Source organism: Notamacropus eugenii, chromosome 7 (assembly GCF_028372415.1).
Source record: "Notamacropus eugenii isolate mMacEug1 chromosome 7, mMacEug1.pri_v2, whole genome shotgun sequence".
Taxonomy (NCBI): domain Eukaryota; kingdom Metazoa; phylum Chordata; class Mammalia; order Diprotodontia; family Macropodidae; genus Notamacropus; species Notamacropus eugenii.
The window spans coordinates 89,344,193-89,488,371 of record NC_092878.1 but is presented as its reverse complement, the minus strand read 5'-3'; the positions used below and the strand labels follow the sequence as shown (position 1 = coordinate 89,488,371).

Sequence of the window (144,179 nt, the reverse complement as noted above, 5' to 3'; positions counted from 1 at the left end):
CTCACATACCCATGATATCATTCTTCATTATTTCACATCACTCTCTGATGAAGGGGTGACCCTATTCCTTGACAGAGACAACTCCCCTGCATATACCTTTGATCTCATCCCCTTTCTTCACTTTCATCTGTCACCTTCTTCTTCCTTCCTCTGTTTTTCTGTCCATCTTTGCTCCTCCTTGCTTCTTATAAACATGTGCAAGTCTCCTCAATTCTTTAAAAAACCTTTACTAAATCCCACAAGCCCCATAACAACCATGCTATATTTCTTCTCCCTTTCCCAGCTAATCTCGAAAAAGCTTTCTGTACTCATTGTTTCTACTTCCTCTCTTCTCATCCTTTTCTAAACATTTCATAATCTCACTTCCATTGTCATCCTCCTACTAAAACCACTCTTTCCAGAGCTCACAATGATGTCTTAATTGTCAAATCTAATGACCTTTTTGCAGTCCTAACTTGTAGCACTTTTGAGCAACTTCTCCTGAATATTTACTCTTCCATGGTTTTTATGACACTGCACTGTCTTGGCTCTCCTCTTACCTAACTGCCCCTTTTTAGTCTTCCCTCCTCTATGTCACATCCACTAATGGTGTCACCCAAGGTTCTCCTCTGGGCTCTTTTGTTTTCTATATATACTCTCATTGGCTGATCTTAATACCTTCCATGGATTCAATTATCATCTCTATGCAGATGATTATTCAATCCATATATCCATTCCTATTCTTTCTCCTGAGTTCCAGGCTCATATCACCAATTGAACATTGAACATTTCAAACTAGATGCCCCATAGGCACCTCAAACTCAAAATTATTACTACCTTTCCCCCCACATATAATTCTCTTACAGACTCCTCTATCTTTTTAAACCTCCAGGTTTGGAATTTCCATGTCAACCCTGACTCCTCATGTTCCCTCAGCTCATAAAGTTGCCAAAATAGACAATCTTTCTCTAAAATATCCCTCTGTTACAATTTCTTCTCTTCACTCATACAGCCACTTTCCTAATGTAGGCTATTATCACCTCTGACTTGAACTATTGAAATAACTAGATTGGACTCCTTCCCTTAAGTCTCTCCTGTATCCAATCAACTCTTGACATAGCTGCCAAAGTGAGGTCCTCAAAGCCCAAATCTAACTTTGGTAACATGCCTTGTCCCTTCCCCATACACTCAAAAAACTCTTAGTAGCTTCTTATTACCTCCCCGATTAAATTCTTCTCTCTGACATTTCAAACTCTTTCAAAACTTAGCCCCTTCTATCTTTCCAGATTTCTATTGATTCCAGATCTCCAGACTTCTATTGTATACTCCTTGGTTTAAGCCATACTGCCCTACATGTTGTTCCTTATACATGCCTATTCATCTCCTATCTCTGGGCCTCTGTTTTACCCTATAACTGAGATGCTTTCTCTCCTGACTTTTACTGCTTAGAATCCTGGGTCTCCTTCAAGACTCAACTCAAAGACAGCTTTCCTCAGTGATTGTGAGTGCCTTCCCCTTTAAGATTGCCTTGTATCAACTTTGTATATATCACTTTTCTGCCTAATTACCTTCTATCTACACGTACATATATATATATATATGCACACATGATACACATTTATTAAGTATATATCTACATATGTAGATAAATATATGTGTGTATATATGTGTATGTGTGTGTATGTATGTGATGTTTAGTCATTTTCAACTCTACATGACTCCATGGGCATTTTCCATGGCATTTTCTTGCAAAGAGATAGAAAGATAGATAGAAAGATTGACAGATGGTTAGATAACATGTATGTATGTGTACATGGACATGCATGTGTATATATACATATACATAGATGCAGATAGATATGCACAGATATTTATTAAGTGCCTTCTATATCCTAGTATACACATATATGTGTGTGTGTGTATATACATATGTATGTATATCTCTATTAGACTATAATATGCTCCCTGAGAGTAGGAACTGTTTTTGCTTTTGCTTTTTATCTCCAGTGCTTATATATGCTTGGCATACAGTAGGGGTGCAATAAATGTTTGATTCATCAAAGGTAACTGAGCTTCGGAGAGCTGAAGTTTTCAGCACATGGTTACCAACTGGCAGATGCTAGACCCACAGCCAGGCCTTCTGAATGACAAGCCGGAGCTATTTTTCTTACATCATTCTATTAGCCAATGGAACAAGTAAAATACTTTCTGAGCAACTGTTCCAAAAGAATTGTGGGGAGAGAAGGGAAGAGATGATAAGGGAAGACTGGGCCAGACAATGATTAGTTGAATATTTACTCTTCTCAGTGGAGTGAAAAGCTAGACAAAACTCAGTTGTTCTTCAAAAGAAGTAGCTACCTTCAGGATAAAGAACAGACCCTTGTAAGCCTCCAGGACTCCAGAAAGGTAAGTCTACAGAGTATAGGTTCTCAAAATAGGCCTTTCTCTGTGTGCCCAGGGGTTCAATCATTCATGTGAAGGCAGCCAGGAAAGTAACTGTGTTTTGTGTCTGAGTTTTCTTCCTTCCCAATCCCATCTCAGGAATCTGTCATGCTCTAGTTGTCTGTGCTTGGCACTTCCCTCAGAGTATATGGTTTATTAGAAGGGCAAGTCTGTAATGACATGGTGGTTATTCAGAGAAAGGCTAGGCAAAATCTCTAATAAGGTCATTCTCTGAGATTCTCTTCCATCACCTTAGGAACATGTTTCACAGCCCCTCAGTGGAAGATATCCTGTCAAGATTCTGGGAGCAGATAGTGTGGGGTCACTGAGAGTGGTGAGTCTGTATAGCTCAACTGGATCTAATTTATCCCCTCCTACCTCCTTTTTTGTCCATTTCATAATATCTCAAAAATAGAAATAATCTCAAATGTTATCTAATATAAACCATGACTAAGCAGGAATCACCCTTAGAATAGTTTCAGTTTCTCAGTTCTGTCATTCAGATTTATACTGGAGTTTGTCATGCTCTGTCTTAATGAGACAACATTCCCTGTCTTAAGTAGAATCCAGTTAAATAGCAAACCTGATGCCTGCTTACATCTCTATACAAATAGTTGAATCATTTGCTTTACCTCACAAAATTTTTCAGCCTTATGATTGAACTTTTATGCTTCTTCAGTATCTAGTCTATTTATTAGACTTCTATCTATACTGACATTTCTGGTTTGTAACCTAGCATCTTTTGGCACAACTGAATTACTCTAACACATTTTCCTCTGATCAACTGTGGATTTATTCATTTCTGACATTGTCTCAAAGAGGTTTGTACAATATCCTTTGTACTGAAACCTTCTATGCTATGCTCTGGAAGAAGGTACAAGTGAAAAGGCAAAAAGTACACAGGAGGCAAGAGCCCTGGAGAATTGGGCCAATTTATTATTCATAGGCCATACGGAAACATCACTGAGCCATAGTTTACTGATTCTGATCAACTATCTTCAAACGATGGCCCACCAAGAAATCTTATCAGGTTGTTTGGAAAACTCTTCATTGGAATAAGGAAACTCAATCCACTGTTCTCCTTGCCAATACTCAAGAAAACTGAGGTAGGCCCAGAGAAGTTAAATAAATAAGTCACAAAAGTAGCAGCGATAAACATAGGATTGAGCTCAGCTAATTCCAAATTCATTATATTCCACTGAGCATCATCTTTCTACCTTACAGGCTAGTGATAAATTTTAACATCTTTATATTTTTCTTGAATCTTCTAGGCAAGCTGGATATGTTTGACAGTTGAAACCAACAGGAAAATATTTCAGTCATTTTTTTTAGTCATGTCCTACTCTTCATGAATACATTTGGGGTTTTCCTGGCAAAGATACTAGAGTGGTTTGCCATTTCCTTCAGCTCATTTTACAGATGAAGACACTGAAGCAAACAGGACTAAGTGACTTGGGTAGGGTCACACAGCTAGCAACCTTCTGAGGCCACATTTGAACTTGAGTCCTCCTGATTCCAGAGTCAGTACTCTATATGCTATGCCAAAAATATTCCAGTTCACAATTGATAGAATTCTCTAAGTCCATTTAAAGAGAATGGTTCTATGAATAGCTTGTAGAATTATAAAAGGAGAATCATGAAATGAGAGATAAATGCTGATTTTCCAGGAAAACTTTAAAAAAAAACTTAGTAATATCCTTCCAAATCTAAGGGACCAGTCACTTAATAGGTAAGAAATATTCTTTCCTAGTACTGATAATACATATCCACATAGCCTCCTCACAGGATCCATTTGAGCCAACACAAAGGAAAAAATCCACTGTCAGAGTAGGTTGAGTCTTGGAAGAAGAGATGTTTTCTTCCCCTCCGCATTTCCCTCCCATTTCTATTTATTGCTCCCTTTTCACTTTCAGTGTATTTATTTACCTACTCTTCTCAATTTCTCTGTCTTTCTAACATGAAATTCCCACTATCAATGTGGAAAGACAGTATGTAAAAATAAATGGAGCTCTGGACTTGAGGTCTAGAAGATGGGGGTTCAAATCCTACCTTGGACATATACTAGCCATGTGACCCTGGCAAGTCCTTGAACTTCTCTGGGCATGTTTGTCATATAATATGAGTATAACAGAAACTATAGTACTTCGCAGGATTATTGTGAGTTTCAAATGAAAGTGTTTTATACCAGGCAGTTGGTGATGCAATGGATAGAGTACCTAGCCTGGTGTCTGGAAGATTCATTTTCCTGAGATCAAATCAGGCCTCGGACACCTACAGCTTAGTGGCCCTGGAAAAGTCACAACGCTGTTTGCCTCAATTTCTCATGTATAAAATGAGCTGGAGAAGGAAATGTCAAACAACTCCAGTATTATTGCCAAGAAAATCCCAAAAGAGGTCATGAAGAATCAGACACAAATGAAATTACCAAACAACAACAACAAAATTGTTTGATAAACTTTAACACACAGTGAAAGAAAGGGGAGTTGGACTTAATGACTTCTAAAGTTCCTTCCTTTTAGCTCTAAATCTATGAATACCAATGGCAAAAAGGAAAAAAAAAAAAAACAACCTGACATTCTGAAACCCATGAAAGGACTTTACAATCTAGAAATTCATCAAGTACATCAGGAAATTGTTTATAAGAACTTATCCAAAGTCTGAAAGAAATGACACCTGGTCAAAGGTCAGAGTGCTTTTGTTTAGACTTTCCTGACACATAGAAACATATGTTTCTACACTGGGTCTTAAGTAATAGCATTCAGAGGGCTATCCTACAATGACATCAGAAGCAAAAAGCAAAACAGATTTCAGTGTCAGTCATTGGCTCAAAGAAATTCTTAAGAGAAACAGTGACACATTAGCTGCATGTGTAAATGATGAATATTTAAATATTTCAATGTCATGGACATTTCTACATAAACACATACCTAAGTAAAAACTCTGGATGGATAAGCCTGACTTGACCCAATTCCAGAAGGCCTTTGTGAGCAAAATAAATGTGAATGGCATTTGAAAACCTTTGATCTGCATTTTGTTCAGTCAGAATGGCATGTGGAAGCATATAAATTTAAGGAAACTTGGCTACACTTTCCTAGTTTACCACCTGTACTTTGAAAAGCATTGTCCAACCTTTCTGCTTTCTCCAGAACTACAACTTTCTTTGTGATAAATGTTTTTCTTGTTGGGGATGATCACAGGGAGGATTTCATAGTTTACACTGTAAACTAACTTCTGATCTAAAAACTCCCTCAGCTTGTCTATGGTTCAGCAACTTGTCTATTCTTTATGGTTTTAAGGAGTTACACAGAGCATTAAGAGGTTAACTGACTTGAGTAGGAATATACCAGTGACTTACCAAGGGTCACATAGTCAAACATAATAAAGAGACACAATATCATTCTGAAAAGATTTTTCAGGCAAAAATTCTAAAATACCAACTAATTCCCCTTAAGAAAAGTTTGGGCAATGGAATAAATGTTATATATATCTCATGCAAAGAATCCAGTTTTAAATACCAAAACTTGTAGCCAGCTATCTCCCTCATTATAAAGAATCTCATTAAAGAAAGCTCCCCCTCTTCCTTGCCCACCCCCAAAATCAAATGTATAAGCCAGAGACAACAGAAACAAGTATAATCTATAAAAAGTACGCTAAGGGGAAGGTCAGATTTCAATGTTCGCGTGAGGGTATTGGTTCCTCAATACTCAAGTGGTTGTGTAACTTTGGTAGTTTCCTCCAAGAAGTCCCCCACGCACAGATCACAAGTCATTCATGCATGTCTCATCCTGAGAGACTCATGTCAAAGTCCTTCTGCTAAAGGCTGGAGAGGGATAGGGGATGGATGAAATTCTGAAACCCCCTTAAGACCAGAATATAGGGGCAGGTTTCTTAGAATGAATTTGTGGACTCAAGCATTCTGGAGATCAAGGTAAAGATTTATTATGCTTCTCAGCAGGCAAGAGTTCTTAGGAAACCTGCCACCTTAGAGGGGTACAAGTAAAGTTTATATAGGATATTGTATAGTAAAACATGTGCCAAACATGTTAACTAGGGGATTCAGGGCAGGATTAGGGAGTGGTTAAGGAGTGGTTAGTTCTTAAAGGAACATGCACTTTTAATATCTACTTCATCATGAAATAGCCCAAGGTGGGGGAGTACATGGAGATGTGATTTTAGACCCGAAACATCACTAAGTCAACTAAAAGTCAGGACTGAATGAAGAATACCAAGCTGCTCTCATCAGACAAGATAAATGTAAGAAAGTATACCTATGTCTAAGTCTAGGATACATATGATTGGCCTTTGAGTGGTAAATGTCATTATGACCCAGTACACATCTGGTTCAAAATAATAACTTCTATAGGTGCAGCTGGCTACTGTATCAGGAAAAGAGACAGAAGTTTTGCTAAGGCAGACTGTGCCCTTGGGCTAGGGAGAAACTGCCTGGAATAGTGTTTTGAGGCTAGGGAGAAATGTGATTTTAGAATTGGGGTCCAAGCAGCCCATCACTTCCACAAGTTGGGAGGTTCTGCTGAATGCCTTCAGACATCTCTGAAGTATGGGTGGATCACACTGGCTGTCTACCCATCATCACACTTCCTCCCTATCTAACAAGAAATTCCTCGATTTCCTAATGATGCAGTTTACTCCCACTCCTTCTGTTCCTGAATATTCTAATTTTGTTGTCAATTAACTATAACATAGGTTTGTAAAACCAATGAATCACTTGGCATAGAAGGAGGAGAGTTTTACTGAAAATGGACATAGAAAAGCTTAAGTCTTCAAATCTTCACTTTAAAAAAAAAAAAAGCTTAAGTCTTTAAATCTAAGATGATCACAAGGAGGATATGCTCCAGACTTAGAAAATTTCAGTATGTACATTCCAGTTACATACGTTTTCCTGATCTGCCGTTACTCTTTGTACAACATAGCATTTATTGACCACTTTTAAAGTGCCAGGTATCATTCTAAACAATGGGAATACAAATATAAGCAGAAAGAAAGATACTTCTTACTGTCAAGGTGCTTATACTGTAATAGAGGAAAGATACAACATAGAATATAGTGGAAAAGTTTGCCTAGGTGGGAAGAGAGGGAGAAATAGAGGCAATGAGAAACTGAGCCAATTTCAGAAAGGCTTTGATGTTGTTTAGTTGTGTCCAACTTTTTATGAGGTTTTCATAACAAAGATACCAGAATGGTTTCTCATTTCCTTCTCAAGCTCATTTTACAGATGAGGAAACTGAGGTAAACAAGGTTAAATGACTTCCCCAGTGTCATAAATCTAGTAAGAGTGTAACGCCAGATTTGAACTCAGAAAAAGACTCTTCCTGACTCTAGGCCAGGCACTCTATGCACTGTACCACATAGCTGCCCTCTCAAAGGCTAGCATGGATATTTCCTCAAATGGTGGCTCTAGTGAGGAACTCACCAATTGAAAGAAGCAGCAGAGATGGAGGTATTGCCCGTGAGAAGACTGCTGAGGCAGTGATGAAAATGGAGTCCAGGGAATCAGGGGTAAACCAGGTTTTAAGTAAATGTAGCTTCCTCAAGTTGAGGTCCCAGGGAGAATTTCCGTTCAACAATTAAATGGGGGGGGCGGAGCCAAGATGGCAGAGTAGAAAGACACACATACGCTAGCTCCGAACCCACAGCCCATAAAATATCTGTAAAGAAGAACTCTCAACAAATTCTGGAGCAGCAGAAGCCATAGAACAATGGAGTGGAAGAGATTTCTGTTCCAGCGAGACCTGAAAAACTGATGTGAAAGGTCCGCTGCAGCCCTTCCTTGGCCACTTGGCTCTGGGGGAAGCAGATCCAAGCAGGCTTCAGGGACAGAATCTCCAGCGGCCATGCAGGTCCATCCACCTAAGGGCCCCAAAGGTTGGTGAGAGGGTCTTCTCGGCTTGCCGAGAGGGGAGTGGGGTTCCCCCATAACTCAGGCCCCTTCAGGAGGCAGCAGCAGAGGCGGGAGCAGACCAGGGCTCCCCAAGCATGCAGGAGCTCTGATCCATTGTTGAAGGTCTCTGCATAAACCCCTGAGGGAACTGAGCCAGTGAGGTGGCCCTGCCCCCACCTAAGCACTTGAACTTAATCTCACACTGAATAGCAGCCCTGCCCCCCACCAAAAGCCCTGAGGCTAGGAAGCAGCATTTGAATCTCAGACCCCAAGCCCTGGCTGGGCGGATATGGAGGCCAGGTGGGGGTGAAGAGAATATTCAGAAGTCAAGTCACTGCCTGGGAAAATGCCCAGAAAAGGGAAAAAAAATAAGACTATAGAAGGTTACTTTCTTGGTGAACAGGTATTTCCTCCCTTCCTTTCTGATGAGGAAAAACAATGCTTACCATCAGGGAAAGACACAGCAGTCAAGGCTTCTGTATCCCAGCCCACCCAATGGGCTCAGGCCATGGAAGAGCTCAAAAAGGATTTTGAAAATCAAGTTAGAGAGGTGGAGGAAAAACTGGGAAGAGAAATGAGAGAGATGAAAAAAAAGCATGAAAAGCAGATCCACAAAAATGCTGAAGAAAATAACACCTGGAAAAATAGGCTAACTCAATTGGCAAAGGAGGTTCAAAAAGCCAATGAGGAGAAGAATGCTTTAAAAAGCAGAATTAGCTAAATGGAAAAGGAGGTTCAAAAGCTCACTGAAGAAAATAGTTCATTCAAAATTAGAATGGAACAGATGGAGGCCAATGACTTTATGAGAAACCAAGAAATCACAAAACAAAACCAAAAGAATGAAAAAATGGAAGGTAATGTGAAATATCTCATTAGAAAGACAACTGACCTGGAAAATAGATCCAGGAAAGACAATTTAAAAATTATGGGCCTACCTGAAAGCCATGATCAAAAAAAGAGCCTAAACATCATCTTGCATGAAATTATCAAGGAAAACTGCCCTGAGATTTTAGAACCAGAGGGCAAAATAAGTATTCAAGGAATCCACAGATCACCACCTGAAAGAGATCCAAAAAGAGAAACTCCTAGGAACATTGTGGCCAAATTCCAGAGTTCCCAGGTCAAGGAGAAAATATTGCAAGCAGCTAGAAAGAAACAATTCAAGTATTGTGGAAATACAATCAGGATAAGACAAGATCTGGCAGCTTCTACATTAAGGGATTGAAGGGCGTGGAACAGGATATTCCAGAAGTCAAAGGAACTAGGACTAAAACCAAGAATCACCTACCCAGCAAAACTGAGTATAATACTTTAGGGGAAAAATTGGTCTTTCAATGAAATAGAGGACTTTTCAAGCATTCTTGATGAAAAGACCAGAGCTGAAAAGAAAATTTGACTTTCAAACACAAGAATGAAGAGAAGCATGAAAAGGTAAACAGTAAAGAGAAGTCATAAGGGACTTGCTAAAGTTGAACTGTTTACATTCCTACATGGAAAGACAATATTTGTAACCCTTGAAACTTTTCAGTATCTGGGTACTAGATGGGATTACACACACACACACGCACACGCACACGCACACGCACACACACATAGAGACAGAGTGGACAGAGTGAATTGAAGAGGATGGGATCTTATCTTAAAAAAATGAAATCAAGCAGTGAGAGAGAAATATATTGGGAGGAGAAAGGGAGAAATGGAATGGGGCAAATTATCTCTCATAAAAGAGGCAAGCAAAAGACTTTCTAGTGGAGGGAAAAAGAGAGGAGGTGAGAGAAAAACATGAAGTTTACTCTCATCACATTCCACTAAAGGAAGGAATAAAATGCACACTCATTTTGGTATGAAAACCTATCTTACAATACAGGAAAGTGGGGGAGAAGGGGATAAGCAGGGTTGGGGGAATGATGGAAGGGAGGGCAATGGGAGGAGGGAGCAATCTGAAGTCAACACTCTTGGGGAGGGACAGGATCAAAAGAGAGAATAGAAGTAATGGGGGACAAGACAGGATGGAGGGAATTATAGTTAGTCTTATACAACACAACTATTATGGAAGTTATTTGCAAAACTACACAGATATGGCCTATATTGAATTGCTTGCCTTCCAAAGGGAAGGGGTGGGGAGGGAGGGAGGAAGAGAAGTTGGAACTCAAAGTTTTAGGAACAAATGTCGAGTAATGTTCTTGCTACTAGGAAACAAGAAATACAGGTAAAGGGGTATAGAAAGTTATTTGGCCCTACAAGACAAAAGAGAAGATGGAGACAACAGCAGAGAGGGATGATAGAAGAGAAGGAAGATTGGTGACAGGGGCAATTAGAATGCTCGATGTTCTGGGGTGGGGGGAGGGGACAAAAAGGGAGAAAATTTGGAACCCAAAATTTTGTGAAAATGAATGTTAAAAGTTAAATAAAAAATTTTTAAAAATTAAAAAAAAAAAAAAACAAATAGGCCATGGGCAGAGGCATTGCTTGCCTGAGAAAGCCTTTTGCTGAGAAAGTTACTTTTGAAGTACTAATTAACCTCTGTGGCCAACAAACAGGATAGATTGTCTCACCCAGGCCTAACAAAGAACAACCATGAGATATGAAGTCCTTCCTTCTGACATCAACCCTCTCTCACCTGCTTTTCTTCACTCTCCCAACTCTTTCACATTCCTCTGAACCTCAAACTTAGACTATACCTATTTCTTCTTCAAGGTACCTTGCTAACTAGGATCTAATTTCACATTCTCCAGGTTCTTCTATTGCTTCAATAACTTCATCTGAGCAAGAAGTTTAAGATAATTAAACAAAGGATTTTTTTTGGTTTGCTAAGACTTTCATTGCTTTGTAGAGACCTATTTACTATGAGTTTACATTAAAAAATAAAGTGCATGAAATTTGAGTACTGAATAAATGAAATAATTTAACATATATTCAGTGCTAAAAGAGAACCATAAGCTTCAATAGTTAGAAATATTTGGGGAGGCAGAGTCAAGATGGCTAACAGAAGCCAGGAGAGCTTGAACTCTCCCTAGTACCCCTGGGAAACAACATTAAATCAAGCCTCTAAAACAGATTTTGAAGCTACAGAGACCACAAAATGATGCAGTAAAACAATTTCCCAGATAGTCTGTCTCACTTGGGCAAAAGGGGAGCACAGCATAGCTCAGAGAGTGTCTTGAGAAGTCAATGGGAGGCTCTTAGCCTCAGCACAGATCAGCCCCTGAGACCCCTTGGTCCTAGCTCAGCAGACTAGTGGTACAGCAAGCCAATTATGAGGCCTTCAGCCCCAGCGCAGAAAGTAAACTACCAGTCCCAGAACCCTGGCATATCAGGCACAACTAGACTGGGCCACCAGTACCTGGGGCCCCAGAACACAAAACCAGTGACCAAGCCCCTGGTCCCCAGCACAAGAAGCTTGGGACAGTGCCCCCTGTGTTCCAGCAGTACAGCTCAACTTTATAAGCCAGAAAATAGGCAAACAACATAAGTAAAAAGGAAAACAGAAGCTTTATCATAGAGAGCTTTTATGGTAACAGGGCAAATCAAAACACAAACTCAGAACAGGACAACATTGTCAATATACCATATCTGAAACCCTAAAGGGGAATATGCACTGGTCCAAAGCCCAAAAAGCCTTCTTAGAAGATCTCAAGGATTTTAAAGTCAAATAAGAGAGGCAGAAGAAAAATTGGGAAAAGAAATAAGAGGTATGTAAGAGAGAGTCAATAGCTTGGAAAAGGAAGGACACAAATTTACTGAAATAAACAACTCCTTTAAAAGTAGAATCGGCCAAATAGAAAAAAAAAGGTACAAAAACAAACTGAAGAAAATAATTCCTTCAAAATTAGAATTGGGCAAGTGGAAACTAAAGACTTCAAACGACAGCAAGAATTAGTCCAACAAAATTAAAAGAATGAAAAAATAGAAGAAAGTGTAAACTCCCTTATTGGGGAAAAAAAAAAACTAACCTGGAAAATAGGAGAGATAATTTAAGAATTATTGGACTACCTGAAAGCCATGATCAAAAAAAATAAGAATGTGGATAGCATCTTTGAAAAAATTTTCAAGGAAAATTACCCTGACATCCTAGAACCAGAGGGTAAAATAGCCATTGAAAGAATCTACTAATTGTCTCCTAAAAGAGATCCCAAAATGAAAACTTCATGGAATATTATAGCCAAATTCCAGAATTATCATATCAAGAAGAAATTATTGCAAGCAACAGGAAAAAACAATTTAAATATCAAGGAGCCATGGTCAGGATTACAGAGGACTTAGCACGTTCTACATTACAGAATATGGAATATGACATTCCAGAAGGCAAAGGACCTTGGATTACAAGCAAGAATCAACTAACCAGCAAAACTGAGCATAATCTTTCAGGGGCAAAAATGAATATTCAATGGAATAGAGGATTTTTCTTGATGAAAAGACCAAAGCTTAAAAGAAAATTTGACCTTCAAATACAAGATTCAAGAGAGGCATAAAAAAGTAAACAGAAAGAAAAAATAAATAAAAACATGTTATTCAATAATACCAAATTGTTTATATCCTGAATATTAACGTAAGGTTAATAGTGGGTGGGAGTTAAGAGTTAAAAATCTTCCCCACCCATTAATAAGCCTTGGATACCTTCTGTTAATTTCTACTGAGGTACAGGGTCACAAAGGTCATTAAAAAAAAGGATTGGATTGGGAGAAGAATAAAGAGGGAGGAAGAATTTAGTAAATTATACTACATGAAGAGAGGTTATAGTACAGGGAAAGAGGGGAGGAGGTGAGCATTGTTTGAACTTTATTCTCATCAGATTTGGGTAAAAGAGGGAATAACATATACACTCAGTTGAGTATTACAATATATCTTATGCTATGGGAAAGTAGGATGGGAAAGAGGAAAGAAAAGAAGGGGACTGATAGAAGGGAGGACAGACTAAGGAAGGTAATGGTCATAAGCAAAACACTCATGAGACTTGAAAGAGTGAAAGGAAAGAGAAAAATATAAGCATGGGGGGAAATAGGATGGAAGGAAATACATAGTTAGTGTACAACTGTAAATGGGAATGGAATGAACTCTTCCATAAAATGGAGGTAGATAGCAGAGTGGATGAAAAAGCAGAATCCAACAATATGTTTTTACAAGAAAGTAGAGAGATATACACAGACTAAAGTTAAAAGGACTATATCGTACTTCAGCTAAAGTAAAAAAAAAAAAAAAAAAAAAAAGCAGGGGTAGTGATCCTAATCTCCGTCAAAGCAAAAGCAAAAATAGATCTAATTAAAAGAGATAAGGAAGGAAACCACATCTTGCTAAAAGTTACTACAGACAATAAAATAATATCAATATTAAACATATATGAACCAAATGATATAGCATCCAAATTCTTAAAGAAGTTAAGTGAGTTAAGCATGAAGAAATAGGCAGCAAAACTACATCAGTAGAAGACATCAACCTCCCCCTCTCTGAACTAGATGAACCTAACCACAAAAGAAGAAAAAAAGAAATTAAAGAGGTGAATATGATTTTAGAAAAGATAGATATGGTAAACCTCTGGAGAAAAGTGAATAGGGATAGAAAGGAATATACTTAAATAACCCCATTTTAGAAAAAGAAATAAAGCAAGCCATCAATGAACTCCCCATGAAAAAAATCTCTGGCACGAAATGGATTTACAAGTGAATTCTATCAAATATTTAAAGATTAATTCCAATATTATTAAACAATTTGGAAAAAATAGGCAAAGCACGTATGCTTTTCTGACACAAATTCCTTTTATGATACAAATATAGTGTTGATATTGAAATCAGGAGAAGTCAAAAGAGATAAAAAATTATAGAACAATTTCCTTAATGAATGGAAAAATTTACATAAAATATTAGCAAAGAGCTTGAAGCAATTTATCACAAGAATAATACACTAAGACTAGGTAAGGTTTATACCAGAAATGCAGGGTTGATTCAATATTAGGAAGACTATTAGCATAGTGGACCACATCAATAACAAAACTAACAAAAAATATATGATTGTCTCAATAGATGTGGAAAAAGCCTTTGACAAAACAAAGCACCTATTCCTATTAAAAAACACTAGACAGCACGGTAATAAATGCTGTTTTCCTTAAAATGATAAGCTTGTGTTCATCCTTCATTTTCAAAGATCATGACATGAGAGGAATGATTACATGACTTGCACTTGACTTTGTTTTGAGTGAGGGAGGGTTGTGCAAGGTCACCAGCCTCACTTTCTCCTCCTAAGCCATCTGGATCCAGTGACCAGATATTCATCAGGATGACTGGAGATGGACCAGCATGCAATGGGAGACCTTGGCCTTTTCAGGACAAGGCCTATTCAGGTACTCACATAGGGTGAATAGGCCTCTTTAAGAAGTAGTCAGGGAATGGCCCCTTTAATGACCAAAAGGAAAAAAAAAAAAACTAAATCAAGCTGGGAGGGAAAGAGCAACAGTTGCTGTTGATAATCACACTAAGCCAGCAAAGTCCAGCCTTTAAGTGGAGCTTGGGCAGGGTGCTTCGTTATACAATCTATGGGCTTCAGAGTGCACTGGGTTCAAGATTTTGGGAAAGGGAAGGAAGAAAAGAAGGAAGGAAGGGAGGGAGGGTGGAAAGGAGGGAGGAAAGAATCTAGTCAATAAACCCCAGCAACCTCACTTTGTCCTCCTGAGACATCTGGATCCAGAGACCAGATATTCATCAGGATGACTGGAGATGACCTAGGATGCAATGGGAGACCTTGTCCTTTTTAGGCCAAGGCCTATTCAGGTATTCAACTGAGTGAGGTAAGACCCATTCAGTGAATAGGCCTCTATGCGAGTATGTAATAGGTTAAAACAAAGTCACTCAAAACAAAGTCAAGTGCAAGTCATGTCATCATTCATCTCATGTCATGGGTTTCCTCAAAAACAAGGGACAAACACAACCTGTGACTAGACCGCACTTCCTGAATGTGGGGAACCAGCTAGCTGGGGAACTCAACTCATCTTCTCCCTTCTGTCTCCCTCTCTTCTCCTTTTTCTTTTGGATGGCCAGACTATGGCCAGTTAACTTGAGGTTTACTGGCTAGATTCTTTTATTCCTTCCTTTTTTCCTTCCTTTCTTCCTCCCTTCTTTCCTTCCTTTCTTGTCTTTCCCAAAACCTTTGACCCAGTACACTCTGAAGCTAATAGATGGCACAACAATAGGTCCCTGCCCAAGCTCCACTTAATGGCAGGACCCTCTTGGCTTGGAGTGATTATCAGTAGTAACTGTTGCTCTTTCCCTTCCAGCTTGGTTTAGTTTTTTTTTTTCTTCTACTCATTGAAGAAGCCATTCCCTGACTACTTCTTAAAGAGGCCTTTTCACTGAATAGATGTCACCTCACTATATCTGAGTACGTGAATAGTTCTTGGCCTAAAACGGCCAAGGTCTCCCATTGCATCCTGGGTTGTCTCCAGTCATCCTGATGAATATCTGGTCTCTGGATCCAGATGGCTCAGGAGAAGAAAGTGAGGCTAGTGACCTTGCATAGCCCTCCCTCACTCAAAACAAAGTCAAGTGCAAGTCATATCATCATTCCCCTGAAGTCATGGTCTTATTCAAAAACAAAGGATGAACACATATGAGTAGAACAAGCTTCCTGAATGGGAAACCAACTAGCTGGGAAGCTCAGCTCATCCTCTCCCTTCTGTCTCCCCATCTCTTTCCTTCTATTTTGGATGGCCAGAGGATGACCAATTAACTTGAGGTTTACTGGAGAGATTCCTTCCTTCATTCCTCCCTCCCTCCATTCCTCCCTCCCTCCCTCCTTCCCTCCCCTCCTTCCTTCCTTCCTTGTCTTTCCCAAAACCTTAGACTCATTGTACTCTGAAGCCCTTAATGGAAGGACCATTCTGGCTTAGAATGATTATCAATAGTAACTGTTGGCTCTTTCCCTCACAGCTTGATTTAGTTATTTTTTTCTTTTGATCATTAAAGGGTCCATTCCCTGATTACTTCTTAAAATGATAAACAATATTTATCTAAAACCATCAGCAAGCATTGCATGTAACGGGGATAAGCTGAAACCATTCCCAATAAGATAAGGGGTAAAATAAGGCTTTCCATTATCGCTACCATTGTTCAATATTGTACTAGAAATGTTAGCCTTAGCAACTGAAGGAATTAGAATATGCAATGAGGAAACAAAATTATCACTCTTTGCAACTGATATGATGGTATACTTAGAGAATTCTGAAGAATCAACTAAAAAAAAAATACTTTTTACAATTAACAACTTTAGCAAAGTTGCAGGATATAAAATAAACCCACACAAATCATGTGCATTTCTATATATTACCAAAAAAATTCAGCAGCAAGAGATAGAAGAAGAAATTCCATTTAAAATAACCTAAAGTAATGCAAAATATTTGGAGTCTACCTCCCAAAATGAATAATTTTGATTACATTAAATTAAAAATGTTTTGCACAAACTAAATCAAAGCAACCAAGATTAGAAGGAAACAGAAATCTGGGAAACATTTTTTTTTTTCTACAGTTACTATCTCTGATAAAGGCCTCATTTCTAAAATATGTAGAAAACTGTGTCAAATTTATAAGAATATAAGTCATTCTCCAAACGATAAATGGTCAAAGGATGTGAACAGGCAGTTTTCAGATGAATTAAATTCATCTATAATCATATGGAAAAATGGTCTAAATCACTATTGACTGAAGAAATGCAAATTAAAACAACTCTGGGGTACCACCTCACACCTATCAGATTGGCTAATATGATAGAAAAGGAAAATAAATGTTGGAGAAGATATGGGAAAACTGGAACACTAATGCATTATTGGTAGGGTTGTGAACTGATCAAACCATTCTGGAAAGCAATTTGGAATTATGCCCAAATAGCTATAAAACTGTGCATACCCTTTGATCCAGAGATACCACTACTAGATATGTATCCCAAAGAGATCATAAAAATGGGAAAAGGATCCACATATATAAGAATATTTAGAGCAGCTCTTTTTGTGGTAGAAAAAAATAGAAATTGAGGGGATGCCCATTAATTGGGGAATGACTAAACAAGCTGTAATACATTACTGTAATGGAATACTACTGTTCTGTAAGAAATGATATCCAGGTACATTTCAGAAAAACCTGGACTTACATAAACTCATGCTAAATGAATTGAGCAGAACCAGGAGAAGACTGTACACAGTAACAGCAACATTGTACAATGATCAATTATGATGGACTTAGCTCTTCTCAGTGATACAATGATCCAAGACAATTCCAAAAGACTCATGATGGAAAATGCTATCCATATCCAGAGAAAGGGCTATAGAGTTTGAATACAGATCAAAGCATAATATTTTCACCTTTTTTCTTGCTCATGGTTTTTCTCTGTTCTGATTCTTCTTTCACAACATGACTAATGTCGAAATATGTTTAACATGATTGTACATGTATAGCCCATATCAGACTGCTTACTGTTTGGGGGAGGGGGGAGGGGAGGGAGGAAAGAAGAAAAATCTGGAACCAGAACTCTTACAAAAATAAATGTTGAAAACTATCTTTACATGTAATTGGAAAAAAATAATATACTATTAAGTGCAAAGAAACAAATTTTAAAATGTATATTAAAAAAAGAAATATTTGGGATTTCAAAACTCTTTTGTATAATGACTGATAACCTAATTTTCTCATATGAATACATTTATGTATACATATGTGTATGTGTGTGTGCGTGTATATGTCCATGTCACTCCTATAAACAAGCTGGCTTAGAGAGCCACAGGTCTGACATAGAGAGATTGTTTGTGGGGTCATGGGTAATTCATTTCCCAATGCACTCAAGCAATTCTCTCAAACAACAAATTGCAGAGGTATTTTTTTCTGGCTGGTGGAAAGAGTTTCCTTTGGACTAATCTCCTGCACCAATGAAATCACAAGTCCACAAATAAAAATAATCAATACTATTATTAATAAGTACAGATCTAAGAGCCTAAGCTCTTCACTTGCACTCCTTTACAAAGAATAGTATTTCCTTCCTCTTTGATGTCCCACAAGAAAAGCTTACACTTCCCCCAGTGAAATATGAATTAACATGCTAATATGCTAGGTAATAGGGTCATGCCTAAAGTGTCAATTCTTAGCTCTGTCAGTTGTCTTTCAGTCATGTCTGACTCTTCACGTCCCCATATGAGGTTTTCTTGACAAAGATACTGAAGTGGTTTTCCATTTCTTTCTCCAAACCATTTTCTAGATAGGGAAACTGAGATAAAAAGAGTTAAGTAGCTTGCCCAGCATTACAAAACTAGTGTTTGAAACCAGATTTTAACTCAGGAAGCTATCTTCTTGACCCAAGGCACAATATTCTATCCACTGTGTCACCTACTTAATTATTCTCTAGAACAGCTAAATTTCTTAGATAAAACACCAGACTGGTAGTATATCTGGGGAAAAACTCTTGAAATATACCACACTTGGCCTCTCCAGAACTCAGTTTCCTCATTTGCAAAACGAGAAGTTTATACCAGATAATCTTTAAGGTCTCTTCCAACTAATTATGCCCCCACAAATACTTAATTCTATGTTGACCTATATATGCTTGAGACTACCTGTGATTCCATTGGTATGGGGAACTCCAACTGCCAATGGAGACCAGCTCCTTCTCTGTAATTCATAGTCTTAAGGGAGTTGCCTAGGGCAGTGAGGGGGTTTAGTGACTTGCCCAGAGTAACACAGCCACAGTGGAAGCTTGAGGTCAGAGCTTCCTAACTCAATTCACTAAGCTATATTACCGCTTAATCCATATATAAAATTTTAAAGCATTTAAAATATGTAATATTTTTAATGTTCTACGAAAATATTTATGAAATTTAAACAGATATTTGTCAAATGGGTCTATTCAAAAATTTCAGTGTATTTGTGGTTTCAATGAGTTGAGCACTCCATTGTGAGGGAGGAAGACAACCATCCCAATCCCATTCTTCTTCATCCTCTGAAATTTTTGCCTGGGTTTTATCAAAAATCCTTTTTCGACAAAATAACTAACTCACTGATTTTTTTTTAAATTTTGTGAGGATTAACACCCATTTTGACGTCACTGCAGTGAAGTTAATAATGAGTCACTGTGAAGGAAAGACTCTAAACTCAACCTGCATTTGAATGCCAAATAAATCTTTGCAAGTAGAAACGGCAGCTCCAAAGCAGCTGGGTAGTGGATGGGTGTATTTTTACTGGATGAGTAATATCTAAGTTTATTGCTGTAGGCTACATAACATGCAAACCCCTATGTATATGTAACAAATGTCAAATACTTTAGGTTTTATTATCATAGAAATGATAAGGAATGATAGCATACTTTGGAGAGGAAGAGACTTTAATGTACCAGTACTGAATTTCTCCAGCTCTTACTAACCAAACAACTGTGTAATTGGCTGCTATTATTATTCTTTTGGAAAGGCAGCAGCAAGGTAGGGAGGAAATAGCAGTGGACTTAAAATCCATAAAAATCAAAGTGTCTTGCCTTCTGGAACACTCTCCATCTGCATGACCACAAAGGATTGTAGGACCACAGATTCAGAGCCAGAATCATTTAACCTCTGTAAATCTCAGATTTCTCATCTATAAAATGCAGATAATCATATATGGGCTTCCCTATTACACAGGACTGTGGAAAGAAGGGGTTGGGAAATCATTGTAAACGTTAAAACACTATGATGGAGGGGTTGCTGCGAGGAGGGACAGCTCTGTTGCTCACTGGTCAGAGCACAGACCTGAGTTCAAATCTTATCTCAGACAGTTATATGACCACAGGGACTATGAACTGTCAATATCATTATGAAAACACACACACACAATAAGGACTCTCTGTGTTTAGCCATATCTGAGAAACTTCAGCAACTGGAAAAATTTTTCCATAGCCCCTGCCTCTCGATGATCCTCCAGGGCTGGAGGAAGACATGCTGTCTGTCAGCTCTAGATTGAATTTATGAAAAAGCATCCTCTGACATTTTTGATCTCCTTGTCATCATTTGCCTTTATTTCTTTTTTAGTGGTCTTGTCTATCTGAAAGGGTAAACTAGATAGCTGAGAGGCTGCTTGATATGAAGGTTAGAGGACTGGAATTAGTTAGAAGGATCTCAGTTCAAATCTCACTTTTATAACACAGTGTTGCCAAAGGCACGTTGCAACCTGTCCATGCCCTGGGCAATTCTCTATTACTGCCAAGTTAAAGAGTGAAGTGCAGACCTCATTTAGTAGAGGCAGTATCCTCATCTGGAAGTTCCTATTCAACAAAATCTCAGAGAAATAACATTCCATCAGCTATACCATACTCTTTTATCAGTCCCTAATCCCCACACTTTTTGTGCAATGTGTCTGTAGCCACAACTTCCATTTTCATTTCATTCTGAGTGCCTGTGTGGAATAGTGGATAGAATACTGGCTTTGGAATCTGGAAAACCAGAGTGTGAATCCTGCCTCAGGCACTCACAAAATGTATAACCCTGGGCAACTCGTTTAATCTCTCTAAATTTGAGTTTCCTCATCTATAATATGAGTAAATTGAAATTGTTGACCTCTAACAGTCCCTTCTAGCTCTGAATCGATGATCTTATAATTTTCTCTTTATTCAAATACTTTTTGACACACTAAAAATAAAGTTTCAGTCCTTAGTATTCTATCAAGGCTGCTAACAAAAGTCACCAATAATCTAGCCAAATCAATGGTGTTTTCTCAGAACAAATGTTCCTTGAGCTCTGTGGTATCTAATATCATTCCTGAAACTGTCATCTTCTTTGGCTATCATGACATTGTACTTTACATTTTTTTTATATTGGAAAACCACAGTATAATTATCTTTCTCTGTCTCTTATGCAGGTTCCTCTTTTTTTTTCTCCTGACTTCTTATTAGATTCTCTAAGGTTCCCTTCCTCCAAACTTCTGGTCAACAAACATTTCAGTTAAGCATTGATTAAGTGTACTATGTACCAGGCCCTGTGCTAAGTACTGAGGATACAAAGAAAGAAAAAAGCACAGTCCTTGTGCTCAAAAAACTCACATTCTAATGACGGAAGGCTCTGCAAACAACTATATACAAACAAGATACATAGGGAATACAGAAAACATAATCTTAGAAGGAAGTTGCTAACGTTAAGGGGGAGAAGGAAATAAAGGCTTCTTGAAAAAATGAAATTGGAGCTAAGATTTGAAGAAAGCCAGGAGGCAGAGGTGGGGAGAGAGAATTCTAAACAACAGGCTGAGCCGGTGGAAACAGATGATGGAGATGAGGGGCAAGCAGGCCAATGCTGATGGATGGGAGAGGAAGCAGAAGGCATCCAGTTACTATGAAGACAATACTTCTCTTTCATATACTCAAGTCCAGGACTTGCACCTTCATAGCTATGGAACTCAAATTACAGGATAAAAAAGTAGAAAAAATTTTAGAAATCACATTGTTGATCCCCCTCATTTTTTATAAATGAGGGATATGAGACCCAGAGTGGTTAACTTATTTGCTTAAGGTCATTCCAGTAATAAGTAACATAGCTAGGATTAGATTCTCTGGCTCTAAAAACTTCCCTCTCTATATTTAGCCTCATCTCCATTTTAAGGCAGAATAGTATTGTGGGAAGAATACTAAATTTTCAGAGGACCTGAATTCAAATCTCATCTCTTCTAATTACTGTTGAGGTAGAGGTCATTGAATTTGTCTGGGTCTCAGTTTCCTTCTCTGTAAAAGAAGGTGATTGAAGTAAATGATCTCTGTGTTCCATTTTGATTCCAAATCCTCTTATCTCTAGCCATGACATTTCATCCTACCTCCAGTCCTATATTTCCAAACATTTTGATGTTCTGCTGCCATCTCAGATATGCCATCAACATATCCAAAATGAACACATTCCAACCTAAACCAATTTCCAGCAATTTTTCAGTGGTTTTCAGTTACCTAGGCCTGAAAACTGGAATCATTTTCCACTCTCTCAACTTCATTTCTATATTTAGTCAGTAATTAAATCTTGCCAATCTTTCCTTCAAAATATCTTTGATTCATCCCCTCCATACCACCATCATCCTAGACCAAACTCCCACCACTTTATGGGTGAACTACTGAATCAAATTCCTAATTCCAAACTAATCCAACTACATCCAGTTTTTTCTTCTAATTCATCCTGTGGAAAACAACCAGAAGAGCTTCCCTAGTAAAAGTTACCTCATCTTCCCACTGCCACTTGCTGTGACCAAATTACTGTAACTAGTAATCAAGTGCTGACTCCATCTCACCAACCTTGTCTTCCCCTAAAAAAACTAAGCTATCTTTCACTCTAGTCCATTCAGTGTTTTTACTGCCTGCTATACTCTTGCAGGTTGAATCCAGCATCCGGTTTCCTCCAACAGAAATGCCAGCATTCACAAAATCCTATTGACTTTTAAAAGAAGATGCAAGCAAGCTCTTTGAGTTCAAATACTACTTAACTGCTTTGTTTTGGGATCCACAGACCCTTGCCTTACCCCAACAGGCAAGCGCCTGGCACACAGTGCCTCAGCAGTAGGTGCTTAATAAATAATTGTTGAATGAAGTACCATTTCTTCTGATAAACCCTTGTTCTTAATCTTTTTTGTATGATGGACCTCTTTGGCAATGTAGAGAAACATATGAACTCCTCAAAATAATGATTTTAAATGCAGAAAACATACAGGGTTGTCAATGAAACCAATTATATTGAAATACAGTTATCATGGGGGATACAGGGAGAGATTTAGACAATGAAAAAAAAAGTATCAAGATAGTTATTCAATACCAGTATTGAACCTAACAGTACAAAGCTTTATTTTTAAAAATGGACAAAGGAAATAGTTATTAAAATATTAAACAAATAAAAAAATCTTCACAGATCCCTATTTAAGAATTTCTGCAATAAGTCATCTTAGTATGGCTCTATTTAATTTACACTCCTTCTGGGTGGAGAAAGTTTCATCTCTTGAATTTCTTGCATCTGCACCTAGCAAGGAGCAGATGCTTAATAAATACCTCTGGACTAATTCAGCACTCTGTACTTGCTCTAATTGTTTGACACATATCTTATGTCTCCAGGAGCAGGACAGGGACAATGTCCAGTTCTCCAGCTAGGGAGGTTCAATAAATAGGAACTGCATTCCAAAAGGCAACTTTTACAATTCTGGGTCCCTTCCAGGCACTGTCATGTTTCCTGACTATATTCTCTCAGAGAGAGCCCTCAAGCTGACTTACAACTGATAAAGCTTTGGATGGAGACTGACCACAGGTTTCCAACAGCATTTTTGGATCTAAGGGTTAGAGGGATGTGATTCCAGGTTACACAAAGGGACCACACTTCACTTCACACCATGCCTGGTTTTAAACTTGTGCAAAAGCATTGACCAGAAACAAAAACCCTCCCTTCTCAGTGGAAGAGAGCTGTGTATGTACTTCACGGGCCAAGAAGAAAACTTACAAGGTTAGGAGGAGCATTTAAAGTGGAAATCCAACCATCATGACCTCTTCTGAACAGCAGGAGCACCCTAAAGATCCTTTTCTAGTGAATACTCCAGGTGCCCGGGGCTCCCTTTTGCCCTCCTTTTATTGGTGATAGTTATCAAGACACAGCTCACACACAGACACACACACACACAGACACACTCCTCCTCCTCCTCCTCCTCCTCCTCCTCCTCCTCCTCCCCCTCCTCCCCCCCTCCTTCTCCTCCTCCTCCCCCTCCTCCCCCTGCTCCTCCTCCTCCCCCCTCCTCCCCCCCCTCCTCCTCCTCCTCCTCCCCCTCCTCCCCCCCCTCCTCCTCCTCCTCCTCCCCCTCCTCCCCCCCCCTCCTCCTCCTCCTCCCCCCTCCTCCCCCCCCTCCTCCTCCTCCTCCTCCCCCTCCTCCCCCCCCCTCCTCCTCCTCCTCCTCCCCCTCCTCCCCCCCCTCCTCCTCCTCCTCCTCCCCCTCCTCCCCCCCCCCCCTCCTCCTCCTCCTCCCCCAGACTTCTCCGCTGTCAACCCTGCAGACAGCTGTGCAGTTAGTCAGAGGAGAGACTGGCGCACAGACTGGCAAAGAACAAAGCAGGAAGACGCGAGAGCCTTCACTGGAGTTGCTTAGCCCAGTCCCAGCGCGCTCTAGGGCAGGTGACACAGATGCAGATTTCTCCGGGTCTGGGGTTTGACAGTTTCATCCCCGCCCACTAGCTATAGAGCATAATAAAAAGCCCTGTAAACCCAGAGGGGAAAGAAGATTCGGAGCTTGCCCACCGAGCTCACACTCACTGCCTCTGCAGGGAAGCTGGTCACCATGCACGTGAATGGCAAAGTGGCGCTAGTGACAGGGGCAGCGCAGGGCATAGGGAGAGCCTTCGTTGAGGAACTTCTGCACAAAGGTGCCAAGGTGAGCCGAGCAAGAGGGGGCGAGGGAAGCGCGATGAAGAAACTTGGAGGGGTGCAGGGTGGAGCAGGATGGAGAGAATTGAGGGTCCATGGGTCTAAAGGGGGCCCTGGGGCAAACTGGTTTCGAGGCCGGAGAGGGAGGAAGCCGAGGGTCAGGGGGCCCTGGCGAGGGGGACTGGGGGAGCTGGAGAAACTGAAGGGCTAAGAGGTAGTGGAGAGATCAGGAGAGACAAAACATACCCTTTTTTGGTCCTCATGGACAAGTACCACCACCACACACTGCCTCCCCTCACTCCCTGCCACACGGTTGTCCCAGGGTGCAATCGAGAACAATTCGAAAGAGATCGTCTTTTCCAAAGCATTTTGCAAACTTACAAGCGCTACCTTAATGTTCTCTGTTAGTCTCAGGTAGGGGTTCCCTTGCTTTGAGCTGGAAACTTTAATGATTGGTAGGGGTAGAAAACTTGTGATTACCTTCCATAATTGAACTCCGAAGTTTGTGCCCCTGACGCCTTCCCTTCTGCTGTTTATCTGCTCGCCTCATAAACTGTCCCCCCAAAATGCACACACCCACACTCAATCACTAATTCACTCACTCTGTTCTCAACAGGTAGCACTGGTAGATCTCAATCTGGAGGCAGGTGAAAAATGTAAAGGCGACTTAGACGAGCTATTTGAGCCTCAAAAGACGCTGTTTCTCCAATGTGATGTAGCAGATCAGGAACAACTGAGAGGTAAAGGAAAATTGGGGGGGGGGGGGGGGGTGCAATACGGAGGAGAATGAATCTGTCAACAAGAAAGCAATCAGCCACAACCTGGAGCCAGCAAGGTGTTTGTTACTGAGCCAACATGTGGGCAATTCAGCAGCCTCCTGGAGTTCAGCCCTCTGCTGATCACCAGGAGATAAAGCTTCAAAGCCTGAGTCTCTGCCACCAAAGAAGTTCTAATCAATAGTTACATTACTTAGGAAAAGCAAAGAACATGGACAAGTCCTTTTTTCTTTATTTTAGTAACTTGTGTATTAAAGAATTTTGTGCATGTGTTTTTGATGTCCTTGTTCAGCAAGTCTAAAGGACTGAAATCTCAAGTGGTACTTGTTAAGTTAGAGGATTTTTTCCACCCCCTACCCTTTCAGCACCTCTCAAACTGTGGGTCTACATTTTAGAGGAAGGATTTTCTCGGGAATAACTCCAAAACACCACGCAGAATTAAAGTAGGATTCAAGTGTTGTCCCCCCCTCCCCCAATTCCCCACCCCTACTCCCATTTCATATGTTAGAATATGAGTTCAGGTATCATTGTCAGTTACGTGCTTTAAACCAGATTTTCCCTGGCTCTTTCCTGTTGCATTTATATAATTTTTTTTTTTTTTTTTGCTAATAACTGCAAACTCAGTGCGCAAAAAAAAATTATCAGGCTTTCCTCAAAGCTTTCCTGTTTCCATCATCTCAACTTAAAATAGGTCAGTCTATTTGTGAAAAGTCCATGGTAATATTGGATTGAAATACACCAAGCAGACATGAAGGCTTGAGAGACCTGATAATTGGTCACAAGTCAGTAGACAGAAATGAAACTGTATATATTTGCCATCATGTAAAGGACTGAAAGGGATCAGCTGAGGACTTTAGGGTTCCCATGATTTAAGTAACTTATTAAGGGTCACACAGGTGTTGTCAGGCTAGATTTGATACCAAAAATCCATGGGGGGGAGGGTTATATATGTATATGTATGTACATAAAATAAGTGTATGTATATGTATATGTATACATATATGTACTATATATAGTTTTTAAAAGAGCAGAATATGTAGACTGTAATTTCTCTTACTGATTAGAAAACTGTGATACATTTTGGAAATCACTTCGACAAACTTTTAAAAATAGAAATTTAACTTATAAGGAGCTGAGAACAAATTTTTACTATGAAAAAGAGTTTATGAAGACTCTTAAGGAGATGAGTTCTAGAGGGGTAACCCCTTTTCACGTTACAAAGTCTGTGCTTCCCGCAATGGAAAGTAAGCGCATGCAGCTTGTTATCCCAAGAAGTTTTATGGAACACAAATAACAACTTTGAGCATGACTTACATAAACCTCCAGCAGGGCTAGTCATCTGTGTCATTACTCTTAGCTGCTGACATTTTTATGGCACTTTACAATTCGAGGGAGTTGTTTCCGAAAGCATAAGGAGGTCCCTTACCTGCTTAAAACCATCTCACCCACTGGCCAACCAACTATTTTATCTAAACCAAAGCATTCTGTTATCCAAGAAAAGGAATATGGTTAGCCAGCTAAGACATTAGCAAGGAGTTAGTCATCTGTTTAAATAGCCATGCAGGGGACTGAAAGGGATGTGGTATAGAGATAAATTTTCAATGGAAATGAATTAAGGTTCAGGACCAAGTGCTTCACAGGGAGAAGGACCACAAGAACCCAAAACTTGGTTAAAAGGAATAAATTGCTTATCAGAAAGATATGCCAAGAAGCAGGATTTGAAAAACAATTTTTTTTTACTGTAGGTAGCAACAATTATAGTTCCACAATTGGTGGTGACAGAGAAGAGAGAGTTTTCTAGCATGTCAAGAGTAAAGAGGGAGGATTTTATCATGGAAAGCATCATGCCGCCATGTTTTATTTTCTTTGCTGTTGTCAAAGTTCTAGGCTAGGTTGGTCAGTTGTCTGAAAGTACAAAAATAGAATTCCATTCTGTTATGAAAGAGTGAGAAAAACTTATAATATAAATGAAAGTGTTCACATGCTAAGGGACAGTGGTTTTTTAAAGAAGTCCTGGAGTTTTATTCTGAAAATACTAACAAGTTCCAAAATAAGAAACTACTGATTTGACTGGGGCAGGGGGGGGGGGGGGGGGTAGGTGGGGGGGCGGTGGGGGGGGCAGAGAGAAATGAGATCAATGTATAAGCTGAAAACATTTACTTATCTTACACACTATGGCATTTCATGATGCTGTCTTATTCAGAGCCCTGGTAGGCAATAGGCTTCTCAGTATACTAGTATACAGTAAATACAGTCAGCATTGTAGTTAATATAAAAACCATTTGATCTGACTTTAGAATGCCTTACATTTTGACCTGACTTTAGAATGTATATACAGTCTTGAACGCTTTCTTTGTAATTATGGTCTACCTGTGCCAATATTTAAAATTAGTTTACCAGTCCCAAGGCATAGGTGTTGGGTAGGGGAGGTGACCAGATAGTATGCTAAGTAGAAGAGGGCAGTTATTCTGGGTGTGGGTAAGCTACATGTAAAATGTTTGTGAGTTGATGATACATCAACCTTTTATCTCTATCTAAGGAAAACATTTCATGGAGTCTGCTTCCCCTCTCCCCCCCAGCCCTCCTCAAAAAAAATGACCTCTGGAATATAATGGAATGGAATATAATAATGTAAGGGATTTTGTTTTGTTTTGTTTTTAATGCTGCCCAGGACAGTATAAAGTGACTACTTCCAACTTCATTGGAACCATAGAGCTTTAAAGTTGGACAGGACTTCAGAAATTATTTAGAAAAAATAATTTTAGGTTAAAAATAAAGAAACTGAAACCCAAAGTTGTGATTTGTCCAAAGTCACGTAGCTAGTGAGCAGCCAAGAATCTAGCTCTCTTGCTAACTTTCTATAGCATTATAGACTCATAGATCTAGAGGTAGGAAGAACCTCAGAGGTCATGTAATCCAATGCCTTCATTTTACAAATGTGGAAACAGGCCCAAAGAGGGATAGTGACTTGTCAATAGTCATAGAATAAATGTCAGAGGCAGTATTTAAACTTGGGTCCTATAATATACAAGTTCAGTATTTTTCTTTCAATATGATTTCCATCCTTTTAAGGTCTAACACTGTTTGCCTCAGTTTCCTCATCTGTAAAATGAGGATAGTAATAGCACCTCCCTCCCAGGGTTGTTATGAGATGAAAATGAGATATTTGTAAAGACCTTTACAAGCCTAAAGTACTATTTAAATGGTAACTATTGCTTGACAACCAATAGCTGCCTATGATATTGCAAAGACCCACTTACTATGTACCACAAGAGCTATCTGAATCAGGAAATAAGAAAATTATGTGAGTGAGATAATGCAGGAGACAAGAGTTCTGCAAACTTTAAAAAGCTGTATACATACTGGTTGTTATTAGTGCTCTCAAGTCCTTAGAAAGTTGCCTTTTCATATTCCTCCCAGTTCTTCCAATCAATTAATTTTTGCCCACTCCCAGAATGCTGGATCCTTGAGGGCTGAGGCTTTTGTCTTTGTATGCCCAGGACCTAGCAAGGTCCCTGGCTCATAGTATGCCCAATAAATATTAGACTTTAATTGAAAGGTGATCTATCTCTTAATTTACATATAGGTTTGGGAAGTTGGAGGATAAGAAATAGGGAATCACATGAGATGCCTCTGGACAAAGATTCTGTCTAGGATTGTGGGATTGGTTGATTTTCAGTAAGAAAGGAAGAGGGGTATTAGGCTTGAATGTCAGGTGAAAGAAAAGCTATGTATTGCTCTTCAGATCACTGCCATGAATGGCAGAGGTGGGGGGGAAGCGTAAGGTGAGGGAGGGCAGTGTTGGAGTTCTTTTTGGTTATACCAGTCTATGTGTTTGTTAAATTTGATAACAATCCTATTTGTCCCCTGGAAGATTAAGGATCCAGTGGCTATATGGTTTCAGTCAACAGTGTATGTCCTAATACCTACTGTTCCTAGGAGCTTCCTCTCTCCACATGTTTCCTAAACATTTCTGATATAGGTCATTGACATCAGGTAGGAAAACGGAAATATCAGCTCTTAAGTTGACAGTAATCTAATTCTATCTAGACTCAAAAAGTGCTTGAGAATACCTGTTTTACTTTATTTACTAAAATAGGTAGATATTATCAAAGTGTCTATTTGAGTGCAGCAATTTTCAACCTGAATAACACAATTTTTTTTGTTAATGTCATACTTGATAAACAGTGCTTTTCAGCTGATAGTTAATAATTATACAGTAATAGTTCCATATTGTTCTAACCTAAGTTACAGGGATTTAGTAGTTAATTCCTTCCAGATGTAGGAAGTTGTTGGAAAGCACAAGCAGGCTAAGTAGCTGTAGTCTTCCTTTTTCTAGAATCTAGTATGTTGTGACAGAACCTAGATTTTTTTTTTTTTTTGCCAAAGTAATATAGATCTGAAAATGCATTTAATAAGAACTGTTTGACGTAAAATATAAGAAGGTAGCTGAAATATATTCTTGTTTTTTCCTCTTGGAATTAGATACTTTTCGAAAAGTAGTTCAACATTTTGGAAGACTGGATATTTTGGTCAATAATGCTGGAGTGAATAATGAAAAACACTGGGAAAAAACTGTCCAGATTAATTTGGTAAGTGTTGTCTGAGTCTTCTACTTATCTCTAGAGTATGTTTAGCAAATTGTGTGGGGGGAGGAATGTGTTTAGTCTATTTTTGTTGGTGCTTTCATTCAAATGAACTATTCAAATGAGCTATGAATACAATAGTATATGTCTAGGAAAAAAAGGGGAAAGTTACAGAATGCTAGAGAGAGATATTTCTCCTTGAAAAACAGGAAGGCTTTCTGGGGACTGAACTAAAGAGATGACAGTCTTAAAAAATACCAAAAGGAAGTTTAAAAAAAAAAAAAAAGGTCATTTCTTAACTCATCTTTTTAAAAGTGATAACAAAGGGGAACATTTAAATGAAGTCCAGGTCCACACTAGCAAGCATGGTTAAGCTGAAATTGGACCTTTGGTATTTTGATACAAAGGTACCATTTGGTATGAGAGCCATGCTTTTCCATTGCAATTCTATTACCCCAGTTATAGAAATAAATTTTCCTTGGATTTGGAATGAGAGTATCTGGGTTCCACTGTGTTTCTGCCAGTTAATAATGAGTTACTTAATCATTCTTGGCCTCAATTTCTTTATCTGTAAAAATGAGGGTGTTAGAACAGATGACCTCAAAGTTCACTTTGACTCTAGATTAGTAAAACGCTATGATCCCTGAAGTTCATAGGTTGACTTTATATAGTTTGCATGCCTTTCACTTATAAATAGACTTATATAAAAGGACATTAGATATTTTTGAAGCTGTGCCTGGACTATGCTGTGAGAGATATTATCCTGCCCTGCCTTCAGCCACACCTTCCTGAGTGTGGTCACACAGTCTGGATGGAGACCCTCCCCTTGCTATTGGGGCATTGGCTGTCTTAGCTGGCTCTTGAATGATGCCAGTGAGGCCATGGCCATATCAGTTAGATATGTCAGCTTCAGACAGAAGCAAAACTCCTCTAAGTTCATTATTCACTCCTTCTCCACCTGTCAGAATGGATGCTCGGTGAAAAAGTTTGGGTTAAAGTTAAGATATTATCATCATTGGATATGAAATGAAATATTATTCTGTGGTCAAAAAGGTATCCCTGTAAGAGATAAAACTTAACGCTGTATCATAAGAGTTTTTGATTCCTTTTATTTTGACTCCAAAATTTCCCCTTTTTCTGAGAATGTCACTTAGGTGACTGGAGCCTTTCTTAAGATGTGTTAAAATCAGCCATTCCTTTATTTTGTATCTAAAACAAGAAACCAGATAGAGGTAAATTTATGACACCTGTAATTTCCCACGAACTCCCTTAGTTATCTTTTGCCATGTAATCTTCCCCTCTCTTATTTACCCCTCCAAATGTAGCTTTGAAATGCAAATCTCACAAGCCTGATGTAGAGTCATTCTCTCAAGTTTATATCTGTAAAATATTGTTTCTTCTTTCTTTATGTAACCAGTGACATTCTGTCTTCATTGTGAAGGCCAGAAAGCAAAACTCATTTCTTTGTAATTCTCTAATGTAGTTGCAAATTATATAAACCTTATGAACACTCTGGTCAGGGTTCAGCATTGCTTTTTGAACTCTGGCCCTGTGCTTATGCATAGTAAAGAAACCTAGGTGTTACTTCCTAGATCTCTAAATGTTGGTAGTGTCAACTGGCATCAGTACCAACCTCTCAGTTGGATGTTATGGGTATTTCTATAACAATTGATACCCAAGAATGATCTGAGCACATTAAAAGATTGTTTTGTGAATTCTGTATTTAATCTAATGGGGTTTCTTCAAGGGTTTATTTAACTGGTGCCTATGACCAGCATCTGAAGGTATTTAAGTTTCATATAGGGATAGGGACTGTCATTTTTTTGTTATGAGGAAATGCCATCTTATAATGCTGGTCTTTACCTTACCTGCAATTTATAATCTTTGTATTGTCAAGGGCATTAAGAAGTTAAGTGACTTGCCCAGGGTTACACAGTCCAGTGTAAATCAGAGGGAGAAGGTGACCAAAATCTTTCTGGTTTTGAGGTCACCTCTCTACTACACCATTCTGCCTATTTAAGCTTAACCAAGCAATCCACTCAAGGCTGGTCTTAACAATAGTAACTCTGATAATTTGTCATTATTAGACATTCAACCAGTTAATGAATTTAGGTAAACAATTCCTTTTAAAGAAGAAATAGGAATATTTCAAACATATATAAATATATGTGATTTGGTACTTCAGAGAGACTTCCATTGTATTAAAGTATATGGATTTATCTTCCTCTTGTCCCTTCTGGCCTAGGTTTTTAGTTTACTCCTTCTTTCATCCTTTTACCCTAAACATGTCATCAAAGAACCGCTCGTTCAAAGAATGCTACAAACAATTTGTACTAGGAGTGAACAGTCTTTGTATCCCCAAAACCCAGCATAGTGCCATGTGCTAGAAGCATTTAAGGGTACTGGAATGAAATGGTATCTGTACCTCAAAAGGCTTTCTTTCTGAATGATGCCAGAAATCCTTTAACTGGGTAAAGCCTTTTGTGATTCATAGTATACCATGAGAGAGGCTTAAATTGTAACTATGCCCTGGGGGAGAAGTAGGCTACACTCTGAGCAGCTATATTTTATAATATAAATGAGGGATTTCTGATCCTTTCCTGTGAATAACTTTTAATAGAGGAGATAGTGAGAGAGAGGGAATGGGAAAGTGAGCATGGAAAGCCAACATAACCTTGATTCCAGTTAGCATATACCACAACTCCTAATTAGCAGAATCACATCATTCTCAGGTTTGCTAATTTGGGTAGCTCTGTTTTTCTTTTCCTGACCTCCAATAATATCTTTTACATTAAAAGAAAAAAAAAAGGCAGAAACAACTCCTCCAAATAAGGACCATTGCAGAACATGGATGGGATTTCTATACAAACATTTCAGGCAAATGCGTATGTAATTAATAGTTCTACCTAGGGTCAAAGAGATCAAATTTCTTCTTTTCTCCTTTCTTTTCCCAGAACCATCAGACCATCTGTGTTTTTGTTTTGCATGGTTTTTACCCCACAGAGTTGTAGAGGTGATCACATAAGATAAGGATAGAACATTTAAGGTACTATAGAAGAATTAGCCAGTATTATAATGGCTTCTTTTCCCAAACCCCTTTCCCCATTATTAAAATCTAATCTTAGGATTCCTCATTCACAGTAAGGTATAAATGGCTGGTTTCATCTTAAAGTATGGTTCTCTCCTAAGGATACTGTTATTTTAACTGGGGTCAAAGCCTTAAGCCAAAAGGAGGAGAAGCTTGAGTATCAGAATTTCAAGATGGTGACCTAGTCTCTTTGTTCAAGCTAACCTGGTTCTTGCTTAGGCAAGTTGAAAAGGTGCAGAACGTGGCCCAGAAAGAATACTGAATAAGGAGACTTAGGTTCCAGCTCTAATCTCGCCCTTGACTTGCTAAGGGACTTGGGGCAAGTCACTGAAACTCAAAAAATCATAGAATGGAAACATTGGAAGGAATTTCAGCAGCAGTCATCCAGTTGAACTGGTGCTATAATATACAATTTCCTCTATAACACACCTAAATGGGGGTTGTTGATCAGTCACATAGTCATATCTGATCCTTCATGACCCAGTATAGTTTTCTTGGCAAAGATGCTGGAGTGGTTTTCCATTTCCTTCTCCAGCTCTCTTTACAGATGAGGAAACTAAGGCAAACAGGGTTAAGTGATTTGCCCAGGGTTGCACAGATACTGAGTATTTAAGGCTGAATTTGAACTCAGGTCTTCATGACTCCTGGCTCAGCACTCCAGTCACTCAACTGGCTCCTCTTAAGTAGTTGTACGGCCTCCATTTGCACACTTTCAAGCAAGGAGAACCCTTCTACTTCCTAAAGCAGCACATTTTACTTTTGGATAGCTCTCATTGTTGGGAAGCTTTTCTTGGCACCAAATCTAAAACTTCTCTGACCCTCAGTTTCCTCCTCTGTAAAATGAAAGCAGTTGACTATATAACCTCTAAGATCTCTTCAAATTCTAATGTATGCACAGTTCTGCCGGCCAAGGTGAGAATAGAGAAGTTAGCAGGAAGTCTTTGAAAGGGTGTTGCTAAATTTGCAGTTCTTTCCTGGCCACCCCCTTTTAATTTTGTAGTAAACTTTAGGACTGTAACAAGTGCCAGGAAATGGTGGTGACTAAAACAATAAAGCAATTAATGCCTGTTCTATATGGGTCTGGCTTTGCTTGTTTTGCCTATGTAATTATTTCTACAATCAAGGTAAAACAGATTTTTTTTTCAACAACCATAAAAAAGTCATGTTTTCCCACATAGCATGAACAATTACATAAACACCAGCCACTTGGTCTAATAGACCATAGCGTATAAAGAGATTCAGTTCTACCTCTGTTTTTTGCAAATGGAGTCCCTTTATACTGCAGGGCTTAGAAAATTGGGCTTAATATTAATTCTCAAAATCCTTGTGTGTAATCTCTTCACTGATAAATGTCACGATTTGCTATTGCCAAAAGTACATTTGTTACCTGGTGGCCAACCTGCTGGTGATGAGAATCTCTGATCCTTGGCCAAGAGTCTGTCACCAGCTCTGTTCATAGATTCTTTCCAGTTTATTGGGGCTCGTCAGAACTTGAGATCCACTGGTATAATCTCAAAGAATCCAGAGTCATCACTAAGGTGAGGCACCAGAAAAACACCTCACTAAGGTGGTAGTAGGGGGGCTCAAAAATATGGACTCAAGTGTGACTGATACTTTTATCTGGCATTCTCCTCAGTCCCCTCCCAATCTTCTCATGAGCAGTCAATAATTGATTGGGCTCTTTCCTTTCCCTCTCCCTTTTCCCTTTTGTCTGCTTCTCTTGGTTGGATGGTCTAGGTGGGAGGGCTGCAAAACATTCTCTGCTCAAACCGAACATATTCATGGTTCATAGAGAATTATCTAAAGCAGTTGGTGGCCCTCAATTTCTAAATCACTTTTAAACCTTATTGTGAGGGAGTAGCCAGGAAACACCTGTGACCACAGAGACAATCATGCTACCAGCCAGGAGAAATAGAAAGAGGGGGAATTACACAGAGGGCTAAGTATATCTGGCATAGTTGGCCACTCCAGGATAAAATAGTAGGTCACCAATAAGGAGGGCAGCTAGGTGAAAAGAGGATGGAGTGCCCAGCCTGGAGTTGGGAAAGACTCCTCTTCCTGAGTTTAAATCTGGACTCAAACTCTTACTAAGTGTGTGACCCTGGGCAAGTCACTTAAACCTGTTTACCTCAGTTTCCTCATCTGTAAAATTAACTAATGAAGGAAATGTCAAACCACTCTAGTATCTTTGTCAAGAAAACCCCAAATGGGGTCACAAAGAATTGGATAAAACTGAAAAACAACTGAACAACAAGTAAGGAACCAGTGACCACTACCTTTAAGCTTCCTTAGAATGAATCAATAAATATCTTAGTATCTTCTAGGTAGCCAGCAGTGTGGTGGGTCCTAAGAATTGATAAAGATTCTTCATGTGGTTAACTTTCACTCTTTGCGTGACAGATTTGTAAATGTATAGATGAAAATTCGATCACGATTTCCTAATTTTAATAAATTACCCACTCATTTTTTGTTTGTTTTCCTTTGCTCAGCATGAGATATTTCTTATGGGATTGACAGTCTGATCCAGAGCTCTTCTGCTGCTGTACTGAACTTAGGTCTAGTTCAAGTAGAAAATCATTTCAAACAGCTGGTGGCCCTTGGTTTCTGAGTCATGTAAGCCTGAAATGAGAGAGTATAGCTAGGCCACAGCAGGGATGTCAGAGACAGTCATTTTGCACTATGCAAATGTGTTTCCATGGTCTTAAAGTGCTCCTTTACAGTGGCTGCAGTTCTTTGGAAGGGGCTTTCCATCACTCCCTTCCATATGCTGGCAGAGAGAAATTCAATGAAGATTACTGACAACAGCCCCTTTGATAATATTTCTTTTTGTCTCACAGAGTAGAGAATGAGTTTTCCTTAGGCCTTTTGGGTTCCAAGCAAAGAAGATGAGTGCTTCTAAAATGAGTAAGGAATCCAATGGATTTATTTCTTGGTCGGTTAAATCCAGCCAATTCCATTCAGCAAACATGTAGCCAAGTGAGCGGTGGGTCTGTGCTTCTGAATTCTTGGATTTGTTTTCTTTTCTCACTCTTACTACTTTTTTTTTTCTAACTGACAGTATTAGAAATTTCAGCAGTTATAAAAACCAGGAATATATGTTGCATTGACATTGAAAATATGGAAGTCAGAATATCAATAACTGCAGATGACATGATAACATGTCTAGAAAATCCAAGTGCCTTAACCAAAAAGTTGATGGTGACTATGACCAAGCACAAGTCAAGTCAGAGGATTCAAGATTTCCCTTTGGATTCATTCTTCAATCACCTATAAAAGCAAATATGGGACTTACCAATGTCACTTTAGAAATATTTCTCCTTAGCTAACATTGTCAAGAGCTTTGTGGAAAACTGGATATTCTAAAAATGTCATTGGTAACAATTCAAGGTAGCATGGAATGGTAGCCAGAGCTGACTCAGGTTTAAGTCCCACCTATGCCAGAGAGTATGAACTCACTCAGTGACTTGGTCTCCCTTCTCATCCCACCCTCTACAGCCTTCTCAGACTATATTCTACAAAGGCGGAGTTGATCTATTAATAATAGTGTTTCTTTAGTGAGAATTCCCCATAACAATAAAAGCTCAAGTCTGGACCGAAAAACAATGACTTTGATTAGAAGGACTGGATCTCAAAGTTCTGTGCATGTTCAAAGCCTTATTTACTCTGAGACTGTTTTTTAGTCTTTTTTAAAAAATTTATTTATTTCATCAAATTTTTCTAGTTACACTTAAATTTTTTTACCATCCAGCTTTTGAAATTTTGAGCTCCAAATTCTCTTCCATCCCTCCCCCACCCATTGAGAAGGCTAGCAATACATCAATTATCCATGTGAAGTCATGCAAATACTGTGAGACTTAATTTAAATTTTAAGATCATCAAATGGCTCTCTTGAAAATTTAGCCAGCTTCCTGTGCTCACTCTGACGACAGAACTTTAAATTTTACTGCATGAAAAGCAGTTTGGCAGTGTTTACTGGGATTTCTGATTCTTTTTAACAAGGGGATTCTTAACCTAGAATCTACAAATTTGTTTTTAAATTTCTGGACAACTATTTTAAAAATTAATTTTAATTTTGATGTGTTTTGTTTTTACATTATAAACATTTACAGATTACCTCCTCTCATCCCTTCTATTTGAAAGGAGAAAAAATGAATAAATTTCTTGTAACAAACATGGAGTAGACAAAACAAATTCCCTCAATGGATGTATCTCTTTGTGCACCCAAATTCTGCCACATTTCTATAACTGGTTTCCTTTGTAATTCTAGGCATTTTACTTTATACATTATAGGAAGAAAGGGTTCATAGACTTAATCAGACTGTCAATGAGTTCTATGACATCAAACAGGTTCAGAAACCACTCATTCTTTCAGAGGATGAGAAGTACCGTGTGCATTTCACTATCCTTAGCATGTTGTATCAAATACAAAAGTAAATTCAGTCCTGCAGGACCATTTCAAAAGTAAGATTTTATAAGATAGCAGCTTCCTAATAAAGAGGATCTGAGTGAGGTTCAGCCAGTGGGGGGGCTGCTATCCAAAGAATCATAGGAATGTATGGACTCCATCCCCACCCCCAACCCGATTTAGGCTCCCATTTGCCATTTTTTAGACAAGCTACTCAGCTATCATCATAGATGTTTTTTAGATATTTTAGTAGCCCAGAGGTTTACAGTGGTTAGGAACTAAATAAATAACTGAGCAACTGACCACATCCATACCTTTCAAAACTGTCAGGAACTACAGTTATATGAGAGGAACAGGAAATAGAAAACAGGATTGAGAGGACTACAGAGATTGAATAGGGTCTCAAATCTCCCTCTGTTGAGCAAAGAAGGCTTGTTGGCTTAAAAAAAATAACAATGCTTGGTTGAATAAACACCTGCTCCATGCAGGAAAGAACCTCAATAGCTTCTTTCTAAATAGGAAACTCTGGAATAGCAAAAGGGATTTTCTGTATCCCCACTGGCCTCAGCCAACTGCCCTTCTCCTTCCTCAGTGAAGCAGTTTTCCTTTATTTTTCCTACGACCCTGCTGCTATAGACAGCCTTGGCTAGACTGCAGAGAGGAATGAAAGCATTTGTTTAGTTTTGTATGAAGGGAACAGGACATGACCTTTGTTACTCATAGATAACTTTAAACGTTTGTTCAGTCCATTCCTCCTTAGCCCACTGATAATACAGACCTTTAAGAGTCCAACGCCCACTCTTCTTTCCACTGGCTTTCCTGTAAGACTAGAATGAAGGACTCTGGACTTGTGGGTAATATTTATAATATTCTATTTTTTAGCTTCCTCCTCATTCTGTCTTTTTTCATCTTGGGTGCTATACCATGTTGTGTCATTTCAGTCATGTTTGAATCTTTGTGACCCCATTTGGATTTTCTTGGCAAAAACATCAAAGTAGTTTGCCACTTCCTCCTCCAGTTCTACCATGTTATTAGTGTCCATTTGAGACTATACCCTTCTAGAGGGTAGAAGCTCTGCCAGATACATGGTGATACACTGCCCCATACATGGTGATACACTGCCCCAGGAGAAGTTAATAGTGTACTATATTTAAATAGCTCTGAATGCTGCCAGTATAGCCAACCCATAAAAATCATTCTCTCCTTCTTTCTCTACACAGACTTTTTTCAGTGACACCTGTGGTTCTTTTATACTGTTGTTATACATTCATGCTGTTATGCTCAGCAGAAACGATGAATGGCACCTAGGCTTTTTATGGTGCAAAGGGCTCAGCAGTGAAAAACAAGCCAGCTCATTGGTCCTGCTCTGCCACACCTGGAGGAACTTTTTTTCACCTCACCCCCTTGCACCTCCTCTGGTTCAAATAGAGTAGGTTTTACTTGATTTATGCCAAGGCCAAACACCTGCCCTTTTACCAGAATCTCCTCAGCAGTAAACTTAGCAGAGGATATCTAGAGTTCTAGACAACTTTATAGGGTTATAAAAATGTAAAGTCAGAGTTAAAGGGAATGATGATGATATTAATATAATAATAAAATTAATGATAAAACTGTGATAACTAGCATATAATGTCCGAAAGTTTTCAAAGGTTTACATATATTTTCTCATTTGGTCCTCATTTGAGGTAGGTACTAATATCCCAGTTTTACAAATGAGGGAAACTTAGTCTAAGAAGTTAGGTGACTTGCCCAGGATCCCAGAGCTCATAAGTATCTGAGGCAACATTTGAAACTCAGGTTCTCCTGAATGCAAATGCAGTGTTCTGTCCATTATGCCATTTAGTTACTTCAGGTTTTCTCTGGGAAGCCTGGAGATCATCTAATCCCCCTCCTCCACTATCCATTCTACAAATAGGGAAATGGGACTCAGGAGCCCTGAGGAGCTCGAGAATTAAACATGCTTTCCAGTGACTTTTTTGAGCCAGGCCAGTGTCCCAGGTCGGCCTCATCAAGGAAAGGACAGATCAGCGGTTCCTGATACAAAGCAGCTAGTGTTCCAAGCCAGGTAGAGCTCAGCACGTCTGTGAGGTTCATCTTTTAATGGTTATATCGTGATGCTGTCTTGAGACCAGGAGGCAGTGAGACAGTGAAAAGACTGGCTCTTCAGTCAGAGAACCTGGATTCAAATTCTCTCTCTGATAGGAGCGATGTGACTTTGGGCAAGACATTTAACTTCCCTTGGCCTAAATCTCCTAATCTTTAAAATTAGGAGATTAAACTCGATGGCCTCCAAGTCCCTTCCAGCTCCCTTTCTATATTTCAAATCTGTCAAGATTTGAGCGAGAAACTCAAATGATTCTGAGAATTCCATTAAGTGAGTGGGTCAGGAACTGATCTGGGTGAATTGTAATCTACATGTGGGGAAGAAATGAAGCCAAGTTAATCAGATAATTGTAATTCAGGGCCACAAATATGAACTGAATATAGCACGCTCTCTCTTAGTCACTTAAAGTCAGATACTGGCATCTGGACTGTTTTTAATATGATAAAATGATCATGGGAAGGATAGAAGAAAAGGACTGGATTTATGATTTCATTGGTATAGGGAATTCTTAGTGATAAAACTTCTACCAAAGAAATTCAATACCACAGTGATTTAAAATCTTAGGGAATGCCTAAAGCATTCAAATAGAAATGGATCCCTGAGGACATATTTGATTTGAAAAAAACACTAATTAACATTATCTGTGTTGTATTGCATTTCTGTGTTGTTTTAAAAATTTTCCAATTACATTTTAATCTAATTGGGTCAGACACTTCCAGCTTAGAACACTAAGAGGTTAAATAACTTGTAAGGGTTTGAATCTAACACTTTATCTATTCTGTTACAGTATGTCTGAAATGGTCATGGAAAAATGTTTATTTTTTCATCCCCCCAAAAAAGACGTAAAGAAACTTTTAGGGCATCTAATTGAGCCCAATAGGGCAACTAGGTGGTGTTGGGCCTGGAGTCAGGAAGACTCATCTTCCTGAGTTCAATTCTGGCCTCAGACATTTACTAGCTAGGTAACCTTGGATAGGTGACTTAACCCTGTTTGCCTTAGTTTCCTCATCTGTAAAATGAGCTGGAAAAGGAAATGGCAAACCACTCCAGTATCTTTGCCAAGAAAACCCCTAGGGGGCCTTAAAAATCAGACACAACAACAGCAAATCCAACCCAATAATTTTACATTTAAGGAAACTAAGGATCAGAGAAGACTTAACAAAGAGTGGAAGACCTGAGTCTTGAATGTTCCTTTGTGAGGCTTAGTCCAGAATTCTATTTTGACCTGTCAACATGTTAATAAATTGGAGCAAAAATCAGTTCCATCCCTGTATGAAAAATTTGAGCAAAAAGTCAACAGATACTCTTTCCCATCTACCCCACTGAATTCAAAAGGCAAACATGAAATTGTTGCTATTGAAGATTTAGAAGGAAAGAGATACAACTATAGCTAAGCAATAGAGCCAGCCTGAGACACTCACATATATTTTGTTAAAGAGACAATTTAATGTAATTACCAGAGGAGTGGAGAACCAACAGAAATAAGTAATGCAGTATGCCAAATCAAGTGTCTAATCACAATCCATCAGCAGTGGATTGGCCCCATGACTGGCTTCCGTACTTCCAGCCTGGGCAAGATGGAGGGATCTGAGCCATAATTATGAAATACACCTAGACTACTCATTTACCTTATTGTATACCAGGAATAATTGTTCTCCATGGGAAGAAAAATGAGAGAAATAGAGGACTGATAATAGAACGTTTTACTGAGATCTGGGCCAGGCTGGAAGGTCCCAGTGCACTGCTGAACAACACTCCATTTCTAAACTGAGCTGGTTCTCCCCTGCTTAGGGTACCATGGTGGTTCCCTACTCCTAGGAGTTTGTGATACCTCTGCCTGTTTACCCCTGTTTCAGCCTAGAACTTCAAAGCTCAAGTGATCTCCTAGCCTTCCAGTAGCAAGGAGTATGGGAATGTGCCACCATGACTCAGTCTCTAAAAAAAAAAACCCAAAACCCCTTGGCCCCAGTTTCCTCATCTCTAAAATGAGGAAGTTGGACTCGGTAACCTTTATGGTTCCTTCTAGCTCTAAATATATTATCCAATGAAATCACATGACTCTTTTGTCCCTTTACTCTTACCACAAGTATCTTATCCCAAGTGTGCTACCCAGCAAAGGAAATGAATCGATTATAAGCTCATGGATAATATACTTTCCAATTCCACTGAGCACTTTTCTCACAACCCTGTGAGATAGGTGGATTTGGTAAGCATTGTCTCCATTACACAGATGAGAAAATTATGTCTAGCGACTTTAGCTGGTGAGTGGTTGAACCAGTACTGAAACCCAAGTCTGTTTGACTCCATCTTTTTTTTCTTTTTCTTTCCTCCATTGCACCGTGCTATAGGGAAACTACATAAGCTCTCCTGTATGTCTCCAAAATAGGGTAGATATAATAGCACTTAGTATGCACACAGTCCAAGGAAGTATCCAGAGTCTGTGTGAAGTCAAGGTAACCCACTAACTTATAAGCAGCTCCAAGCAAAAAACATACAATGTAGAAGGATGCTATAAACTGTAGTGTGAAGTTAAGAATGGAAAACAAGGGGGAAAGGAAGCAAAGGGTAATAAATATCTGAATAAAAGGAACATTTTCAATAACTGGAAAGATAAAAAAAAGGCAAGAAAGTTGAGAAATAAGGCCATATAGTATGGACAATAGAAAAGAAAATAGCTATTTATCATGCTTATCCTAAAGGATAACCCCAAGGGGAAGATGAAGGAGGAGATAAGGGAAATGACAAATTGGGAAATTATAGTGGTAAGTAAACACTCTTATGGATAGGAAAACCGGGGCAGAAATATGTTGGAACCTGCTTGTATCAACTCAGGAGAGCAGTTGTAAAATTTTCAGTACACACTTTTACACCTCTTGGAAATGAGTAAACTCTACAAATCAAGGCTCCATTTGTGTGTGTGTGTGTGTGTGTGTGTGTGTGTGTGTGTGTGTGTGTGTTTGTGTTTGTCCTTAGTTGCCAAAGAAGACCACACCATCAGAGAAATGATGACATGTCTTGCGCTTGACTTTGTTTTGAGTGAGTGAGGGCTGTGCAGATCATCAGCCTCACTTCTCCCCCAGAGCCATCTGAATCCAATGACCAGATATTCATCAGGATGACTGGAGATGACCCAGGATGAGGCAGTTGGGGTTAAATGAGTTGCCCAAGGTCACACAACTAGTGAGTGTCAAGTGTCTGAGGTGAGATTTGAACTGAAGTCCTCCTGACTCCTGCACTGGTGCTCTATCTACTGTACCACCTAGCTGCCCCAAGGCTCCATTTATTACTAATGAACATTAAATTTAAAATTGTCATGCATGATGCCCACCCCTAGGCTTTTGTTAAACATTTACCAGCACAACCCTTCCCAGAGATTAAGATCTTTAAGTTAAAAAGAAAAAAAAATAGTTCAAATAGAGATAAGGGTAGACATTAAAAGGAGAAAAATTTTAGTTCACTGTAGAAGAAAATTCTTTACAATTTTTTTTTTAATTTTGGAAGTAAACACTCCCACCCCCATCCCACCTCAACTCTACCATGGAACATTTTCATAAACCCTAAGAAGAAACTTCTTAAACTTTAGAGCTAAACAAAAATGAATTGAATAGTCTTAAGACAACACATGGGGCTCTGTGCTAGATATCTTCAGAGGTTGCAAGACCACATACCAGGATGCAGGCGGAAAAGTCCTGCTTCAGGCAGTATGTTGAAGAAAATGGCATCGAAGGTTTCTTTTAAGACTGAAATGTTGGGAATTATCTCGAGAGTATTTGTTTACCTTATGGCCTCTATTGGAGAATTGCTCACCATGGACAGAAAAATGAGAGAAATAGAGGGGTTCTGATAGAAAGTTTTACTTAAAGAGAAAAAAAATCTTTTATGAGGAAATATCTTAAACCAAGTCTTAATGCTTTGCATATAAGGCTTCTAAATTTTATTTAGGTCACCAAAGTAGGACTAGATGATGAAGAAACTGAAATAGGTTAAGAGATTAAGTCATAGACACAGTGTCAGAGGCAAGACGAACCGAGGCCTCTCTGACTCCAAGACCAGAATTCTATTCAGTTCTCTAGAGAGGTTTCCAGTTGGTCAAATCATGCCAAATGTTCATTTTGAAACCACTTGGAAATCAATCTTTGCTAACAATTGTTGAGGCAGCTGGGTGGCACATTGGATAGAGCACTAGACTAGAGTGAGGAAGATCTGAGTTTAGATTTGGCCCTAGATACTCATTAGCTGTGTTACTGGGTAAGTCACTTAACCCTGTTTGTCTGAGTTTCCTCATCTGGAGAAAGAGCTGGAGAAGGAAGTGGCAAACCACTTGCCAAGAAAATTCTAAATGGGATCACAAAGAGTCAGGCAAAACTCTTGCGTTTGAACAACAACAAAGTGATTGTTTAGGGGCAGAGGCAGCATGAAAGACTTGGTTTTGAAGCCAGAAAGACTAGGTTCAAGTCCCGTCTCTGGAACATCCTGAATATATGTGTGTGTGCCCATGTGTATTGAAAATATGGAACTTGCCTGTCAAATAAATTGTGAAACCATGAGAGTAGTTATAGGTAGGAAGCACAGTGCTACTACATATGATATGTAGATGTTGTTTAGGCATGCAAGAGACTTGAGCAGAAACTGGCAGAATATAACAGACTTTGGTAATTCTATCCTTCTGTGTTATTTTTTCTTTCTTCTCATGTAAACAGTTAAGTTGTGTGTTTTGTCTCAGGGCAGTGGGAAGAGGGAAGGGCCCTCTGAGATTGCTCATTTACCCCACAGTCAGCTTAATGTCAAATTGACTTATTGCTCCAATGAATAGGATAGTTTTGTGTTATAAAACTACTGTGTAAGATAAGCTTCTCTGAGTGCTTGTTTGGAAAACCCCAATAGGTTTTGAAACAAGGGCAATGTCAGTTGGAAAGGCAAATGCCTTTTCAGACTCATCAAAGATCATTTTCCTCTTAATTCAATCCTTGAAAGCCAGATAAATGTAAGTAGGAATTAGGAAATCTCAAACAAGTTTTTGGCTCCCAAAGCTGAGTCACAGGTGTAAAGAAGACCCAAACAGAAGGGGAAAATAATTACATTTCAGGCATAAATTTTACTTCACAAATTGTTTATGATTTTGATGATATCTTAAATTCTAGCTATAGGTCAAAAAAAGTATAGTAATCTGGAGACAAGCAAATGAATGAATGGATAGCTCCTGGTTCATAGATAAAGAACACAAGAATCATGGAACCTAAGAAGTAATCAGGAGACAGGAATATAATGATATTGGAATATAGGTGCAGAAGGTCAAGTGGCAACAGCAAAATTTAGAAAAGAAACATATGAGACCATTTGATAATTCTTAATCTGTGAGCTTTCTGGGTGATTCTCAAACTAAGTAGGGCTTAAAGTGCATTGCAGTGGCTGGTCTACTTCCTGACAAGGTTAGATAAAATGCAATAGTATTTCAAGAGAAAACAAGTATTTTAGGTAATATTTTATACAGCAGTTTAGAATCAAATGTACCGAGTTCAAATCTCAGGTCTGCCACCTTGTGATCTTGGCCAAGTCACTTACCCTATTTGTCTCAGTTTCCTCTTTTGCAAAATAAGCGTTGAACAGATGATGATAATAATTAAATAGCTAGCATTTATATGGTGTTTAGGGCTTACAAAATACTTTACAAATAATCATTCATTTTAATAAATTAATAACATGTAAATGTCATTAGAGGGTCTTTTCAGCTCTAAATCCATTATCCCAAGTTTTACAGTGGCATGGTTAGTACTGTAATTATTTGGCATACTTAAAGTTCAAGTTCAAATATGATTGATTTTCTTTTGCTTCAATGAATGTTCAAAGACATCTTGAAATATGAAGGTGCTTTACAGCAGCAGCTGGCAAAAGCTACCTGCACAGTAATTTCTCCTTTTTTCTCTCTATCAGGTTTCTGTGATTAGTGGAACATATCTTGGACTGGACTACATGAGTAAACAAAATGGAGGTGATGGAGGCGTCATTATCAATATGTCATCTCTGGCAGGTAAGAAAAATCACCAAAGGAAATGTAAATACATTCTTTTTCTTCCTGGTTAGTATATGAAAGTTTTTTTTTTTTTTTCAAAAAGTTAACCCCATGCCTTCTTTTATTTGCATTTCCAGAAGACAGCCATCTGTTTGAAAAGGAACAGCAAACATATGTATTTTTATTTTCTTAATGGTTATGTTCTTGCTCTGTACTATTCTTTTATTTTTCTAACTTGAGTTTGTGCCCCCATCTCTGGCTGTGAGCACTCAGAATATCATTTTATCTGGGGCAGGAGTTCTTGGCCTTGCTCATGGCAAGCTTCCTTTAGCAGTCCAAGGAAATCTGTAGATTCCTTGCCTTCATTCATATTTGAAGAAAATGTTAAATTTTAGTTAGAGGTTAGTAAGAATAAAGTTGTAAATATTTGTCCCGTTTAAGTTCACAGACCTCCTGAAGTCTACCCATGGGTCCCAGGTCAAGAGACCTTGCTGTATAGATTGTTTTCAGGGCTTATTGTTAGTCCTATGAAACAGCATGTGTGAAATCACTTTGAAAAAAATAGAAAGCTTGATGACATGAGGGTTGAATTGACAGGTACTCAAGATGAAGTGAAGAGTTGACATATGATGTTAGAATCAGCCCATAATTATAGCTATGTGATTGTACAGAATGGTGATCTCTAAATTTTTTTTGATTGTATATACCTGCTGGTAAAAATTTAATAACCAGCTCTAGGTGGGGGAGGGAGAGAGAAGAAAAAAGGTACATGTTACATCCTTTTAAGTTTGTTCTGCATTGTTAACATTTTCTTCATGACTTTAAGTTTAGAAATAAAAAATAAATCAAGCCCTGATTCATAGATTTGACCTATGTCCAAAGTGTGAATGCTCACCCTGTAAATGTAATAAGCAGCTCTTTAGAGTCAGTTACAACTGGCTCAAGCACACCCTTGCTTATCACCAAAAGATATTTGAACACAAACCCCAATATATGTGTATTTAGCTATATTTAAGTTAATTTTGTACTACTGTGCTAATAATTATGTACATTATGAAACACAGGCATATAGAAATGTAGGATGAGATAAAGAGGAAATTGTATTTGGCCATAATGTTATCAGAGAACCACTGGAGTTTATGGAGTAGGGGTTTATATAGTACAAAAAATTATTTTGGCAACTGTATGAAGGATGGATAGGATTGGGGAGATATTTAGGAATTTTTTTGCATTGTTCAGTCATGTCTGACTCTTTGTGACCCCATTTGGCAGTGATACTGGAGTATTTGCCATTTCTTTCCCCAATTTGTTTTACCCATGAGGAGCTGAAACAAACAGGGTGAAGTGACTTGCCAAGGGTCACACAGCTAGTAAGTGTTTGAGGACAGATTTGAACTTGTGAAAATGAGTCTTCTGACTTCATGGTACTTTCCACTGAGCCACCTAGGTGCACCAATATTTAGAAATACAGAGGCCAATTACAAGACTATTTTAGTAGTCAAGGTTAGAAGTGATAAAAGGTAAAAAGTGTAAGGGTCTGAATGGGAGTAGTGCATGTTTAAATGGAGAATAGGGAATATCTAGAAAAGATGTAGAGAAAGCCAGATTTTGCCAGCATAGTTGTGAGTGCCTAGACTTGGATGGATCTGAGACTTCTGAGTGGGGAGGGAATCTGCTACATGAAAGCCCAATGGTGAGAGGTAAGCCCTAGTTCCATAGTCCCCACTTTGGAGACTACTCATCCAGCACAATTTTTTTTCTGGTATGATGATTTTTTTTTTTGGTTAAAAAATATTGACAGATATCCCCACATGATAGCTGATTGAAAACAGAAATACATAAAATCCTAACAAAAAAACCTCTATGGTTCCAGTAGCCATACTGGTCAGAAAGACCTAGGTTCAGGGGCAACCTCTAAAATGTACTGATTGTGTAATCTGGGGCAAGTTATATAATCTCTTATTGTACTAAGCATCTCTCCAAGACTTTACGTTGCAGAGCAGATGTTCACCTGCACTGGTAAGGAAATATTTTTATTTGGAAGTTCCCCTTTTGTTTCTCTCGTTGTACGTCTATACTTGTAAGATATTAGTTAGTCTACAGAAGATATGTTTGTTCATTTATTATACTGAGTCATGGTGCATATTTTGTTGAAGCTAAATAAAGATCAACAGGACATCTTTTACGTTTCACTACCAGTTCACAGGTTGGGAACCCTGAGCTAACATTTAGTGGGTGGATTTCTACTTCATCAATCCATAGCAGTTATGAATGGGAATTACTGGTGGAAATTAAATGAACAATTCCAAGTGATCTTATATAACTTGTATGCAGCTAGTGTGATATAGGAGAAAGTGTCCTGGCTTTGCGGTTGGAATGCATGAGTTCAAATACTGACACTGATGCTTTCTACCTGTTTAACCTTGGCGAATCACTTAGCCTTGCTGAGTTCAGTTTCTTCATCTTTAAACATGAGGGGGTTGAACTCTAGGATCTTTTCTGGGTTCCCTTAATTCAGGATATATAATCCCTATGGAAGTTGAAAGATGAACAGATTATCCTCGACAGCCAATCTGTCTAGACTGGCTCCCAAATACTATTTGTGTATTTTCTTTAACTTTTTTTTCAATTCTGTTGAGTAGTAGAAGAAAGTTGGCAGTTACTTTAATTGGATGGCTGCCTTAATACTATTTTAATTTACCTATCTATGTATATGCCCAGTCATTGTGTTAGACTTTTCTTCTCAAGTCATTAGCATTCCCATAAGGTGGAGACTTAAATGTCTGCTGGGAGCCGTGGCAAAATCAGCTTCAATTGCCAGTCTTTCCTGGTCCCTGTAGCTTATCATGGATTTGTAGAATCATTTTCCAAGACTATAATCTATCACTAAAAGATGTTTCTATATAGAATGACATTTTTAAAATTTAATTTTTTTATTTAAAGTTCCAAATTCTATCCCTTCCTCCTCCCTTGCCTCACCTCCTCCCTGAGACATTAAACAATCAGATATAGATTATACATGTGCAATTATGTATAACATTTCTACGTTAGTCATTTTGTAAAAGAAGACAAAAAAATGAAGAAAAGAGGCAGAGAGTATGTTTCATCGTTAATCCTTTGGGATTGTCTTGGTTCATTGTATTACTGAGAATAGCTGTCATTCACAGTTCTTCGTCAAACAACATTGCTATTACTATGTATAGCATTCTTGTGGATGTGTTTACTTCACTATGCATTCATTCATTCATATAAATTTTTCTAGGTTTTTCTGAAATAATCCTGCTTGTCATTTCTTATAGAACAATAATTTTCCATTACAATCATATACCAAAACTTGTTTAGCCATTTCTCAACTCATGGGTGTCCCTTCAATTTCGAATTCTTAGCCAATCTTTGGGATACAGACCTAGAAGTGGTATTGCTGGATCAAAGGATATATAGTTTTATAGCCCTTTGAGCATAGTTCCAAATTATTCTCCAGAATGGTTGGATCAGTTCACAATTCCACAAACAGTATATTAGGGTCGCAGTTTTCCCATATCCCCTCTAACATCCAACATTTTCCTTTTTTGTCACATTATCCACTCAGATATTAGGTGATACCTCAGAGTTGTTTAATTTGCATTTTTCTGATCAATAGTGATTTAAAGCATTTTTTTCATGTGATTATAGATGATAGCTTTGATTTCTTCATGTGAAAGCTGCCTGCTCATATCCTTTGCCTCTTTATCAATTGGGGAATGATTTATATTATTATAAATTTGAATCAATTCTCTAAATATTTGAGAAATGAGGCCTTTATCAGAGGTAGTTGTTGAAAATTTTTCCCAGTTTTCTGCTTTTCTTATAAATTTAGTTGAATTGGGATTTGGGGGAATTTTTTTAAATTTTATATAAACAAAATGATCTATTTTACATTTTGTATTGTTCTCTACATCTTCTTCAGTCTTAAATTCTTTACTCAACCATAAATCTGACAGATAAACTATTCCATGTTCTCTTAATTAGCTTATGGAATCACCCTTTATGTGTAAACCATATAACAATTTTGAACTTATCTTGGTATCCAGTGTGAGCTGTTGGTCTATACCTAGTTTCTTCCATACTCTTTTCCTGTTTTCCCAGCAGTTTTTTGTCAAAGAATGAGTTTTTGTTCCAAAAGTTTGAATCTTTGGGTTTATCATAAACTAGGTTACTACTATCATTTACCATATCATGATTTGTACCTAACCTATTCCACTCATCCGCCACTCTATCACCTATCAAGTACCAGATTATTTTGGTAATTACTGCCTTATAATACAATTTGAGATCTGGTATGACTAGATTATCTTCTTTCACATTTTTTCATTGATTCTCTTTGCATCCTTGAGCTTTTGTTCTTCCAGATGAATTTTTTTATTATTTTTTCTAATTCTATAAAACTATTTTGATAATTTGATTGTTATGGCACTGAATAAATAGATTTAGGTAGAAGTGTCATTTTTATTATATTGGCTCAGCCTACCCATGAGCAATTAATAGTTTTCCAATTGTTTAGATGTGATTTTATTTGTGTGAAAAGTGTTTTATAGTTGTGTTCGTATGGTTCCTGGGTTTACTTTGGCAGGTAGAATATCAAGTATTTTATATTGTCTACGATTATTTTACATGGAATTTCTCTATCTCTTGCTGCTGTATTTTGTTGGCAATATATAAAAATGCTCACGTCTTATGTGAGTTTATTGTTTATCCTACAACTTTGCTAAAGTCATTAATAATTTCAAATAGTTTACAATTTCAGAGCCGTTGTTCCGGATGGTCTCCAAGGTCTCTTTCAACCTTAAAGTTAAAAGTTTCAATTAATCAGAAATGTGTTCTGCTGATATGCCCATCTGGAAGTCAGTGAAAATATATTCCAATTACAGATTTAATAGCACAGAGATATTTGGGCCCTGTGATTTGGGATCAGCTCTTATTCTCAGAGCTACATTATATTTTGATAAATCTCCAGCAAAATAGTTAGGTGACAAATTCTGGTCCTGTGTTATAAATGTACTAAAGCACAGGAAGCAATTGGTGATTTTTGCTTGTAGTCAAACATCAGGATAGGCATTTACAAATCAGAATGTGGAAGTTAAGACTACTCTCAGTTCTTTCTTAATTGATGACTCCTTTAGCCACAGAGCTGTATCCGTATATGTATGTATACACAGAAGTATGTGTATAGGATTATAAAGCATAATATCACATTTAATGTAGGGGATAATGGGACAATATAATATTAACATGATTAACATATTATTGTCAACATATAAAATATATCTATTTCTAAATATACTTACATCTATATACTTCATATATATGTACACTTACAAAGATATACACACATACATACATATGTGTATATGTACACACATATATACTACATGAATATATATATGCATGTGCACGCACACACACACACACACACACACACACATATATATATGAAAACAGATATATCTGTGCAATATGTATTACAGATACTTTAGTAATCCCATATTTCATCAAGACAGGTTCTCCCTTGAGCAATATAGATTCCAACTCTTTAGTAAATTAATCTTCATTAATTGCTGTGACCAGAACCAATTAACCATCACCCATTCCCTAATCTTTTGGTGATGGTGATTTTTTTTCCATATTTAGCTAAATTGGTCCCCAGAAGACCCAGCACTGCCAGATCATATGTTCCAATGTTCTAGAGAACCTATGAACCCTGAGCCACCCTCAAGTCAGAGTGCGGTATCAGAGTAACTTTATTAAAGATACTACTAATATATGTACACTTATGTTTTAAACATCTGTATATGTATATGAGTAGTAACTTCAATAAACATTATACGTATACACATATACACACGCACTTTTTGTTGTTGTTGAGTCATTTAAGTCATGTCCAACTTTTCACAACCCCATTTAGGGTTTTCTTGGCAAAGACACTGGAGTAGTTTGCCATTTCCTTCTCCAGCTTATTTTACAGATGAGGAAACTGAGGCAAACAGGGTTAAGTGACTTGCCTGGGGTCACACAGCTTGTAAGAGTCTGAGGCCAGATTTGAACTCAGGAAGAAGAGTCTTCCTGACTCCAGGCCCAGCACTCTATCCACTGCACTACCTAGCTGCCCTATCACATATATGTTTACATATATCTTTATATGTATCTACATACATATAAAGTATGTATGCATGTGTATGTGCACATATGGGACAGTGAAAAAAGCATCAGAATGACTTTATTAAAGAAGCTACTACTTAGATACACATTTATTTAATTATGTGTGTGTGTATATATGTATGTATATGTATTTGTGTGTATGTGCTTGCGTGTGTATGCATATGATACATTAGAGAAAGCATAGAATTGGGAGTCAGAGGACCTGGGTTAAAATCTGCCTCTCCCACTTCTAGGTATATGACCTTGGGCAAATCATTCAATCGTTCTAGGCTCCAGTTTCTCACCTGCAAAATGAAAGGGTTGGATTACATTATATGTCTAAGTATTCTTCCACCTCTAAGTCAGTGGATCTTTTGTATGTATATGTTACAGTCACTAAATAATAAAACATTTTCTTCCTTACCAATATATATCTTTCCCCACCAACATCATTATAATAATAAAAGTGGGTAATATCTGGGTATATATTTCTTTAAACTGAGCCCATGATTTGTTCAGCATAAAGAACTCACAATGAGTTCTGTCTTGCAATACAGATCAGCACATTTCTACAGCTTATACTCTTAAGATAGTTGCCTAGAATACTGAGAGGATTGTGATGAGGAAGGGAGGAGGGAAGAAGGAAGGAAGGAAAGAAGGAAGGAAGGTAGGTAGGTACATATTTGATATGTGACAACCAGTATGTTACAGAGGAGATGAGATTTAACTCAGGTTCTGCCTCCAAAGCCAAACCTCAATCCACATGATAGCTCTTGAATAATAAAGTATTCTTCTTCTATACCAAGGATTCAGTCTGAAAAGTGTAAGTGAAATGAGCTTTCACAAATGATGTATATCATTTAAAATTCAACATTCACTTCAATATTGTGTAGTTTTCTTTTAAGATGCTTTTTTTTTTTTTTTTTTTTTTTTGCAATCTGATGAATGATAGGCTAGTGTTCCCAACTGCTTCTTGATTAGATATCAGTTATGACTCACAGAACAGGCCCCAACACAACTGCAAAGTAGTCCAGGCTTATCATTGTCCCCGCTTCCCATTCTTGGGCCCACTGCTTTTTGGGCTCTCAGTTTCACCTCATACAATATCTTCATTCTGCCCCTCACAGGCTCAAGTCTTCTATGGGGGTCATGGCGCTTACCACACCATGATGCCTCTTCCAATCAACCTCTGTTCTTGGCATACTCCAGTGAAATTTATCAGTCCTGCATCTCATCTCCTCAGAACCAGGTTCTTGCTAATAGCTGGTGACGGCTGGCTGATCTAGTGGACAAATCCAAGAGAATGAAATAATAGGAGAAAGCTAGGCAGCTATCTCTGCTCTCCCCAAACCTGCTCTTGTCTTACATGTAGGTTAGCAATACCTTTCTGTATACTTTCTTCTGCTCTCCTCTCACACGCTGCAACTCACTCATAAAGCAAAGCAGTATCTTTGATGGCAGTGATTTCAGACTATTAAGAAGAGATGTGCCATAAAAGGAAAGATTATAGACTCTATAATACAGAGCCAAGGGACCTTGATGTGCCCTTTAAATCACAGTTTGTATGTGGCAGCCTAGTCTCTGTCTACTAGGGTTGTTCTTGATGACTTGAACCAGAAAGAACCCTCTGGGCATTTTTAGGTTGGTGCACATATTCAATGTTGCCTTTCTTTTTTCTCCCTATCTTTTCATATTTACCCTCAATTTTCTCCAGTTCTTTGATGGTCATGGGATACCTATGGTTGTCTTCAGTTCTCCCAAAGTCTATCTTAATTATTCCTTGTACATAGCAAAGTCCTTAAGTGTCCCAGTTAAAAGCTTGGTTGAGACAACTGGGTTGGGCAGGAAGATTAATGAGTAATGCATGACGTAGATAGAGTACCAAATGCAATTAAGGAGCTTAACTAACAGGGGAGTAGCTATTGGGGTTGAGTGGTTGGTTACTCAGCATGCTGAGGGAAGGGTGTGCTCAAGTCTGGAGACCTGAAAATCATACTGATAATTTTCCAGACACAGAAGCTTTTTCATGCAGTCTTCTTGTCAATAATAACTGATACTTCCGACCATTCGTTTTCTTGGTCATGTAGTTTTTGATGATCTGAAAGAGGCCAGGTAGAATAAGAATCCTGAACCTGGAGTCAAGAAGATTTGGGTTTATGTCTCACCTGTGACACTGAGTAACTGTGTGACAAGGAAGGGAAGGAAGGAAGGAGATAAGTATTTATTAGGCACCTATTGTGTTTGGCACTGTGCTATGTGCTCCACAAATATTAACTTATTTGATCCTTACCACAACCCTGGAAGATAGGTGCCATTATTATCCTCATTTTACAGTTGAGGAAACTGAGGCTGACAGGTTAATAAAAGCTCAGGTTCATAGAGTTAGAGAGTGTTTGAGACTGGATTTGAACTCCTGACACCAGGACCCTCTCACTATCCACTATGCCACTGAGCTTGGTATGAGCAAGTCACCTCACTGGTTAGAGCCTAAGGATTCCTCCTCACTAAAATGAGGACAGCATTTGTAGCACCAGCTGCATAGGGTGGCTGTGGAGCCCAAATGAGGTCATGCAGATAAAGTACTTTGCAAGCTTCAAATCCCTCTATGAATTGGTTATTATCATGAAGAAGAGATTGGATAGGGTGACATGGGGATGATGTCATAAAGATACCCCTTTATGGTATCTTCTGTGTCATGGGGAGGCATTACCCACTATTTCGTAATGATATAAAGGGGAAAAGGACCATTGTTGGGGAAAGATGCTTCTATTGCATCCCCCTTCTGTAGTGTTCCCTAGCTATCAAGTGTTTAACATTCATAGGAGAAATTCTTATACTATGAAGTTTAATTCAAAATGTATTTATTAGGCAACTGTTATATTCCAGACAGTATTAGGTGTTAGGAATACAAACCAAGACCAGATAGTGTTGCTTTAAATACATGATATATTTAAAGTAATATCAGTGAGGGAAGGCACTAGCAACTAGGGGTGGGACAGTGGAGTCAGAAGAGGCCTCACATAGGAGATGGCATAGGAAGTGAGCTTGGAAGAAAGGTCCTTGTGGAGCCCTCTCTTGATTCCATGAGTAGGGAGGAGAAGGGACAGCTTCACAGGCATGGAGAAATACCTATATACAAGGCAAGAGAAAGAAGATAGAATGCCAGACATGAAGTACAGCAAGTGGGCCAGTTTGACTGAAGCGCTGTATTAAGAAGAGGAATGTGCGAAAAATCTGGAAAAGTAGCCTGAATCCAGACTGTGGAGGGCTTTAAAAGCCAAACAGAGAAGCTTGTATTTTATCCTGAAGGCAATTGCAAGCCATTAGAACTTCTAGTGGGCAGTGAGGTGACACTGTGGATAGACCGTGAGGCTTGGAATCAGGAAGACTCATCTTCCCTAGTTGAAATCTGGCCTCAGATACTTACTAGCTGAATGACTTTGTCACTTAACCTTGTTTGCCTCAGTTTGTTCATCTGCAAAATGAACTGGAAAAGGAAATGGCAAACCACTGTAGTAGTATCTTTCCTAAGAAAACCGCAAGTGGGATCACGAAGAGTCAAACACAACTAAATGACAACAGAGTTTCTTGAACAACAGAGGGGCCTGGTCAGACTTGTGTTCTAGGAATATTAGTTGAGCATCTATGTAGAGGATGGATTGGAGAGGAGAGATAGTCCACTTGGAGCCAGAGAGACCAATCATGATGAGATCTAGTGAATTATACTCTGAAGCTTTATCTATTCACCGGTCTTCAATTTTTAGACAAAGCAGGCTTTGAATATCATATATCTGTGTGTGCTTAACTATATGGAGAATACCTAATACAGCAATCATCCCTACTTAGGCAACCAATAAGTTGAATACAATAGAGTATATATAAATTGTATTGGTGGGGTGAGGGAGGGAGATGGAGGCCATAGGGCAGCTTAATAGATAAGGGTGTTAGACTTGGAGTCAAGAAAACATGAATTCAAATCCTGATACTAGCTATGTGACCCTAGATAAGTCATTTATCCTCTCTCAGCTTCCAGTTTCCTCATTTGTAAAATGGGAAAAATAATACCACCTATCTCCTTGGATTATTGTGAGGATGAGATGAGTTAATATAGGTAAAGTTCTTTGCAAACTTTATTTTTATTTTATATATTTTATAGTTATTATTTTTAATGATACTTCTGAGCTAAAAGAAACATCCTCTTGGAATCAAAACATGCTGCTATTGGAGGGAAACAGTTTTTTAATGTGTTTCACTTTTTAACAACCCTAAAGATTTTGTGGTTTTAACCCTTGAGAGCATAGGAAATGAAAAGGACTTTAAAATGCAGACCCTAGAAAGAAGATTTAAAATCATTTAAACCAATAAAGGAAAACTGACAATTTCACCTTCACACTGATGTTTAGATCTATTCTACAGAATCCTAAGCTTTTGGTTTTTAGACTTTTTCATTAATAATGATGTGAAGTAGTATAGTACTAACTTTATACTAACAGTAAGAAAATTCGGTTCGGGTATTGTTTGTTTAATGTTTCTGAAGGTTCACCTTCTTTATCTAGCATGAGAATGGGGAGTAGGCTATGATTTCATTGGTACAGAAATCTAAGTCTGCTGTTCCCACTAAAACCAGTCAGCACCATCTCTGCAGCTTTTATAGTCAAGGCTCTATGCTAGGTTCTACAAAGTTGTCTAGAATAAAGAGAGTCTGTGGTTCACCCAGGATCGTGTAGTTATGAGATAGAGACAGGACTTGAAGCCAGGCCTTCCCAGTGTCAAGGTCAGCTCTTATCCACTACATGTAGTCTTCCCTCTTCTTACTTTAATTGATCTAATGATCTGTGTTTTCATCTGTGTCATATCTTTCTCTTCACCAAATTCAGATCCACTCCTTAGAAGATAGTATTCCTGAACTGGTAGAGGAATTGGGAGGGGAATCTCAACCACTTGGTAACCAACTTTCTGATGAGGAGCCTCCAGAATTAGCTAAGAAGACACACCATACATCACTGGACTTAGATTAAAAGCTCTGTAAACTTAGATATAAAATGAAATACATAGTATTACAAAATAATGATGATGACGATGACAACTATGACAGCTAACATTTATATAATTCTTTAGTGTTTGTAAAGAAATTTACAAATAGGATTTCATTTGATCCTTAGAACAACCATATTATTATCCCGATTTTATAGATGAGGAAATCAAGGCAAACAAGTCAAGTGCCCAGTGTGTTATAACTAATAAGTTCTGGAAGCAGGACTTAAACTCTTCTCTAACTAGTATACCTCTCACTGTACAGGTATTATACAGTTATTATAAAAACAAACAACAAACAAGTTCATGCACCCCAGCTTAACTCCTGAATTAAGGTCTGAAAACTATTAAAAAAATAACTTCTCATTTACATAAAATAACTTTTGATCTTTTGAATCAACATCCTTTGAGTATAGAAGACTACCTTTATATCTATATGTATATATATAATGTATATATGTACTTGATTTTATTTATATATATGTATATATATATATATACACACATACATACTTATAATATAGTTGTTGTCCTTCGTCTTCTAAAAGGACCGAAATGACATCACCATGATAAAGTGAAAATTCAGTGTGTCTGACTGTGGCTGATCAGACCAATATGAGCTTCAAATGCTCTACCACAGGTTTGGCACAGATAGTTCATGTAAACATTTGGGGTGGATATCCCAAATCTGCACATCCTGCATTTACTTTGTACTGTCTCAGTTCTGCTTTACTCAAAGAGCACAACATCCTTTCTGATGTGGACACGCCATGCTGAGCTGTCCTATACCAGTGTCTCCCATGTTGCACAGTCAAATCCAGAGGTCTTGAGAGAGACCTTGAGAGTATCCTTGTATCATTTCTTCTGGCCACCTTGTGATCGCCTGCCCCATGTGAGTTCTCCATAAAACAGTCTTTTTGACAGGTGTACATTTTTCATTCGAACAGCATGGCCAGCGTGTCAGAGTTGCACTCTCTAAAGCATAGTTTGAATACTTGGCAGTTCAGCTTGAGCAAGGACTTCAGTGTCTGATACTTTATCCTGCCAGGTGATCCTCAGAATCTTCCTAAGACAGTTCAAACGGAAGCGATTCAGGTCCTGGCATGGTGCTGGTAGACTGTCCATGTTTCACTTATAATATATATATTTGATAATATATATAATACATATGATATATACTTGATAACATAAATTACCTTCATATATAGATATATAGACATACACACATACTTGATCATTCTTTACTATTTCAAAAGACATTTCATTGATATGTCATTCCCTTCACTAAGTCAGACTGCCACCCACAGCCTGCTTTAATAAACAAATCACTAACTGCTGTGGCTACAGTATTCTTTACCAACTTTTGATCAAGAGCCTCCTAGAACTTGCCTCAGGTAGATGGTAAGATACTGGGCTGCAGTTGAAATCATTCTAGCCTTGTAAGACCTGCAAAAGCTGTGTTCCTGCCGGTATGCTCTTCGAGGACAGTAATAACCTCTTGGGATTTCAGAATAACATTTTACTAAAGGGCCTTACTAAACTGCTCCTTTAACAGATTTTAATCTTGTTTTAAAAAAATACAAAACAAACAACTGAAAACTAAAAACTCTTAGAATAATGCTGCTGTTGTTACACTGAATAGTGTTGGTTTAACAGCCAAATCTTTCCATCTAGACTTCACTGGGAGTTTTGCCTATGTAAAGGTTACAAGACCAGACCTGTACATCCATCTCAGAAATGAATTTGGATTTTCTAAAACCCCTACAATTTTGTTAATTCCTGTAAAAATGGGGAGATTATCTTAGCTTACTATTGAAAGTGAAAAGGTTTACCAAAAAGGGATGAAAAAAAGCCCCAAAGGATATTCCTAATTAGAGGGCATTTTCTGTTTTAGAAAATGGCATTGTGCTTAACATTATTTGCAGTCTTTTTATTTGCACAGAAGTAAAAGACTTTGAAGTTTAAATCATATGAAGAAGCATTTTGGGGTCATGTTCTCAGAACTGTGCTAGATGCCAGCCTGCGGTATTGAGCCTAATGGTACTGAGTTTCCTGTGTATCCCTTTTTAACTTTCCATTAAATGTTTAAAGGCCAAGATAGTCAGTAAGACTTGTTATAAGTTAGAACTATAAATTCAAGACCTTTTGTTAAAATAAAGGGAGAAAACCAAACTCAATCAACAAGTATTTGTTGAAGTGAAATATTCACAGCCTCATGGCTGTCCCACAAATAAGGTATTCCATCTCTCAGCTCTGAGCAGTTTTTCTGGCTGTCCCTCATGTCTGGAACACTCATCATCCATCCCTCTGACTGTTCTAACTACTGCCACCCTAGAGTCTTAGATATACTGAAATATAATAATTAAATTTCTTTTAAGTTCGTGGATCCCAAGTTATGAACCCTTGAAACAAGGTTAGAAAACATCAAAAATAACTTTTAATTTTTACTTTTTTACATAAAACATATTTTGATTTAACATCCTTTAAGTGTAGATGATTGCCTGTTTGGGTCTTTAACTTGACTGTTATTGATTACTTCACCACAGTGCTTTGCAAACAGTGATCCTTTGTTGATTACTTGATAAATGGTTGCTTAGCCTTTGCTAAAAGACCTCAGATGGAAGGGAAATCAGTATTTTCCAAAGCTGCACATTCCACTTTGGGATAACTCTAATTATTAGGAAGTATTACCTTTTCTCTTTACAACTTTTACTCATTGCTATTAAATCTGTCCTTCGAGGGCAGGGAGAATAAGACAAAATCAGAGTCCTTCAGATATTTGAAGACTGCTATCCTGACTCCACTGAATTTCTTCCAGTCTAACATTCCAGTTTCTTTAGGTTCTTTTCATACAGTGTGGCCTTTCACCATTCTCACTGTTTTCCTTTGGACACTCCACAGATTGTCAATGTCCTTCCTAAATTGCAACTCATAGAACTCAACATCCTACTCTAGTCATGGTCTGATGAGGGCAGAATTCACTCATTAAAATCATCTCAGTAGCTGTACTGCTCTCAGGATGGTTCCAGACCACATTAATTCCTTTGGCTGCCATATTAGTTACCACATACAATTCACAAAATACTATGTTTAGCCATGAGTCCTTCATCTTGCCAAAAAACTTAATTAAAACATGTCACAATGAAAAGAGCCAGGGAACTGTAGTGAAGAGGTGAATATGATTCATGACTCTGCCAGGTACTAGCAGCTTGATCTAGGGAAAGACACCTAGGGTCATTAGTTTAGACTGAAAAGAACCTCAGAGGTCACTGAATCCAACAGCATCTTTCCCATACAGTTACACCTCCCTAAGCCTTAGTTCTCTTAAGGGGATTGGACAAAATGACCTTCAAGCACCCTTTCAGCTCTGACTCAGATTCTCTGGGCTATGACCTTCTGTATACTCACATCTCATCATATTTAGAACAAATAAAATCCTCCAGCAGTTTAAAAAGGTTCCTGAAGAACCAGGGATGCCTTTACAATTGTACCACATGAGGAAATGAAGTCTCTAGCCTCTTGAGAAAGAGCCAATAAAACTTGTATTTGAAATACTTTATTTCACTAATTACATATTTAAATATTGAGTGAGGTGAGTTCAGAAGTTCAGCCTTATAATAGTAGAAATTAATTCCAAATTGCCCTTTGAAAGGCATTTCTGCCAATCTATAGACTCCTTACTTTTTCAGTTGGGAGAACATTCTGATTTATTGTATATTTTGTGGCTGTGTCAACTAGTTTATCTCTGTGTAAACTCATCTCTGTATTTCCTGGGGTAATGGCAGTTTCCAGACATGAAAAAATTCCCTCAGAGGAGGTGAGTAAAGCCACTGGATTAAGTAAAATCCCTATGTTTTCTTATTCTGGAGTAACACTGAATAAATATCATTTCAACCACTGGACAGAGTACTGATGTTGGTGCCCCAAGATCTGGGTCCAAATACTGACTTTACCAGTTATTATTAGGACGTTTTTGAGGCAAATCATTTTTCCCTTTCTGAACATCAAGTTCTTTTCCTGAAAAATAAAGGGATTGGATTTTAATGACCTTAAAGGATCGTTCCAGCTCTAGAGCTCTGAGCTTGGGATAGTACTTTGGGAGTCAGTTTCGGTTTTTGCTACCATCAGATCAAAGAGGCTAGATGAAAGTTCTAGAGAGCATAAATCCATTCTTAGGAAGCTGTTTTTAAACAATTGTATTAAGACAACTTGGAATAATCTTCCATTTTTTAGTTTGATCACTAAGAATCCTACTAGTTTTAAACATCTATACGCCTCAAACTTCTATTACATTTGGTGATATTCTGAGAATGGTTTAGTTGAATGAAGATTACTTCATTTTTTTAGCAGAGCATGTAGTGTAATAACCATACTTAGCAATCAAAGATCTTTGGTTCCCTGCTCAGAGAAATCATGATTAAGAAAGGGCCTGGGAGAAAGAGCGATGTTGCTGAAACATCATGGAACATCTATAATATATAGTTGTCTTGAAGAAGTAATGAAAATTTACCAAAAGGGGAGGGAGATGAGTTTACAGTGTGAGAGTTAACCCCCAAACTGGCAGGCATTTCAGGGAAATAAACTTAATAGTAAGGCTTACTACGTTATGAGCAAATTCCTTGAAAAACCATGTTTTCTAGAGAAAAAAGGACCTTGTCTGGAACTGGTTGTTAAAATGGCTGGAGTTGGTCAGGTTGCTACAGATGATAACTGTAACCAGCCATAACTGAGAACCAGGCCCAAACTAGGCTTTGGTTTGAGACAGTGGTGCTAAGGTTCTCCTAGCCTCAACTCTCCAGGAATAACACTCAAGCATTCCTTGAAAAGAGTGTGGAGAGGAGGATTTGCAGAATAATAAATTAATGCTTTGGTTTTAGTTCTTAAATGATTCAGTGTTCATTAAATAGGAATTTCCTCCATGAACTATACTCTGTTTAAAGATCATTTTCAGCTTGCCTACTTAGAGGCAGGAAATAATAGCAGCAATTCATTTAGATAGTAGCCTTACATATATAATTTTTTTTTATTTAAAAGTTTCTTTTTCTAATTCTCTTTCAGCTATAGCTAGTACAAATTGGTTGGATTTAATAGTTGTTTAGTGAAACCTAGTCTATTTAATTTTTCCTCCCTTATCTTTTTTTTTTCTTTAAAGGACTGATGCCAGCTGCACACCAGCCTGTATACTGTGCTTCCAAGCATGGGATAATTGGATTCACACGATCTGCTGCTGTGAGTAAATATATAGCTGCCTCAAGACTCCCCACATACCTTTTATTTAGCATAGGGATATGCTAAATCAATATCTCTCTCTCTCTCTCTCTCTCTCTCTCTCTCTCTCTCTCTCTCTCTCTCTCTCTCTGCCCCTCTTTCATTCATTCACTCCCTGGATTTTAATTTAAAGTTAGTTACATGAGAAAATGACACAATGGATAGTATACTAGCTGTGGAATTGGGAAGCCCAGAGTTCGAATCCTGCCTCAGACATTTACTAGCTGTGTGACCCTGAGCAAGTCCCTTAAATTCTGCCTGCTTCAGTTTCTTCATCTGTTGTAAATATAGGGTAGTAATAGCACCTGCTTAACAGGGTTTTCGGAGAAGCAAATGAGATAATATAAAGCATGATGCAAACTTTAAAGCTATGCTAGCTATTATTATTACATGTACTATTCTACAGATCATGAAAAAAAGAGGAGAGTGACATTCTGTTTGACTTAGGAACATTAAGGAGCTGCAGTTTCATCAGTATGAGTACTTAACACAACTAACAATTCTTCTCTTACTTAATAGATGATCTTTGACAGTTGCTGTGACCAAAGAATTTGGTCAGTTTCTGCCAACTCAGTGACAGGCCTCTCCAAACATAGTTAGGTTAGTCCAGGGCAGCAAATATATGATCATTCCATCACTGGACTTTTTCAAGCTTTCATTTTGGTAGATATTGACAGAGCTTGTGCTCTGCTGGCTAAGTTTTTGAGAACCAGGATCATTTCTCCATACCACAGACTAAGTCGTGGTTGGAAGTTTCACTCTAAACTCTTAAGGAAAGAAATAATTCACATCAGTGATCTTTGACAATGAAAAATAAAATCCTTTTTCCCTCTTGAAAAAAAATCTGAACTTCTAGATCTGTTAAATTCTGGACTTATTCACTATGTTATAAAAAGGAATGTTCAATACATTATTCACTACTTGATCAAGTACTGTGTGATGAAAAGAAAGAAAACACTTGGATTCTGGTCCCTATTCTGCCCCAACTATATATTAGGTTCATCCTTTACATCCTAACCTTCTCATAGTGACAATATTTTCAAAGTTTGGATTTTTACTATAGTCTTGCCCAAGCAAAACCTAAGCTATTCTATTCTAAAACCTGTCTATATAGTTCCTGGATTGATCAATACAAAATAAGTCAGATTTCTTTTGAGATATTTGACCAGGACTAGAAAGATTACATATAATTGTATATAACTAATCAGGTAATTAACTTGTGTGGATCTGGCTTTATAGTATTAAGGTAAAGAAAATTTTTTTAAATTTTTTTAAACCTTTAAACCAATGCTTTTTTTCCTCAGATAAATGAGGATTTAGGGCAAAGAAACTGAAACCTTTAAAATCAGCTGGGTTTTTGTTTTGCTTTGTTTTCTGTTTGCCAGCAATAGTTAATGAGATAATTTATCTTCAGACCAATTCTACCAAATATATTTCTTTAGCTTTTTGCTTTTTTGTAAACCATTATCTCTTCAATAACAGGATAAGATTTTTGTTTGTTTTATAGCTTTTGACATCTTTCTTTAAGTTTCTTAATATTTTCCACCACACATTATAAGCCAAATAATATGCTTTGAAAATTATCAATTCTGTTATAATTTATGTAACTGAAAAAGCCAACATGAAAAAGCATTATGACACAGGGAAACTAAAAAAATGACATTTTTCTGAATAGTTCAAAGCTAGCATAATTAATATATTTTGAAAATAACATAAAATGATTGAAAGTAATACTATTATGTATAAACCTATGGCTTTATGGAACTCACTTCCCCCCTAAAACAAACTATTAGATTATGGTGTTTAAAAAAAAAGAAGGAAAAGCTGTTCATGTTTCATCTTTAGATTCTCAACATGTTGTTCCTCTTGCAGGAAGCTGAGGCTGCTGTCCTGCTATCAGTAGGACATATGATTTGAGTTATTTTTCCAATGTGACAGTTAGAGTGGATGACTCAGCCAAATCATTCTCATCATTTCCCCTGATGATCAATGAAGGGTGTAGTCTGCAATCATGAAACAGAATTGTTTCTTCACTATGTAAAGTTGTAACTGTTCCAGGAATCAAACCCTGTCATGAGAATTTCGTTTTATTCAGCTCAACAAACTAATCTATGTTAACACCACCTGGAATCATCCTTCCTTACCCCCTAAAGTCAGATGTAATTTCTAACAAGACAGAAGACTGGTTTCATAATCTAGAAGCTAAGTCAAGTCAGTTATGGCACTGCAAAATTTAGCATTTTTTCCTAGACATAACTAAGACATCCAACTGTCTCTCCATAAAACTAAAAAAGATTTTATGGCAAATAGAAGATCTGGAGACTTAGAAAAGAGAGGACCTCAAAGACAAGTCTAATCCAGTAGTTCTTAACCTGGGATTTATAAACAAGTTTTTCATAATATTGTAATAACTATTTCAATAAAACTGATTGATTTGAATTCTCTGTAATGTTGACTATATAATTCTATAACATTTTAAAAAATTCTTCTGAGAAAGGATCCATAGGCTTTGCTAGACTGCTAAAGATTCCATGACATGCAGAAAAGTTAAGAAGCCCTGACTTCATCCAACTTTCTCATTTTACAGGCGAGAAACCTGAAACTTGAGAGTTAGTATAACCACCATGGGGCTATTGAATTGCTCATATTGGGAGAGTAAAGACTGTGATAGTCTACCTTACTGTTTTCCTCTCTGAGGTCTTGGGGGACTCTCACCTAGTTCTTCCATGGGAGCATAGAGCCCTTTTCTCATAGTTTAAAATTTTGTTTTTAACTAATCAATATGTTTTCATTAAGAACTTGCTATGTGCCATATGGCTTTTGGAAATACAAATGAAAAAATGAGTTAGCCTCTGCCCTCAAGGAACTTACTATCTTCTGCCTGAGGGTTTGGGAAAAGATACAACTTCACAAATTGATTACATTCATTCAACATAAATATAACATGATGAGGAAGAAAACACTTAACTATGAGAGGAATTATGAAAGGCTTCTTGAAAGAGGTAGCACTAGCTTGACAGCCTGACTGACACTTGAGTAGTAAGAAGGCATCACTCTGGAAAGACAGATTGGTACATGATTTTGGAGGTCTTGAAAGCAAGAACTCTTTTGTTTTGTCTTTGCATCTTTGGCATCTAGTGTCTTTCACAGGATTAACCTTGTAGAGTAGTTAAATGATTTGCCCAGGGTCCAATAGCAGCCAGTATATGTGAAAGACAGGATTTGAACTCTGAAGTTAGCTCACCCTCCATGAAACCATGATACCTATTATATTTTGCAAATATACTAACTCTATTCAAAACTATAGTAGTAGTTTTGGAAATCATTTAACCCCCCCCTTTTTTTTGGTAGATGGCAGCTCACTCTATGAAGACTGGTGTGAGATTAAATGCCATTTGCCCAGGTTTTGTTAACACACCAATCCTTGAGTCTATTGAAAAAGAAGAGAACATGGGACAATATTTTGAATATAAGGATTGCATCAAAGATATGATGAAATTTTATGGGATATTAGAGTAAGTAAAACTCTTCATATTTTCTCTCCTGTTATTTAACAATACATGTGAGCAGATAATTAAAGGATATACCTATGAAGCCAGGGATGACATTTGAATTTTTTAATGTTAAAATTTTATATGAGAAAAAGAAGTCTGCTATCTTCCAAAATGGAATTGCTTCTTTAATATTTTACCTGGTAATCAAATGTCAAAAGAGAATGTCATCAACATCTACTTCCAAAACATGAAATCCAAGGGTCTCATTTTTGTTTGATTGGTTGATTTTCTCTGAAGATGGAGGAAGAAATAAACTGAATTGAACCTATGACTCTGTTGGCATAAAACACTTCCTATTTGAGGAAACTCCCTTTACCAATACAACTTGGCGTGTGCTCTAATCTTAGAAAGGTTGTTTTAAGTAAATCTGCCCAGGGTCACACAAGTCATTGCATGTCTGGTCATATGGCAGCTCTGACTCCAGCTATGCCACAGAGCCCTATCAAAGGTTAAGTATTAATATTAAAATATAACTTTATGAAAGTTCATAACATACATTCTCCATGGTAGACATGGCTAAACAACCGAATGCCACAATAATGTAAGGAAACTGGAGCACCCAATGACTTAATGAAGCCAGTAATAGGTTATCATAGACTAAAGATATAGTTTTTGCTTTTACATTTGACATTTTCTGGCTGGTGGGTGTGAAGTTGAACTTGTGAAATAGGATAGAAAAGTCTCATCTAAGTGCAGTCAACAGTAAATATGAATAATTCAGGCTCAAAGTGTCCAAAATCTGGTATGTTCTCTGACTACCATAGTCATTATCTTCTGACATCTGAATAACTAGAAGTAATTGGGAATAGCAAAGTTTTCATTATAAACCTACTCTTTTATTATATATTAGAGTGCTGATGGCTAGAGGTAAATGGATACTTTAGAAATTACTTTGAAAAAAAGAAAATATGTAATGCCAGTCATCTCTAACTTTTAAAATGCATATGCCTCATTTCTGTTTTTTAGCACATCAATCATTGCTAAAGGATTGATAACCATCATAGAAGATGATGCTTTAAATGGTGCAATTATGAAGATCACAACGTCTCAGGGAATTCACTTTCAAAATTATGATACAATTCCATATCAGTCTGAAACTCAGTAAACATTTCATGAATTGACATCTGAAAAGACGTACAGCTGATGTATTCATATATTTCTGGATTGATTTATTGTATAAAAACTATCTGTTTTAAAGATATTTTGCAACTTAAGTCCTTTTTTAAGGAAAATCTACAATGAAGAAGAATTGTATATGTGTGGCGAAAGGTTAATGTGTTAATGACATTTTTCCTTATGGTTTATTAAGCATGTGATTAATAGTTATAATAATTCTGATACATAGCATGAATCCTACCATGGACATGGAAACTTAAGCTATGAGGAATGCAGAAGGGTGTTGAAATATTGATATGCATTTTTATCTAATTAAGTCACTGGTGCACAAATGATAATTTTTTTCAGAACCATCATGTCATATTTGATATTTTAAATACTTGAATTGCTCTTTCAAGGCTGATAGGAATATGTTGTAAAAATTGTTGTATGCATAATTGATTTAAATGAGTTAAGCTACATGAAATAGCAAATGTTCAATAATAATACTTTTAATACTTAATGTATATTCTTTGATCTGAGTAACCCCCATTATTAAAATTCTTAGCATATTTACTGTAACAGGCATCCTGTTGAAGGAAGTAAAGGAATTGACTTCAGTTGATATACTTACCACAGATGGGAAGAAAGTCAGTGGCTAAGAACAGAAGTTGGGACTATTGATTTCACAGCTCAGATTCCTGTCTTAGAGCAACACTGCCTTCTCATTTGTCAGTCACAACTGTGACTGATTGGGCCACTTAATCAGCTAGCTCTCTATGAATTCACGGTTCTGAACTCTAACTTTAAAAGCTTTAATACTAGACTTTGGGGGCACTGCATGTAGCATTGGCAATTCAACTTTTAGAAGTCATGGAACCAAAAAAGGAATCAGAACCTCCCCCCAAAAAATTTAAATTTACATACTATTTTATGAAAAAAAAATTGTAACTGGAATGTGTATTTCAGACTTGGTTTTCCTGTTAGCTTCATGGATTTCAAAATTTCCTGGCTTTCCCTAAAATCATTTGATTAAAATCTGTAAAATATCACTTAGTACTCTCAAATTGGATGATCATTCATCTCTTTCACTATTCAGGAGCTGATTTGCCAATAGATGTGGCAAAAAGCCAGAGCATATAATAATAAAAATAACCATGTAATATTGACCTTTTTGTTGCTAGCTTTGTAGTTACAAGTAATTACGCTTTGTATCCAGGGCCATTAAGGGATATGGATATGTGATGGAGAGAAGAGCTGGCTAACTTACTTGCAGTATACAAAAATGTTTTTGCTGTACCAAGTTGAATTAATCCATGCTCCAGTACTTGCTGCAACCACTCAATGGCAAAAACCCTAGATTTATAACTTAGTCACTGTAGCCTGAATGTCAGTGAATCTACTCTGCCTACTCAATTATAAGCCTCCTAATGTGAGTCAAGTCCTCTGGGCTGTACCCCAAATGACAAACATACCTCCTAAAGGAGAGCAGATAGAGGTTAGGAGGGTTTTTTATGCATAAAATGCCATATATATTACTGACTAAAATTCTGTGGAGTTAATGAAGTGTGAATCCCTAGTGGCTATTTCCTGGAGTTTACTTGGGAAAGGAAGCTTCAACAAGGCAGACTCCAATGGAAGAATTCAATGTGCCTCTAATGGAGATAAGTAGGGAATAAGCTATATCATATTCAGGCATAGACCTCTCCACAACATACAATGAGCACCCAGGCATTGAATGTCAATAAGTTATGGTTTCTTTTCATCTTTTTTCATTTTCTCTCTGTGACATGAAGTCCTGTTTTGAAATGTGTGTATAGTAATATTGTAGACCTACCCTGCATTCTGGCAGCTCTCCGCAAGTACATTCTGTGATGGAAATATTCTCTTTCAAGACACAGAACTGTCCATAGCAGGCATTGAAAAGCAATATCTGAGCAGTACCAAATAAAAATGTGAGTGTATATATTAAAAAAAAAAGTCTGTTCACCTTTGAAAAATTATGTAAATAGTGTTCATAATTCTGCAACATGGTATACTATGTAAGCCCTTTAACAGGGGAAAGAAATCACTTACTATGTTGGGAAAATCCTACTTTGGTGTGTATTCTAAACACAGTTGCCTCCTGTTTTTATATTACCAGTGATGATTCCAGCGGAAATAAGTGCTTCCCCAGTTTCTGTTTTCTCTTGTGAATACAGGACTTTCTTCCAAATCCTCAGATCCTCTTCCTGCTTCCAAGGCACAAAATAATTGGCACTTAATTATAAAGGATTCAAGCAATTTATTTTTTCTCTGTGTAACTAACCTGACAATCTAGGTTGGACTGGGGAGAAGATTGAAAATGTTCATTTGTCTTAAGTATTTTGAATTTTTCCTGTGTTGCTGAATGAATATTGAAAACAGGAGGAAATCAAAGATGTAAATTTTAAATAAAATTTAATGTATTTAATATATCGTGTTTAGTTCCAAGAGATTATTTTCCCTTAAATAAGAAACTAAAAGGAAGCCTTCCCTAACTTGCTCTCCTTACCTTACTGCATTCCCAACTGAAAGTGATCCCTCTTTTCAAATTTCTCATGGCATACTGCCTGGACTCATGCCTTACACTTCCTCCTCTGCTCAGAATCCTAGTTATGTGTGTATTTGTCCCTACCACCTCATTTATTTCTCTCTCATTTTGCTTGAAGATTCCTTTAGAGCAGGGCCTAGATCAGGTGAGCCTTGCATCCCTATCTTGCAGCACTGGATTTTACACAAAGGTAAAGTTAATATTTATTGAATGAATAAGTGGTAATGACACTTAAGAAAAGGAAAACCACAAATAGAATGTAACAGGGAAAGATAGTATTATGTGGGGACCAGATTCCTGGCCTAGGATAGGACCTGGAACTGATCCTTTTTTATTTGTGTGATTTTGGGGAAATCACTTAAACTCTTTGGGACTCAGTTTATTAATTTGAAAAGAGATCATTAGAGCACATCACAGATTTCAAAACTGGAAAGGACTTTAAAAGTCAAGACCACACCCCCTTATTTTGCATAGAAGAAAACAGACTGAGAAAAGTTAAGTGATTTGCTGACGAATACATAGTTATAAGTAGTCAGCATCTAAGGAAGGATTTGAGCCATTGTCCAATGCTCTATACATCACACAGCCTCTGGAAATTACAGGGTTTCTCAAAAGTCTTAATGCAATTTCCTAAAATTGTCCTAAGATATCTGAACTGCATTTCTAAATCCTGGTCCTAACAGCTTTTTAAATAAAATGCAATCATATGGTATACTCATGAAAGATAACGAAATGACCTTGCACAATTTGGGAGACAACTGGAAGATTCGAATTCCAAATGTTTTAGTCTATCCCAAAGGTAGATGTCAAAATGAAGTAATAAAGGCCTTAGTTAAGGATCCAGGAAAAGATGACCAGTCTGTATGGATCTTGGGTGAGTCTATTGCATGGAGTAAAACTCACCTGTGACCACAGATTCAAAATTAGATAGCAAATAAGTGGGGAATTGTAGTCAGAATAAAAATATGAATGTTCATTCTCAGCCACCTTCCACCAACCACCTCCAACTCAACATGGGTCCTAGGCAATGAGACAATTTGCAGTCAGTGTGAAGGGGAGAGATTTAAGTATTAATTATTGATAATTAATTAATTATCAATCAATCAAGTATTTCTTAAGAGGCTTCTATGAGCCAGGAACTGTATGAGGCACATAATACAAGTACAAATCTGCTTAAAGGGAACTTGTGTTCTAATGAGGGAGGCATTAAGTACATATATAAACATATCGAACAAATGCAAATGTACACAAAGTAGATACATATAAGGTAGTTGGGGGAGGAGGGCAATAACAGTTTGGGGGATCAGGATCAGGAAACACTTCATGCAAAAAATGGTACCTGAACTTCATCTTAATGAGAGAGGGACTGTGAGGAGGAGGAAATCCATTCCAGGTCTAGAGAATGGCCTACATGAGGGATGGCAAGCAATGGAAGATGAAAGTGAGGAGAAGAAAGGTCAGTTTGGCTAGGGCACAGATTGCAAGAGGCGAGTAACAACCACTGAGACTAGAAAAGTAGGCTGACCATTAAGGGCAAAAATTACATAGAAGGTGGTTGTATGGTCTAGCTGACGATTCAAATATGGCCTATAGACTCCCTTGCTTTGCAATTTGTAGTCCCAATGTCAGATCAAAATTTCCATTCTGTGTTGTTGAATCAAACTAAATTGAACTAAACAGAAATGACATCATTTCTAAGTCAGATCAACATGAATTCTAAGATATTACAGCATCGGTATTCTCATTAAACTACTGAGGACAAGCTGTGACTATGGAACATCTTTTAAACTCTTTGGTAGAGTATTTCTGCCTCAATACATGCACATGTAAAAAGTTAAGTGTTTTTGTTGTTTTAAATTAGTTCCAGACTATATATGATGGGGGTTTGGGGCTTGTGTGTATATATATATTTTTAAAACCTAGTTTCCTTCTCAACTACTCCCTCCCTAATTGGTATTCATATAGGTAGGTGAACATTCAAAGATTATGTGTGCTTGTGTTTTCACATGGGTAGTTTCTCCTTAGATTGAACCTGTGGTCATAACAGAATAGGGAGCCCTAGTCTAAGTCTTTCCACCATAAATACAGTTTGGCACCTTTTTGGCAACTTAAAGATTTTTGGAGAGCTGCTTGGGACACAAAGAGATAAAGGGACCAGAGCAGAGTCCCACAGACAATATATGTCAGGAGCAAGACTTGAACCCAGGTCTTCTTGACTCCACAGCCAACAACTCTACCCATCATGACATTTTGCTAGTAGCACCTTCCTTCTAAGATTACCATATTTTATGTTTTCATATAGTTACTTTCAGGTTGTCTCCCTACTAGAATGTGAATTCCTTGGGGACAGACTCTATGTTTCTTTTTTGACTGTCTCCTGTACTTAAACCATAGGAAGCCTGGTGACTTGCTACCTCTTATTTAACGTATCTGTTTTCTAACTATATCCTGATACTTAAAAGATGCATGATTCCATAACTGAGTTGGTGGTCCCAAATCACCTCCCTATTTTTCTCAGTTTGTCCAAAAAGGGAAAATTAAAATTGTATCCAGCCTTCTTTGCATTGAACTCACAAAGATCTTTGAACAGAGTCATTAATAAGTCTTTTTAGCTTGATAGAAATTGCTAGATAGTGTTGGTCATTTAGTCAGTCATCAATAATTTACTAAGCATTTATTAAGTGCCAAGCACTACAGCAAACTAGGAAATACAAAGAAAAGCAAAAGTAGCCCCTTCATAGAGCTGATAACTGAATTCATGGAAGCTGATGAGATCACCAAGTGAAAGAGTATAGAAGGAGAAGGCCCAGAACAGAGCCTTAGGTGATACCCAGAGTCAGATGTGACAAGAAGATCCAACAAGGAACCTCAAATAAATGTTGATTACGTTACTATTGGTAATCAGCCCAATGCTTCCGTTTGACTGTGGGATCCAGCTGCTCACCTTTCACAGTTGTAGAGAGGAAAAATACTCCATTTATGATTTACATTGTGTGTATGTGTATGTGAATAGTGCTATGAAATGAAGATTTACCATTTCCTATTGAATCATTTTTTGTGTGTTCTATTGTGTCTATGGAAATATTCCGGGAGTGGAGTGGGGTGCTGGGGGGTGGGGGTGGGGGAGGTGTGCAATGTATATTCAGAAAAGAGAGATAAAGAGAATGAGGGTACAATATACCAGATAGTGTTGCAAAACACTATTGTAAAACAATGCTTGACCTCGATGAGTTTTACATTTTGCTGGGATCACAAGATCTAAATATTTGATGGATTTCATTCATGTTCCTACCATGCAGATTGTGCCTCAACCACACCTTTTCATTCTATGTGATACTCTGTCCTCCCATAAACCTGTCATAGAGAATATACCCCAACATACTGGAAATCTTCCTTTGCATCCCTTCATACTGAAATAGTACCAATAGAGTATATGGACCCTCCATTCTTTAGCCTTTGCTCTCTCTATGACTAGTTCATTTTTTTTCTAGGCATGCATTTATTTGATAATTTTCATACCCTTTTCCTGGTCAAGACTTCCTTGGGAATATGTTGCAGCTTACTCACATCCACCATGTTCATCTTCCTTGCCCTTTGGGTAGACTACAACTTTAGTTATTCTATGAGCAATGACACTTTAGCATATTTGCACAACTTGAAACATGGAAATGACTTGAAAATAATCCAATATGCATTGCTCCTACGAAGAATATGGAGTGTAATTTTCCCCAAATCCATACTTAGAGAAGTAGCAAAATGTCAGATTGAAGATAATAAATAGATGTGGACAACATCCACAAAGAAAGGTAGATTAACTCACATGCTGCCTTGTTCTCCTTTATGTGTTCTTTACCCCCATTAAAACATAAGCTCTTGAGGATAAAGACTGTCTTACTGTTTGTATTAGTTTCTGCAGCACTTATGTGCCCAGAATATGGTTAGTACTTAATAAATGCTTTCTCCTTCTTTCTATCTATCTAAATAGGGATAATAAAAGTATGTACCTTTATAAGGTTGTTTGGGGGGATGTAATGAGAAAACATGTGTACAATACTGCAAATCTTAAAGCCCTGTAGAAATGTTTGCTATTACAGTTATTAAACCTAGTTTTTCTCTGAAAGAGATCAACCATCAGAATACCTTACTCTAGACAGTCTTTGTCCTCAAAAGGAAAATGTTTCCAAAGTTCAAAAATGGAACAGCAGCAACATTTTCTAAAAAGCTGTAGCAATAGGTGTCAAGCAATTTTGCTGGTCAGATAACTGCCCCTGGGTTAAGGTGCTCCTGATCCCTGAGCAGATATCAAGATGACGCACTGCCATTCTTTATTAAAATGAGTCAAGGATTGAGCCAGGATATAGAAGCCCTAAGAGGAATTGACTAACACCACCACCCTGGTTCCAGTAAGCGAAAGCATGAGACTTAGGAAGGGAGCCTAGGAGGAAGAATACTTGGAAGATTATTGAACTGTTTAAAAGGAAATATAATTTCACTTGAAAACCTAGTACCAAATTACAGTTTATTCCTCAAGTATGGAGTATAGAAGATATTTTTAAAACATCAATTCTGATAAATTCTGTATTTTATTTTCTGCTTACAGCTGTGTCCACAGCAAGCACTGTGGATCCATATTTTCAGTCAAACCCTCTTCAAATTATATTCCCAATCTCTAGGAATTTGTGCTTTTGAGTTGTTGACGGGGCTCACCCTAAACCAGGATTCTTAATCTGTTTTGTTTTGCATTGTAGATATCTGTCAATTTGTTGAAGACTACAGGCCCTTTCTTGAAATCATCTTTCTAAATGCATGAAAAAAAATACAGAGGATTACAAAGGAAAACAATTCTATATAGTTATATAGAGAGAAATATAGTTATCTAATTTTATTTAAATTCTCAGATGCCAGGGTAAGAACCCCTTCTTTAACAATCCAATGGCAAAATTAAGTTTACAAGTCAGATTACATGCTGCTTTCTCCCTTTGTACTGTTCCTACTGGGACTTTTAGAACTAACCAAGCATTTTTTCATCAGACCTTCGTTTCCAGTAGCAGCTCCGTTGCGTCTTTAAAGATGCTGTCATCCTCATCTAGGGGGGAAACTGCATTAGAAAGCAAGGCTTTATCTCTGCTTTCCTCTTCTCGCAGATGTTATGGTCAGAGACTAACGAAGAAGAGCCTTCTGGACTATTAGCATGTGCATATCCTAAATAGTGCCCATTAGAAAAATGCTTCCTTTAAGAGATTCTTCCTTTAATTGGTGACTTTGAACCTGAAATTATCTTCCAGTTCACCACCTCAAAGTTTCCATAAACAGGTTCACAGGACTGAAAGCAAGGAGGGATCACGGGAGCAATCTCTTCCAATCCCTTCACTTTACTGATAAAGAAATAGATCGGAAAGGATTAAGTGACTTGCCCAATATCGTATTACTAGCAAGTGGCAGAGCCAGAATTCAAAGTAGGTCTTTTCAATCCAAATCCACTAGTAGTAGGCTTTCAAAAGGAAAGTCTGAAGACAGCCAGGAAAATTGTATTCATAATACCTATAATAACGTAAATATTTCCAATCACAAAACTGAACATAAGCAAATTGTACTAAACAAGAAACTTGGCCCTTCAAGAAGAGATGTGAAGAGGTACTTCCCCACCTCCTCCTTCACAGAGGCAAGGGTTCATGGGAGTGAAACATTGATTATATTTTCAATGTGATGACTGGTTTTACTGATTCTTCTTCCTCTTCTTAAAAAATTCCCTTATATATGATGGTTCTCTGGGAGGGGAGACATAAAGAGGGAAGTAGGTGATATAAAAACAAAAGATGTCAATATAATTTATTTTAAAAGAAGTATTCCAGTGACTAATAATAAATAATATACTATAAATCATTAATAAACAAATATTATATAGCAACATTGATATATTATGTAACACATGTAATACATAATATAAAATATATAATAAATCCATTAAGTTATAAGCTCCTGGAAGTCAAGTACTATCTTGCCTCTTTTGATATCCTCTAGCACTTAGCACAGTGCCTTGTACATAACAGGTGCTTAATAAATATTGATTGATTGACTGATTATTGATTGAGGTACCATGCAGAAACAGACAGCTTTTTGGACTTAGAGTCAGGAAAGCCTGGTTTCAAATCTCACCTCTAAACAACAAGTATTAATCCCTTACTAGGGCAGCTAAGTGGCTCAGTAGATAAGAGTGCCAGTCCTAGACTCAGGCAGGAAGACAGTTTTCTGAGTTCAAATCTGGCCTCAGATGGTGTATGACTCTGGGCAACTCAATCCTGTTTTTCTCAATTTCCTTATCTGTAAAATGAGTTGGAAAAGGAAATCGACTAAAGACTGCTAAATGACTACAAAACCACTCCAATTTCTTTGCCAAGGAAATCCTCGGATGGAGTCACAGATAGGTGGACGCACTTGAAAATGACTGAATAACAAAAAAATAAATAAATAAACAAAAATAACTGAATAGCCAAGGATTGTGCTAAGCCCTACAAATACAAATATAAGAAGAAAGGATAATTCCTAACCTTAGGCAAGGACCTTACATTCTAATGCAGGAAGCTGAAAGGGCAAGGGTAGAGAGAAAGATATCAAGCTCAAGCATAGGGCAGAGAAAGTCTAGAGTGCAGCAGCCTGCAGAAGAATGAGACACATCTGACCTTGAACAGTAAATGTACCATATGTTGAATAAAGCTGAATAGAAAGAGCAAATTGACTGACATTTTTGTATCATTATACAAAGCATAGTCCTACTCCGTCTCAACCAGCTGGGTAATCTGAAGCAATTTTTTTACCTGGTCTAGGTCTCATTTCCCACATCTGAGGTTTCTTCTAGCTCCAACATTCTGCACATCTGTCTATCAAAATAAATTTAATTTATTTTTATAGCATTGCACCGGGTATTAGTATTGTGATTACTGGTTCTGAGAAGCTATAGCACATGGAGCCGTCACATCCCAGTAAAACTGTTGAGGTTTGGCATACTCAGGACCCCAAAATACTGACACACAGGGTTCTACTCAAATGAATTTGACCCAAGCCTTCTTTAGGCCAAAGAAAAACAAAGTTTATTAAAGATTCACCATATTGGGCTGATTCTTAAGAAGCCTAACCATCTGTGATGCTCGTATTGACAAGCAGACCAGATGGAATCTGAGTTAGATTGAGTCCAAGCTAGATTGAATCTACATGCCTTCATAGAAACACGATGGATCTTATATACTGAAGAATCCAGGTGGCCAAGTAGTCTGGGGATTCCAGGGATGGTCTTGATAGGGGTGGCCAGTCTGGAATGTCTAGAGGTATGATTTTGATTGGGATGACCAGTATAGAGGTCAGATCTAGGGAGGATCTTGATGGAAGTGGCCAGTAGCCCGGAGAACAGGATTTTGATAGGATCAAGTGTGGGAAGTATAACAGAGATCTGGGCATGGCCATAATGAAAAACTTACGGACCTCAAGAGAATGCTAGATCAAATAAGGGAGCTTTCAAAGTGAGATTTTTCAGGGCCCTTTTGACAAATAGGACAAAATTTCTTTTGGGCTAAGAGACAAAGGCCTTGATTTGGGTTCCTACCTTGTCAAAACTATCTCTGTGAGTGAGTTTGGTGGGTGTCTGTACCAAATTTGTGAAGACTTCCCTCTGCAGAATAGGTAGATGAGAACAATTTTTTCCAAAGGCCATGAAGTCAGCTAAAACAGGCACTATGGAGTGCTTAGAGCTTGGTCAAATATGGAAGACACCAAGGTCATCCATTTCATCCCAGGCCATCTTTTGTCTTGCCATTGGACTTCGATGACTCAGGAAGAGAGAGGCTGAAGCCAGTCTCAGTTATCAAGACATCACCTGGTGAATGATAACATTTACATATACTCAGCTCTCATGACTGGTACTCAAACATTTAACAATTATCATGAATTTCAATTCATAACTTCAGATGCTTATCATATTGATCTGTTTTCTTGAGTTAGTTTTATGTGGCACTTCAACATTTCTTCTCTTGGATGGTGGCCAGATAAGCAATTTACTTCATCTGGATTTAGTATCTCTTAAGTGTTTGAGTATATTTATCCAGTTCTAAGGCATGGGTAAAGATTTAGTGAAGAGGGCAAAAGAGAGATTTCCTTTGCCAGCCTAGATGAGTCATCTGTAATTGAACTTCCTGAGAAGGCCAGTGGGCTACATCTGTGTTTGCTTCCCTAAGCTTGTTCAGGGTCTTGGAGCATAGTTTGCTATGTTGGAACTTGATCCTGCTCTCTTCCAGCCATTTTTCAGGTGGAAAAAAGAGGTATATTATTTCATTAGAACTAGAGAATAGGTTGATTTATTTTCCATTTAATTCAATACTTTAAATAACTGTCAAAGGTGTAGTTCAAGGGTTAGTCTCTTATTCTTTTAATTCATTAGTCTTGTGCCTTACTCTTTACTCCACTGAAAAATCTCCTGAGCCATTTCAGGACTTTTGCACACTGATAAGTCAGAATTTTAACAACTAAAAAACACTAATTTAGGGTATTTCATTTTGCTTTCTCTCTATGCTGATTCTCCCAGTCCTCTGTCTCCTGACACCAAACCCAAACAACAACACAAACCAAACTACAGATTTTCCTTAATTGAAATAGAATTAATACCCTGCATGTAGTTGACAGAACTCCTCCTAGAGGATCAAATGCCATCAGAATTCAGCAGCTTTACCCTGCCTGACTAAATGAACTACTTTTATGAAGATTCTTGGTTAGTTGAAAAAATACTGAAGGGATTGGGGACAGTTTTGTTCCAGAGGAACAATGTTATAAATGAAATAATGACAGAAAGGTGTGGTAGAGGAATTTTAATGGCTTTACAATCTGATAGGGTTTCACTATATGGTTCTCTATATATTTGAGATATATACCTATAATAATGTAAATGGAAAATCCAACCACAAAACTACCAAAACTGAACATAGGCAAATTATAATAAACAAGTTTGACCCTCAAAGAAGAGATATGAAGAGGTACCTTTATCCAAGAAACTGTCTATAAATTTTTTTTCTCAATTTTCTGCCTTCCTTCTAATCTTCGCTATATTGATTTTATTTGTACACAAACTGTAAAATAAACTGTAAAAAAAAAAACTTGTAAAATAAACTGTAAACTTAATATCAGTGAACACCTTATGGAGAATCAGAAAAAGTTAAGTACTAGATCCTAGACTTGTTCCTAATTAGTAATTTGACCTTAGACATATCACTTTGCAACTGCATCTCTCAGAATCTTCAGTTCTGAAATAAAGGCCACAAATAAAATCATGTTTCCAAACAAGTGGTCATAATCTTTAGAAATTTTTATCAATCTACAAAACTTGAAAAAAATAAGGTACTTCTTAAAATTTATAAGTGTCCTTCTCCCCATTCATTGTCCATTTCATCCCATAGCTGAGAGGCCCAGAGTAATCCACTATAAATATTAGGACATTTTACTTAGCCACAGTATGCTTTGGGTTGGAAAATATTGGACTCGATCATTTCTAAGGCACCTTCCAGATCTAAAGTTTGATGACTATGAAAAATGAGAGATATACAGATATACCAAGGTTTCTGATAACTAAGAAAAGGAGAAATGTGAAATGAATGCTTCTCAGAAATATTCCAAACTATTTAAGTACTTTTCCACAAAGCAGAGGGATGCATAGGGACAAGATCGCTGAATAGGATTTCATTTTTCCTGGCTTGTCTATATTAAAATCCCAGGAATGGTAATATTATACCAATTACTACCAACACATCACCTGAAGATTTTCTGTTGTAATGTATGAGTGCTTCCTGCGTAGATTGTATGTCCATGTGAGTTGTCTAAATGCAGCTAGCATAAGACATTGACAGATAACTCTGGAACCTTGCCCACCTTTCTCCAAGAGATGTTGGGATTCCTGTTCCGAAAGGCAACAAGACTGGCTGTTTTGTTCTCCTCTGATAAAGGGGGTAGCAGACAAGATTTATATTTGTCTCCCTCAGCCCCCAACATTGCTAATCTAAGGGCTCATAACAACAATAACAAAACAAAACAAAACAAAACCCTACTAGATTCTCTTAATTCCCCCTTCTATAGGGAAAAGATAGCCCTTAGTTTATATTGGCTAATTCGGCCTTTTCCCACAAAACACACGTTACACAAAAGCCCATCATATATAAAAAATAGTGAATCAACCCATCTAAGCAAATAGAAAACAGAAGTTGGAGAAGTTATACAGATTATAATACACTAAAATACATAAAACAAATGTGCTTTTCCTCTGGAAATGAGATATCTAAGCTTCTCCAAGAGAGAGAGACCTGGATCTCACCAAAGGGGAAATTTCCTGAAGTCTTTAGGGAGGTAAACTGAAAATCAGGAACGTGATAAGAAGCCAGCTTTCCTCACACGTCTTCCAGTGAGTCTTTCTCTTTCTTCTCCCTGGACTTTAATCTGGGAGAATCTGAAACCATGTGTATCTATCTCAAAGAAGGAATGAAGACTTTCCTTTCTATAGCTTTCACACCAACTCTGACCTTCATACAGGCACTCAATGTTGGGCCAGAATTTCCTCTATCTACTATATCTCCTGTGATAGTCTGATACAAAATACTCTAGGCTTGGCTAGAACCTCAGTTTACTCAGTATTTCTTGGAAGATAAAGGAAAAGGTATAAAAAGTAACCACAGAGAGAAATTAATTTTAGAATTTCTCTTTTCCAGTATGAAACTTGTAGTTATTATCTTAGCCTCTGACAAAGACAAACAACCTATTTACACTCAATTAGCCATGCTTTGAAGTTCATCTCCCAAAATGCACATGACCCATAGCTATTTTACCTAAACTGACTTCATTCTCCCTGTTTTTTTCAGTTCATGGGCACAATCTCAGCTATTCTGGTCTGATCAGTTGTTAATTATTAACAAAGAGGGAGCCACAGAAATACTGCTAGCGTAGACAGGTCCATGCTAATGTTATTTTTCATTATTTTATACTACTGTATATCATACAAATAGACTTACGAGATATTTTAAGTTAACAACTTAGCTGTGCTAACACTGTACTCCAAAGCAGCTATCTCACCTACCTTCCAAGTCAGGAGCATCAGCAGCATTTCTGACTTCTGAAATTCTTTTCTTTTCTCCTTTGATCATTATAGCAGAGGCTCTGAGCTCATTCTCCTAACTCAAATTGACCTAGCAGATTGGATCTCCAGAATGAGCTAATATATTTGCTAATATTAACAATCACAACGCCCTATTCAAGTATGTTCTGCCTACTATCAATTGACTAGTTCATACCTCCCCAATATCAATGAATCAAAAAATATCAGCTGGTTTTACTATTTGCTAAGGTTTGAAGTTGATTGGTTGTTGTCTTTCATTTTCAAAGAGGTCCAAAATGACATCACTATGCTAGAGTCAATTTTCAGTGTGTCCAACTGTGGCTGATCAGACCAATACGAGCTGGGAATGCTCTACCACAGGTCAGGCAAAAATAGACCATGTGAACGTCTGGGATGAATACTCTAAATTTGTGCATCCTGAGTTTGCTTTGAGCTGTTTCAAATCCGCTTTGCTCAGAGAGTATAGCACCTTCTCTGATGGTCTGAAATACAAAAACGTCTGCTCCCCCACTTTCATGAATTAGGCCATACTTTTCCCTCTGCACACTTTTAGTTCCTAGGGAAAGTAGGCTCAGACAGAAAATGGTGGGTACAAAACACTCCTTCCCAAACTGGGATGCATTCTACCTGCTTTATATACACAAAATCCCTAGGGAAAAATGAGCTCATAGTCAAAACATAATGGTACTGAAAGACAGATGTTAGGAATATGTGACCAAGAGGTGCCACTAGATTCCTGGCAAAAGGTATCTTTCTCCGTTTGAGTTGTCCACATCAAGTTTGCTTCAGGGTGTGGCATAGCCTGGGACAAGTCACTCCTTGCTTAGCTAGGCTAGCTCGTTACTGGGTCTGGTCAAGCAAGTTTCCCCTCAAAAAAACTTGGCTTCTCACTGAACTCATCTATTGAAGCTACCAAAGGACTCTGCTATCAACTTCAGTTGCCAGACCTCTGCTAATGCTTTCAAACATTTGAAGCTCACAGGGTCATAACCTGGTCTGTTCCATCTCCTTATACTCATTCACTTAAAATCAAGAAAAAAATAAACACAAGACAGACTCACTGTGGATTTATAGACTCTTGGTGAGAAGGTAGAAGGAATGCTTCTCCACTAAGCAATTCAAAGTAGAGTTATCCCTTCCATATTGCCAGGGTTAGTGGTGTGGTGCCCCCCAAATCTGGAAAATCCATGTAAAACTTTTTGGCTCTCTCTTCCTATAAAAAAGAAGTCTGAATTTTTTCTTTTTCTCTTATGGGGTGTTTACAGCACCTTGTCATAAAATTTGGGTTGATATTATACATATCTGAATTTCTATGCTTTTTCTGTGTCATCTGTTGGCTCAATAAAACTCCCCCAAAATTCTCATTTAATTTCTTATGTCAATGCACGATATATCAAAACCACAATGGGGAAAGTTGTGATATGGAAAGGATAACAGTAGTTCTTTCATACTTTGCTTCCAGGGAAGAGAGGACTGGCCTACACCTTTTTGTATTTACAGTCACTTTTGGTTTAGTAGCCACTTATAAGTTTTGTCACCACAAAGCAAATGAACAGAAACAGTCAGAAAATACCTGTTCACTCTCTGGAGTATAGAGTGTTTTCAGGTATTTGAAGGTAGGCTCACCAGGCCTTGACATGTGTTGGAACTAGGCAAGGCATGTTGCACATGGCCTTTGCCCTTTACAACATCAACACACTTGATTTATTCTTCCTTTCTAATATAGCCAGCAGTTAATTCTTACTCTTTATTTCCACACAATCAAGACCTAAACATTGCTATAAATGTAACATTTCCTACACATCAGTCATGGAAAGACTGTTTAGTGGAAATTGTGGGGAGGAAAAAAGGAAATCTATGCAATGCTTTTAAGATGCATCCAACACAATTATTGGTTTAGAAATATGAACGTGGATCATGTGTGCCTTAATTTGCTCATAAGATCCCCAGGCACATCAGAATAAAATGTATTCAGACAACAATACGTTACTTTAAAGATTTTGAGTTTTTGCTACAGTGGCTATAGATTGATGAAACTTAAGGTATCTAATGTCTCTTGGATTTTTCCAGTTTGTGATATACAGATGCAACTTTAAGAAGAAAAAACTATTAATATGGTAGCAAATAAAATTATGTTTTCTGGTATTAGTGTACTCCGTAGTATTAAAAACAAAAATAAAGCTGCCCTTTTCAGAAAAGAAAGGGGGAAAAATCCCCCAAACTTGATGAACATCAAGTTCAATCTCCTCAAATTTTCTGAGTGATGATTATCATATGTTTTAGCTTTAGATGCTTCATTTCCATCTGTATTCACAGACTTTAGAAAGCCAAAGCTTTGTCTGGATCAAGACAAGCATCTCTACCCTTTTACATGTTAGTTTATTTCATAATTTTGGTTCAGTCATTCCAGGGATCAATTTATTTCACATGCTACAGATGGTGGAAAGAATCTACAGTAGCCAAGAAGGAGGAAGATCTGAAGCAAAATCATTTGAAGGCCTTGACAGCATGTTACAGAAGGACTCTGCTTAGCAGAGGACAAGACCGTATGTCTGGCCTACAAAGAGATTTTGTACTTGGCAACATTTGAAAAAACTTACTTAACAACGAAAAGGCAAAGGTACTAACTAGTTGCTTCTTGTTTCTGTGATGCAGGCAAATGCATGTGTAGAAGAAGCAAATTCAATATTGGAAAGAAGTAGCCTTTGACCTTGGGGGAGTCTTCCCTCTAGACCTCGGATTGATGGTTCACAAAATGGGGACCTTAAAATGCCTGACCTTATAGGATTATTTTGGTTCTCAAACGAGATTTCTTTATATTTATGTGCTATGAAAACTATGAGGTGCTATGCAAATTTTATGTAAATATATGAATGATTTGCCATCACCCATTCTACTTCCATTGATTTATGACCTAGACAGTGAAGTGGAAATATATTCACCAGTCTCTAGATCAAAATTACTAAGAAGTTCACAAACAAATGTTTAACTTTTTTACATTTGATGGGGCTAAGTGAGTGTCCAGACCAGCTACAAGCCACTATGGGATATCTTTTGAATGGGGATTAACAGTGATTTTGGCTTCCCCTTGCTTACCATTCTGTTGAAAGAAAGAATCCTGCTGATAGTTAACAAAACTGTTCTTTCCTGAGAATCCAAGCAATGGATGATCATTTTTCTTTCTATCCTACTTTGCTTCTGAAAGAACATGTTTAAATCCTAAATTCTTTTTTTCTTTTTAAGCTATTTATTTGCTTTTTAAAATTATACTCTAAAGTCAGAATACTTTAGATGATGATAAGCTTGATTCTAACTGTTTTTTGAGTTCTGTATGTTTTTAAGTTGCTTTTGGAGGCTATTAATGGCAGATGGTAACAGCTAGCTTGAATTCACAAGATTTTAAGTGGTTGTGATGAAGACTGGAGTGCCAAGGTCAGGTCATCTGGAGAAGAATTCAGGAACACAAGCATTGTTGAAGTCAAGGTAAAGATTTACTATGCTTTTCAGCAGGCAAGAGTTCTTAGGGAACCTGCAACCTTAAAGGGGTACAGGGAAAGTTTATGCAGTATATTCTACAGTATTTCTATAGTATTACTTGCGCCAAATATGCTAATTAGGTGTTTTGGGGTGGGATTAAGGAGTGGTTAAGGAGTGGTCAGTTCTTAAAGGAACATGCACTTTTGGTATCTACTGTGCAGGTATTTTACCCAAAATTCATCGGGAAATAGCCCAAGTAGGGGCTACCTGGAGGTGTGGTTTTAGGCCTGAACCATCACCAAGTCAACCAACGGTCAGGGTTGACTAGAAAAAAACAGACTTCTCTCGTCAATGTCTTGTTAGACAAGATTAATGTAAGGGAGTATAGGTATGTCCAAGTCTAGCATACATATGATTGGTCAGCGAGTAGTAAATGACCCAGTACACAGCCAGTTCAGTACGCTTCTGGTTTAAACTAATGAGTTCTATAGATGCAGTTGGTAGCAGGAAAGGAGGTAACGGTTGTTGCTAGGGCAGCCTGTGTCCTGGGGCTGAGGAGAAACTGACTGGGATAGTATTTTGAGGCTAGGGAGAAATGTGATTTTTAAAGAGAAATGTGATTTTAGAATTGGGGCCCAATTGCATGCAACCAAGCACTGTATCAGTTGGAGATTTTCACTTCTGGTTAAATGTCAGAGATATTCCCTAACCAAGGACTTGATGAGCTATGATGATTTTTATTAATAACCTGTACTCAAGTTCCAGAACAGAGTAAAAAAAAGGTAGGGGGAATCCATGTAGATATGAGGGTCATTATATCAACCCTCAGCTAAATACCCTGAGCATTCTTATTGTTTGTTATATCCAGGTCACTTTAAATATGTGAGCACCAGGCAAAACCTCAAACATTCTAAGAAAGAAATGAGGGAAGGAGAAGATGGCTGTGATGGGAGGGAAAGTAATGCCTTAATCATTCCCACAGGCATAACCTGGGAGGAATTGGTTCCGAACCATTTTTCTGTTGGGAGAGAAAAAAGTCTACCTCAGCCAAGTTCTGTCCTCCATAGCAACCAACGCTTGCTGATCACACAAAGCTAACCTAGCCAAAGTGGAATTTATCCTCTAATACAACTCAGGATGTCAGAGCTGAAGGGAGCCCTAGCAATCACCTAATATCAGTTTTTGCTTTTCTTTTTTTCATTTTTTAATGAATGAACTGAGACTCTGCCAAACAAAGGCAATTTTCCAAGGTCACAGATTTGAACTTTGAATACAGATTGCCCAAGCTAGTTCTTTTTGCACTTTCTACCATGTGGCTTCCATCCAATTTTGACTCCATTAGGTATTAGTAATTGCCAGAAGATACTAACTCCCAAGATTTGCTACCTGGCAATGACCCCAGTGAACAGAAAAACTTAAAATTCCAAATATTTACAAAGTATCTTTACTCAACTCCCTCCCTTTCCTACTCTAAATATATTTCTTGAATGATCCTTTCATCCTTTCTGCTAGCCTCAGATTATCAGTTTGACCTCTGGCTTGCTAAGGTTGACCCTTTTGCATTGTGCCTTCAGTCACATCTCTCTCTCAAATCTACTTTGTAATCTTGTTATAAACATGATTGATGAATCATCCCTACTGTTTCATTCATCTTTCTTTCTTCATTTCTAGTAGCTCTTTTTCTTCTGCTCACAAGCATGCTCAGGTATCCCCTACTCACCTTCTTTCCACCCTGACTCCACACTCAATGCTCTATAGCTTTACCTTTTTTCACCTTTAGGACCGGACTCTAGAAAGAGAATGTCATATGTCTTATTTCTTCTTCCTTACTATCCATTCACTTCTCAGACTCACACAATCTGGCTTCATTGCCCACCACTCAATGGAAACACTCTTTCCAATGTCATCAGTGAGCTCTTGGTCTATACGTGGGTTACAAGTAATGAACTGCACTGGTACAAAGCTAGATAATGATTTGTTCAAAAAAGATCTGGGGAGCCTAATGGACCAGAAACTCGGTATGAGTCAGTCAATATGCAAAAACCATGAAGCTTTTCTTTGTGATGAGGCACTGAAGGAAACTATAAATTACAGTTGTTATCTGCTAAGCTTAAAATATTAAGCAACTATCAGTCATTAAAACTCAGCAGAATTCATTCTTCAGATTAACTTCTAGAGATAAGCAGGGCCAAGGAAATGGGACAGAAATTAATATTGGAGGAAGGGGAAAGCAAAAGTTAAATCATAAAACACTGACCAGAAGGGCCAACCTGGATCATGTGCCACAGGGAAACAGTGGAAGTTAAGTAGGATGATGAACAGTTAGGGGTTAGTAATGAGAACTTTCCTTAGGAATTGAGGGAGAATGGCAAAAAAAGGAAAGGGGAAATATTAAGAAGTAAACTTCCCTTTATTCAATTTTTCCTATAATGTACCTTGGACAGAAGTCATTTAAAGTAGAGTCCTACCATTATGCGCGATATTATACATTAGACCTCCTCCTTATGGCCTTACTTAGGTCCCTACAGGAGAAATAGAGTAAAGTACGTACTTTATGCTATAAATATCTAGTGAAATTTTTATTCCCTTTATTTTATTCGCTCTTTGTTTTTTAAGGAAAAATTATTTTTTAAGGAAAATGGTCCAGTCCAAGATCTAAACCCAATTCAGTTCTAATGGTCCTTATAGGAATCTATATAACTTTTATTACCAGTGTCATTGAGTTTCATTTATTTGGGAGTCTCATATTCACTTTGGTAGCTTTTGCGTGACCAGTAGGGCAAAAGTACTGAGTAACTACAATGTTGTTAATTGTTTGTAGAGAGCGAAGTTTATGAAACAGTGACTTTCTCTCAGTTCGTCTTTTCTCAATAGAGTGGCACTGACTCTAAGACATTTGCATGTTCATGAATCCAGTCAACCAAAATTAGTTCTGAGCCACTGGAAAAACCTGCCTCCTTCTTTTGAATTTATTTATATTTCAGTCAGTGGTAGTCACACGACCTTGACATACTTTACCCAGAATCAGATAAGCAAGATTAAATACTGTACCCAATGTTCTTTTGGCAAAGAATTGATAAACAAGCAAATAGTGTGTAATGACCAGAGAATAATGTATAATTAAAAAATGAACTACATAACAGACCGCTTTGTGCCCAATGACTAAACTCTAGAAGTCTCGGAAGTCACAGGATCTATATGGAACTCTGACGTGCACAATTTGAGTTTGCTTAGTTCTCCACATCTATGCCTCTGTGATGGTTGGTACAAATAAGTATACCAATAAGTATGCAACAACAGTGTTCCCACAGGACATTCAATTCATTCTCATGTAGGGCTCAGGTAAGACTGCTCATCACAAGAAGGGGCAGCAGTTCTAGAAGAGGGGTCCTCACTTAGAAAGGGAAATTAGGATCTGGTGCCAAATAAAACTCATGAAGGGGATGCTTTTCATAATCTTGTCTTTGCTGCCTGGTAGAACCTATGACCCTGTTTGACTGTATTCACCCCATCAGAGAGCAAGGTGAGTCTATCTGATGTTTCACCCCAACAAGGAGAAGTCTTTTACCACATCAGTCTTGGTTTCCTTTCTTTTCCAAACTTGATGTGCCAACATTTTAGCACAGCTGTTTGTTTAATTTACTTCCTCTCCCAGATTTCCAGGCCAATGTCCCTTTTGTTCTGCAAGAGGGAGTTATAAAAAAGAGGAAGTATTGTATAATATTAAATATCATTCACAAATGCAACTGCAGATAAAAACTCATCCTTCACCCACAACTATCTTTCCTTGAGTTACATAACCTCTTCTCCTTCATCTCTGCACTATTAACTATTAATGTATTAATTCATCGTTAGGCATAAAAATTCTTCCATAAGAGGAGCTTCAAACTCTCTCTCCATCTAATGAACTTATTCAATGGTCTTCTTTGCCTTCATATTATCTAGTTTATCAGTTTATATTTCTCCAGGTTCAGGTCTTCCCTAAGTCTTCTTGAAAAGAAGTTATCTTACAAATATATAGTTCACATCTCTTTTATTTCCTGCAGTGTTCATTGTTATGCTGAGTTTGTAGTCAGTTGAGCAGGTAGTTAGGGCTATCTTTCTTACCAACCCCCTCCAACCTTTTTTTGTCCAAGTTACTTCTACCTTTACTTATGACACTTTTTCAGTCATTCTTTCAGCCCCACCCCTGTAAGAATTTTTTTTAAACTAAGGAATAAGGGGGAGGGGAGGGATAGCAGAGGCCTGAATGAGTTGCAGTATTTATTGCTACTATTTCATTTTCCTAGAATAATTCCATTAAAAAAATATTCTCTCTACACTAGGAAAGTATAAAGTGAATCAGTGATTCTCTTTCATAGTTTTAAGCCCCCAACCAGAATTCATGTTCTGGCAAAACGCCTCATTTTTCTATCTCTCTCTCCTATCAGAAAAACTCCAGTTGCCTCTATCCACAGCACTCAAACAATAACACCCAAATTATTAAAGTGAGTCTTTCATACTTCATTTTGCCAGGTTAAGAGAAAGACATTTAAACACAGAAAGTTCAACAAACTTTTAAGAAGCAGGCTTTAAGGAAGAGAAGGAAGGAAAAGGGAAATGTGAATGAAGAATCCTCACCTTGGGTCTGTGGTGGAAGGGGTGGTGTTCAGTGATACACTGACTACATGACTCATGTTGCTTTAGATTTGGAGTTTGGCTACAGATGATTTCATGCCTGATGTCCCTCTGCAGTTTCTGTGGTGTGTGGTTATGCCTCCATGGCTTTCCCTCTTCAGGCTCCCTATGGCTTCTAGTCTTCCCTCAATTCTTCCATCACTCAAATCAAAGTCAACTGCAACTCATGTCATCATTTTGATGTCATGGTCCTCTTCGAGAATGAAGGATAAACACAACAACAATTCCTTAGAATGAGAAGGATGGGTCTATGTGTCACATCAGCCCCCTCTGCCAGTCCCAGGGTCAAGGCAAAATTCTGTGGTCAAAGAGCAAAAGAGGGCTGGGAGGTCTTTGGCAATCATCAGCAATTTGTTTCCAGGATTGTGATCTTTTTAACAATGCCTAGAGTAGGCTTAGTTGACAGAGGGCTGCACATTTGATAAATGTCCAATTGAAAATACACTGTGTGCTTGGTGGGCACCATACTTTAAGTCCCATGCCAACATTATGAAACTACTACATTAAGGTTAGTATGAACACTGATAAAAACCATCACAAAGAAATAGATCTCATCTAGGCACAAAATATCTAACTGGGAAGTGAACATATACTACACTTTAAATTCTGCAAATGTTCTCTCACTCCTTGTGTTCTTGGCAATCCATCTTTGTAAGCCATCTATTTGTAAAATTTCCCTGCTGAGTTTTCCATCTCAACTGGAAACAAACCAGCTTTATGAAAAAACTGATACTTGTCTCTGTGGAAAAAGCAATGATTAAGTGCTGGAATCACATTCAGTCTCAGTTGGCACTTGTTCAGATTCTAATATGACTTTTACTTTTTTTGAAAAAAAATGTAGGTCCTTTTCTTTCCTTCCTTTTCCCCTCTTCTGATATCTTATCTACCTACTATATCTCTGGCTAACTTTTTTCCTAGCAGAATGAATTTAGGTCATGTGCTTTTTGGTCAATTTCCAAGTGTTATTGGGGAAGTTTGAAAGAAAAGCTTTCTAAAATCAGTTTCCTTAAGGAATCTTTTTCAACAGACTCAAGATCTCAGGCGTATGTTTAAATTTGTTTCTGTCCTCCAAAAAAATATTTTTTAAATGTATTGAGGTATAATGCCTACCATATGTTTTCATGCTTATTTTTTGAAGTCATAATAATGAGAAAGCTAATTAATGTTGATACTTGAACCAAAGCTTTGTAAAGATTTTTGAAATGAAATAGTGCTATCTATATCTGGTTTGGAGTTTAAACCCAGGAAAAAACAAATTTAAGCTTTTAGAATTCTGAAACTTCTACCAAAAGAGGGCAACAATTTTGCTAACACACTTTATAGTCAGACTTGCCTATTTTCTGAGATTCAGATTTGTAATTTAATTTTGGTTTTACCAAGGGATTTTTTTTTTTAAGTATCACAACTCCCAGGCTTCTACGTTCCAGATTCCACTGATTCCCAATTGCTATACTCCTTACAGTGAGGTTCTGGCAGACCTAAGCTATGCCTGATAGAATATCAAAGTGTATCAAGCCACAGGAATTGAGAGAAATTAAGAGGTTATTTCTCCATAATCAGATCCTCTACCCACCCACCCTCTCCACCCAAAAAAAAAAAAAAAAAAAGTAAAGTCATTAACTTTATGCAGACAGGGTTCTGGGATTTTCTAAATCAAAGGGAGAGTATATGAAGCCTGAGTAGGAAGCCTGATTTTCATTGCTTCTAGGTCCCTTTGGATACTTGTAGGCTTAATGCAAAAGCTAAACTCTCATGGTAATAAAACACAGCAGGACCTTTTGCATTTGAGTCCTCCCTCCCTGTTCTCTCATTTCCCATGAGTTACTGGATCCTCAGTGTCCCTACTTTTAACACATCACTAACCTATTTTATACATGTGTGTCAGTTACAACTCTTCTGATGAAAGAGCCTTGGCCTGGGTTCTAGGATAGGCATGGAAAGAAACTATCATTGGAAGTGTACAAAAGTAGGAATAAGTAGTCTATGATACCTTTCTTTTATCCCCATGAAACTCTCACCCTCCAGGGATCTAACTCTGGCCTGTCTAAGTAGTAAACTCAGCCTAGAGTCCTACAAGCAGTTTGTATGAGTTAGAGAAATCTAGGACATTAAATGACATCACTGGTCTTTAGCATAGCAGCTAGTTATGTTTAAACGGGAAAGACAGTTGAGATCTTGGCCTCTAGTCAAGTCAATAAGCATTTTTGGGTGTCTACTGTGTGCAGGGTGCTGTGCTAAGGACTAGTAATGCAAAGACAAAATGGACTCATGTCTGGTCTACAGGAACTTACGTTCTACTTGGGTCAGGTCTACCTGGGATGGGGATGCAAAATGCACACATAAGTAAATATAAAAAGTATTCAAAGTCAATACATTGTAATTCTATTTATTTGAGTGGAAGAATGGGAAAAAGCTAGCTAGCTAGATAATCTTCCCTTTTATTACGGAGGGTAAAACCATCTCCCCAGTCCTTACAGCTTACAATCTAGATGTCATCCTCACCACTACCCTATCTCTCATTGTCCTTTCCCCTGCTTATCCAGGCTGTTGCCAAAGCCTATAGGTTTCACATTTACATCTCTCCAATATGCCCCCTTCTCTCTCCTATGATACTGCCACCGCAGTAGTGCAAGCCCCCGTCACGTCATGTTCAAGGGTCTGCCTGCCTCAAGGCTCTTTCCACTCCAATCCAGCCTCTATTGAATCACCAGTTATTTTCCTATAGGAAGTTAGAGATTCCAAGAGGACACAGGAAGGAGGATAAGCATCCCAAGCCTTCATAGGCTAAGTAAGGCAAAGGCATAGTGCCAGAAGTTGGATCATTAACTACAAGTAACATGGAGTAAGGCCTCAAATTTAAATATTTTCAAATTAAAAAATTTTCTTAAACATTTAGTTTAAGCAAAAGAGTACAAATAAATGGGCAGTCAGGTGGCACTAGATAGAGTGCTGGCCTTGGGGTCTAGAGGACCTGAGTTCAAATCCTACCTCAGACACTTACTAGCAGTGTGACCTTAGGCAAGTCACTTAACCCTATTTGCTTAGTGTATGTATTCATCTATAAAATGAGCTGGAGAGGGAAATGGAAAACCCCAATGGGGTCATGGAGAGTCAGACACAACTGAAATGACTGAACAGCAATGCTGTACAAATAAATAATTACTTTTCTAAGTTTTATAGATGTGTTTTATTTTTACATTATAAATATTTACAGGTTACTCCCACTTCATCAGAGGCCTCATGACAAAGTAAAAAGAACTGAGTAAAACTAATAAAGTAGTGACCTCATCTGAATGTTCATGTAACATTTCACATCTGTACCATTCCCTCTCCAATATCTCTATTTTTGAAAAAAATTAACAGAATTCTATTTTTTCCTCTCCCTCCCAATCCTGACCCCAGTAGGGAAAAATACTTTTCTATCATTAGAAAAATTCACAATATTTTGCCAATGTGTTCTTTCTCCAAGCTCTTTCCTGGTATGTCCATAGCTCTTACCTGTCTGGATTTTTGTGGTATGGCTCTCCATTGGTTCTCCTCCTACCTCTCTGGTCACTCCTCAGAATCTTCTATTGAATTATTGTCCCTGTTATTCCCCCTATCTGTAGGTGCACCACAGAGCTCTTTCTTGGGCCTTCTTCTCTACTTTCTCTCATGATGACCTCATCCTCATGAGTTCAACTGTCACAATCAAGTGATAGATCTTAATTTTTTTTCATTAAAAAAAGAAGGTCCCTTTCTTTGGTTCTTTCTGTCCTCCCATCTACCTACTATATCTATGACTGATTTTTCCCTGGAAGATTTAATATAGGTTACCTCTATACAGATGACTTCCAAATCTATATTTTCGGTCCCAATCTTTCTCTGGATCTCTAGGCAAGCATTGTCAAATGCCTATAGGATATTTCCAACTGAATATCCCTTAAGCATCTCAAACTCAGTTTGTTCAAAGAAGAATTCATTATTTTCCATACAAATCTAATCTTTCCTAACTTCATCTTCCATTAGGGATACCACCATCTTTCCAGGTCTGAAAACTCAGAATCATCTTCAACTCCCTTTTCTCCTTCACCTCACATATCTAATCCATTGTCTAGCCTTATTGGTTATATCTCTACATCATCCTTTACATGTCAGTTCTTCTCTGCTCAGCCATGGTCTTTATCACAACTACTCTAGACCAACAGAGTCAAACAGATAAAAACCAATCCCTGTTGGCAGCATATTGACTTAGAAAACCACAAACTAACATGACCTATGTTGTAATGTAGTCTTATTTTTTAAAAACACTTCTCAATTACATTTTAATCTGGTTCAGCTCCCAGTTTGCTGCCACTGCTCTTAACTATTGCAATAGCTTCTTAATCGGTCTCCTTCCTGAAATTCATTGTCCAAGCAGCTGCCAAATTGATACTCCTGATCATGTCACTCCTCTGCTCAAAAAGGTTTTGCCTCAAGAAGGAAATACAAATTCCCCTGTTGAACATTTCAAGTCTTTCACAGACTGGCTTCTGCCTACCTTTGAAAACTTATCACTATTAGAATTTGGACTGAGCCTCAGGGAATTACAATGCATGGACCATGAATTAATAAATATATTTAGAATGCCACATTCTACATCCACCAGGGAGATGTCAATTCCCACATCTGTGGAAAGCAGGAGAATTATCATAACTGGTTAATCACTCCTCTGTATTCATCAAGGGTATTGGGTTAGAATTATATTTATCTAGTAGACACGAAATATTTTCAATCTAAAGGTATATTTTGGAGTGGGGATAGTTAGGATAAAAGTCATTTTATCTAGTCAGATACCCTGATATAGGTAGAACGTAATCCCACCCTAGGCCATTCAGGTAACAGTTAACTTAGTCGTGACCAATTTAGCTCTTCTTCCACCTAACCCTTATCACACACAAAAAGAAGCCATGGGGAGAGAACAAATATATTCAATTCAGCAAACAGTAAAACAATAATCAGAGAAGTTGCACAGATTAAGTTCGTTTAGATATGACATACAAGAGTCAAAGACTCCTCAAATATGAAGTGAGATAAAACTCAACTCAACTAAAGTAAAAATGACTGGGAAGTCCACCTTTAGTAGTATATGAGGGTCCAAGCCCTGGGAATCCTGGGATGTGTCATATTGACATTACCCAGAATCCCAGGGCTATCCTTCATGGAATGAACTTCCCAAGTTCACCTGGATGGAGTGCTACATAACTCATTACTCCCCTTAATGTTCAATGTATACGGGTTTCTGGTTTTCCTTGCACATGATATTCAGTCTCCCTTATCTGTGTCTTTGCAGAGGCTACCCCGCCCCACCCCCCCACCCCCCACCGGTCTCAAATGAATTTCTTTTGTATCTCCACCTCTAAAATTCTCTACCTTCCTTCAAAGCTCAGCTCACATGCTAATTCCTACACCATTTTTTATTCAGTAGAATGTAACTTCTTTAGAACTGTACTTGCTCCTTTTCCTTTTTTTTTTTTTTAATTTGGTCTTTGTATGCTCTGTACCTGCCACATTGTAAGTATTTAATGTTTGTTGATGGGTTGCCTGATCTGAAGGAAATATTCCAAACAGAGGAAATTGTACATTGGGATAGAATTTATAAGGAATATTCAGAACTCATGTCATCTTCAAATGTAAAATCATGCATAATAAAAAAAAATATGCATTATCTTAGGACTTCAAGCTTTTTAGCCTGTCTCAAATAGTATTGCCTCCTATCCCATACAGAAAACAGAGCACTAGGAGACCTGGACTGAAGAGAAAATATTTTAGAATTATAGCACTGAGCTTTATATTTTTATTTTTGCTCTTATTCTAGGAATACTGATAACATCTTACATATTATAGTACTACTCTTGAGTTTGGACATTATTTTTTTCTCCTAGATTCCCTTACTTTTCTTCATAGTAGTCCCAAGATTTGCTTAAAGTCATGAAATCAAAGAAGATCAAATTTCTTTGCCAATGTTCTTCTCACTGAAGTAGACTAGATTGCTTAAATTATCAAGTGGTCTGCCAGAGCAAGGGAGTGAGGCAAGCTACAACACTAATAATCTGAGTAAGGTAAATGTGGGACATTCCATCCTTCCTTTCTAAGCATCATCAAGTCCTCTTGATCTCTCTCTATCTCTGAGTGTGTGTGTGTCTCTGCCTCCATCTCTGTCTTTTCTGCCTCTGTCTCTCCATCTCTTTCTCTGTCTCTCTCTCTCTGTATCTGTGTCTGCGTCTCTCTCCCTGAGATGTATCTCACTCATTCTGTATCATCTGGTGTATTATCTTTTGTATAATTTCTGTGATTTCTGTTTGCTATTTGCTTGGATAAGTAAGCTTGTTTCCTATTCTCTGTGAGCGGTCATGTGTAATGGCATTTGTTAGGAAGGGCGTCAAGCCTCAGATACGTAGTTTGAAACACTTCTTCCCCATTAAGGAATAGGAATCAGAAGCACAGACTTAAATTTTATTTTATTACTTTGGAATCATGGATACTGCTAGAACTAAATTATAAAATCAATCCATGATCACCTCTTTCCAAATTCCTTAGGAAGATTTTGCAAACATAGGAGAAAGGAAAGGGTATTTCTGAATACTTGAAAAGATATGATTTGTACATTGTAATAGAGAATTTTAGGGCTTATTTCCTAGGAACTAAAGAATTTAGTATGTGTTCATTGGATTTGCTCTATTTAACATGGCTTGCTGATGCTTTGGGGTAGTTGTTACTTGTATCTTGACCTCTGCTTACAAATTTTTATAGAGGGGGGAGTTGAGGTGTTTTTGGCTATTTGCTGTGTTTTATTTTGTATAGTGCTATGATTGTGTGGATGTTTTGCAGGGGAGAGTCAGTGTTAGTCCCAGCATACTTTTTTTGATATAATGAATATTAGAATAACCAATGGAAAGCAATATGAAAATATGCTGGGGTTTATTTTACCTCTAAATCTGGAGTTCTAAACAAGCCAGATGGTGGTAAATCACATAAACATTTCATTCCTTGTTTAAAGAAAGTCATTTTCATTTTATGTTTTTCTTCTGGGCCCTGGGCCTTTGTCCCCACCCTGTTTTCTTCTAGTTTATCTGCCTCTTTTACTCACATAACAGTTCCCTTCAGCATATGACTTACAAGTTACCTTGACACGAAACTATTCTTTTCTGGATGAGAGAAAGAAAATATGTCATACCCTGCTCTATTTCTTCTTTTTTTTTTTTTTTTTTTTATTAAACCATCTGGACAGCTGGAGTTCAGAGCCCAAACTTGTCAGCTTTGCATGATAAAAAACAACTATGCTCTATCATGGGGAGAAAACAAGAGTACTCTTTTCCTATCTCTCCTTCCCAGTAAAACAATAGCGAATGTGTACATGGCACACTAAGATTTGCAAAGAGCTTTATGGTATCCCTGTGAGACAGGTACTATTATTATGATTCCCATTTTATAGATGAGGAAACCAAAGATAGGACAGGTTAAGTGATTTGCCCAGAGTCACACAGGTAGTTAAGTGTTTGAGACCTGATTTGAACTCAGGTTCCTGAATCCAAGTCCAGCACTCTATACCATCTCACTGCCTCAGTAAAATAAAATTCAATTTCTACTGGACCTTGTGAAAGGCAACAGGGACCTATAAAGAAACATTCTGCATTTCAGTAAACCCATAAAATATTTCCTGACTAAAGTATTTTTGAGAGGCTTTCCTTGGATAGAATGGGGAGGATTAAATTTTAGAGCCAGCATTTCCTTTAAGGACAGGCAATTGAGAAGAAAAACAATGGTGCTCTCTTTTCTTAGCAGTTCATTCTAGCTTGCATTATAAACCTAGACAAACAAATAATATTTTATCATCAAAGTTGGTTGCTGGAGCTTTGAGATGTGCCAGATAGGATATTAAATAATACCCAGGTCATACATAGCTGAGGCTTTCCATTTCTTACTTTCAGCCTCTCTAAATGGCTAGGGTTGCACACAGCTTTAGTACTTCCCAACAATTATGGTGGCTGATAAAGTACTGAAAGTAATAGGATATAATTTGAGTTTTCAAGGCAGCTGCTATTACACAAATGAATTATTTTTTTTATGTAACCTAAGATTAAAAGGACATATCATGATATTTTTATCTTTAAAACTTAATCCATAAAGATGTGTTGAAAGAGAAAGACTGTAGAAATTAGAGGTGGCAAAATAAGTTCTTTTGAGATCATAGATTTAGGGATGAAAGCAGAGGTATGCTGGTAAAAGTTTAACAACTGACTCCAAAAATAGTTTTCATGATACCCTTTAAGTTTAAATTGCATCAACACTTTTTCCATCACTTTCTTAAGTCCAGACAAACAACAAAATAATAAATCAAGCCCTGATTTGTAGCATTTGCCTATTTCCAAGGTGTAAGCATTCACAATGACATTTTAACAATCAGCTCTTGAACTCTCATTCCAAAACCAATATTCTTTCCTTTTTACCAGGTTATACAGTACCTCTGCTTTCTATAATAGATCCATCATCTACAATATAATCTAAAGTAATAATGAAACTGATGTGCCATGCTTGATAAGCTATTACCAACCCTTGAAATAGCCCTTCTGAAAGAATGTCCTGCTTACCGTCATTTTTCCATTGTACCATTATGCCTTCATAATCAGGGCAACTAGAAAAACAAAATCTGTTGATAGAGGAAAAAATTTTCACATTTACTATCTCTGATAAAGGTATAATACACACAGTATGTAAAGATCTGTCATAAATATAGGAATAAGAATCATTTCTCATTCAATAAAGAGTCAAAGAATACAAACAAACAGCTTTCAAAAAGAAGAAATGCAAACTATCAGTAACCAGATTATGAGAAAGCACCATCAATCTTTTTTTTAAGAGCACCAATACAGCTTTGAATGCTTTTATTTTGGTTTTGTAATCAAAATTGTCAAATTTATTGTGTGTGGTCCTCACAGTCCCTTTCTTGGTTATAAACTCTTCCCCTAGTCATAGAATATTTTTTTAAAAATTCAGTTTCAAGTTCATTTTGTCCCTCCACACACTCCCTACCCTATCCCCAGTCACTAAAAATGCAAGAAATATAATGAAATATATATATATATAATATGCACATATGTGTATATATATGTATATAAAGACATGCAAAATGCGTTTCCACATTAGTCATGTTTTCCCCAGAAGACAAGGAAATTATATAAAGAAAGATAATAAAATTATGTTTCAGTTTGCACTCTGAGACCATCATTTTGCTATGTAGAGGTGGATAGCATTTTATACCATGAGTACTTTGTAGTTGTGGGTCACTGTAATAATTGATCTTTACCAAGTCTTTCACAGTTGATTATCATTACACTATTGCCAATACTGTGTAGATCCTCCAAGTTCTGTTCACTTTACTTTGCAGCAATCCATATAAGTCTTCCCAGGTTTTTCTAAAATCATCCTTTTCATCATTTTTACAGCATTCTATCACATTCAGGTACCATAGTTTGTTCAGCCATTCCCCAACTGGTCAGCATGCCCTCCGTTTCCCATTCTTTGCTACCACAAAAAGAGCTGGCAAAAATATTTTTGTACATATAAGTCCTTTTCCTTTTTTCATGATATCTTTGGGGAATAGGCCTAGTAAAGGTATTTTTAGGTCAAAAAGTATGCATGGTTTTTTAGCTCTTTGGACATAGCTCCAAATTAATCACCAAAATGTTTATAGCTCTACCAATAGTGCATTATTAGTGTACCTATTTTTCCACAACCTTTTCCAGCATCTGTAATTTTCTTTTTCTTTTTTCTTACCAATCTGATGGGTGTGAGGTGATACCTCAGAGTTGTTTTCATTTGCATTTCTCAAATTATTAGTAATTTAGAGCATTTTTATGTGATTATTGATAGCTTTGATTTCCTTTTCTTGATTTCAAAAACCACCTGTTTGTATCTTTTGGTCACTTATCAGTTGGAGGTGGTTCCTATTTTTATAAATGAGTTCAAGTCTCTATATATATACTTGAGAAATTAGACTTTTATAAGAGACACTTGCTACAATTTTTCCTCTTTTTCTTCTGATTTGGGTTGCATTGGTTTTATTTATGAAAAACCTTTTTAATTTCATACAATAAAAATTTACATTTTACGTCCTGTGAATCTTTCTATCTCTTGTTTGGTCATGAACTCTCTCTTTATCCATTAATCTAACAGGCAATTTCTTCCATGTTCCCCTAATTTGTTTATAACATCACCTTTATGCATAAATCATGTACCCATTTTGAGTTTTTCTTGCCCCAATAGCAGGGATCTTTGAGTTTATCAAATACTAGGTTATTGTGCTCTTTTGCTTCCTAATCTATTCCACTGATCAGCTGCTCCATTTCTTATTCAGTACCAGGTTGTTTCAACAATTACCCCCTTATAATATAGTTTGAGATCTGATACTGGTAGGCCCCAATCTTTCATTTTTTTTCATTCGTTCTCTTGATAATCAACCTTTTTTCCTCCAGATGAATTTTCTTGTTTTCTTCTAGTTCTATAAAGTAATTGTTCTATAGGTTTTTTCTGTCCCTGAAGCCTGCTCAGTTCTGCTCCTCTTGGTGCCATATGGCCAAGGCTGGGCTGGGCTCTGCTCCATGTCCAGTGGGACAGACATTTCCTGTTGATATTTCAGGTCACTCTGGGCTAGAAATCTCCTCCGCACCATTGTTCTGTGGCTTCTACTGCTTTAGAATTTGTTGAGAGTTCTTCTTTTCAGGTATTTTATGGGCTGTGGGATAAGAGTTAGCATATGGGCATCTTTCTACTCTGCTATCTTGACTTTGCCCCCCTATAGCTTTTTTGGTATGACCATGGTTAAATAAATTAATTTAGGTAATACTGTCATTTTATTTTATTGGTTTAGCCTACCCAAAAGCAATTATTATTTTTCCAACTATTTAGATCTGTCTTTGTTTTGGAATTGTGTTCATATAGTTCCTATGTGTGCCTTGGAAAGTAGACTTCCAAGTATTTTATACTGTCTGTAGTTATTTTAAATGGAATTTCTCTTTCTATCTCTTCTTGCTGGTTTTGTTGATAACATATAGAAATACTGATGAGTAATGTGGGTCTATTTTATATCTTTCAGCTTTGCGAAAGTTGCTAATTATTTCAACTATTTTGTTTATTTCAATAGTTTTTTTTAGTTGATTCTCTAGGGTTTTCTAAGTATGTGATCATATCATCTACAAAAAGTTACAATTTGTTTCCTCATTCCCTAGCCTAGACTTATTCCTTCATTTTATTTTTCTTATTGCTACTGCTAACATTTCTAGGTCAACACTGAATAGTAATGGATATTGTTGCTTTACCCATGATCTTATTGGACATCTAGTTTATCTTCATTACAGATAATGCTTGCTCTTGGTTTTAGATAAATATTACTTAATCATTTTTTAAAAAGCTCCATTTATTTCTATGCTTTCCAGTTTGTTTGTTTTTAATAGGAAAGATTATTGTATTTTGCCAAAAAGTCTTTCCTGCATCTATTGATAAAATCATATGATTTTTGTTGTTTTGTTCTTGGTGTGGTTATACTTGTCCATATCAATAATAAAAATAAAAATCACATGATTTTTATTTTTAAAAAATAATCAGGATTCTTCTCTGAATTCTCACCACTGTGGTGGGCATAGGACTCTGAATATATTCCCCTACTCTTTTCTATGCTCTGGGAGCTGTCAGGGACCATCTGAGATGGAAAAATCTAGAACCCAAAAGATGCACCATAAAATCAGAGACCATAAAGGCAATAATACTGATATTCAATTTCTGTGAATGCGTACTTGACTCTAGTGAAGTCAAAGTTCACTTCCCAACTTGAAGTTTACCTTTGACCAAGTTGAGTATGGTCTTCTTCTATTCAGTCATGATAAGGGGAGAAGAAATTTCTAGCATAAGACATGGAACTTCCAAGAAAACAAAGACTGGCTTCTTCAATTTCCATGGTGGCTTGGTTGGCTAGAGGGGAGGGGGAGGGTGTAGCAGAGTGCTAAGAAGTTGAAGAAAAAAATGAACTTCAAACTGAGAGTTTTTTTTGTTTGTTTGTTTTGTTTTCTTCTGTCTTTGAGGATGGACCAAGACAAAAGTGGAATGTTGTACTTTGTGTCTATTATTTTTAATTGTTATTGTTCAGTCACTTCAGTCATGTTCAACTCTTCATGAACTCATTTGTGGTTTTCTTGGCAAAGATGCTGGAGTAGTTTGTCATTACCTTCTCCAGATCATTTTATAGATTTAGGAAACTGAGGCAAACAGGGTTAAGTGACTTGTCCAGGGTCACATAGCTAGTAAGTATCTGAGGCTAGATTTGAACCCAAAATGAGTCTTCCTAACTGCAGGCCTCTACAGTGCAGACACTGTACCACTTACCTGCCTCAACTGCATTATGCATTTGTATTATTAATTTGCTCCGATAAATTATGTCCTAAATCAGTCTGCAAAGGAAAAGTTATGACCTATAAGAGGGTATGGAACTCTTTCAGAGACATATTACCTTTACCACATACTCCTAGATAAAAAACATAGGATGTAGCATACAGGGGTCAAGAACTGAATGATTGACAACCAACTATTCCAGGGTTCTGTTGACATGACTTAAACAAAAACAAACACTATTAGTTACTTGTGCACATATTAAATCTCCTTATCAGATTGTAAACTCTAGGAAGAGGATAGATAAAGTCTTACTTAAATAATATATCTCCCCAGGACCTAATATAATGTCATTTAAGTAGTAGTCACTTAATGAATTGAAATGAATATAAATATGAGATCCCTGGCCCACTATCAGTAAGATATATGACATGGGTCATGCTGAGACTCTTGTCTGATATCTCTAATAAGCAATGATATTAGGAAGAGAGTTTGTCTTTGCATAAAATTGATTTCCTGGAGCAGAAATCAAACCAACAACCTTAGCAGCATGATCTAATTGTGCTGACCTGTAAGAATCAAGGCATTTTAAGACGTCACCCAGTAATTAAAGTCTATGGATCCAAGCAGAATATACTTCAATTTGCCAGAACCATTTTTTTCAGATGGATGCCTACCCTGCCCAGTAAGATTTCTGGGGGCAAATATCCCAATCTCCACTGATAACACATTCCATTATCAGGAATTCTGCCTACTTTTTTTTAGTTCTAGATTTAAAGTAGGTATATTTGGATTTTCTCTGTTGCAAATCCTGAAAGTTTTCCTTTTATGTTACCTACTACTTTTGCGGTCTCTCCAAGCCACAGTTTATCCCATAAAGGGTTGTTTCAGGCTGGGGCGATCCCATCTAAATGCTAACACTTATGAGTATCTGGTTCTAAAATATTTACAAAATTATGTCCTTGCTAGGCACATTCCCTCCCTCCCCCCATAGTTTATTCTTGAGCACTCGTCCCATTTTACATGACTACTTGACTTACAAGTCTTCTTCTGTGTGTGTCTCTCTATTTGTCTCTCTGAATCCCACATCTCTATCTCTTCTTCTCAAGCTCTTCCTGTCTCTGTTTCTCTCTGACCTCTCTGTCTCTGCCCCTCTCTGTCTCTCATTCTTGCTCCCTCTTCTCTCTGTCTGTATGTCTCCCTTGCTCTGCCCTCTTTCTGTCCCCATCTGTTTCTGTGTCTCTTCCTACTCCTCTGTCTCTCATTTCCCTTCCCTCAAGCTAGGTCTTGGAATTTTGTTTTTGGAAAGTTGTTTCAATCAGATACTAACTATATAAAAGGACTGAACCATTACAAGTGTCCTAGCTTAATCCTTGAAGGATTCGAAACCAACAGATTTCCCATCAGACTGGAAGAAAATAGTGACCTTTTTTTTTTTTCAAAATCCGTTGAAGTTCCTTCTAAACTCAACTCCTTTTCAATATTACTTTCAAATGTATGTTCTGAACTTACAGATTCAAGGTTTAAAGGAAAGATCTATGCATTTTAAATTAAAATGTTGTCAAGGTTTACTACTATCTTTGCACAGCCTTTGTCAAAATTCATTTTGATGACAAGAACATGAGACTAGATGGGGGTGGGGGAGGTGCTGTAGATAAATAACCTGTAATGGACCTTGATAAGTGATTTCTAACAAAGACGCTAAATTTTTTCTGATGGCTATAGTAATATTACTGGAAAAGGGGAAGGAAAGAGAGAGGAAATAAGCATAAGGAAATAGAAACCTACTACGTGCCAGCCACTGTGTTAAGCACTTTACAACTATTATCTACTTTGATCCTCAAAATAACTGTGGCAGGTGGCTACTATTATTAATATTCCCATTTAACAACTGAAGAAACTGAAGCAAATAGGTTAATTAAGTTGCCCAAGGACACACAGCTAGTATGTGTCTGAGGTCAAATTTGAACTCAGGTCTTCCTGACTCCAGGTCCAGTGTTCTATACACTGTGCTACCCAGCTGCACTGAAACTCAAAATAGTGCCTTCCTTTTTCTCATCTTTAGGTCAAAAAAGCAAGGCCATTAGTAGCACCACTTTTCCTGAAACTGCAAAAATCATTTCTCAGTCTTTCTTTCCCCAGTGTAATGCTGATTGGATGACAGACTTCACCAAAGGACAGGAATTTAGGTGTACTTTTAGGTAAAGGCAAATGCATAAGCCATCCTATAGGGCAATTAGGCATGACCTGCACAGAAGAAGACACTCTTATGTAAATTAGTCCTCTAATGCATGTCTTTTCCCACATAAACTTGGAGAGAGCTTGAGGTCATTTAATGAAGAAAGATAGCAGAAGTAGTTGAAAATCAAAATGGCAAATAACAGGGAAAGGGATCATTTTTATTTGGCTTTGGAGTTTGTTTTTGTACTTGCATTAGGATATGGGTGTGTCATATTCTGAGAATTCATTTTGGACAAAATAATAAATCCACACTCTTAAGACCTAATGAGGAAGAGATGAAAAGCTGTCTAGCTTCTCCATCCTGCCTTCCTGTGTTACTGCTCCCTATTCCCCTATCTCCTCTAGGGGATGGACAACACAGCCATTCAGATGTGTGGTCAACTATTTAAGAAAATGAAAGCAATCAACCCTACCAAGAAGTAATGTATAATTTAGATGACAGGTAATTGTATTTGAGAATAACTCAATTCAGTGATCTGATATTTCATTGATGTGATCACGTTGCTCACCTCAACCCAGATTTCAGGATCTCTTTGCCTAAAAATTGACTATTAAGTTTTTTTATTTTATTTTTACTATGAATTTTAAAATCAACAACAAAAACAAACATTTCAATATACCAACTAAAACAAACAAAGATTGTATGTGGACCCTTGAAACAGTCTTCATTCATTTCTATGGACCAAAAATATTTCACCTGATTGTCACCTTTCAATGGAACTTGAGTAGCATATAGTCCATCTCTAGGATCATAGTTAATAATAGCTAATGAATATAGAGTTTTAAGGTTTGCAAAAGACATTACATATACAATTTCATTTTACACTCCGAACAATTCTTTGAAGTAGATGCTATCATCCTCCACATTTTACAGAAAAGGAAATTGAGGGTGATAGAGATTAAATGACTTAGCCAGGATGACTCAGTGAGCAAGTAGCTAAGACAGTAGTCAGATTCAGGAGGCTAATTTCAAGTCCAGACACCTGTCTACTATACCCCTGTTGCCCCTGCCTTCCCAGCACTGTAATGGTAGAATTAAAAGACCAGAGGTAATTTCTCAACTATGATGAGACTTCATAGTAGAATGGTATATGAGTAAAGTTTCAGTTTCCTGTTTGCAAACTAACAAATTATGTCTCATTGTGGAGAAATGTAATCTCATGAACTTAAGAGTCAAGTGATAGTTGTGAAATGTTAACTGCATCCAGGACCTCTTTTCACCTGTCCATTGGACCCCATATCTTCAGGGAGCCCAGTCCTAGTGGACAAACACCTAGTGGGCAGAACATTATAGAAAACACAGAGACTGAAAGTTGCTAGACCCCAGAAAAAACTGAGTCATGTTTCCCAGGAACAGTCAGGCAAAACAGTGTCCAGAACATCTGTGACCCAGAAACAAAAAAAAAAAAAAAAGAAAGAAAGAAAACTAAAAAACCCTTCTCCAGGCCAGGTCAGTGATGTGAGAATTAGAAAAAAGAACTATTTATTCGATGTTCAGGCCCTGCCATTACATGAGGTTCAAAGGCTATACAAAAGATAAACAAACTTTTTAAATATTCTCATGCACAAATGGAGATAACAGATAGGAAATAAGAAGGCACAGAGTAGAAGCTAAATCTCTCCTCTAAGAGCAATTAAGGACTACAAAGCATGTAACACTAGAATGAAATCTTGCAGTTCTCTCCTTTGCCAGGTAAAGCTAACAATGAGCTTACCACTAATGACCCCAATGTTGTTCGAGGTTAACAGGCCACTCTTCCAACTCCAAGTCCTTTTTGAATTTCCATCAGCACCAAATTGTACAGAGTGTACAAATACCTAAGTAATTGGAAAGTTATTCCCCAAGAAAAATCCTCTTTCAGCTGTCTCTGGAGGATGGATAGCTCCAAACAGTCCCAAGTAAAGGACTTGGCCTCTTCTTTGCCTGTGGAAAGCAGAGCACACTTGCCAAATTCAGCAGAGGTTTGCACAATATGTGTTATGCCTGGTGATTTAACTATCCTGGTGGCAAGTCGAAGTGACAAACATCATTTCTCCAAATTGAATCACAGAACATCCATAATAAGGAGCTATGTGCTATTGAAAGATATTGGGCATTTGTCCCTGATAAAAAATTATATTAAAAAAACCCTAACCCTGTTTCATGAATCTGGAATCAAGCAGAAAGAATTTAAAATGCTGTTAAGTTACTGTAATCTTTCATATGCCTCTATTGGGGCTTGCTACCTACTACAGAAAGGATGCATTTACTCAGTCAAGGCACTCTCAAAACTATCAGTGTACCCCAGCTTAATTCAAACTGACATATTCCTCTAGAATGGGGAAAAATATTGTTTAGCAAGAGTAGGTAAAAAACAAGAAGAATGCAGAAAGGCAATTACGTATTCATAAGCCAAAAACAGATGGAAAGTAAGAAAGTGGAAATATAAATGCCACCTGACATAGTTGGCATAAATGAAGCCTGAGAGAATGACTCTTATGTCCAAAGGTAAAAGTAATGGGACAATTTGTGGAGGAGAGACAAATATTTGCTACATAAAATGCCTTGGAGCCATTGCAGTGGGTGCTGAATAATAATACAATAAGGAAGGAGGAAGAGGCCATTGTTTTTCAAAAGTGTTCATCAGTCTAATGATGTCCATATAACAATGAATAGAAATACATCATTTATCATGGAAACCCCAAGCTGGAGAATGCTTTCTTTACAAGTGCTCAGTCTTTGAAACAAAACAGTTAGCTTCTGGTTATTTACACTGATAGAGGCAAGTGTTTCAGAAAATTCAAAATTATTTATTTTTTTTCCTTATTGTACCTGGTCCTTAGCATGCATCCACTGATATGTGAACCCCACCACTGATGTCTAGATGTTCTTCTGTGTTTTAAGTGTTAGGAAAATAAGTCTAAATAGTTTTTTTAAGCTAAATTTTACTTGTTTTTTCAATTGTCAACTCCTTTTTTTCTTTTCCTTTTTTCTTCCCCCTAACTCACTGAAGAATAAAAGCAACAATGCTTAACAAATGCACACAGTAAAGTAAAGTGAGTCTCATGTTCAAAAAATAGATGTCCCATTCCAAATCCTGAGTCAATCATCTCTCTTGTAGGAGGAAGGGAGCATACTTGGCCATTGTTTCTTTATAATCATGATTATTCAATGCATTGATCAGGTTCTTAAATGTTTCAAAAGTATTTGTTTTTGCAATGTTTTCATTATATTCACTTTTCCTCTCATTCAGCTCACTTCACTTAGCACTTGTTCATACAGGTATTCCCAGATTTTTCTGAAATTGTCTCATAATTTTTTATAGTATAATTTTACTCCATTTTTTTCATATATCATAATTTGTTCAGCCATTGCCAGATTGATGGGTACCACCTTAGTTTCCAATATTTTGTTACCACAAAAAGAGCTAATACAAATATTTTGGGGTTCTTTTCCTCTTTATTTGATACCTCTGGGCTATAGGCCTACCAGTAGGATCAGTAGATCAAAAGGTATGCACAAAGCAGAGCCAAGATGGTGGAGTGGAAGTGGGGACTTCCCTGAGCTCTCCTCCAAATACCTGTGGAAAATGACTCTGGAAAAGTTCTGGAGATACAGAACTCACAAAGTGACAAAGTGGGACCAATCCCCAGCCCAAGACAACCTGGAGAGTTGACTGGAAGGATCTTTCACATCTGGCAGGAAGCAGAGCACAGCCTGCTCACAGAGCTGCAGAAGGACTCTGAAAACGGAATCATTGGCAGCTGTGGCAGTTTCCAGACTTCTCAACCCACAAATACCAGAGTAGTCAGCTGGAAAACTCTGTGGGATCTGGGTAAGGGAGGGGTGGGTGGTATGAATGCATCTGGCCCCAGTCCCAGGACTGTGGGGGTGGGGGTGGCAGAGGTGGAGGCAGCAGTAGCAGCAGCAGTGAAAGAGGCTGCTTCTGGAGCTCTGGGCCTACAAACAGTGGGGGATTGAGTGACTGATATAAAATCCGTGAAGCCTGAGATAGTACACCCACCCCCAGCCCCAGCCCCACTGGAAACACCATTCTACCTTGAAAAGAATTAGAAAGTCAAGTGTTTGGCTGCGAAGATGAGTAAGCATTGTGAAAGGACTCAGACTATAGAATCTTCTTTTAGTGACAAGGACAATCAGGGCATACAACCAGAGGAGGACAGCAGAGTCAAAGCTCCCACATCAAAAGCCTCCAAGAGGAATATGAATTGGTTGCAGGTAATGGAGGACCTCCAGAAGGATTTTGAAAATCAATAAGAGAAGTAGAGGAAAAAATGAGAAGGGAAATAAAATCGAGTCAACAACTTGCTAAAGGAGACCCAAAAAAATTCTGAAGAAATTAAGGCTTTAAAAAATAGACTAACCCAAATGGCAAAAGAAGTCCAAAAAGCCATTGAGGAGAATAATGCTTTAAAAAGCAAAATTGGCCAAATGGAAAAGGAGGTTCAAAAGCTCACTGAAGAAAATGATTCCTTCCAAATTAAAATGGAGTATAATGACTTTATGAGAAATCAATAAAATATAAAACAGAACCAAAAGAATGAAAAAATAGAAGACAATGTGAAATATCTCATTGGAAAAACAACTGACCTGGAAAAGAGATCCAGGAGAGATAATTTTAAAATTATTGGACTACCTGAAAGTCATGATCAAAAAAAGAGCCTAGATATTATCTTTCATGAAATTATCAAGGACAATTGCCCTGATATTCTAGAACCAGAGGGCAAAATAGAAACTGAAAGAATCCACCAATAATCTCTGGAAAGAGATCCAAAAAGGGAAACTCCTAGGAATATGGTAGCCAAAATCCAGAGTTCCCAGGTCAAGGAGAAAATATTGCAAGCAACCAGAAAGAAACAATTTGAGTATTGTGGATATACAATCAGGATAACATAAGATCTAGCAGCTTCTACATTAAGGGACTGAATGGCTTGGAATATGATGTTCTTGAGGTTAGAAGAAGTAGGATTAAAACCAAGAATCATCTACTCAGCAAAACAGTATAATCCTTCAACAGAAAAAATTAACATTCAATGAAATAGAGAACTTTCAAGCATTCTTGATGAAAAGATCAGAGCTGAATAGAAAATTTGGCTTTCAAATATAAGAATTAAAAGTATGAAAAGGTAAACAGGAAAGAGAAATCATAAGACACTTATTAAAGTTGAGCTGCTTACATCCCTACATGGAAAGATGATATTTGTAATTCATGAGACCTCTTTCAGTATTAGGTAGTTGGAGAAGGTAGAAGGAGAGACAGATAGATTAGATAGATACACAGATACATAGATAACATAGATGGCACAGAGTGAGTTGAATATGAAGGGATGATACCTAAAAAATAAAATTAAGGGGTGAGAGAGTAATATATTAGGAGAAGGAGAAAGGAGGAGATAGAATGGGATAAATAATATCGCATAAAAGAGACAAGATAAAGGTTTCACAATGTAGAGGAATAGGTGGGAAATGAGAAGGAATGAGTGAACCTTAGTCTCATCAGATTTGGTTTAAGGAAGGAATAATATATGCGGCCAACTGGGTATCTCATCCTACAGGAAAGTAGAGGGGCAGGGGATAAGGTAGGGGAGATGATAGAAAGAAGAGCAGATTCAGGGAGGAAGTAGTCAGAAGTAAACACTTTAGAAAAGGGGCAGGGCCAAAGAAGAAAATAGAATAATTGGGGGGATGGGATAGGATGGAGGGAAATATAATTAGTTTTTCACAACATGACTATTATGGAAGTGTTTTGCATAACTACACATTTATAACCTATATTGAATTGCTTGCCTTCTCAATGGGGATGGGTGGGGAGGGAAGAAGGGAGAGAATTTAGAACTCAAAGTTTTAAAAACAAATGTTAAAATTGCTTTTACATCTAACTGGGAAATAAGATTTACAGGCAATGAAGTACAGAAATCTATCTTGCCTTTCAAGAAAGTAAAGGAGTAGGGGATAAGAGAGGGGACGATAAAAGGGAGGGCAGAGTGGGGGAAAGGGTAATCAGAATGCATGCCATTTAGGGGTGGGGGAAGGGAAAGATGGGGAGAAAATTTAGAACTCAACATCTTGTGGAAATGAATGTTAAATACTAAAATTAAATATAAATTTAAAACTTAAGAAAATAAAATGAAAAATAAAACAAAAACTATGCACAGTTCAGGAAATTTAAATGGATGGACCAATTCACAACTCCACTAAAAGTACATCAGCATGCCTGTTTTGCCATAATCCCTCCAGTATCTGTTATTTTCCATTTTTTGTCAACTTTGTCAATCTGATGAGTATGAGATGGAAACGAGAGTCTAATATTACTTATTTTAATAAATCAGAAATAATAATAAATCAGTTCTAAAGTGACTACAGTGATATGGGTCTGAAGGAAGAATTTCTGTTTCATTGATATTTTTTCTTAGTTTCTTTTTGTTTGCTTTTTCCCCACTATCACTACCCATTCTCCCCTACCCCACAAAGTAGAGGGTCACTCTTAAATAAATATACTCAAGTAAAAACTAATCAACACCTTGGACATTTCTGAACATGCATGTGTGAGAATTTTTAATTTTGGTTCTGCTCCCTATGCTTGCATTTCTCTGGTTGCCACAGCTGAGGTTACTTAACCTATACCTACAGACTTAGCAATGCTTCAGGTTCTATAATGAGTCTGCTCCCTAAACAGGGGAAATATAACAATGTGGATCTATAACACAAATAATTCAGCATCATCAGTCTTTCCCTGACTGTTTTCTAATAATACAACTTTTGACTCATTTTGCCCCTGTCTTTTACCGAAACAACTGTTCCACTATGCTTAAGTTTCTGCTTTAGTAGCCCAGTATCTCTAAGCCTGGGGCCTTGACCTGTTCTGCCAGGTCATCTTAGGACTATTCTGCCCTTGAATTTTAGCCCCAGTTGAGAACTGGCTGTTTGCTGCCAGGTCTTTTGAATTCTAATCCCTTGGCTACACTGCTGCTTATGGACTACAGCCAGATGCCCTTGATGTTTTGTTCCAGCTGGCTGCCAGGATATACACACCTCCTTAATGTTGAAGGCTCTGAGAAAGAAAAACAATCTTTATACTGACTGCTCTCAGAAAAACAAGCATTTCTGTAAAGTAGAGGTTGTATGGTTTGTCCTTCATTCTCGAAGAGGACATGACATCAGGGAGATGATGGCATGACTTGGAATTGACTTTGATTTGAGTCAGGGAGGGCTGTGCAAGGTCACCAGCCTCACTTTCTCCTCCAGAGCCATCTAGGTCCAGTGGCCAGATATGGATCAGGACAACTGGAAATGCTCCAGGATACAATGAAAGACCCTGGCCCTTTTAAACTAAGGTCTTTAAACGTTCTCACTTTGAGTGAAGTAAAGCCCATTCACTGAATAGACCTTTATAAGAAGTGAGTCAAGGGATGGCCCCTTTAATTAAAAGAAATTAAACTGGGAGGGGAAGACCATCAGGGTTGCTGGCCAAAAGAGAAACAGTTACTATTGACATTCAATCTGAGCCGGGGGGCCCCAAAATAACCATTAAGTGGTGCTTGGGCAGGGATCTATTATTGTCCAAGCGTTGAGATCCAGAGTAAAATGGGTCTAAGGGTTGGTCTTTGAGAAAGAAATCTAGCCAGTAATCCCCAAGTTAAGGGGAGGAGAAGAGGGAAGAGGGGGAGGGGGAGGGGGAGAAAAAAGGGGAGGGAGAAGGAGAGGATAGTGAGAAGAGAATAAGCTCAGTTGCCCAGGAGGAAAGTGGATGTAGTCTCTCTATGAAGGACACAGAACAAGTGCAAAATAAGAATGGCTTATCCCTTTCAGTATTTGTTCAGAAGAAAAGAAACCACCTTACATGGTCTTTTAGTCACCTCCACCACCACCTCCCCAACAGAGACACCACTATTGCCCAAGCAGTCTCAAAAGCACTTGGGGGATTGTAAATCTGGAGTTGGAAAGGACCTCAAAGGTCATCTAATGCAAAATAAAAATCATTTTATAAATGAGGAAACTGAGGCCTAGGAAAGTGAAATAATTCATCCAAGGTCACATAAGCAATAAACAGTGGGTGTAGGATTTGAACTTAGGTCCTGTGATGTGTAGGACCAGGACTCTATTTGAATTGTCTTAGGAAGATTCTGAAGATCACCTGGCAGGATAAGATACCAGACACCGAGATTTTTTCTTGAACTAAACTTCCAAGCATTCAAACTCTACTTCAGAAAGTATAACTCCAATGGCCATGTCACTTGAATGCAAAACATAAGCTTGCAACAACAAAAAAAAAGACTTTCATGGAGAACTCACAAAAGGCAAGCATTCACATGGTGGTCAGAAGAGGAGATACAAGGACACTCTCAAGGTCTCTCTTAAGAACTTTGGAATTGATTGTGTGACATGGGAAACACTGGCACAGGACCACTCAGCATGGCGTGCCTACATCAGAAAAGGTTCTGTGCTCTGTGAGCAAAGCAGACTTGAAACAGCTCAAAAGAAAAGTAGGATGTGCAAATTTAGAGTATCCATCCCAATTTTTCACATGGTTTATTTGTGCCTGATTGGTGGTAGAGCATTTTGAGCTCCTATTGGTCTGATTAGCCACAGTCAGAAGCACTGTAACTTGACTCTAGCATAGTGATGTCAGTCCTCTTTGAGAATGAAAGGCAACAACCAACCAACCATGTGTGAGAGGCATAATTGCAAGAAACTTCCCAGGGTACACCAGGAAAATATTTCTGAAGAATGATGCACGAGAACTCAGAATTTAAATTTACTGCACTGCTATCCATTACAAATATAGTATATTAAACTGGTACTGGTTCATTACAAAAAACAACTAGTTAGGGATAATGCAAAAATAATTAATTAAATGAAAAGTAATTCAAAGCTGTCATGGTTATGCTTTCTTTGCTGGTCCCTTGAATTTTGAATTTGTCATGTTTTATTGCAATCAAGGCTCATATACAGGATGTTCTCAAGAAGTGACCTTAAATACTTTAAGTTCAACACTAAAAATGAGTTCTTGAATTATTGAAATTCCATCCTCTTGAAGTTGGGGTTATTGGGTCACCTAAGTTTGAATTAATACAATTTTAATGAATGATTGTATATAAACATCCTTTCCTGCCTTCTGCACAGATTTCTCCTTTATCTTTTATTCTTCATATTGTTTGTTGTTAAATCATTTCAGTCCTGCCTGACTCTCCATGACCCCACCTGGGGTTTTCTTGGCAAAGATAATGGAGTAGTTTGCCATTTCCTTTTCCAGCTCATTTTACAGAGGAAGAAACTGAGGCAAACAGGAGTGACTTACCCAGGGTTACATAGGTGGAAAGTGTCTGAGGTCAGATTTAAACTCGAGTTCTACTGATTCCAGGGCTGGTGTTGTATACACTGAGTCACCTAACTGCCCAATTCTCTGTAGTATTTCTTAACTTAGCTGTGTGCTTTCTGAAGTTGTTCCATTCTCTATCACTTCTTAGTCTTCTTTGCTGGATCGTCATTCAGGTCATATCTCCTAACCATGAGTGTCCCATGGGATCCTGCATCCTCTTTGCTTCTCCCTCTATACTGTTTCACTTGGTGATCTTATAAGTTCCCAAGGATTCAGTTATCAGCTGATGATTCTCAAATCTCTCTGTTGACTTCTAGTTTCACATCTCCAACTGCTTATTGTACATCTCAAACTGGATGACCAATTTTTCTCAACATGTTCAAGACTAAACTCATCTTTCCCCTAAAACTTTCCCTCAATTCTTTATTACAGTTGAGGGTACCACTATTCTGTCAGTCACCCAGGCTAACAACCTAGTGCTGTACTTGCCTTCTCACTCTCTCTTGTTGCCAAGTCCTGTCAATTTTATCTTTATTACATCTCTTGCATATGTTCTCTTTTTCTTTCTGACAAGACTACTACCATTATTACTTCATCCACGAACCATTGCAATAACCTGTTGATTGGTCTCCCTGACACAAGCATCACTTCACTCCAGTCTCCAGGGTCAAATATACAAGCTTTGTCATTCAAAATCCTTGACAAACTGATTCCACTCACTTGTTCAATCTTTTTATACCTAACACTTCCATACTCTGATCCAGCAACACTGGCTTCCTTGTGGTTCCTGAAACAATGCACACTATGTCCCTAATCCATGCATTTTTACTGCCTGTGTTTGGCATGTTCTCCTTCTTCATCTCCATGTTCTGTCTTCCTGGGCTTCCGTCAGATTCCAACTAAAATCCCATCTTCTACAGGAATCTTTTCCTGATGTCTCTTAATTCTAATGCCTTTCTTTTATTATTTCCATTTTATCTTGTATATAGCTTATTTGTACACAGATATATGTTATTTGTCCCATGAGACTGTGAACTCCTTGACTGAGCACCGATTTTTGACTTTCTTTGAATCCCCAGCGCACAACATGGTGCCTGGCACAAGGATGGCATTTAATAAATGTCTATTGACTAACTTGGTAACTCTGTAAATAGATTCTTTAATTTCCCACATATATGTATGTTTTATCTCTCCAACTAGACAAATAATCTGTATGATAAAACATGACAAAGTATTCTATCTAGAATATCATATCTACAGAATCTGTTCAGCAGATGCTACTGAGTGACATGAAAGAAATGAAGTTTTTGACATTTCATGGTGTCTCCCTAACTGACTAGTGAAAAAATGTCATATGATAGAAAATATGAAATCATAGATTTTTGAGCTGAAAAAGACTGGGGGGGGGGGGTTCATCTCTTTCAATCTTTCACTTTGCAAATGAAGAAAGAGAGACTTTCAGAAGTATCTTACCCAAGGTAGCCGCCTACCCCATACCCAAGGTATCTTATCCACCATGAAGCAAGCAACAGAGGGACAACTGAAACCATGTTACCCAACATCAAATTGACGCTCCAACTAAACACACTATCTCCCTGTAGGGGAGACCATAAGGAAAAACCTGAGACTAATATGACTTTTCTCTAATTGCTTCTTCTTATTTGTACTTGACATAAGAATTTCACCACTTAGTCAAAGAATGAAGACAGATATTAAAAGATTCTAGATAGAAATGGAAAAGCACCTCATTTTATAGGTGAGAAACTGAGGCTTAGAGATTAAGTGGCTTATTCAGTGTCACAAAGGTAATAAGGAGCAGAAGCAGGATTTGAATCCAGGTCTTTTGACTCCAAATCCAGCATGCTTTCTACTCTTAACCATATTGACTCAAAAAAAAAAAATTAAATCATTCTAGAATAAGAAAGCTTCATTAAGCAAACCATCCTCACCTATCAACTTCATCTAAACCATTGCATTTCACAAATGATGAAAAACTACAAAATGTACACATCTAATCAGTCATTTTCATAAGTTATTCCAATTCCAGTTAATGAAAGAAAGCTGCTCTAGTAGTTGAATGGTTTGACATTAAAATATGCCCAAAGTCTGTAGCCCTTGTACACAGGAAGTGGAGGGTGAGGGGAATAAATCAACTGACTTTTTCTTCCTTTGTTTCTTTCTTAGTTTCTCTCTGTCTCTGTCTGTCTCTGTCTCTGTCTCTGTCTGTCTCTGTCTGTCTCTGTCTCTGTCTCTGTCTCTGTCTCTCTCTCTGTCTCTCTCTCTCTCTCTGTCTCTCTCTCTCTCTCTCTCTCTCTCTCTCTCTCTCTCTCTCTCTCTCTCTCTCTCTCTCTCTCTCTCTTCCTTTATTTGACACCATAATCATTTCTGTATATATCCCTTCCTCACCCCAATCCACCTACCCAGGAACCCACTGAGAAGAAACAAGAAGATGAATTTTCTCAGCTCTTACTGAATCGAAGCTTTGTCATTAAAATAATGCAACATTAAGTTCCATTTGATTTTCACCAACCCTTTTTTAAAAACCAGCACTTTTAAACAGCAACTTTGCAGGCCATACAATAAAAAAAAAGTTAGGTTTACCATAGGTCAGGTTGCTCTTTTGTGACTGAAAAGACCAATCTGACCTTATGGTAAACCTGATTATTTCCTTTGAGAGAAAAATAATGTGGAGTCTAAGGTATTTTTACTTGATAAATCAATCCTGCAGCCACAGCAAAGTTTTGGAGACAAGTGGCACTAAGGCTGATCAGGCAATTAATTATTAATCACCATCAGAAGAATTAAGTTTAATGTCTTGAGGAAAGAATTTGGCTAGTTAATAATAATAGCTTACAATTAGTGCAAATCTTATTCACCCATTTTGTAGATGGGGGAGTGAGGTCTTAAAAACACAACTAGTTAGGGGACAGTTTGTAGTAGGCTTCAAACTTAGGGGCCTCACCTAAATCCAGGGATCCCTTTTCACAACAGGATGTTGCTGCTTGGGGTTTTATTCTAGGAAAGGTCAAAAACAATGTAATAATTAGTCACAAAATATTAAGGAGTTATCTTTGTTTAGAGCTATACTACTTATTCACTGGATGTGGTTAAACTGACATTTGCAGAGGTACAGAGTAATGGGTATTTGATTACAGCTATAACCTATGGTCCAGAACCAAGCTCTTTATCTGCCCAGATCATCTTGGGAGTTTTCACACAAATCTCACTTTTTTCTGTTCATTTTTCTCCACCCAAGGCTTCCCCTGGGGACATAAGATTTGATTAATTTAAATCTTCATTATAAAAGCAAAAGGACATTGAGCTCCAATGCAAATACCCAGAGTCACAAATCTTCCAAGTACTGGACAGGTTTTATTCAATGTACTTGCAGCCAAGGTCATTAAAGTTCAAGATCATTTCTCTTCTCTCTCCGATGAACACCTCCTCTTCAGAAACCCATATAGTTCTCCCAATCTTTAGTACTACACCCTGAAATTGACCCATTTTAGCTTTTCCACTAGTACTTTGACTTGCTAGAAAGTGAATCTCCTTCCCCAAACCTTCACAGTCCACATTACGATTCAACATTGTGGCTCTGTCTCTTAAGTATTCTAAGACTTTTGGTCCAAGAACTTCTCTGCTGGGTACATGAGTCTGGGTTTGGATATCCTATATTGCTTTCAGGAGTTGCTCCACTACCTTCAATACTAATATTGCTTCTTCAGTGCTGCCATTTTTGTATTGCTGTAGCTAGTGACTTGGCCCAGAGACTCTTTGTCACTCATCTATTGTTCACTATCAGCCCTCAAGGAGCTATGTACCTACACAGGCTTCCTTCCAAGAAACTGGATGTGATTTTTCTCTCTTCTCTGAGCTCTGGTTTTCTGTCTATCTCTTCAGTCCTCCATTTTAAAAGTCAGGTCCAAGAGAATAACTCAAGATAAATCATCCTTTATAAGTTATTTTTAAAAAGGTGCCTAGCATTCTGTTGTTGTCCGGTTGTTTTTAGTTATGTCTAACTCTTCATGGCCCATTTGGGGTTTTCTTGGCAAAGATATTAGAGTGATTTACCATTTCTTTCTCCAGCTCATTTTCCAGATGAAGAAACTGAGGCAAATAAGGTTAAGTGCCTTTGCTCAGGATCACATACCTAGGAAGTAACTGAGGCCAAATTTGAACTTAAGAAGATGAACCTTCCTGACTTAAGGCCCAGGTGCTCTATTCCACTCCAGATGCTCTATACCACCTATATAGTAGAGCTAATCTGGCCATTCACAACCTTTTAAACAGATGCAAGAGATCCTTACCCTTGAGCTCCTGGAGAGCAAGGATGCCATCATTTTTGGATCTCTGTCCCAAAAATCTAGCATATAATGGACACTCAGTACATGATTGTTCAAATAAATTGAATTATGCCGCTCTCCTGTACATACTCTACACTTAAAGGAATTTAAATTCAAGTCTACACAAATATTCAGATAGTAATTATAGCTGGAACTTATGTAGTGCTATAAGGTTTACAAAGAATTTTCCATAAAGTATCCCTTTTGATTCCAACAACTCTATGAGACAGACACTAGATGTTTTATTATTTTATTTTACAGAAGAGAACAAGATTCCAAGAATTTCAGTGACTCACTCATGATCACATGGACACTAAATGTCAAGGTAAGATTTATACCCATTCATTCATTCGTAGCTAGACTACTTCTAACTTTCAGCTCAGTCCTTTTTCCACTACAAAATGTTCCACCTCTCTGCTATTATTGTCCGTTGCTTACTTAACTGAGAGATGGCAAAGTCCTTGAGTGCTAAAGGGACCACTAGAAGAATAATATAGAACAGAAGTCCTTAGCTTCCAGAGGCTAGAAACCTAAATTCCCAAAGACCCAACACTGACTCAGAACTTCTAACAGGGCCACAAGTTATGTACAAGATTGCCTTGTTTCATTCCCTTTCACCCTGGGGCAGAGTTAAGGAACTGGCACCACATGTCTATTCAGTGGACTTGACCTTCAGATAATTACCAAGACTTCTGGCCTAACTCTCCTATTGCCTTCCCTCCTAGTTTCCCTGTGTTGGGAGAATCTGAATTTATCACCCCCATACCCATGCCAACCTCAGTCATCACAAGGTATCAGGAGAGATTATTGACTAGTTTTCCTCATTGTCTTACAATGAGAAATTCCCCACCTTCTTCTCCTCTAAGTCACTGTATACCTCAGAGTCATCAGATGCCAAATGACAAAACCTTTTTTAGTATTGCACCCTCTCCTGGCACTTTTATCACTGTCCAACTTCGGCCTTACCCTTGACTCCTCCCCATGTTCTTTTCTCTCCTTTCTTTTTGATTTCCCTGTGCCTTCTGGAATCCACCTTCACTCCCTATCACTAACAATAAATTCTCCTTCTTTTTCTAATTCTTCATTGTACACATTTTCTATTTTCTGTGGCTCAAAGGACTTGGCTTTGTCCAGAATACATCAGCAATCATACTTTTCAGTGAAACTTGCTTTTTCTCTTTTATTCCTTGAAACCCTAGGCTTGGAGGAGTTAACATACTCCTTGCTCTGCATTACCCTGTAATCTCTCTTCCTCTGAGTTTCATTCCACCCATCTGTATACCATTTGGTATAGATCCTTGTCGATCTATAGGAATCCTATCTGTTGAACAAAGATCTTATAGATCCTAGTTGTGGTAATCCATAGGCCTGGACCTTGTTTTTTCTCCTTTCTCAAGGTGTTCATTCCCTGGATCACAACTTGCTTTTTCACTCCAACTCCTATCCACATACTTGGCCTGGATTTTTATTAGTGAAGGGAGTTCCCCATGAGGAACTTCCTCTAGCAACATAGGTCGGCATTTTCTCTCTGATTTATAGAGTTGCCTGAGACGCTAAGACATTAAGCAGCTTGCCTAGGGTAGTACAGACAATTTGTGTCAGAGGCAGAACAAATTCTTCCTGGCTCTGTGGGGTTCTCCATCCACCAAGCCATGCACGCCCTCATACTTAGTGACTTCAGTATGCAAATTGATGTGCCCTGGAACATGATGTCCAGCCACTTCAACTTCCTCAATTACAGTAATCTATGGCTTTGCTCTGCTCCAGTCACTCACTGAAATGGTCACACCTTAGATCTTCTTATTACCTATAATCAGGGGATGTGCTGGTAAATGTTTAACAACTACTTCTCCTTAAAAAAAAAACAATGTGTGCCTGATATATTTTTAAGTTTAAATGTTTTATTAACATGTTTCCATCACTTCCTTAAGTTTAGACAATTAACAAAGCAATATATCCAACCCTAATTTGTAGTTATTTGCTGATTTCCAAGGTATAAATGCTTACACTGAAAATCTGGTCATCAGCCTTGCCAGCTAGTGCAGAAAACTGCTGAAAGGAACCCTCTGCTTTCTGGGGTTACAGGTCTTTGCATATTGCTTTAGAGATATCAGACTCTAGAAACAGCTATAATCAAGCCAAACCTACTTTCTCAGAATTCATTCACCTGGTGACATAGAACTTATTGTGAGAGAGACTTCTAGGAGATATAGAGGAAGAGAATTTGTCTTGAATGTTAGAGGATGGGGTCTGCTTGGGCAAAAGATTTACCCCCATTCGTGGTCTCTTGTGCAACACTTCCAATTCCTAGGCTGTAAATTTGTTCTCCATAAAATTTAGACAGCTACCAATATATACATACATACATAAATACACATTCTTGTTGGTGTCATTGGTGACAGCAGTAGATAGAAGTTGGGAAAAGGAGTGTTTTCTCTTCCTCATTAAGATACACTGGTAGCTTTCGGTGTAAATGGAGGTGTAATATGAAGGTGAAGGTCATAAAAGAGAGCCCTTTGGATTTCCACAAGCTATAGTGTAAGGAGTCAGGAAGGCCCAAGTTCAGATTCAGCCTCAGAGATTTACTAGCTGTGTATCCCTGGGCAATTCTTTTCACTTGTTTGCCTCAGTTTCCTCATCTGTAAACTGGAGATAATAGCAATAACTATGTCCCAGAGTTATTGTGAATATGGAATGAAATATTTGTAAAGAGTTTAGAAAACTGTCTGGCACTTAGCAAGCACTATATAAATGTTAGGTTATTGAAGCAAATGCAAGCCCATGTCGGAAAAACCTGGCTTGTGGTGAAGGCTGGAAAAATAAAGGGCACGGAAATTGCTGAGGCTGTACACTACTATCAGCTTTACCCTTGGTACAGGAAGAATTTCTAGCATACTGATCTCTCTAGTGAGCCATTACCACATCCTTAATATTTACTTGGACTTATTCATCCTCTGATGCTGACAGATAGCTAGAGCGTTGAATTTGGAGTCTGAAAGATATGACTTCAAATTCTGACTTGAAGAATTACAAGCTGTGTGACCTTGCATAAGTCACTTGACCTGCTAGCCTGACTGTCCTCACTGTAAATTGGGGATTGTAATAATACCTACCTTGGAGATTGTTGTAAGGATCAAATGAGATAGTATTTGTAAAAGTGCTTAGCACAGTGTATGGCACATAGTAGGCACTATACAAATGCTTTTGCCCTTCCCTTTCCTGTGGTCTATAGAAAGATTGTGAAGGTCAAATGCAATTAGGTATGTAAGCACTTTGTAAATCTAAAGCACTACATAAGTGTTTGCCATTATTGTTATTACCCTCACTTAGGCTATAACTGGGAGCTCATGGTACAGGTTACATGTGGGAAGCCCCTTTTCTTGTTACATCTCTATACAAGTTGTTTTCTCCCAGTAGAATAGAAGTTCCTTAAGGACAAGGATTATTTCATTTTATCTTTATACTCTTCATACTTTTATATTATCGTCATACTCTCGGTACATACCACAGTACTTCGTACATAGTAGGTGTCTGATGAGTGCTTCTTGAATTGAATTAATTTATAGTTAATTACAAATAATAATTTATAATTTATTAATTTCTTTAAACTTACATCAATGTCCCACCCCAGTTGGGGTGGATGGAGAGAACAATCCTGGACTGAAGACTCAAGTCAACACCTTCTTCTCATAGAGTGACTCCAAAGAATAGTAATATGTAAAATATTTCCAGTTCAGTAAATATTTGCTAAGTGTCTACTGTGTGTAAGGCATTGGATATTCAGACAAAAAAAAAAAGAAACAGGTCTCATCCTCAAGAAGCTTACATTCTACTGGGGAGTAGGGAAGAGGATAAGTATGTAGTGTCTAATATGTGTCAGATTCTGTGCTAAGTAAGTACTTTACAAATACTATTTCACTTGTTCCTCACAACAATCATACCAAGTAGGTGTAATGGTAATTTAAATGGAAAGATCTTTCCCATTCATTAATACACCCATGTGACCTGCCTGGGTCACATGGAGTCTGTGGTGGGAGGAGTTTTCTGAACAGATGGAGAAAGAAAGGGTGGAGCAGGGAATGAGTCAGAGCAGTCAGAGCTGGGAAAGACAGAGCAGGTAGCAAGTGGTGTGAGTGGGAGAGCTTGTTTGTGATTTTGTTTAAGGGACCTTGTTTGTAGGAGACCAAACAGAGGGAAGGAGTGGGAATGGTAGTGCCCACTGTATTGTTATTTTGTATGGATTTCTTTGTTGCTATGATGGGTCTGGTTTTCTGGTGTTAGGGTTTGACTTTATGGTGTTTGAATAAATGTTTTGGTTCTGTCTTCCACGTGGAGAGTCTGTTATATTTTGTGATTCAGAACTGTGCTGGCATATTCATAGCTGCCATAGGTGCTATGGATATCACATTGGTGCTATATTAGGTACTGTAATTATCCTCATTTTACAGTTGAGGAAACCAAATCAATCAGAGGCTTAGTGCTTTGCCCAGGATCATACAACTCATAGGTGTGTCAAAGGCTAGATTTGAACTTGTCTTCTTGACTCCAAGCCCAGTGCTCTATGAACTACAATGGCACCTAGCTGCTTTGGACTCATACTTGGTAAATACAATCTGGACCTAGATAAGTTGTTCAGTTGTTTCAGTCATGTCCCACTCTTTGCATCCCCATTTGGAGTTTTCTAGACAAAGATATTGGAATGGTTTGTCAATTCCTTCTCCAGCTCATTTTACAAATGAAAAAAATGAGGCAAACAGAGTTGAGTGACTTGCCCAGACAGAGCTGGGAAGTGTCTAAGGCCAGATTTGAACTCAGGAAGATGAGTCTGTTTACCTCCATGTCTAGTATGCTATCTACTATGCCACCTAGCTGCTCTAAATACTAAGTATACACAATGTAACAGGCTGTATTTTATGTGGGAGGGAGAATGAATCACTGTGGGTGTCAGGAACAGCCTCATGTAGAAGGTAGTACTTGAGATGTACTTGGAACTTCAGAGCTAAGGTACTTCAAGAAGGAAGGTGAAAAGGGAGTGAGTACAATACAACAGAAAAGTATGGAAATTCAACATAAGCAGAATAGGATAATTAAGCAGACATCAAGTACAACAACATAATCCTTCACATGAATGTGTATATATGATATACATTCTAAACAATTAAGTATATCATACATAATTATATATCATACATAGAATAATATGTATGAATTTTTCTTAATAAAATCTCCTGGAGACTTTATTCCAAAAAGTCATAGATGGATGGACAGAGAGGTAGGTAATATAATAGGTAGTAAGATAGGTAGATAGATAGACAGACAGACAGACAGACAGACAGAGAGATAGATATATTCATGCTTATTTTGTGGAAACAACAGATTCACAGTAATAAATAAAATCTCCTGGAAACTTTATTCAGAAAAATCATTTTATTAAATGCTTATGTGCCAGGCACTGTGCTAAACATTGGGAATATTGGAATACAACCAGAAAGAAAGACAGCCCTTGCCCTCAAAGACTTTATGTTCCAATGGGAGAAGACTCATAAGGGACATGAAAAGCAAAATAACTTGTGAGATGAAGAGGGCCAAGGCAGACAAACAGTCCAGTAGTCATGAGCTGAAGCAGGCTATTAATGAGTATGGCTGGCAGAGGTATTTCCTCAAAGAGAGGTTCCAGGGAGGAATAGTTATGATTGCAGTGACCATAAATTCTATCTCTCATACCACTGATTATATCCATTTCTCCCTTAATGCTTCCACTGCAAGTACCCTGGCTCAGGCTCTCATCCCTTTATTCCACAATCTGTGATCCATCTTTTACACAACTATCTATGAATTCTCCCTAACAAAACATTAAATTACATTATTCCTCTACTCAGAAACTTTCACAGTTAAGGAAATTATGAACTTTTTATTCTGGCATTGAAGACCTTTGACAATATATCAACTGATCCTTGCAGATTTACCTCAGATGATTCCCCTTCTCATAGTCTGTAGTGGTCACTGACTTCATTCCCAATGTCAACTTGACTGTCCAGCCTGTGTCTTCATTTTCAGGCCCAGCAAAAGGCAGGAACTTTGAGTTGCCCTATACATCATATTTTCTGGCATTGAAAGATGAGTTCTCCTCTACAAGGAAGGAATAGGAAGGAGGGGAAAGTAAAATCCCATTAGGAAAGTAATTTGCAGGTGCTCCATCATAAAGTCCTCTAGACCACTCAGCGTTGTCAGCTGGCCTCTGGGCCTTGCCAGTTGTCATAGACCTGCATCCTTAAGACCACCAAGCCTTTCCATTCACCTTGAAGATGAATTCTGCTAGATGTATTGTCTCCTCTACTTGGAATATCGTGTCAATGAGGAGAGTAACTGTCCTACTTTTCTGCTCTATAGCAGCACTTAGCACAGTGCCTGGAACATAGAAGAAGATTAATCAATGCTTGGTAATTTGACTTGACACTAGACTCTGGCAGAGGGCCTTTCACACAGAAGAATGTAAGAGTGTCCCATCTTCATTCTGTTTCCCATGGTCAATCATTCCCTTGAGAAGTAAAATTGAGAAAATGGTGTTGAACACCACCTCAGAACAATTGACTCTTAGCTCCTTGAACTCACTGAAATCCCTTCCAAGAATTCTGATGACTTTTGAACAGGAAGAACTTGTAGAGACACTCAGTATTCTGAGCAGGTAAGAGGGAGAAAAAAATATCGAAAGCAAGAGAAGACATGCATTTGTTTGTTCTCTTGGCTCAATCCCACAGCATCTGTGGACTTAGCAAATGGATGAATGGCCAATTCCAGCCCTCTGATTTATGTAATAATTATCCAGCTTCCAGTTCCTGCCAGTGGTTTCCATTTTATTGACTTCTATAAGCCTGTGTAGGCTGAGAAACAAAGGCAAAAGCTTTCCAAGCATGGATTACCTTGATTTCATAGTCATTGATCAGTGTGGCTAGTAAATCCATATTGACTGAGGATCCAGTTTATTTGGGGTATAGTAATAAGTATTATGAGAATTTATACAGAAGTAGAGTCCACCAAGGGACTAAAACTATATAGAGCAGAAGAACAAACACTGATAAATATAAGCCCAAATTAAGAGACAGTGTAGGGCTGGACTCAAGACAGGAAGACCGGGTTAAAGCTTTGCTTATGGCATGTTCTAGCTGTAAAACTGTATTAGCCTCTCCATGTCCTGGCAATTTTCTAAGACTATAAGACAGAGGTTACATGACTGTTTGCATGCCTTGTCCTCCATTTACCTGTGAGCTCCTTGGGAGTAGGGATTTAATTTGTCTTTCTCTGTATTTCCAATGCTTAGCACAGTAAATAATAGGTGCTTAATAACATTTGCTGACTGAAAGAATCTCAACACTTAGAGTTCTCTTTATGTCAAATTTGCTTTTAATGAAACAAAGCACTATCTAAAAGATCAAAGTATAAAAGTGTATGGGTGTATGAGAAAGAAAAGGGGAAAGAAAAGGACAGAAAGAGAGGAGAGAGAAGAAAGAGGAGCAAGCAAAGACATCACATGGTATGTGTCTGGAGAGCTGGACTAGACCTCAGAAAGAATTGCTTTCAGGTCCTGCCTCTAGCATATTCTGCCAGTATATCCCTGGGCAACTCATTCACCTTCTCAATGCTCTAAGCAATTGAGGTTATAAATAGTAGAGAAAATGCTGACCTGCTTTGATAGAAGGAATTTCTTCATCTGGGAGTCTCCCAAACTGGTGAATTCAAAGATCCATCCCTTATCCCTATTTATATGTATGTTAAATGTGAGCAAGCAGATAGATGATAGATAGATAGATAGATAGATAGATAGATAGATAGATAGATAGATAGATAGATAGATAGATAGACGGATAGATGAGAAAGATAAAGAGGATATATAGACATAGATAACACATGTATTAAATGCTTACTCTGTGCAGGGTACTGTGGGAAGAGAAGCCCCTGCCCCAATCTGTTGGGCCACAAAGTTATACGTGTTCTAGCAAAGAACTCAATCACTTGATGCTCTGCATTGACACAGTAAACCTCAAGTAGTCCCTTGGTTCCCTCTAATGTACCCTTCAGTAGGTGGGGATGCTGGGGAGGAAGTGCTGAGTCATCCCAAAGCACCACTGATCCATTTAAAGTGAGCCAAAGTCTAGGAGAAAGTCGGATGGAGCATTACTGTTTCCTCCCATAATATACAATACATTGTAAAAGTTGTGATTCAGTTATTCAGTCATGTCTATGTGACCTCATAGGCCTTGTCCTCGGTGTTTTCTTGACCTTTGTCTACTGGAGTGCTTTGCCATTTCCTCCCTGGTGTGTCCTTATTTTACAGAGGAGATATGGAGGTGAATAGGGGTTAAAACACTTGTCCAGGGTTACATAGTTAGCAAGTGTCTAAGGTCACATTTGAACTGTGATCATCCTGACGCCAGACCTGGTGCTGTATTCACAGCACCACCTAACTGCCCCATTGCACATAGTAAATACTTAATAAATGAATGTCTATTAAATGACAAGATAATAGCATGGTACAGTGGAAAGAATGCTAGACCTGAAGTGTAGGGAGATTCAGGCTCAAACCCCTCCTGTGATACTAATTGTGTACCAGTGCCAAGACATATAACTTGAGATTCTGTTTCTTCTTTAAATTGAAGATAATAAAACCAGTAGGATTATTTCCCAATGTTGTTGTGAGGTATCCAATTGTAAGTCAGATAGTACTTGTAAAGCAATTTGTAAATTTTAAGCACCACAAATATGTTAGTTATTGCTATTATTATTAGCAGAAATATGGTGTACAGTGGGGAGATGGTAACAGTGCCTCTGGTCATACTCTATTTGGAAAATTGTTTATGAGTTTGTTTCTTGGTGCCATATTTTAGAAGAAACATTGACAACCCAGAATGGAATAGAGAGCAACCACCTTGATGACGAAGACTGTAATCAGTCATACAAACACCAGTTCTGGGACTAGTGATATTTAGACTGGAGGAGAGAAGATTTAGAAAGGCTTTGAAAAAGATATCATTAAAGATATTAGGGTTCTTATTTGGAAGAAGGAATAGATTTGCTCTGCTTGACCCCAGGAAGTAATGAATGAACATTACAGATCAGTAGATTCTCACTGATTAAAATTAAAAACTTTCTAACAAAACTGGCTAACATTAGAATATAAAGTAGTAATAACAGCTGCACTTAAGGTGTACTTCAAGGTTTACATAAGTATTTTCCACACAAAAAATCCCATGAGGTAAGTAATGAAAGTATGATCATTGCCACTGGACAGAAGAAGAAACTGAGGTCCAGAGAAGTATGAAGTCATTTGCCCACAACCACCCTCCTATTAGATTTCAGAGCTAATCTATGTCAGAGTTTCTAATGCAGGTCTCCAAAATTTGAGTCCAGCACTCTGTCCCTTACCCTGGACAGCTTCCAACTGGCTGAATAACAATTTGTAAGTAACACAGTGTTCTGGATGAGAGATGCACTTGAAGATTTCTTGGAGACGTGACATCTTCAGTCTCTACAATTCTCCTATATCAGTGTGATCAGAATGACTCTTAACGATGCTATGAATTACCATGAGTAGTTTCCTATTCTGGAGAAGAGTCTGGAGGACAGACCATAAGAGGTACTAGAAAAGTTACATAGTCAAGAAACAAAGTCTAGATTGGGACTCTAGAGACAGAGAAGAAATAAAGAAGGGGGAATCAAGAGAATTCATGGAGAAGCGTTAGTAGGAAGTGAAAATGGGCTAGATGGGGATGGTTTGTCTGAGAAAAAGATTGAGACTCCTACAACATTTTGACCTTGGGGCAGTTAGGAGCACAGTGGGAGAAAAGCAAGATTTGGTAACTTCCCCTGCAAGCTGTGTCTGTTCAGAATCAATAATCATCATTGTGATTACCTAGAAAGAAAAACATGTGCAATGGAATGCATGTATCAGGAATTCAGAGATTCACTATACTCAAAAGAAAAGGAAAGGTTCATTGGAGGGCATGCAATAATCCAAACTCTGACCACCAGCAGAGTCACCATTTTTTCCAGTGGTCTCCTTTAAATGAGGTTATCTCAAATGTTTCCCAAGTTTTCTTAAAACACATGCCTATTACATTCTATTGGCAAAATCCCACCGGGGCTTTTCAAGCATCAGAGGTTTTGGGAAAAATCCCTGAGTCACAGCCAAATTAAGTTTCTCAAAAGCCTTGTACAGCCCCCTGGCTTGATTTCATTAATCCAATGTGATGCACATACTGCAGCCTACACTGGGACCACAACCAAATTTGTCCTTTACAGATGATTTTTATTCAAAATATTAATATATATTGGGAAAAGATGTAGCACCCACATGTCTGCAAAACAAATGTTCCAGCTCTGGAGGGGGGATGCAAGCTCATTTGGAAATGAATGGAGAAGACTTGAAGTCTCCCCATACTCTAAACCCATTTAGCTAGCAGATATCAAAGCCTGCACTCTCCCACTTTAATTTCATCTCTTTGACAAGCAATTTTTATGATTCTGGATTTCCATAGTCATAGGTAGCTGAAAACTCTTTGGAAAAAAGAGCTTCATTTGAGTACAAGTTTCAAAATGGAAGGGACTTAAGAGGTCATCTGACCCAACCTCTCATTTTACAGAGAAAGAACAGTGGCACCAAATAGGAGCCACCCCATATGCCCAAGATCACTAAGGTGGTCAGCACCAGAGATTAGATTTGATTCCAGATTTTCTGACTCCTGGGCTAGCACTCCAAACATTTCCTTACCCTGTTCCTCTCCTATCATCTCCCTTCTATCTTAGAGGTTTTCATAGGCATGACTGCTCAAAGTTTACTTTTCCAAAGGAAGTACACGTGAATTCAGGTCAGACAGAAGTGAAAGCAACCCATAATGAATGATGGGAACATCTGGAATATTTCTTTAGGTTTGTTGTAGGGTATTTCACATTGGAAACTACAAATACAAAGCAATTTCCCAAGCTGAAATGTAGTTATTCACTAAAATTGACCTTTCCCCTCAGAGAAATGTGTTTAGTGCTTAGGGGAAAAAATGGTCGAGCCTGTATTTCTGCCCACTTGGGAAATATAATCAACTGTGTTTAGTACTGGACTAGTAGCTGGAAACCCACTTTTTATTTCTATTTTTGCAGTTCATTGACCGGTTTTTGAATGACTGGACCACAGGACTTTCTTTACATCAATCTCTTCATCTGTGAAGTAGAAATAATAATCCATGTTCAGGACTTACCTTGAAGAACTATTGCAAGGCTAAGAAAGATAGTGTTTAAAAGACAGTTATTTTTATTTTTTTGAGAAAGAAACTATAGTATATGGTTAAGAGATCAAAAACATACTACTTGAGCGTAACTGATTTCTAACTAGTTCAGGGTATGAAATGCCACCTGTATTCACTTCCCCCAAGTGAAGGAGAAATATATTCTATTAATGATTCACCCTTAGCATAAAATTTATAAAATACCCAACACATGCTTGAGTGAGTCATACTGTACAATGGATAATAAACTTATCACAAAGATTTTTCATTTTGGTCTCCTTTGACTTTAGATGGCCATAGAGAGAACCGAATGAAGCATTCACAAAAGCAACTGAAATCATAACATTCTAGCAACAAATCATCTATCCAGGCAGGCAGTGACAGAGTTCCAGAGATACGCAGACTGAGTCTGTGGGTTTGCAGCCATTAACTTTTCTTTGTACCATTGCCAGCCACTCCACCAAAGGAAGGAGTGGAGAAAAAAAGGAAGGTTTACATGTATTAAGCTAGGTCTCTCTTGTCACAATAATCCATGGTTCCATGGCTGCCACTACCCCCTTCAAAGGTGTAGAACTTTGACATAGATGCAAAATTTTTTCTAGTGAGGAGAAAGGCAGGAGTGGTAAGAGGAAAACAAAGAGCAAAGAAGAGAAGTAGAGATAACAAAGTGCTCACTTTCTCTTCCTTAATTCCACTCCAACCACTGACAAAAAATCAGGACTTAATCCATTGTTGCTTAATTGTAGCTTTTTGTCTTACCTATGATGCAGTGTATCTCCAATGATGTTGTACATGAGAATTGTCGCAAAAGACATCAAGAATAGGTAGTATGGGAAGAAACGATGAGGTGGTCACATAACAGAGAAAACTAAGAGATATGCACCCAAATATAGGCCCAATACAACAATAGGGCCACTAGGAAGTCTCCAGCAAGTGGAAAGTGTCTTCTGAGGTGAAAATGAGAAGGAAGCACATTCCAGGAAGGAATGGTCAATGTTTAGCTGTATACTGGTAAATATTTGGCTTTGCAGGAAAAAAAAAACCATGCACTTTTAAATTTAATCTGTGCTATTAACATTTTCCCCATCACAGAGTCTAAATAATCAACAAAACAATAAATCAAACCCTGTAGTGTTTGCCAATTCCCAACACATAAATGCTCACACTTAAAATATAATCAGTTTGTCACAAGCAGTTGGAACTGGTTCCAGCACATTCCTGTGCAAGAGGGTCACCTGGGGAAAAGCACAGCAGTGGGAGATGAGATGTCATTCTGGGCCAATTTGACTGGAAAATAGAATACCTAGTCTCTTATCATATCCTATGCTTAAAATACAGTAAGTACAGTGCAGATTGTCCAAGAATATGCAGAGTACAGGGGAACATATAAAGGAATGTCAAGGAAAAGTCATTCACATAATTAGATTCCTAGTATCACATTGGTCTGTCACCAAGATGTCTCATTTGGCTCTCTTGTTCTCCTTCATCCTGTCCAACATGGTGCAATTGGAGACTGGTTTGGATATTAGGAAACAAGAGTTCAAGTCCTCACTCAGTCATTTATTCTATATGTGACCTTGGAACAAGTCCCTTCTCTCTGGGTCCTAGTTTTTCAACTATATGTAATATGCATGGGACAGCATGGGACTCCCTAATTCTCCCTAGTTTCTCTCTTCTCCTGGATTTCAGCAGGCTTAGTCATGCTATCAGTTCAAGATGGTTTTCCCATCCCCTCATAAACTGTTATTTATTTTATGTACTTATTTTGAATCTCTCTCTCATTATATAATATATATGTGTGTATGTGTGTATGCATATACATATACGTATGTGTGTGTATATATATGCATATATATACGTATATATATGCATATATATACACACACACACATATACATGCATGTTGTTCCCCCAACTCACTCTCAGGATTCTTGGGGGTAATCCTGGTGTGTATGTATATACACATATATAACACATATGCCTATGCACACACATATATATACACACTAGTGTCAATCTGCCATCATGGGTATAGGTGTTATGATCAAGCCTGCCCCAGTCCAGAAGAAGAGATAAACTAGAGAGAAGTGGAAAGTTGAAGTCATCCCATGCAAGCTACATGTATATGTATGTATGTATGTATTTATGGATATGTGTATATTAATTCTTCTTCTTCTTCTTTAGCTCCGACTAACATGCTTCTCATTTAAACAAGTCATCCAGGATGACACTATTAACTCGTAAATATGAAATATTTACTAAATATAATAATCATAACATTATAGTACACTCATAAATCTGAATTACTCTCTCCTACCAATGTACTAAAAAGTTCATTGAGGGTGGGGGGTGCAGACTTAAGGATAACTGGCAGGGATGGAGATGGAAAAAGAAACCTTTTATACTGGGGTCAATTCAGTTCTAATTTGTAGACTTTCAGATCCTGAATCTCTTTAGGAAATAGTCTGTACCACGCGTTATTGTCTGGATAAGATCAATGTTTTCTAGCGTTTTATTCTCTTCCTGAACAAAGCTGTTTCTCTGCTATTCTAAGGTTATAAATTTGGGGTTTAGTTTTTTTTTTTTTTTAACTAATAGGATTAAGCCTGGGATCTTCAGAGCTTCCCATGTTTGCTCCCTTGGTTGGGTGAGCAGTTTTCAGTGAAAAAGCAATTACTTTATGCCTACCATGTGCAAAATTATTCAGGTCTGCTCTCTGGCTTTGAAGGATTTTTCTTCTTTGAACCTGAACACCATAAAGGGCAACATAGGCAAATCTGTGATGGGTTTCCTTTTCTTCAAGTTATAGAGGGAAGTAGAGAGCAAGGTTGCAGTTCAACTAGCAGAAGTTTCTTGTGTCTGCTATCAACTCTCAGGATCAGTACTTCCTCCAATCAGATCCAATCCCTACATCAAGTTCAGACCCTATCTCTCTCTATTCATGTGGTATTAGGACTATTTTCCTCTCCACTTCTTAACCCTGTCACCTTCTGTGTTCTGATATCTCAGTTTCTATAAACAGCTTCTATAATTGACTTCTATGTTTTAATTCCCCATCTTCTCATGTGGCTTAATTGACTTTTCTGCTTCAGATATGGGCCTCCACATTTCTGTCAGCTAAGACAGCAATAGTCAAAATACATATAAGGGTTATATGATGCCCATGTAAGTTATGCATATGTCTGTATAGGTCTGTCTAGATGCACCCCACAAGCATGTATGTATATTTCTGAAGTTTCTTCTGTCCACTTTTCTTCAAGGGAGACTTTGATTCCTGATAAAGAAAAGGTGGGTGGTAGGACAGGAGACTGGATCAATGAAGCAAGCCATTTTGTTCTCCTTAGAGAGGGGCCACTGAGTTTGAATTATATTTGCCATTTTAAACATTATTAGTCTAAGGCAGACCTGCACACCCTGTGGTCCATGGGTCACTTGTGGCCCAAGGGCACACCATAATTTTCAAGGTTCAATCCACTTTCTGATCAATCTCCATTAACAGAGGAAAAGTATTTCAAGCTATATCCTAAGACTTGTCTAACCTCCCACCAAATGTCACTCAAACAAAGACAATTGCATATAATGAATAACAAATAAATGTATTTATTTAAGGTGATAGTAAACAGAAATCAAAGAAATTATACAACTTAGAACAACATACAGAATGAAGAAGCTCTCTTATTGGGGGAACAGAGAAAAGAAAGGGAAGAGAGTTAGTCCAACTTCACCCAAGGAGAAATTCCTTAAGTTTCAATTGAGGCAGATGAAAATAGGAAAGGCATTGGCTCTGCTATGTGGTGGCTTCTTCCCAGAATCTTTCTTTCTCTTCCTCCCAAGCATTTACCAACTCTGCCTCTTCATATGCATGAAGTGTCAAGCAAGTTGTCTCCACCAATGAGCAGTCTTATGCAAATGTCTGGCTTGAACTTGGATTGGTTACTTACAATTCCAAACAGTTCTTTGATTCAGAATACTACCACCAAAAAACAGTCATAAGAATACAATATTACCTGCTAAGAAATAATTCAATGGAGTCATTGGTCCTCTTTTGTCTCAAAGAAGGACTACTTTTTATTCAGCTCCTTTCAGAATTGCCTATGTCTCCTCCAGGTGCATTTCTCTATATTTCTCCCACAAATATTCCTTTTTTGCCCCTTTCAGTAAACAAAATGTTCACATAAGAAAATGGTAGCCCTTAACAAAGAAAACGAGTGGGTTGGATTAAATGACAATAAAGATCTTTTTCAACTTTGGATCTGTGATCCTATGAGGCTACTCAGCTATGATGACACATACTTAGTATCAGAGTCACAGTATAATATATATGGACTTTTAGAGACCAATTGTCCAGAAGCCCAGACTAGCTCTGACTTTTGCAGAAGAGAAAATGATAATATTTTTATTTCAGAGTGTTAGCAGAAGCTACTGCCTCTCTGTTCAATCATCTCAGTTCACTAATTATAGTAACAATTTTTTTGTAACAAGATGAGTTTTGTTGCCTTTTTTTCCCCTAAGTTTCATTATAGTAGGTACAGGTTCAAGGTTATATGTTTACAGTTGGCACATGAAGAAAAGATTCATTCCAAAAAGAATATCAGTAGTCTCAAAAAGACATGGGCAACCCTTCCCTTATTCCGAGACCTCGAGTAAAGGCATGTAAAAGACTGAGCAACCTATCTTTAGCGGGGAGGAACAGAGAGCTCCAAGGTAGAAGAATGAAACTTCTGCGAATAGTATCCTTGAGGAACATGAACCAACTGTTAGTAAGAGGGATATTAGTCTAAGAATAGTTCAACAGCAAGAATATTCGGAATCAAGCCAAGAGCAGGGTGCTTTTGAGTATCAGGATAGAACTGAGAATAGAAGCAAAGCAAGAAAGAGTGAAGGAGAAAACCAGCCTTCATGAAGAAAGAAGATGATGACTGATACTGAACAAGCTCCAGATTCCCTTGATAGCAGTGGAAAGTTTTGGAGTTTGTATCATTTTAATTAGTAGAGATTATCATTTAGATGGTAATGTAGAAAGGGATAGACAAGAAGAAATTGACATCACTAGAATATGTGTTATAACCATTCTTTTAAAATGAGCAACACAAAAAAGCCAAAAAAAGAAGTATTCAGAAAAGGAAGAACCATAAGAACACAGAAGCCTTGTAGGAATGGGCACAGAGTACAATTAAAAGAACCAGGCAAACAATTTATATGACTATAATAGTATAAAGAAAAACAACTATGAATGATTTTAACCATGATCAATCCATGGAACAATTACAACTCCAAAAGACTGATGTATTTTCCACCTTTTGGTAGTAAGCTGATGACTGAAGTACTTACATTTCCAGACACGGACAATGTTTGTAACTGTTTTACTTGGCTATGCATACTTATTATAGTAGAGAGTTTTGGGGGGAGGTAATTTATGGAGAGTTGGAAAATAGTGATATAGTTACAGTAAAAAAGAAAAACTATTAATAAATCATTAAAATGAAAAAAGCAGAAAGCAATTTATAAGATGACACAGGGAAAGGTCTGAACTACCATGATAAATATGATTCTTTTCAAGTAAGTTCTACATAGTGAAGAAAATGTTTTAATATATATTTCAAAATTTCATATATTTAATGTAAAATATAATAAGTATTAATTGGGTATGAATAAAATATGAATTTGGTTAAGAAAGGAATAATGTATTCATAAGAGAATAATATTAAAACAGTCAATGGTTTTATTATCCATGCTCTTCTCTGGGTACATTATTCCTTTCTTAACCAAATTCATTTGTGATTCTTTACATGCTTTCTGATAATCCTTTACTATATATATTGCTTGTTATTAATGTGATGCTCACAAGAGAGCTGATGCCCTCTACTGGAAATAACCCGGATTTAGATGTTCACAGGGACTAAGTCCTGGGTGGAGGCTGAGCCATTAAAGAATTATTATTGAAAGACTTTCAAGATTAAAATTAGTATGTGTAAGTCCACTGATACAGTTCTTAAACATATGCAATGGTTATGGTTCAAATACTACATAGATTACGTTTCCTGATGAATAGAAAGAAAATCTATAGGGAAAATTGACTGCCAGATTGTGTGCATATAAACAGAATACTGATTAGGGATTTGTCTCTAAGTATTGAAGAAGGCAGAAATTAGTTCTGAGTGAAAGCAGGAAGCCATAAAAGTGTCCCAAAGGTGCTCATGGGATTTACAGATTTATTTTAATTGAGGTCAAGAGATTGTCAAGAAGGTAAGAGAGCTGTCAGGGAGCTAATGTAAAATACTTTGTAAACTGTCAAACACTACATAAATATTGACATTTATTAATGTTTCAATCTCTGATTTTAAAAGAATAATGAATCCAACAGTATCTATTAATGATGCAATCAGATATGAAATTGACTGATAGTCTTAGAAGCACTTAAGGTTCCTCTTCTGGATATGGGAAAAATCACGGTTACTATTTCAAATGGTACAGATGGGGATCATGGAAGGGCACATGCTATAAAAGGCAGATAATTTTATTTGCTAATAAAATGAAAAAATGGTGGTGGATATGAATAAATATGAAACAACAAAATTTACTGATTGATGATGAGCTATTTAAAGCAATGTGATACACTCAAATTCAATCTCCTGTTTCCATGACTTTGCGCAGACTTTTCTCAGATTTAGAATGCACTCCCTCTTCACATCTCTTGTGAAAAATCCCCAGTTTCCTGGTCTTTTTTGATGTCCTCAGCGTCTGGTCTCTCCACCTCTATTATCTTGCATTTATTTTATATCTATTTTGAAAATAAAAATAAATAGTCAGCATATATTTAGCTTTAAGATATGGAAAAGCATTACAAATAATGCCTGTGATGAGGGCTGGAAGGGGTGATTGGACCCCCACAAAGACCAGGGGCAGATCATCTGGTGAAGAATTCATGGACTCAAGTGCTGTTGAGGTCTAGGTAAAGATTTATTACACTTTTCAGTGGGCAAGAGTTCTTAGGGAACCTGCAACCTTAGAGGGGTACAGGTAAGTTTATATAGGATATTCTAGAGTATCACTTGTGCCAAATATGCTAACTAGGTGGCTTGGGGTGGGATTAAGGAGAGGTTAAAGAGTTCTTAAAGGAACATACACTTTTGGTATCTACTGTGCAGATATTTTACCCAAAATTCATCAGGAAATAGCCCAAGGCGGGGGGGGGTTACACAGAGGTGTGATTTTAGCCCTGAAATATCACTAAGTCAACCAATGGTCAGTGCTGGCTCAGAAATACCAGGTTGCTCTCCTCAATGTCTTGTTACACAAGATAAATATAAGGGAGTATACGTACGTCCGAGTCTAGTATACATATGGTCAGTGAGTAGTAAATGTCGTTATGATCCACTGCACAGCCTGTTCAGTCAGTTCAGACTAATAAGTTCTATAGGTGCAGCTGGCTGCTGTAGCAGGAAGGGAGATAATGGTTGTTGCTGGGGCAGGCTGTGTCCTTGGTCTGAGAGTAACTTCATAGGATAGTGTTTGGAGGCTAGGGAGAAATATGGTTTTTAAAGAGAAATGTGTTTGGGACCCAAAAACATGTACCCAAGCACCCCATCACTGATACGCATATATAGATATATATGTATATAATATATGTATATATGTATACAATATATACATATATGTATATAATATAATGTGTATATACACATACATCTATGTATCTATGGGTACAGAGATCAAGGCAGTGATTCATTTCCACCCCATACTTTCTCTCACTGGCTACACTGTAAGTTCCTTTAGGACAGGGGATACTTTTGACTTTGTCTTTGTTTCTTTAGCTCCTAGTACAGTGCCTGGTACATAGTACAGCCTTAATAAATGCATGTTGAATGACCAAATTTGAGTACAACCCTCCTCCCCCCAAAATGGACCATTTCTGAAAGTTCATTAAAATGGATTTTGACCTTGCCTGTGTTCAGAAAGAAGGACTTATATGAAGAACCAAAAAAAATGTAAATACTTATGAAGTATCTACTACAGTATGTTTTTGGCACCCCAACCTCAAGAAACTTATATTCTACTGGATGTCTCATTTTAGTTTTCCTAGATATTGCCTTGCTATGGAGCATAGGTATGAGTCAGAAGAATAGCTTACTAAAATAGCAGTTTTAAATATCTTACTAGAGTTATTATTTCTTCTCTTGTAATTTCCTCATCAACTAATCAATAAGCATTTATTAAACACCTGTCTTGTGCCAGGCACTGGAAGTTCACCCTGCCTCTTGATTATTGCCCTTGGCTTCCTTCATCCTTTTTCTATCCATCTTCTACAGGCAGCCAAGTGGTACAATGGACACAATGGAAGATATGGAGTCTGAAAAACCTAATTTCAAATACTAACATTTACACTTACTAACTGTGTGACCCTGGGCAAGACTTAATCTCTGACTACCTCAATTTTCTCATCTGTAAAGCGGGGATTATAATAACACTTCCTTCCTATGGTTATTTTGCAGAAGTAAAAGGTGATATTTGTAAACTGTTGTGCTAACCTCAAAATATTATATAAATGCTAGCTATTATTATTTTTTTTCCAGGGACTTAAGTTCTATAAGTATATACAAAATTAATATACTGTAATTTCAGGAGGGAGACCCACATAGCTCTGGAGAATAGAGAAGGATGCATGTAAAAGACAATATTTAAACTGAATTTTGAGGGTAACTAAGAATTCCAAGAGGTAAAGAGGAGGAGGCAGTGCATTCTAACCATAGGGCACTCTGAGTCAATGGCACTTTATCAACAGGTCCATGGTCCCCTCTAATGAAATGGACCTCAGATCTTCCTAATGTTCTGAGATGCTTCCTTCTTCTAAGACCTTATATTTATAGAGTTTGATACCTAGACATTCAAAAGTAACTGTACAAAACATAGAATAATTCTACTGGTTTACATATGATACATAAGTTAAAATAAGCAAAAATGATTTGTCATCAGTGTCATGAGTTGGATAAAACAAGAAGTATCTCCATTGACTAGATGGTCATAAGATGGTCACTTGCTCTTGACAAGTAGAGATCTGGGGAGTACAAAAATAAGTTGGAGGACTTTTAATGTAAAGGAGTCACCTCTGCCACACTGGGCTTGGTCACCACGACATGGAAAAACAAGGGTAGAGTGCCTCTAGTTAACTTTCTATGATTAAGCAAATAAACTTAGAATCCGGATCTCACAGCTCTGGGGTCTAATATGCAGAACTTATCATCACTACTCCTAAAGAAGCATATCAACTTGATTAATACTGATTGGAATAGAGTAGGGATCCAAATGAATTTTTTCTCACACAGATAAGATGTGATGATGGTGGTCATGTGAGTGGAAAGAAGGGATGGATGAAAGAGATGTTGTGAGTGTAAAATTGATAAGATTTGGGAAATGACACCATATGCAGGGTAAAGGAGAGTGAGGAGTTTAGAAAAAGTAGTAGGTAGCAAAGACTAGTAACTAGAAGAATGGAGGTGCCCTTAGGAGGGAAGAGAAAAAGGGCAAAAAAGAAATTTATATGATAACTTTATTATATGTTTGGAAAGAATAGCAAATTGTGTATAATAGATTTGCAGTTTCACATGCAGTTATCTTTTTCATTACACTGTGTTAGGGAAATGCTTGTTTTGTATGAAGAATCTAATAAATAAATATGGAAAAAGGAAATATAGAAAACAGGTAAATTGGAAAGGAAGTTAAATGAGGGTTTGGGGTAGAGGTTGTATTTGAGATCAAGCTAGAGTGACCTTCAAAATGCTGTGAGAAAGGAAAGAATATGAACAATATGGTGGGCAGACCAAGTGTGGTGAATTTTAGAAGAATGTGAACAAGGATTATACAAGACATACATGGATGGACAATCTACCTCACTGGAGGGAATCCCCAATACCATCACAATTCTATTTGTACATTTGAATATTTGAGATGCCTATGGAGTTTCCAGATTGTTTTTTCAATAATTCATTTTGAAAATTGATGTTATAAAGGTCATTTTCCTAAGTATTCTGTTTGCTTTATAAATAATTTAAATGCATGTTCTTTTCTTACAAGAAATTAAAAAAATTAATAGTCTTAGGTAGCTGACTGGGATATTGAGAGGTTAAATGACTTTAAGGTCACACAGTTAGTATATGTCAGACAGAAATTGGAGGCTAACCCTCCTATTACCAGGAGGGTTACCTGCCACTAAATGAGAGGACATTTTCAAATCTGTATGAATTATGAGTTTGTTCCTTTATTAAAATGACATACTTTATCATGTCAAGTAGGTTTTCCAAGGCTCTTTAGGTATCAAGTCAGGAATGAGAAGCTGTACCAAACTGAAAAGATTTTAAATATAGAGAAACAGAGACTGGGAGTCCAACCAGAGGTTTGGCACTGGGTGATAAACTTTTTTGGAACTTCTGAAGACCATTAGCTAAGGTACAGAGCATATGTAACCTGCATCAAAAGTGAGAGTAGCCACTCAGTTTAAGTAGTTCCTTTAAGAATATCAAAGGTTACCAACTAGCTGATACTGAAGGCCACTAGCCTGATCCTGATGTAGAGAAAGGACAAGGAGCTGATGCATTCTGGGCTTAGGCTTTTACAGTGTTCTCCACTCTGCTTAGTGGAAATACTAGAGAGTTATGAAGCACTCTATGTTTCTCAGAGATGAGATTCTCCAGTTTTGCTTTTGTGTGTGTGTGTGGCCATGTTGACTCACTAGTATCAGAAGGTATGAATTTTTTCACAGATCTACCTAATCAGAATCATCTTTGAATACTCATTCCACCAGAAATCCTGCCCTCCTCCCTGAACTTGTGATATTTTGCTGAGGCTCCTGATCCTGTGACTTTGTTGTACTTCAGTTTTCCCAGAATGATAAAAACGTGCTTAATTTTAAATAATTTTTATCCCTTCACGTATTGTTTATTAAGCATTATATGGTACATATATATGTGCACATAGATATATACATACATGTATGTGTATATGCCTATGTAGATATTCATATGTGCCTATCTATCTATCTACACATACACACACATATATCTCTATAAATCTATATCTGCCTATATCTTTATCTAGCAGTTAGGTGATGCAGTCGATAGAGTGCCAGACCTGGTGTCAAGAAGACTTATCTTCCTGAGTTCAAATCTGAACTATGTGACCTTGAGCAAGTCACTTAACCCTGTTTGCCTCAGTTTCCTCATCTGTAAGGTGATCTGGAGAAGGAAATGGCAAGCCACTCCAGGATCTTTGCCAAGAAAATCCCAAACTGGGTCAAAAAGAGTTGGGCACAACTGAAATGACTGAACAACAAATATATATGTGTGTGTATGTACATATATATATGCATTGAATAGACACACATATACTCACCTGACTACATGCATGCCTGAAAGTTACTTTTGGTAATGGATAAGTTGATCTAAGTCTAAGAGTTTTAGATAATTCACAGTTCATTTTAGTAAATTTCTCTAAGATGGGGAAACCTATATGTTCCTAGTCTAGAACTTGTTGACAACTACTTTTGAAGTGAAATAATTACCTTTTACTCATGTTGAAAACAGAGATAATTGAATTTTATGATTAAAAACTTTTGGGTGAACTGATGAGAATTCCTTAGGATTGCAGTAAAATTCTGGGGATTGACTGGGAGAAGTTTTATTAGAAATACTTATAACTAATGTTAATTAAATGAAAAAATAGGTCAGTTCCCAAGACATCTCAATTGAAGGTAGCAGTTGGATTTCTTTTTTTTTATGACAGGCCACTGAGGTTGGGAAAAATACAGGGAAATGATAGAGAACTGAAAGAATGCATTATACACTTTGAACTAAACTGCTCATCTATATTTAGGGGTGCTTACCATTCCTTGATGGTTAAGGATTTAAGAAAACATTCTTCTTTTCCTTTCCCTTCCACCTCTTTCTATTTATTCTTCTTCTGACTCTGATATTCCCTTTTCCTCTTGGTCCATCCCATATACAAATAACAGTTAATATGCCTTTTGTGTCATCCCTAATGAGGACATTTTTAAAAATTTGTATTTGTCCCAAAATGCACACATAATTCACATTGTTTCAGGACTCAAATGTCTTCATATGTGTTGAAGGAAGTTAGCTCTTTTGGTTTTTAAGATAAAGCCATCAATCCAAACAAAATAATGTATGTCATTTCTTAGAATGTTTTGAAATGTAGCTGCACTTTTTTTCAGTCTTGCCAAAGGCATGAAAAATCAGAATGCCATAAAAATGCTAATTAGAAAATCTCAGAATTACCATATGGTTTTCATTATATCTTCGAAATGTTCTCCTCCAAACTTGCAAACATGACTTTTTATCTACTTATGACACAGCTATTGCTAATGGCTTAATTTGCAACATATTCTAAACATTTCTTCCATACTTAGAAGATGATTAGGAGCAACTCCTTATTTGTTAAACACTTTTGCTGAAATTATAGGGTTCCTTATTTAAAATTAAGTCACCCATCTTATAATCATGGTTGAATGTCTTCTGTCAATGATAGTCCTCTGGCATGGCAAAAATTTAATTTAATAAATGTAAACTTTTTGCTTGGGTGGAGTTTACTGTTTAAGATGTACAAAATATTGCTAGAGACATGGTTCAGCAACTAAAGATAGGTAGGTAAGTTGGTTGGTTGATAGAGTATTTATTAAAACTCTTACTACATTCCAGGTATTGTGCTAAGTGAGTTCTAGGAACACAAAAGAAGAAAAAAAGATGGTCTCTTCTCTAGAGGACCGTATATTCTAATGGAGGAAGGTAAAACATGAAGGAAAGTTAGAAAGTTAAGGATAGAGGGGAGGTAAGGAGAATACTTGAGTGGTGGCCACACAACCAATCAAAGGTGGAACAAGCCAAAATGGCAGTGGAGGAGGCCAGAGGGTGAGTCTTCTAGAAGGAAAATGGGGAATAGGGAGTTAAATCGAAAAATAAAATAATACATGTTATGAATTCCAATCTTTGTTTTTCCCAATACACCTTTTCACTTCTTATCATGATTTCAAGCCTCCTCTTTTCAAATCCTTACCAACAGTCATACTTCTGAAATTCCTTTAAGTTCGTTTTAATAATGAGCTGACAAAAGGCTCCTCTGCCTCCATCCAGGAGCTCTATTTAAACAGCAACTGCCAGTCCCTGAGTCATCAGATCAGACTGTGACATGCCCACTGTACATAACAGCTTTTCATTTAACTTGTTACTTCAGGAAACTAAGGAGGACTACCCACCCTCACATGAATCAATCATTTCAGCAAGATAGAAACTTCCTGCTGACATTTTAGGCCAGGCTACTATCCACAGACTGAAGTTCAGATCTGCAAATTGCTGAGGACCAAAATATTTATTTACCAGATCTAAAAGGGTAGTAAATCAGTAGTTACTTTTGCAAGTCTATTCGCATGCCACATTCAAAGAAAAGTACACAAAACCTGACCTTCTGGCTATTTCCCGATAAGTTCAGAAATGGAAGGTCATGAGAAAGTTGTTGTGTTTTGTTTTTTCGTTTGTTTTTTGTCTTTTGTCCCAGAGCTGTGATTTCAATAGCAGGGGGGAGCCCTTGGTAAGGATACTCCCTCCACTGATGTACATCACTAACTTACTCTCTTAAAGAGTCGTCTGGGTAGAGAAAATTTGTGGCTTGAATTCACTTAGTCAATGTGTGTCAGAAGCCAGGGTTGAACCTAGGTCTTTCTGACTTCAAATTAAGTTCTTTAAGAATCTACGCTTCTTATGAAAAAAAACTTACCATTCAAAAAGGTCCATTTTTTAAAAACGACCTAGATGGCAAATTCAAAATCTGTATTATAGTATTGGCTAGATCCCAGCTCAGAGAGAAATCGCTTATCTTGAGAATTACAGTCTGACAAACTAGAAACATTATATTTTCTCAAAATGGGAAATCCAGTGCTGGCTATTGGTACCATATTTAGTATTCATGTATGTGGTTAAAATGTTGAATTACAGTCAAAGCTAAGAGAAGGAGTTCAGATGAAATAAGACATGATCAAAATAAAATGTGGATTATCCAAAAGCAATATAGACTATTTATTTGAGCGATGAATTTGGGTTACTGAGTTTTTTCTTTTTTCTTTTCCCCCAGGCCTCTCAAGTTTCAGATTTCAGCCAAGACTTGAAAGCAAAGTTCTGCATACCTTGAGAAAAGTGGTTGCCAGATTTCCAACCCAGTTTCAAGGCAGGTTTAGATAAGCATCCAAATTTGGTGATGATTTATGGGGTTTAGGATGTTTATCTGAACCAAAATAAGCCTAGAAGTCTTTTGACATGCCTCACAACTCATTGAATGCTTCATATTGCTAACAAAATTATTTTTACTCAGTTGTGGAAAGGACCAAATTTTTTAAATTTATATATAAATAAAAATTCATATTCTTATGAAATCTTAAAATTGTTAAATCTGAAGTTTAAATAAAAACCTGTAATTTTCAGTTTCCTGAAGTTCAGTTCAAAAAGAGTCTTTTAAGGATTTACTGTATTAGGTGCCAAGTAATATAAAAGACATGGTATGAGCTTACCCTCTTAGAGATTACAATCTAGTAAAAGTTACCCCATTAAAAACAGACACATTCCATCTCATTCCTAATCCCTCAAAAGATTTAGGATTACTCAAGGTCTAGAAAAAACAAGATGGTTTGTTTTATGGGTAAAACTAATTTCCAAATAATTGTATACTGGTACAAAATATGTTTTAATAAAACATTCCACCTAAGAGTCTATTTCTGATTTCCACAAACCAAAATGACTAACGTCTGAAGGCATAATTGATACACATAATCTTTTTCTTGGCAGGTGTATATGGAGTCCAAAGCAAAATGGATCAAAATATTTTCATATAGTCTGTGGGTACCCAGCAAAGTGCAATTCATTTGCTGCCTCAAGCCTAGTGATAAAGAAGATAACTGTGAGCTGAAGTTTCTTGTTTTCCTCAATAAAAGTTCCTGGAAAATTCTCCCTCAAATATTATTTCTTAAGTGAGAAGTAGCATGATTTTGGGGGAAGGAGAGGCTTTGATGAATTTAAAGTCAGAGAACTAGGAGGATTCATTTTGGGACTTTGCTATTCCCTACCTGTGTTTCTTTGCATAAATCACTTAATTTTCTGGGCCCCAGTTTCCCTAGGTGCCAATGAAGGGACTAGATGATCAACTCTAAATCTAAGATGCTGTAAGTGACAGAGAAGTCACAATTCAGCCACTAATCAGTTATGTATCTGTAGGCAGGTCACTTAACTGGTATGGACTTCAGTTACATTGCCTGCTCATTGAAATAAGTGAACTTAGTGATATCTGATGACCCTTCCAGTTCTACATATATTTGGCATTTTAGATAGAGGGCTTTGTGCCCAAAGCAAGTTGAGCACGCAACCCTTGAGGATCATGGATAACTTGCTATCTACTTTGATAGAAACAATACCCACATGGTTGAAATTGCTTATCTTTTGAAGAAGTTTATATTAGTTTTATATTATATTATTATATTATATTGTATCGTATCAATCATATCACATCATATAATATATTAGTTATCTATATAAATGTGTGTTTCTTATGTAGTGGAGCACAATATGTGAGCTGGATCAGAATGGGAGGACAGGAGGCAATCATCACCACCTATCTGGCAAGTTGGGAAAAGTCTCACAGATGAACTCTCCAAATCAGTGGAATTCCCATCAAAGAAGGGAGAAGTGTTCTTTGTCTTCAATAAGCTTATAATACAGCCAAAAAGGCATAGCCTGCAATATACATGAAAAAATTAGAGAAAAAAATTCAAACATTGAAAGAAATGACGATCAATTTACTGATTTACATCAGCCTTGATCAGATGGGTACTGAACTCAGGTTTAATTGGTCTAGAGAACTCTCAGGTAAGGATACTGTCTCTATGAAAGCAATTCAGTATCTTTTCTTCCATTGATAGTC

The 144,179-nt window shown here is 37.6% G+C and overlaps 1 protein-coding gene and 1 long non-coding RNA gene across 4 annotated transcripts; one reads left to right on the top strand and one right to left on the bottom strand.

Moving 5' to 3' along the window:
• The first annotated feature begins 24,296 nt into the window (after window positions 1–24,296).
• On the top strand, window positions 24,297–69,222 carry HPGD (15-hydroxyprostaglandin dehydrogenase). Its single transcript, XM_072622573.1, has 7 exons — window positions 24,297–24,681; window positions 25,291–25,414; window positions 29,936–30,042; window positions 45,565–45,661; window positions 62,004–62,080; window positions 65,471–65,634; window positions 66,640–69,222. The coding sequence occupies exons 1-7, from the start codon at window positions 24,589–24,591 to the stop codon at window positions 66,776–66,778; spliced, it is 801 nt and encodes a 266-aa protein (XP_072478674.1). The 5' UTR covers window positions 24,297–24,588; the 3' UTR covers window positions 66,779–69,222.
• A 4,682-nt stretch (window positions 69,223–73,904) lies between these two features.
• LOC140513172 (uncharacterized) lies at window positions 73,905–129,136 on the bottom strand. 3 transcript variants are annotated; one of them, XR_011970092.1, is made up of 5 exons: window positions 128,970–129,136; window positions 97,244–97,302; window positions 88,578–88,827; window positions 76,156–76,218; window positions 73,905–75,108 (listed from the first exon to the last, which is right to left on the bottom strand). It is a non-coding gene; the product is annotated as an uncharacterized lncRNA (long non-coding RNA). The 3 variants fall into 3 exon arrangements; XR_011970090.1 differs by lacking the exon at window positions 128,970–129,136 and adding an exon at window positions 104,990–105,606; XR_011970091.1 differs by lacking the exons at window positions 76,156–76,218; window positions 88,578–88,827; window positions 128,970–129,136 and adding an exon at window positions 104,990–105,589.
• Window positions 129,137–144,179: the final 15,043 nt, after the last annotated feature.

Bases quoted from the DNA above. Each gene is read 5' to 3' on its own strand.
- HPGD (XM_072622573.1), top strand. From the start codon at position 24,589: ATGCACGTGAATGGCAAAGTGGCGCTAGTGACAGGGGCAGCGCAGGGC. The intron at 25,415-29,935 runs GTAAAGGAAAAT...TCTTGGAATTAG, and splicing joins AGATCAGGAACAACTGAGAG to ATACTTTTCGAAAAGTAGTT. The intron at 62,081-65,470 runs GTGAGTAAATAT...TTTTTTTGGTAG, and splicing joins GATTCACACGATCTGCTGCT to ATGGCAGCTCACTCTATGAA.